This window comes from Ictalurus punctatus, chromosome 1 (assembly GCF_001660625.3).
Source record: "Ictalurus punctatus breed USDA103 chromosome 1, Coco_2.0, whole genome shotgun sequence".
NCBI lineage: Eukaryota > Metazoa > Chordata > Actinopteri > Siluriformes > Ictaluridae > Ictalurus > Ictalurus punctatus.
The window spans coordinates 23,202,702-23,346,880 of NC_030416.2; the positions used below are offsets into that span (position 1 = coordinate 23,202,702).

The window sequence follows — 144,179 nt, forward strand, 5'->3', positions numbered from 1 at the left end:
TTTTCTCCTTCAAGAACGTGACTCAGTCAGTGAGACAATCACCATCAAGCTGAATAGCTGTTTGGCAAATCAGAAGATTTTGATCTCACTGCATTACATAACTGTGTGTAGAGAAGAGGAATAAACAGACACTGGGAGGTAAAATTATCTTTGCTGTCATATGTGGGGAAATGACCCAGGTAATTTGTCTGTTTGACCACACACATGCACTCATGCATTCCCCCACCCCCTAACCTCCCACACATACACACACTTTGGCAATTTGACCAGTATCTTCAAAATAATGACAGTATTTTGGAGAGTCAGGCTTAGGACGCAAAATGTGTGGTCTGGGCATGTGTAGCAACTGAAATATACCAGAATCAAAGCAAAACAGATCTATGTTTATTAAAGATAAGAGACCAGAATGTGTTTAAATGGAACTGTAGATTCAGACATTCCACTAAATCTCTGCTCATGATAGGGTTCAGTAGAGCACAGAGCAGGACAAGTCTGTATCAGACAAGGCTTTTACAGGGTTGTGCTCTCCATTCATTCTTGGCTCAACAGGGACCCAAATAGCACCAAAAATAAACGATAAGTCACAAGGGACAAACACAAAAAGAAAACAAAAACACAAAACCTCTAAGATACTGTAGTGAAATAATGAATAAGAATTATAATAAGATGCAGCTATGAGCTGCATTACTATTACCTTGTTACTTTGGCATTTAATTGAAAGCATGTCCTCTGATTTAGTATTGATACTTTTATTTTATTTTCATGTAATTATTTTTAAATTCTTTTAATTATTATATTATTATTTTTATGTTATTTATTGTATTAAATTTTCATGTATAATTTTTAGGAATGTTCCGATTGATTGGCTGCCAATCAGTATCGGCTGATAATCACATTCTATGACTCGAATGTGGTAGTCTCTAAATTTGGCCACTCTCACGAACCGATCGCAGTTTGATGATGTAAAACTTTAGCGCTGCAGTCATGTCATCAGTGTGGAGTTATCACAAGGTCTCAAGAAACAATGAAAAATTCGCCATTTGCCAAGGCCTATCAAAATGTTCATTGTAAAATGTATATTTCTTGTGCTTTTTTATTTGATTCTCAATTAAAACAACAATCTACAACATTACTGTAAATAATACAACCAAGGCTACATCTGTGGTATTACGTTATCTGAAAAAAAAAAAAAAGTTAACAATGACGGTCAACAGAAAGGGACATATCACTTATATAAATCTTGAACAATTGGGATTGGTATCAGCCGATCATGATGTCAAGAAATCGGTACTCGGTTTTGGCACTAATCATTTTTTATTCTATATTTGTGTATTTTTTATCTCCTTACTTTATTTTTATTACTTTGAGCTGCCACGTGTATAAAACAAGACATAGAAATAAGGTTTATTATAGAGATGCACCGATACTAAATTTCTGATTTTACAGAGTGATTTCGGCCGATACTGATAGTTTTGCCTTTTATGCCTTCTTTTAAATTAATAATAATTAATTTAAAAAATTCAAATAAAAACTTTATTCTCTTCATTTAAAAAAAAGTTGTTTCACAGTAACTGGTCTCATAAACAGAAAACACATTATTCAAATTAACATCAACACATGAACTAAATTCTGAAGATTAAAGTAAAGGGGTTTGGGTAATTAGACTCGCCTTAATATTAATATTAATAAGGTGACGGATACAAAAGTGGGACAGTTTTTGGTAGATTCACCATGGCACAATGACAAAAGCTTAATTCTGCTAGCCTTTGGGGGGGTTTTGTAAAGACACAACCCTCCTAAATGTAAACGTATTGAAGTAATATTTGATATAGCTTTGATGTGATAATGATAACACCTTTAGGCACCGCTTTTCACTGAAATAGTATTTTCAGATAAAGTGGGACAGGTCATCAGCAAAAGTGGGACAGTGATTTTAAGTTAAAAAAAAGAAAAATTCTACAATTTAATTGCTACAAAAGACACACACACACACAATCATCCTTTTTAAATGATTGGTAACTCAGTTCTGACTGAAAAACTGTTAAACTCAACAGGCCATTTAAACAAAAACATACAGTGAGCCATTTTGTTGACTATGCTTTGAAAAATGAGATCTCTGTAAACAGTGCTTGCAGAAAAACACATCAGCATCTAAAATGACATCTTCTTCTGATTTTGGATCATCACTGGAAGCAGATTTTCTGTGGCAGCATTTGCATTCATCTGAGGTGCTTGTGGTCAATCTGTTGTGGTTGTTTTTTGTTTATTTGTTTTTTCATTCTTGTTTTGATTTTTTCAACATAAGTAAAGTGTTCTGGGTTTGTTACAATGTATGACGGTGGCTTGGCTCTGGACTTCTTCATGCCCCTGCCTCTTTTTGGCCTGACAACAAGGTCTTTGAATGATGCTGCTCAGATGTGGTTGGCAAAGTGGAAAAGTTATCAAAGTTTTTTTCAAATTAGGCTACATCTATCTGCCACAATATTCCACACAATACCTTAATAATGTAAATCCAGAATACATCAAACATAATATGAATTTATAACCATTTTATGGCATACTAGCTCAATAGTATGATAATCAATAATCATAATCCATAATATTGGCTTTAAAAAGTGCCCTGCATTACCTGAAAGCTACCATCCCACTTTATCTGACACGTTAGATACTTAAAACACAAATTCACAAAAAATGAAATGCGAATTTTGTAATTGACCATCCAAGAATAATTTAATAAATACAATAAAAGTTTTGTTTTCATGATTTCTATTCTATAAAGAGGCTTATGTTTAAGAAGACCATTCTCATTTGTCAGTCGACTTACCAAGTTCTTGCTGATACCAAGTCAATTTTGAAACCGGACCACGCCCCCAACCATATTGTAAGGCACGTGAAAACATTTGAGCAATGACAAAGACCCTTACACATCCCCAAGATGTCAATTTTTCTGGAACAATTATTTTGATAGTATTCACTGGAAGAAAGCATGGTTACTCCTTGAAAAAATTTTGCATTTCTAATAAAATAAGGGAAGTACATTTTAAGATTCTACATAATGTCTGTCCAACCTCAAATTGCTTTTTTTGTTGATCTCTCTAACTTCTGTGTATTTTGCAAAGTTGAGGAAGAAACTATGCTTCCTTTATTCTACCACTGCAATCGGGTTAAATCTCTTTGGGAGGATTTAAGTTGTTATTTATCTTCTTTTACAAAAACATGATTTGAAATTTTCATTGAAAGATAGATTTCTTTATTTTTCTGCCAGTGGCCATGCTATTGATCTTGTTCTTAATTTATTTATGTTGCACTGTAATAATAATAATAATAATAATAATAATAATAATAATAATAATAATTCACAAAAACAAATTTCTCAAGATTTTGCTTAGATTTGTTGTCTTTCTTGCTGAGATTTATCTTATTGTAAAATCTCTTAAACTCATTGAAAACAATAAGTTTCTGAAGAATTATGATCATATTTTCCTTACTGATTGAGGTGCTATTGTTTTTTTCTCTCTCTTCCTTTTTCTTTTATGTTATTGTATTTCAATACAGTGCTGTTTTCTTTTCTTGCAATATAATTTTTTTTGTTAAATGACAAAACCTTGTGGTAATTATTCATGGCTATAAAAATGTATTGGCTCCTGCTATTTAAAGGGCTAACTAGCATGAAATGTATTTGTCCCACTTTACCTGATCTGACATTTTTGCTGAACTCACCCTATTAATATTATTGTTAATATCATTAATCTAGTCATTCTGATGTATAACACATAATCTCTTTGTATGCTTACAGAATTGCTACATCTATAATCGATGAATTAAAAAGTAATAAAAGTTGTTATCACTCAGTACGTTTACATGGACAACAATAATACAATATTAACCCGATTAAGACAATACTCTAATTAAGAAACTACCATGTAAACAGCGATTATTTACATTTTATTACCTTAATATGACTAAAGTCATACTCGAAGTAAACACATATCGAATTAAGACATGTGGAGTATTCCTATTTTAGTCGCATTATCGAAGTGCATTACAGACATGTACACAGTTTAATCACACTATTAACGTCGTGTGGGAGATTTCACACACGGCAGTGCTCAACCGTTTGACAGCAAACAGAGAGCATGGCTGCGTCCGAAACCGCATACTTACCTACTATATAGTAGGTGAAATACATGTATCTCAGCTACTATATAGTAGGTAAGTATGTGGTTTTGGATGCAGCCCATGGCTTAAAGCTGTCGTCTATTTACACGTATAGCATGACAAATAATTAACTGCACTTGAAGCTTTCGTAAAATAAAAAATGAAACACCCAAAACTGAAACACCCAAAACTTCCCATAATGAAGACCAACTGTATGTTGACACGTGAAATTCTGGTGGGCATGTCGGACAGCGTGGCGTGGGGAGGTAATGCCGTGTGCTGTTAATAATTTATGTTCTATAACATGTAAAATGGGAACGTGAAAGGAATATTCTAAAAGCAACTCATGTAAACACCTTAATCACAATGTTGTCTTATTCAGAATAATGTCAATAATTAGATTCCTGCTGTCCATGAAAATGCAGTAATCTAATTATTGACTTATTAATGGCACACTTCATTACTCCACGCCCCATGTTGTGTATCAACATACAGTTCGTCTTCGTTATGGGACCATACGCAGTTTCAGGTGTTTCATTTTTAATTTTACGAAAGCTTCAAGTGCAGTTAAGTATTTTCTCATGATATACATGCAAATAGACGGCCGCTTGAAGCCGTGGGTTGCGTCTGAAACCGCGTACTTATATAGTAGGTTTGCTCTTTTGTTTGCCGTCAAACGGTTGAGCACTGCCGTGTGTGTACGTGTCCTGTCGCAAAATGTAGTGAAAACTCCCACACGACGTTAATAGTGTGATTAAAGGCGGGTACATGTCATTAGTGTTCCTGTTTTGGTTTCTAATGAAAACACGTGCACGTAGCTTTTGCAGGCGAGCGTACTAGATCTTCAACGCATACCCGGCAAACATTTTCCAGAAGAAATTATTTATCCATCAGACAATCCGCGTGGCGAGGACGTTCTCCCCCAAGTATCGCGAGAGCACACGGCGTGGACATGGCCGCTGTACAGAAACTGAAAAAGTGTGCAGTGTCTCAGACTGGAAAACACACCGCGTCTGTCATTTTTCTTCATGGCTCAGGTGCCTTTGCTTTTTGAATTCTCGGTATTTAAGAGCTGGGACGTGTTTGTTTCTGAAGCAGTTTCTCTTTAGCCTCATTCCTCACCGCGTCGCTAGAAAAAGCTCTCCATTACTGCTCTCTCGCCCACTAACATCAGCTCAACTCGCCTACTGTGTCACAGTGACATGATGTTAATAAGCTCGTAAATATTGTTTACCCGCCTGAAACAACAACAGTAATTAAGGACAGACTCGTGAGAGGCTTCCAGAAGCAAGCAGGGTTGATGATGTGGCACTAAGAACCAGCTTTTTATTTTCCATGGCTTTTCCCATGCTTATATATTTCTTTAGGTTGATTTTATTCGTAAAAGATTTAGATTTAAAGTCAGAACGGTTTCCACAGGATTAACAATCGAGTTACATTCTTAAGTTCAAAGCAGTCACTGCATGTAGAGTTAAGAGGAAAATAAGTATATTGTGTATATAATAAACACTAGACCTCTGTATTGGACTGTATAGTAACTGGAATAAGAGTTGTGAAAGCAGTGACATGGAAGATAACAGTAATATAAATATGTATGTGTGTGTATAGTATTACATTTGCATTTACATTTATTCATTTAGCAGACACTCTTATCCAAAGCGACTTACAAATGAGGAAATACAAGCAAAGCGATATATCAAGTGGAGAACAATACAAGTAGTGCTACCATACATGATTTATAATTGAGTTCTAGAGAAGTAAAGAGTCGAGGAGGTGTAAGAGCCAGAGTAAGATTTTTTTTAATGATAATGTGGGTTTGACATTTTAGGTTTTAGTTAGGTGTTCACGGAAGAGGTGGGTCTTTAGCTGTTTTTTGAAGATAGTGACAGGTTCTGTGGTCTGGATTGAGGTTGGAACTTCATTTCACCACTGAGGAACAGTTAGTGTGAAGGTTCTGGAAAGGGATCTTGAGACACACTGAGGAGACACTACAAAACGTCGGTCGTTCACTGATCGCAGATTGCATGAGGGACTGTTATCCTCAAGGAGAGTGTTGAGGTAGGAGGGTGCTGTTCCAGATTAGGTCTTGTACGTGAGCCTCAAGGCCTTGAATTTGATGTAGGTGACTGTAAACAGTTATGCGGGTAAATAAAGTGTTGAGTAGTTGAGAGAGCTTTATTTCTGGGTTTCTCATGCAGAGCCTTTTTTTTTTCCTTTTCTGTTTTTCTTCCAGCTGATCTATCCTGTCAATTTGCATTTCGCCTCAGCGAGGGAATCCTCATATCACAGCCAGGCTTTGTAATTAAATACAGCTGTTGAACAGGATGATTTACTGCCATCACAAGGCAACAGGCATGAATGATAACAGTTTGTTTACACTCAGGCTCACCGGTGCCTGTACTTAGTCATGAGCAAAACTCGCTCACAGTCTGCACAAAAGTGCACAGATCGATTGCTCTTTAATAGATTACCTGTTGGAAACGCTTCATGCAGAATGGATGAGGCGTAAATGAGCCTGGACAAAGGTTAGCTACGTCCCAAACTGAGCTCTGCTCTATTAAATGGTATGTCACAATATTTAGACTCTCTCCAGAATAAAAATCTGCCCTCTGCTATTAACTTTGGTCCACTGTAGAGGATTACATGTTGTTTTTCTTTGTCATAAAGGCTGACATTCCAGTTCACATAGACTACTGTTTGTTTAAAAAAAAAAAAAAAAAAATGCATGCTCAAAACTTTAACTTTTTTTGTTTGTTTAATGCACAGGTTTTTGTGTGTGTTTGTATCATTGGCTATGTTTACATGCACATCAGCATTTCTATAGTAATGGGAATTTGGTAATATGCTAATTAGTATTGAGTCGCGTAAACGCCGCAATCCGATTGGCCGATTCAGATTAAGACAATATTCTGATTCCCCAATTTATGATTCCCACCCCTGGAATTTGTTGCATCTTATTCAGAAAAGCCACTGAAAGGAGATATACAGTATGCACAGACTCAGTCCACAAGGAATTGTGGGTTCTAATTGTGGGGTATTTAGGAATTGCAACTCGGGTATATTTACAACAACCATGTATACAGGAATATTCGGATGCCTGTACACATATAAATATCATATTACATTTAATCGGAATACGGCTGCAACACAAATACAGACCGTAATAAACGTGATTTGATGTGCATGTAAATGGAGCCACTGACGAACGCTAAATCTACATAGATAGTTATGTGAGCTCTCTTTGCACCTTAATGGCATATGTGATTTTTGCTTTACATGTTTAAGTGTCCATGCAAATTCAGTTTTCCACTCGGACAGCACTTTCACTTTGTAGAAAGATACAAATTTACATTTTGTGCTTTTTAACATGTGCGCTTACACGTTAACTTTAGAATCAAACCTTTTCTTGGGGAAAATATGAGTCTAATTGGATGTCCTTTTATTGATACTCTAAACAATAGTTTAAATTAATTGCTTTTTGTCTCAATAAGTTGCATTTAGTGCTTGTACATACATATAAAATTCATCATTTTGTATGGGACAAAAAGCTTTCAACACAAAACAAAGACAGATTTTGACCTGCATAAGTGAGGTAATGCATATAAAGTAACACACAGACAGATAAAAGTACCATTAAGCACAATCTGTGCCATCAGAAAAGAGTCTGGAACGGTTGCAAAGATGGCACATGAGCATGGTTTGCCATAGACCTGACAATAACAATGTTTCATCACAATAACAACATCAAACACATTCAAATCAATATAGGAATTGTTCCAGGAACAGTAAATCAGTGTTTTACAATGGCTGTGTAAGTGTGTGGATTTGAACCCTGTATAAATAATGTGAGGTCTGAATTGAAGTAGGAAGTCCAATTACACAACACTAGCACCATATACGGTGCATTGCCAAAAGTTTGTGGACACCTGACCATCAAACCCATATGTGGTTCTTCCCAAAACTGTTGCCACAAAGCTGGAAGCATGCAATTTTATAGAATGTCTTTATATGCTGTAGCTTTACAGTTTCCCATCACTGGAATTAAGGAGCCCGAATCTGCTCCAGCATGACAGTGCCACTGTGCACAAAGTGAGCTCCATGAGGACATGGTTTGCCAAGGTTGGAGTCCAAGAACTTCAGTGGCCTGCACACAGCCCTGACCTCAACCCCTCTGAACACATTTGAGATTAATTGGGAAGCGCTAGACACAAATCCTCACACCCACATTTCAAAATCTAGTAGAAAGACTTCCCAGATGGGTAGAGGCTTTAATAGCAGCAAAGGGGAGACCAGCTCCATGTTAATGCCTATGATTTTGGGAAGGCATATTTAGTCCAGGAACTTCAACCTTGTTTGATAATACAGCAAGATGCTCTGTGGTGGTGTTCCCTCCAGGGGAGGGTTCATCAAATATTGTGTTGGAGTATCGGTGCTGGTGATTTTGCAACCAGTATTTGAAGAAAAAATAAAAGGAAATAAAAATATTCTGCATCCCTATATGTTAAAATCTAAATGTCACTAGTGTTATTTTTATATAAGATTAAATGTTTATACTTATATAAATGTTTATACTTACATTTATAACATTTATACTTACATTTATAACATGGATATCAGGTTAAGCAAACCAATGCCACACTCAAAATTCCAAGTTTAATTGTGTAAACAATAACAACAAGGCAGCATCAACTGTGAACATTATCAGTAATTGACCTGCAGTCCTTCAGCTTCTGAATAGGCCTCTGAAAATTCAAGTTGTGGAACACTTTCCTGTTTTTTTTTTTTTTTGCTTACAAGCCTGGTGAAGATGTTGGCAGACAGATGGCCACAATGATCCCGATGAAGTGACCTGTGGCATTCCACAAGTGCTTTAAATGGTTAAAGCTCAGAAGAGATATGACCTGATCTTAAGTGTTCATTTGTCCAGCCAGTTTGCTGAAACTTTATCTGCAGTCACACAGTGGAGCAAAATTACTCCTGGCACATAATCTGCAGAATGCTAGTGGTTCTCACCCTTGCTAATTGTGAAATTCAGGGCATTATGGACATTATCTTGCAGCTTTGAATGAAAGGCTTTTAAAGGTAACCTGATTAGATAAAAGCATCCCCAGCAACCTTTTGTGTGATTGGCAAGTTGCAAAGCCTCACTGAACAAGTGGTATTGCTGGTCATAGACACGAAAAAAACTTGAACACTTTTTGAAAAAGGGCACTGAAGATTTAAACATGAAACAGGCACGGGCTGTTATAGGAAAATAACAAGCGAAATGCTTGGATTGACGACCAAGACACCTTCTATAAATGATAAATAAACATCTCTTCACTGAAAGCATTACCATATCAGTGACTATATGTTCTTACTTGTTAAATTACCACCTTTATTATTAGTCTTTATTATTATGAGTCTCTAGATTATGTAGAGCATCCGCTTTACACCTTGTTACTATAGAAATGATAATATAATAGAACAAGCAATAGAACTTCCTCCAGGTACTCCAGTTTCCTCGCATAGTCCAAAGAGGTTGATTGGCATCTCCAAATTCTCTGTAGTGTGTGAATGTGTGTGCGCACCCCATCCAGGGTGTCCCCTGCCTTGTGCCCCAAGTTCCCTGGGATAGGCTCCAGGCTCCCCTGCAACCCTGCATAATATAAGCGGTATGGAAAATAGATGGATAAATAGAAACCTGTCATTTGAATTACAGCAGGCATTATTGACAGAATTATTCAACACCTTTTGATCAATCAGATCAGATAATTCAACAGAGCTGTGGTATAATGGCTTTTAATAGAACCCAAAAACTTAAAATATCTCCTACTGTATTGCTTTGTTCTTGTATTGAATCGATATTTCAGTGAACTGTACTGTACTGAAATATAGTTGTAGGATGTATTGAAATGCCATCTTGTTTGTTTTATATGTTTATTAGGAGACACAGGGCAGGGATTACGAGCATGGGTTCGTGATGTTCTGGCACAAGACATGGCTTTTGAGCATATCAGAGTGATCTACCCCACTGCTCCAGCAAGGTAATTCATAATATTTCAGCTTCATACTTCTAATGCTGATATGATTTATTGTCATTTTTTCCCTTGAGGTTTGCATGGCCACATGCTAGAAGCCATAGTTGTCAGTTCAGTATATGACAAAAATACTTATAATCTTCTTTTTCTTCTTCTTCTACTTCTATTACTATTATTATTGTTATTATTAATCCTCGGATAGTTTCATGGTGAAATTTCTAAAGCCACTGAGAAACTTTGATTGGATTAAAAGGAGTACCCTGGCTTATTGGCTGCTTATTTGCCAAACCTGTGTCTTCTCAGGCCGTACACACCTATGCATGGGGCACTGTCTCACGTATGGTTTGACCGCTACAAAATCTCTCGTGACTGCCCAGAGCATTTGGAGTCTATTGAAGAAATGTGCAGTCATTTAGGAGCTGTAGTCCAAGATGAGATCCGAGCTGGTGTACCTATGCACAGGATGATTATCGGTATGGCTCTTATGTTCTTCTCAGACCATGCATCTCCCTTCCTTCTCTTCTATTGCTTTGCTCAGTCTTACATACTCTCGCACATCACTTGTTTAAAATGAAGTCGCGTTTCAGGCCAGCGCTGTTATATCTCTCCTTCACTGTATGAAGTGAAGAATGAAACTTATCAAATTTCTCATTCCTTTCATGTGTTGCCAATCGCAGGCTTGAAAGGAATTTTTTGGAAGATTCTCAGGTTTCTGCACAGCTTAATCTCAAAATATTTGAGTTATCAGTTTCACACATAAATCATTATGAAATAAAAATGGCAGGAAGTCGTGCTCTATGAGAGAATCATATACTAGTCCAGGTAAAGTTCCCTCAGGAAGTGTGCAGGGGGTTGTATGGAGGAGAAGTCACACAGAGGTTATATACTGTATGGAAGGACTACCAGAAATTTTAAAAAAAAAAAAAAAAAACTCAACAGTTGGGGAATGGTTACCTGTCAAAGAAAGTAACCTATAAATAGGGAGAAAAACAAGACCTTGTGTGAAAGGATCTGTGTGGAAGGACAGAAAAGCCCCTGAACTTCATTCCAGAGAAAGTGATTCAAAAAACACATGTTCCTGTGAGACTGCTGAAATATTATCTTCCTAAATCATAACATTTTGTCATTAACCATAAATACTCATTGGAGTCACTCTGCACGCTGGAGAAACAAAGTGGTCTGTTCCCTGAGTCCACTCCTAAAGCTGATGGACTGACAAGCGCCAGAACTTTCCATGGAAAACATTTTCAGGAAGATGAGAAATCATAGGCTATTGTATATGTTTTTCAATCTTTTAGGTGTATTGATCCCTGGGAAAAGCCCTAGAGAAATGAGGTTTCAAACACACATGCAAGCCCTCTAGCCAAACAGCTAAGGTCTCAGGAGAGGTTTGGAGGTAGAGGTGGTAGTTTGAAGACTGGGAAATATGCTTCCACTGGAAAAGAAATAGATCTGTCTTTACTTAAGCTGTAGCTAATTAAGACACAGTTTCTTAGACACTGATAATCACAATTCTCATGTCATCACTGGCTGATGGTTAAAATACATATGAACGCCGTGTGATCTTCTTTCATCTATCACTTTGCTACAGTGAAGGGTGCTTATGCATATTCCCAGATGTGCCAAAATTTGCCCAAATGTGTGAAATCAAAGACAGGCTCATGGAATTTCAGAAAAAATGGAAGTTGGATGATATGGAATTCAGGACAAGCTTTCATTTGCTTTGTCTTTTTTTTTTCCCGCAGTCCACGTTGGCTTTCAAGCTAATCTACTGTAGTTCACAGGGACTTTCAGATGCACAATGCTGTCTGTGTATGTAGGATACAAATCTGTCACTTAGCTTTTGCTGCGAGCGCATCATCACATCAGAGCCACAGAGCAAAATTAAATACGGCTGCTTAAGAAAATTTGCTGCCTAAGCTTGGAAACCGTTCAAAAGGCAGAGTCGCAGAATTTACAAGTGAGTAGGATTGGCGTCATAATGTGAGTCATTAGCTTCATAATCTGAATGTGCTGTTTTGACCTATTGAGGTGGCTTCTCTATGGGCGGAGCCATGGCATTACACCTGTCCTGCAGGTACCACCAGGATGTGGCTGGAGTCTTTGCACTGTCCAGTTTCCTTAATAAGGACTCAGTTGTATATCCGGTAAATATATCTTTTAGTCACTTTTATCAGTCTTTTTCTAAAGCTGTGTGTAAATGTTTTCGTATGCCAAACAAAACAAAAAAAATTCCTGCCACATTTACAAAAGTTTTGGCAAAGCTGATTTTCCACAAAACTCTACAAGGAAAAGCCAGCTGCCATAAGCACAGACTAACTCTTCCTCCTTTAATACGGCAACATTTATTTTGTCCTAATTGAATGGCTAGATCGTATTCATCATAATATTTTGATTTGCTTTGGTTTGCTTTCTTTTGAGTTATGAATATGAAACTGAGTTTCACAAAATTCACAAAATGTGTGTGTGCAATCAAAATAAACATGTGACTTAACCATGGTAGCATAATTCATAAGAAATTTTTTTGCAGCAACTCAGGCCAGTTATATGATTTGGAGACTATGCATTGAGGCTTACATTAGTGTGTGTCCTTATACAAGAATTTATGTAAACATTTTTATGAACTCACTGGATTTACTTGAATACCAAATTTTAAAAAATTTAATCCACTGCTGGTGTGTCTCACTGACTATGTTTACATGGATAGCGGTAATCAAATTATTGACCTTATTCTGAATAAGACCATATTGTGATTAAGGTGTTTGCATGAGTTGCTTTTAGAATACTCCTTTCATGTTCCCTTTTTACATATTATAGAACATAGATCGATTAACGGCACGTCATTACATCCCCACGCCACGCCGTCAGACGTTCCCTCCAGAATTTCACGTATCGACATACAGTTCGTCTTCATTATGTTACCATATACAGTTTCAGGTGTTTTGTTTTTAATTTCGGGCTGTGTCCGAAACCGAATGCTTACATACTATATAGTAGCCGAAATGCATGTATTTCGCCTACTATATACATGTATTTCACCTACTATATACATGTATTTCGCCTACTATATAGTAGGTAAGTATGCGGTTTCAGACGCAGCTGTGCTCTCATGTTTCCCGTCAAATGGTTGAGCACTGCCGTGTGTTTGTGTCCTGTCGCAAAATGCGGCGAAAACTCCCACACGACGTTAATAGTGTGATTACGGTGTTTACATGTCTGTAATGCACTTCGATAATGTGACTAAAATAGGAATACTCCACATGTCTTGATTCGATTTTTGTGTTTAATGCGAGTATGACTTAGTCAAATTAAGGTCATCAATAATCGCTGTTTACATGCTAGTTTCTTAATCAGAGTATTGTCTTAATCAGGTTAATATCGGATTATTGTTGTCCATGTAAACATACTGACTTATACTGACTCAGACATACTTAAATGATATCTTATGGTCCAACTTGGCTACACGTTGCAGCGTAGCAGCCTTTCATGGCACGTTACACATTTTTCTCAAAGCTCACTTCAGTTTGCTCCTACCACAAAAAATAACCTCAGTGCACCAAGCATTACAGTAAAAGCAAAATCCCAGCCTTCTGCTTCTTGCCTCTTCCTCCATGTGCAGGCTGTTGAAGACGCAGTAGGACGTCACCTACCAGAGCTTCTCCAGTGTCATGGCACAGCCGATGAGCTGGTGTCCCATGCCTGGGGCGAAGAGACCAGCACGTTGCTGAAGAAAGCTGGCATGGCTACCTCTTTCCATTCATTCCCAGGGCTTAACCACCAGCTCTGCCGGCCTGAGCTGGAGCTCCTACGTGCCTGGATATTGAAGAAGCTTCCATCTGAAAGCATTTCCATTGCCAAATCCTGAGCTGTAAAAACTTCACTGTTTTCCTCTGCATAAACTGAGTTTTAATAAATTGTTCTATTTGTTGGGTATATTGACCTGCAGTGTGTATTTTCTATGTAATAAAAAAATGTTTAGTTTGTTCTGTTTTATAAACTGCTGAATACATTGCACCTGCTATCGATAATTTGTTTACTATGCAACATATTCAGCTTGTGAAAACATCCATGTGTATAAATGTGGGTTAATACAGCTATAAAACCTTTCTCTGGTGATTGCGCTCTATGTACATGTGTTGCCCTTGAAAAAAACTGCAGTTATTGTGCACATTTCCCAGCTGGCACCAGGAACCACATTAAAGTGTTGGCTGAAGACAGTGCCGCGGTGCTGGGATGGCTGTTTCACCGAGCCTGCTTTCACTCATTATAGTTGTGGTCAGGCTGGAGCTGCAGGTAGAACTATCACACCAGAAAGCGGGAATGCCACTCAGCTTTGTGGTCTGCAGTTGGATTCCTACCCATTTGACACCCTTTCCGTTTCCTGCAGGCTTGTAGTAGATCCCTCGTCTTCACTCTTCCGTTTTCCCCTTAAGCACCGATATCATTCTTTCTTTTGAAATCTGTTAAACACGTGTTTGGAGGTCTGGGATGTTTGCTCAGTGGCCTACAGCAGAGATCGCTTCATTAATGGTTATTAGGTGGAAATGTTTAGTGATTTCTGTGTGTTTTTATTGAGGTTGTGTTGATCCTTAACTTGGATTATGCAGAGGGGCCACAGTGTACCTATAAAGCTTTTTAAGAAGCACAAACTTAAATTGACATAGTAGTGATGGACTGTGTACAAGTATGTTTATATGAAAACGAGTAAGGGTATCGAGTAATGAGTAATGAGGTTGATGATCTTCGCAGTTTCTCCATTAAATGACTTGATAGTGGCAGAGGTAGCTCAGTAGTTAAGACATTGAACTTCATGAGTTCAAATCCCAGCACCACCAGGCTGCCACTGTTGGGCCCTCGAGCAAGGCCCTTAACCATGAACTGCTCAGTTGTATAAATGAGATATGTAAGTCAGTCTGGATAAGGGCGTCTGCCAAATGCCGTAAATGTAAATGACTTCCTATGGAAAATCAATTACATCACAAGATGACATATTTAAGGGTGGTCTTATTGATTTTAATGGCAAACATCTACAGTATCTCACAAAAGTGAGTACATCCCTTACATTTTTGTAAATATTTGATTATATCTTGTAATGTGACAACACTGAAGAAATGACACTTTGCTACAATGTAAAGTAGTGAGTGTACAGCTTGTGTAACAGTGTAAATTTGCTGTCCCCCTCAAAATAACTCAACACACAGCCATTAATGTCTAAACCGCTGGCAACAAAAGTGAGTACACCCCTAAGTGAAAATGTCCAAATTGCACCCAAAGAGTCAATATTTTGTGTGGCCACCATTATTTTCCAGTACTGCTTTAACCCTCTTGGGCATGGAGTTCACCAAAGCTTCACAGGTTGCCTTGGAGTCCTCTTCCACTCCTCCATGACGACATCACGGAGACCTTAGAGACCTTGTGCTCCTCCACCTTCCGTTTGAGGTTGCCCCACAGATGCTCAACAGGGTTTAGGTCTGGAGACATGCTTGGCCAGTCCATCACCTTCACCCTCAGCTTCTTTAGCAAGGCAGTGGTCGTCTTGGAGGTGTGTTTGGGGTCGTTATCATGCTGGAATACTGCATACTGATCATGCTCTGCTTCAGTGTGTCACAGTACATGTTGGCATTCATGGATCCCTCAATGAACTGTAGCTCCCCAGTGCCGGCAGCACTCATGCAGCCCCAGACCATGACACTCCCACCACATTGCTTGACTGTAGGCAAGACACACTTGCCTTTGTACTCCTCACCTGGTTGCCACCACACAAGCTTGACACCATCTGAACCAAATAAGTTTATCTTGGTCTCATCAGACCACAGGACATGGTTCCAGTAATCCATGTTCTTAGTCTGCTAAGAACTCATGCAGCCCCAGACCATGACACTCCCACCACCATGCTTGACTGTAGGCAAGACACACTTGCCTTTGTACTCCTCACCTGGTTGCCACCACACATGCTTGACACCGTCTGAACCAAATAAGTTTATCTTGGTCTCATCAGACCACAGGACATGGTTCCAGTAATCCATGTTCTTAGTCTGCTAAGAACTCATGCAGCCCCAGACCATGACACTCCCACCACCATGCTTGACTGTAGGCAAGACACACTTGCCTTTGTACTCCTCACCTGGTTGCCACCACACATGCTTGACACCATCTGAACCAAATAAGTTTATCTTGGTCTCATCAGACCACAGGACATGGTTCCAGTAATCCATGTTCTTAGTCTGCTTGTCTTCAGCAAACTGTTTGCGGGCTTTCTTGTGCATCATCTTTAGAAGAGGCTTCCTTCTGGGACGACAGCCATGCAGACCAATTTGATGCAGTGTGTGGCGTATGGTCTGAGCACTGACAGGCTGACCCCCCCACCCCTTCAACCTCTGCAGCAATGCTGGTAGCACTCATACGTCTATTTCCCAAAGACAACCTCTGGATATGACGCTGAGCACGTGCACTCAACTTCTTTGGTCGACCATGGCGAGGCCTGTTCTGAGTGGAACCTGTCCTGTTAAACCTCTGTATGGTCTTTGCCACCGTGCTGCAGCTCAGTGTCAGGGTCTTGGCAATCTTCTTATAGCCTAGGCCATCTTTATGTAGAGCAACAATTCTTTTTTTCAGATCCTCAGAGAGTTCTTTGCCATGAGGTGCCATGTTGAACTTCCAGTGACCAGTATGAGGGAGTGTGAGAGCAATGACAACAAATTTAACACACCTGCTCCCCATTCACACCTGAGACCTTGTAACACTAACAAGTCACATGACACCGGGGAGGGAAAATGGCTAATTGGGCCCAATTTGGGTGTACTCACTTTTGTTGCCAGCGGTTTAGACATTAATGGCTGTGTGTTGAGTTATTTAGAGGGGACAGCAAATTTACACTGTTACACAAGCTGTACACTCACTACTTTACATTGTAGCAAAGTGTCATTTCTTCAGTGTTGTCACATGAGAAGTTATAATCAAATATTTACAAAAATGTGATGGGTGTACTCACTTTTGTGAGATACTGTATATACAAACAATAGTGACAGCTTTTTTAGTAATTGTAAAGCAGTTTATGATTCCTAATTCAGGGTGAATAAAACATGAGCCGACAGCAGTGCAACTAACTAGCACAAAAGTTTTACCAAAATTGAGTCACCATTAAAATGAAACTATTTTGTGCTTCATTATATCACTTTTATGTCCAGTTTAATGCCAACTTATAAACGAAAGGGCCAAAACAGTTTGGCAGCAGCGATGCCATGTTTTATAACGTCAATAATGGCCATTTAGGTGAAATAAGCCTTGATACATTATGTAGTGCTTCCATTCTTGCTACGGCATGAGCTCTCAAATGTCCAATGTCATCTGCCATATGTTTGCATTGTTTTTAATTTCAAGATAAGAAAGTTCGGCGGGGGGGTTGGATGAGCTGATTCAGCATATCTTGAAGTGTTTTATTCCTGTTATACCACAACAATTTGCAACTGCTAATGATTTTTTCGTGTATTAAAAAGTGACACTTTTCATTTATAGTTAATTTTAACGTTGTGGAATGTCTGTGAAACAAGTTAGTTCCTGTTTTCACTGATTTTATAGCAGCTAAAAACAGTCCGTTCCCTTACCAGCCTCTCTTTTTCGCTCTCGTTTTTGAAGTTTAATGAGACATAAAAACAGCAGCTTCTGAGAAACCTCATGGGCTTCCATCCTGAAGACTTTCTCATGTCAGAATACTTAAAGTTACAGCTTGAATGTTAAAAAACGCTGACATTGGAGACTCCTTCCAAAAATGCTAAACAACATCTCCTCAAAGAAAGCTTCAACTTATCAACAATTACACAATTTTTAAATATTTATGTGCAGCATACAAGTCCCTATGTAAGTTGTTTCTGTAGAAATGACAATGTATTAAAGTGAGTGCTGTTGTAGAAAATTAATTAACACCTTCTGACCACCTTCTGATCAGAATTCAACATTCAACAGAGCTGTTGTATAATCTTAAATACACATGTTAACCATTAATACTCTCATTTATTCAACAGTAATAGCCTCTCTCTCTCTCTCTCTCTCTCTCTCTCTCTCTCTCTCGCTCACTCGCTAGCTAGCTGTGTATGAAAAAACAGCAGTAGCTCTCTCTTCTGTCCTGCAGTATCCCACACTCTTGCACACCTCCTCACTCCACCCCATCCCTCACTCTCCCTCTCCTTCAGCACACCTCCTTCACTTCCTTCGGTTCTACTGTTAGGGAGCTGGGGCCGGATTGAAGTTCAGACGTTTTTATGATTTAATGCCCGGTCTAGGTGGGGGTAATGAAGAAGGCTCCATGCTGTCTACTCCTTATGAGTTGAAATCAGGTGAGGAAATAAAGAACTGTCAGAGTCTTTAAAAGGATATTACCTTTACAATAGGGAAACAGTGAAGCCGTTGTGGTCAGACAAATGTCAGCGTGATATCAGACTCATTATTGCTGTCCATCATTCATACAGTAAGTAATATCCTCATACAACAATATCAATACAGTTTAAATGCAGTGAACTCTTCATGACTCTGCTCCAAATGACATGACTTCCTTATATTGTCTCATATTACCCCATCTGTCTCTCAGTGTACGTATCCTAAGGAACTTACATTTTCTTTGATGAGCCCACCTTTCTTTTAAATTGTGTTTCATCCACTTAGATGATAATCCGCTTCACAGCGCATGTGTCAGATGGAAAGAATGCTAATCTGGAAGAGGTGCAGAGCTTGGGCTTTTTGGCAGCCAGTTTCCACTGCACACTAGTTTCCATGTGGTGCCGCTCCAGAGGCCTGGAGAAGCCTGTTTAGGGAACAAAGGACAGGGTCCAGATTGCATTTGTAAAAGGTCAGACTCTACTGGACAACTGACCCACAACCTAAAATCATACTCCTCTGTCAAGCTGGAGCAGTGGCAGTCTACATCCAGCAAATGTTACCATATCAATTAAAATCCAAAAGTGCATGGAGTGAGGGTGGACCATATGAATCAGTAAGTCACTCATGCCATATGATCTCCATCACCAGACCTTCACCCTTGAGTTGAGGTTTATAACCCAAACAGTTGTTTATTTAAATCATATGTTAGGCTCTAAACTGTGTATTGAGGTTCTTACTGATTTGATAACCAGGGAGTCAGTGAGGTAATATGAGCTTTCTATGATAAACTAGCTATTTAGGTTAGTAATAAAAACGTGAGGGGAGCGTGCTGTTATAGGAAAATCATCAATAACGGGGTTGAGTGATGCAGCCTGAGGCAAAGTGGAGGTCTGTTACTACCCCAAAGTTGATGATTTTCCTAGTACAGCATACCCCATTGTGCTGTTAGAGAAAATTAATCGAGACATTCTGACCAATCACAATAAAGAATACAACAGAATTATGATATAACTGCTAGTAACAAAGAGAGAAACATTTTTGCACATCAATACAAACAGTAGTCTTCCTTGAAATCTGTTTTCCAACCTGATATTCCAAACCTGATCAGGAATATGCTGATGTGATGCAATGAAACCTTGAGCGGAGTCACTTGCTTACTCTCATTCAGACCAGTGTATGTTCTCAATGCTCTCCAGAGAGAAATTAGTTCTGCACACTCAAGTATAAGAAGTTAGACTGGAAAAGCAGATTGCCAAAAACAGTTAAATTTACCACAGAGTTTTGTCCTTGGGGAAGAAATAAGCATATTTATTTGCCACTTAAAATAGTATACCAGTAGATGATACTTCATATAGTGGAGTAGTATTTTGTTTTTTTGAGCAGATATGCAGTTTGGGATGCAGCATATGTTTTGCTTGGGAAGTATATTGATTGCTGCTCTGAGCCAGTTTGAATTAATTTCTCATATAGCATATACTGTATAATCTCTGTGAAGCTTTTACCATTGTTGAACTAAATTTCAGTGATGTTCCAATTCATTACAATCTAAAAAATCAAATCCAAATTTCACAATGTAGGCCCCTTGGTTTTCTAAATCTGCATTATCAAATTTGTTTTATGCCTTCTTGGTTTCATATGACACAGTCTTAAATACAGCCCAGTCTGCCTGTACATTTTAGGCCTTAGGGGAAATGGGTTAGTGTTATCATCTTGCTGTTAACACATTGTCCTGTGCATGGCGTATGTGTGTGCCTGTGTGTTATCACCTGTAATGACACACCTCACCAGTGACTTAACGCCAAACCTTAGTCTCGTTCTCGTTCTTCCTCGTTTCCCCTTCCTCCTTAATTTTGATTGCTGACAAAGTAGTCCGAGAGGCTTCTCGGTCACCCGAGTTCAAAGAGAACTATGCTTTTTATTTAACTTCTGTTTGTTAATGGCCTTGTGGGACATCTCAGAATTGTATATGGTGAGATGCTATAGTGTCTGTTATGGTTGACATAGGCATGGTGAACACTTATTACACCCGGGTGTCTCAGGCAGTTGGGAACCACCATCGTTGGACTTCCTGGCCTGCACAGTTAAACTCTGCGCTTCTGCACCAGGTCCATTTATGCTGTGAGAGTTTGTTAAGAGAAATGTTTTGCTTAGCTCATCAGAATTGTCCTAATTAAAATTTTTTTATTTTCCTGTTTCATTTGGATGGGCTTTATGACCATTAACACAACATTTACAGTGCTCTGAAATCAGTTTGCTACATAATGCATTTAGTAGTGCCCACATAAACAAAAATAGTAGCCACTGACTGGTGGTTTTTGGAAATTCAGTCCTAAATGATCATTTGAGATAACAAAAAACAGTGAACAGGGAAAAAAAATCTACAAGGTATACTTTTGGAGACCTACAGTACTGTGGAAAAATCTTAGACACCCTATTTTATATTTTTTTGTACAAACTTTGTTATAGATTTTTTATTTTATGACTTCTATATTATCGAGTCAGTAAAAAAACATTTTAGATTAGATAGTAAATGTTACAGAAAAATATTTGTAAGTCAGTATATAAAGCAACATATTACATAACAGAACACTTTTCAGACAAAAAAAAAACATAATGAAGGCTGCTGCAAAAATAAGAAGCAAGTGTGACAGTCAAAGTCTCCAGAAGAACTGTGTCTGGTTCTGCATGATGCTCATTTTTTTGAGTATGAGTATTTCCTTAAAAACTGCACAAATGGTTCTTGAGACTTTTTTTTTTAAAGGAAAGGGTCATCACGCCAAATGTTTACTTTTTTTCATTTAGTACTGTTTGCTGATCTTTATAGTATTTCTTTTATGTAAAAACATTTCATTTCATTATTTTTGAAGGCATCTTTGCTCTAAATCTGAAAACTGTATTATATTCACTCACCTTATATTCATGTATAGTTCAGTGCCATACCTGGACTAATGAAGATAATTATTAAATAGCTTAAAAAGCCTCACACTGAGATAAACGCAGACATGCTTAACATGACGATATCACTCTCAAATTTACTCATGTCTAGTTTCAGACAATTCTTTCTTACAAGTCATACTGCATATATTTCATATGTGGTAATGTCATTGCACTATGACTCATTTGTGTGTCTGACTCTCTCCTTCTCTCTTCGCACTCTCACTCTCCCTTTTTGTGTGTGTTTATGTGAATTTTATCTGGAAAGCGTTATGACTTGCCAAGAGAACACTCATCCTTCTTTGAGACAGTCAACACATGGTATAAAATTTTGGAATTAAGATGTTGAATACCTTACAACAGATCAGACTTCGGTTTCGAGATGATGATGTCACTATGGCCCCGGTGTCTAGAAAGATTAGTCATACTGTCTTTTAGACTCAGTGATATCATCACTGTTTTGTGAATCATTCGCTGTATCTGCACTTTCAGATACTTGGCAAGTGTGAGAGAAGGAATGCTTTATTTTGAGGTGATTATTGGAACTGTGTGATTGTTATCGTGGAACTGCAGGACTATACGAGTTCTGCGTGTTTATATACTTTGTATGATTTTACAAAACTGTGAGATCTTGTGCACAAGTGTATGCATGCGTAATCTGTTGGTTGACCTACACATAGTTAGGCCCAGGCACACAGTGCTCCTGATAGGTTTTCCTGTGATTAGAAAAGCAGTTGCAGGCGTCCGCCAGCGGAAAGAGGTGGTGTTGACTCAGGGCCTCATGGGGACATTCTTGTTTTTGTATGGTGTTCAGGGGCTGGGCAGCTGGAGTGACAGAAATTCACTCAGCTTTTTTTTTTCACTGTCCACTGCTTTATTTGGGCTGTGCAGGGCCATCACTGCCAGAGCAAACCTCTCACTTAAGCGTGCAAGGCCTAACTCAAGGATAAACACTCTTTTCTCCAATCACAATATGTGCTGCCTGGTGCTGCTTATTTTGAATTGAGATCACGTTCAAATTTCACACCATTTAACATTTCAAAGCATGATCAAATCATTGAGTGCATTTATTTCCTTTTATTTCTTCTTCTTTTTTTTCCTCAGCTTCAAAATGTTCTCACTCATCTCTGAACCCAATGGGATGAGAAAAAGTAATTTGTCTGAACTTTTCATTAACCACCTCCCTCTTAAGTAAATTGATTAGATTTTTTTTTCATCTTTGATATCAGTTAGACATTTACAGTCCCCAAAAGTTTACACAAGTGAATTGAGTAGGTTCCATCTTTGACTGTGGGCCCACATCCAACATACATATTATTCTAACATCCGTGCTGCCATGAGACAGTGCCTGCACTGTGTTCAGAGATGCCATCCATGGCTCTCCCCATTTAAGGTCTGTGGTAAGTCTGAGCAGTCTCACGCCATATGTGTAACTGGCAGCAATTCTGGGACAATGTCTTATTTTTTAGTGATCATTTGTTGTAGTGTGAACATCTTCATATGTAGGTTTTTCCCCCGGAAAGATAGAATAGATGGATGGATGGCTGGATGGATTTTATCTATTCACAAGTGCACAATGGAAGGCAAAACAGACACGTCCATTCACATACACATTTATTAAAATGATTACCTTTCATGGAGTAATGTTGCTTCCTGATCCAACAAAAGAGAACACATTACTAGCCTACATTAGAAGATCTGATTTCCCACAAAAAGAGGAGCCTTTACTATGTACAGTATGTTTGTCGGTCCCTACAGAATTTTTCGATTTTATGATCACGGACATTAACTTAAACCAAGCAAATTCTGCAATATTTAGAGGAGCTTACAATTTTTCAAAATTACAGCAGATTTGGGCCAAGACGCGTCATGTGACACCACAACGCACATTCAGCCAAAGCCCACTTCAATTCACATGCGTCGAGCACAAGTACAGCTAAAAGGTCTCATTTACCAACAAATATCACTGCAAAATATTGTGCAAAACAGTTTTGTGCAATTTTTCCAATTGAAGTAGTTTTCAGATTAAAAAAGCATAAAAACTCAGAAGTTGCATCATAAATTTTGAAAAAAGCAACAGCAAAATCAAGCATTTTTGGCCGCGACATTCACAAAAAAATCCACGAAATCCTGTACGCACTGGTTTGTGTAGTCAACCCAGTCCATGGAGTATTGATGTAGGGAGCTATTAGCAATTCAGTAATTGTACTACTTTACTGTACTTAAATACTATTTTGGAAGATTTGTACTCTCCTCAAGTATTATTGAACCTTGAACTCTTAAGTAAATTTACAAGAAAAAAACATTTTTACTCCTTAGATTTTCATTTTGACCTTCAAAAAACTTGTTAAAATTCATAAATGCATGAGATATTTTTCTTGTCCAGCTCGTTGGTTCTTGCCTATTTAAATTTTATTAACACATCCAATTACATTCAAATCAGAGTCACATGAAACTGTTCTAATGGGCCTTTGAGCCAGTGCTGTCTTTTGCTGGATGTATCACTGAAATATACAGGATGACATGGTTCCTTTCCTCCCATGTACAAACGAAATAAAAAAATTGCCATCAAATCTAAAGACATATGCTAAGGTACAGTGCATCCGGAAAGTATTCACAGCGCTCCACTTTTTCCATATTTTGTTATGTTACAGCCTTATTCCAAAATGGATTAAATTCATTATTTTCCTCAAAATTCTACAAACAATACCCCATAATGACAAGATGAAAGAAGTTTGTTTGAAATCTTTGCAAATTTATAAAAAAATAAAAAACAAAAAAAGCACATGTACATAAGTATTCACAGCCTTTGCTCAATACTTTGTTGAAGCCCCTTTGGCACCAATTACAGCATCAAGTCTTTTGAGTATGATGCTACAAGCTTGGCACACCTATTTTTGGGCAGTTTCTCCCATTCTTCTTTGCAGGACGTCTCAAGCTCTATCAGGTTGGATGGGGAGCGTCGGTGCACAGCCATTTTCAGATCTCTCCAGAGATGTTCAATCGGGTTCAAGTCTGGGCTCTGGCTGGGACACTCAAGGACATTCACAGAGTTGTCCTGTAGCCACTGCTTTGTTATCTTGGCTGTGTGCTTAGGGTCATTGTCCTGTTGGAAGATGAACCTTCACCCCAGTCTGAGGTCCAGAGCATTCTGGAGCAGGTTTTCATCAAGGATGTCTCTGTACATTGCTGCATTCATCTTTCCCTCGATCCTGACTAGTCTCCCAGTTCCTGCCACTGAAAAACATCCCCACAGCATGATGCTGCCACCACCATGCTTCACTGTAGGGATGGTATTGTCCAGGTGATGACTGGTGCCTGGTTTCCTCCAGACATGACGTTTGCCTTTCAGGCCAGAGTTCAATCTTTGTTTCATCAGACCAGAGAATTTTGTTTCTCATGGTCTGAGAAACAAACCAGGCGGGCTGTCATGTGCCTTTTACTGAGGAGTGGCTTCCGTCTGGCCACTCTACCATACAGGCCTGATTGGTGGAGTGCCGCAGAGATGGTTGTTCTTCTGGAAGGTTCTTCTCTCTCCACAGAGACACGCTAGAGCTCTGTCAGCGTGACCATCGGGTTCTTGGTCACCTCCCTGACCAAGGCCCTTCTCACCCGATCGCTCAGTTTGGCCGGGCAGCCAGCTCTAGGAAGAGTCCTGCTGTTTCCAAACTTCTTCCGTTTACGGATGATGGAGGCCACTGTTCTCATTGGGATCTTCAGTGCTGCAGAAATGTTTCTGTACCCTTCCCCAGATCTGTGCCTCGATACAATCCTGACTCAGAGGTCTACAGACAATTCCTTGGACTTCATGGCTTGGTTTGTGCTCTGACATGCATTGTTAACTGTGGGACTTTATATAGATAGGTGTGTGCCTTTCCAAATCATGTCCAATCAACTGAATTTACCACAGGTGGACTCCAATCAAGTTGTAGAAACATCTCAAGGATGATCAGTGGAAACAGGATGCACCTGAGCTCAATTTTGAGTGTCATGGCAAAGGCTGTGAATACTTATGTACATGTGCTTTTTTTGTTTTTTATTTTTAATAAATTTGCAAAGATTTAAAACAAACTTTTTTCACATTGTTATTATGGGGTATTGTTTGTAGAATTTTGAGGAAAATAATTAATTTAATTGATTTTGGAACAAGGCTGTAACATTACAAAATGTGGAAAAAGTGAAGCGCTGTGAATACTTTCCGGATGCATTGCATATTAGTTTTCAGTTTGGAAAATCGGATAACTAGTATCAGATTTTTGCTGCTAATGCCACCTTATTCATTTCAAAAGGTTTTTAAACATTAGTTAACCAGATGGTCAAATTTTAGTTTAGTCTGAGTTATCAGAATATTTAATAAATATTTGATAACATAAATAAAAAGGAATATGAATATTTCTTGAATACTTGCATATGTATAAATATAGATAGTCTCTGACTTTCATTAAAGTAGATTTTTAGGTCCATACATCCACCCTGGTTATTAGACAAAGCCATCACCACATCCTCTACCTGAACACTGAAGGGTCTTTTTCATAATTCTCCATAAAATCCCCTGAAATCTGCCATTAGTTATTGTTGAGTTGCAGATTAAGCTCCACAAGACAGAAGTATTTTTCTAGTCTTCTTAATTATGGACAATGCACCCTTCAAAGGGGAAATCATCAGTGGGTCACACAAACTGGAGTTGCATTCATTTTCCTGGTCTGGGTAACAGTTGCAACAGGTTCAGAAGGTCAGCCCAGACTTTTCTGTTTACAGAAATGAGTGGTACATTTCCACAGATTCATAGGTGAGGATATTAACATAGATTGAAGTTTTGTCCACAATCAAAATTCACCACCACAGACCTGTACAGTGACTGTAGCACTGCTGCCACTGACCTGATCCATTTGACAGTCTTACACTCTTTTTCTGCATTTGTGATCCAAATTTGTTATGAGTAATGTATATAATCTATGTAGTCCATAATGTACCCGTAACACTTCCCAGTTTTTCTCTTTGAAGTCTTCATGCAGGTACACCCACTTCTTTCCTCACAACCCTGTTCGTGAAGGCCAAATATTTAAGCATGGTCTCATCAGGGAAAGGTGCAACTTATGGTCAGATCTGCCCAAAGGTGGAAGACCAGCAGACACTCTTCCTATTTGTTACACATATTTCCTACATGAATGCCATGACAGTATAGCTGAACAATTTAACACACCTCATTTCTTAAATATTTATTTGAGTTTATTTGAGCCAAGTTTAGGGCAGTTGGCTGTGCTTAAAGTGGGTAAGGAAAGGATTCAGGTTTTGCTCACTTTTTATTGTTATAGATTTAAACCGGACTTAATCTACTTTTTGACCATTAATCTACACACAGTAACCCAGAGAGACAAAGCAAAAAAACAGGTTTTTAAAACAACTTTGCAAATTTATCAAATATCAAAAAATGACATCTCTCATTTAGATGTGTATTAAGAACCTTTGGCAGAAATTACGGCTTCAAGTCTTCTTGGCTAAACCTTTACAAGATTTTCACACCTGGATTTGGCCAGTTTCTCCCGTTTTTCCTGGCAGATCCTTTCAAGTTCATTTAGATTGATTGGGTAGAATCTGAACTGCCATCTTCAGGCCTCCACAGATGTTCTTTGGGGTTCAAGTCTAAGTCTGGGCCACTCCAGTATTGCCTTGATTGTACTGAAAGGTGAACCTCACATCAGTCTAAGGTTGTCTGCACCCTGGAGCAGGTTTTCTTCCAGGACCTCTCATAATTTGTCTGCACTAAAACTTCCCAGATTCTGACCGGTCTCCCAGTCTTTGCTGCTGAGAACCACTCCCATAGCATGATGCCGCCGCCACCATGCTGAGGTCTACAGAAAATTCCTTAGACTTCATGCCTTGGTTTTTGGTCTGACATGCACTGTCAGTTGTGGGACCTTATAAAAACAGGTTTGTGCCTTTCCAAATCATGTCCAATCAATTGAATTTACCACAGGTGGACTCCAGTCAAGTTCTACATACATCTAAAAGATGATTAAAGCAAATAGGATGTACCTGAGCTCAATTTGAAGTAGCTTAGCCAAGGGTTTGAATACTAAATATCTAAATGAGATATTTTGGGATAAATTTCGGGTTTGATTTTTAATACAGTTGCTAAAAATTCTAAAAATCGTGTTTTTGCTTTTTCAAAGAATATTGTATACAGATTATTAAATCTTTAATACAATAAAGTTTGCCAAAACTGAAGGAGTTTGAATCTTTCTGAACCCACTGTAGAAACAGACTGGATTTACATGATGAGTGTTATACTAAACTTGCACACTCATATTTAGTGTCGTTTTAAGTTTTCCTTAAATGCTTGCATTGATTCATGAAAAAAAAAATGTAATCAGTCTGTACAGCTAGATGCATTAAACATTAATTGTTATGTGGAATTTTATGGAATGACTTCTCTATCTGGAATGATGCTCCTACTGAGAAGCGGTCAGCAGGAAAAAAAATCAGTATGCCTCAAACTAATCACATAATGTCTAACTAATGGCATGTTGTATCTGCCCAGTAGTACTAGACATTCTGGAGAGCATTCCAGCAGTAACAATCCATCCAGTGGTTGATACACAGCATTGCATTACAGACAGACTGTTCTTGTATTTGACATGCATTTTGATAGTCAGCGGTTGCCAGGTTCCCTGAGCTGCGACATTTTGTGCCAGATTCACAAGGCGTTCAAGGGTGTGTTGTTTATGAGACCAGTGATTGTTTTAACAGAGAAGTTTCTTTTGTATTTAATTCTATTTATAGAAGTGCTGTAAAAATCCAACCTCTTATGTAACACATTCTTAAAACTGAGCAGTTGTCTAAGCCATTCTAAATCTAACAAAGTGAAAAGCCATTTAATGCATTTCATATGTTAAGAGATGATTACTGACATCTTTAATAATGTAATGTAGAATGGAAGAGACTAACCATACATGCGTGTAAACTCCATTCATAATTGCAAAACACAAGCTCAAATTGTATTTTGATCCTTGTGTGCTCTGTAACTCCAAATTATTTTTCCTTTACTAAGTGTCTTTTACATCAAATTGAAATATTTGCATTTACATAGTTTTTTTTTTGGTTGTATTTTTGTTGAGCAGATGCATTTATTCAAAGTTACTTATAATTAAGGTGTTGCATGACATTTGGGTTATTTGGGTACTTATGCTACTGCATGACAAACCTGGAGGATGGTAAAGACACAGGTAGCCAGCTCTGGTCCTGGAGAACGCTTGTCCTACACATTTTAGTGTTTTACCTGCAGCTTATTCCTATTGCTATTAACCTGGAGGTTCATATCCTTTCATGGTACATCAGAGAAATAAAGCTGAATAATGTCCTTAAGTTGATGAAAAAATTGCATACCATAAAACCAGTATATTTTGATTACTGCTTCTCGGTCAAAGCGGTGGCGTAATTGGTCTTCTAAGCTGGTTCAGTAAATGGATACATTTTTATTGCATCTTAACTCTTGCACATATTCATGTGTGAAATAGAAATACGTCCCCTGAAAGTCATAAGTCAAAACTGCAGCAATAATTTTGTATGGTATTGTCATAAAATAGTTTGTACAAATTGAAAAGTTAGGAGCTCTTTCCTTTTGTGTTTATAATACTTCTTACAGGTTTACTTATATAAACTATATGGCCAAATGTTTGTGGACACCTGACCATCACACCCATTTGTGGGCCTTCTCTAAATTGTAGGCACAGAGTCAGAATTGTATAAGATGTCTTTGTATGCTGTAGTTTTACAATTTCCCTTCACTGGAACTGAGGGGCCCAAGTCTGCAATTCCAGCAAGGCAATACCCCTGTGCACAGGGCAAGCTCCGTGAAGACAAGGTCTGCTAAGGTTGGAGTGGAAGAATTTGAGTGGCTGCACAGAGACCTGACCTCAACCCAATTGAACATCTTTGGAAGAACTGGAACAACGACATGCCCCAGGCCTTCTCAAACGACACCAGTGCCTCACCTGACTAATGCTCTTGTGGCTGAATGAGCACAAATCCCCACAGCCACCCTCCAATATCTAGTGGAAAGCCTTCCCAGAAGAGTGGAGGTTACTATAACAGCATAAAGGATTAAATCTGGAATGGTATGTTCAAAAAGCTCATACAGTGCATCCGGAAAGTATTCACAGTGCTTCCCTTTTTCCATATTTTGTTATGTTACAGCCTTATTCCAAAATGGATTAAATTCATTATTTTCCTCAAAATTCTACAAACAATACCCCATAATGACAAGATGAAAGAAGTTTGTTTGAAATCTTTGCAAATTTATTAAAAAATAAAAAACAAAAAAAAGCACATGTACATAAGTATTCACAGCCTTTGCTCAATATTTTGTTGAAGCCCCTTTGGCACCAATTACAGCCTCAAGTCTTTTGAGTATGATGCTACAAGCTTGGCACACCTATTTTTGGGCAGTTTCTCAAATTCTTCTTTGCAGGACCTCTGAAGCTCCATCAGGTTGGATGGGGAGCGTCGGTGCACAGCCATTTTCAGATCTCTCCAGAGATGTTCAATCGGGTTCAAGTCTGGCCTCTGGCTGGGACACTCAAGGACATTCACAGAGTTGTCCTGTAGCCACTGCTTTGTTATCTTGGCTGTGTGCTTAAGGTCGTTGTCCTGTTGGAAGATGAACCTTCACCCTAGTCTGAGGTCCAGAGCGCTCTGAAGCAGGTTTTCATCAAGGATGTCTCTGTACATTGCTGCATTCATCTTTCCCTCGATCCTGAATAGTTTCCCAGTTCCTGCCACTGAAAAACATCCCCACAGGATGATGCTGCCACCACCATGCTTCACTGTAGGGATTGTATTGTCCAGGTGATGACTGGTGCCTGGTTTCCAGGCGGGCTGTCATGTGCCTTTTACTGAGGAGTGGCTTCCGTCTGGCCACTCTACCATACAGGCCTGATTGGTGGAGTGCTGCAGAGATGGTTGTTCTTCTGGAAGGTTCTCCTCTCTCCACAGAGACACGCTGGAGCTCTGTCAGAGTAACCATCGGGTTCTTGGTCACCTCTCTGACCAAGGCCCTCCCCCCCGATTGCTCAGTTTGGCCGGGCAGCCAGCTCTAGGAAGAGTCCTGCTGGTTCCAAACTTCTTCCATTTACGGATGATGGAGGCCACTGTTCTCATTGGGATCTTCAGTGCTGCAGAAATGTTTCTGTACCCTTCCCCAGATCTGTGCCTCGATACAATCCTGTCTCGGAGGTCTACAGACAATTCCTTGGACTTCATGGCTTGGTTTGTGCTCTGACATGCATTGTTAACTGTGGGACCTTATATAGACAGGTGTGTGCCTTTCCAAATCATGCCCAATCAACTGAATTTACCACAGGTAGACTCCAATCAAGTTGTAGAAACATCTCAAGGATGATCAGTGGAAACAGGATGCACCTGAGCTCAATTTTGAGTGTCATGGCAAAGGCTGTGAATACTTATGTACATGTGCTTTTTTTGTTTTTTTATTTTTAATAAATTTGCAAAGATTTCAAACAAACTTCTTTCACGTTGTCATTATGGGGTATTGTTTGTAGAATTTTGAGGAAATACATGCATGGTACGCTGATTGGCATGTCTAAAGTGTCCGTAGTGTATGAATGGGTGTGTGAATGTGTATGTGATTGTGCCCTGGCACCCTGTCCAGGGTGTACCCCGCCTTGTGCCCGAGGCTCCCTGGGATTGGCTCCAGGTTCCTCCGTGACCCTGAAGAAGGAGTAAGCGGTAGAAGATAGATGGATGGATGGATGTATATACTGTGTATATATAGTGTATATACCCCATGAGCCTGCACCCACTATAGCCTGTTAATGGCTAACAGGAGTGGAACTCAGTGTGATCTTCTGTTGTTGTGGCCTATCTGTCTTAAGGTTTGGCGTATAGACATGCTCTTCTCCTTATCATGGTTGAAAAGAGTTGTTACTGTAGCCTTGCTGTTAGCTGTTAACTGAAACCAGTCTGGCCATTCTCTTCTGACCTCTCTCCTCAACAAGTCATTTCCACCTGCTCACTGGATGTTTGCTGTTTTTTCACATCATTCTCTGTAAACTCTATAGACTGTTGTGCATGAAAATCCCAAGAGATCGGAAGTAACTGTGCCATGGATTGGGAGATTACTTGCTTTCTCTGTAGTTGTAGGGTACAGATGTTTTATTGGACAGGCAGCCCCTTTGTAAGGCATACATAAAAGTTCATGTTAGAAAAGGAAGAGATGGGCCATTCACCACAACAGAGAGGCCAGAGAGAGTGCCTTAGTTGACTCTGGGCTAAGAGACTGGATCTATGGAAGGTTTCTATTGGGTCACAAGTTGATGTTAGAGTTGCCTGATGAGGGTGTCCAATGTTGAAAGCAGTTAAACACCTGAGGGCCCCAGGTTACATAACTAATGATGTGTCATAGTGTAAAATCCAGTTTTAACACAGTTTTGACATTGTGTTGCAATGGTGAATAACGGTAGTCTGTAAAAGTACACTTCGAGTGGACACAGGGACATCACAACATAGAGAAGTGGAAATTGGACAGACTTTCTTGTTGTTCGTTTTTGCATCATGCTGATAGAAATGGAAGCAAATAAAACATATCCAGAGAGCCATTCTTTTTGGAGTGAATAGTACAGGCAGTGTATGTGATGGTGTTTAGGTATATCATAACAGTGTTCTTCCCTTCATGGCTACAGTACATATCTACACGTACTTGATAATGCACCATGTAACAAGCACTACACTGAATGTTTCCAGGAATATGACAGCGAGTTTTCATTCCTTCATTGGCTTGTACTGTTCATCACATTTCATACAGTAAATCAAAATGATGCAGCTTTATTTAGAAAAGGAAATTAAAGGAGTCATTGTGACCTGAATGGCATACACATGGAATGAATGTGTAAAAAATAAATAAATAAATAATAAAAAAAAAATTCCTGATTCTGGTGTTGTGCTTGTTTTATTCCATACCTTGCTCAGCCCCATGAGACATTTAAAGCACAAGCTGAGCAAACCTTTCCTTTGAATCCAAGCGCACTTTCTGCTCAGTGGGACACACTACCTCAAGTGTGGGCCACAGCTGTGAAGCTCATCATGAACTGCAGATTGGTAATGTTTTACTGTAATTCACCTCATGATAATGAAGCTGCCCACATGTGAGGGGAGAGACCAACGGCCACCATCTGGGAGTGTGTTCCACAGGGATGAAGCAGAGAACAGCTGGACAGGGCCCCTGATTTATTTCACCTCATTCTACTTAGAATTGCCTCTGCCCGTGTTTTCTCAACCAACCATTGAGTGGTACGAGAGCTAGTGTGTTCACACACACACACACACAAGCCATTGCACCTTTGTCACACATTTAACTACTTTCACTCACAGATGTTGCACATCAAATCCTCCTGGTGGGGCAAAGCATGCCACAGTGAATCACATTGTGTTTGTTCAGAAGGGCAGATGTATAATTTTATTGAGGCATTTATTTTTGTGTGTGTGTGTGTGTGTGTGTGTGTGTGTGTGTGTGTGTGTGTGTGTGTGCTCGCATGAGTCGGCTGTGCGGAAAATGATGGCGTCAGCGAGCGGAGCCCCTCTACACACTGACTACAACGTAGTTTGTAATGCCCCCCCCAACACAGACCCCTCACTGATGGGAGCATTAGAGACCAGACTGCATGTCGCTGGGTGTTCCTGAGACTCTTATTATCAAAACCACCATCTCACCATACACACCCCTTATTTAAACTTCACACTATACTATAAGATTTCTTTTCTCAGTCACAATCAAACTTTTGGAGTTATTACAAGCTCCTAGAGGAAGTCCGTTTTGACCTTAACAATACAAATTATTTCTTTAATTACTTTATTTACTAACTTTAATTAATAGGCTATAATGTGTATGTGATTGTGCCTTGCGATAGACTCCGGGTTCCCCCTGACCTTTTAGGATAAGTGGTATAGAAGATGGATGGATGGAATAGATGGAATATAATTGTGTGCAGACAATGTGAGTTTGCAATATTTTTGCCTAAAAATCTAATAAACCCATAAGAAGAATCTATAGAGTGCTTCTTGAACCTCAGGTGTCTTTTTAATGTATATGACGTTTGATGGGGCATGTTAATCCTGTATCCTACCAAATCATTTTTCCACCAGCCTGACCTCAGTTGATATTTTCGGCTTTTTAGAATGTCTTCCCGGAAGAAAGTGAGGTGAGAAAAAAGAGTGAGCCACTCAGACAGCTAGAAGTGCGTGTTCCAGTCTTCCCTGTCATTTTCTTTGTCTCGTTCCCCTTTTTGTCAGAAACACAAACCCTCAGTCTCAATACAAGTGTGTTTTTTTTTTCTTTTCCCCCTGTTTTGTGTTGGCCTTTATTGGCACAAAAAGCCATCAGGGTGTGTGTGCAGCCTCAGACTCATCACCCATGTAATTTAGTTGCTGACACTCACATGCGGTGTGATTTTGTGATTCTGACTCATTAGCAGAAATAGAAGTGAATAGAGACAAATTGAGGGGTGGGAGGCCACAGAGTGCCCCCTCTGACTGGAGGCTGATTGCTTTTGGGGAGACGCTGGGGCGGACGAAAGCACAGTCAAACCCAGACAGCAGAACTGAGTCTCGGCAAGAACCACCGAGCACCGTGCTCACTGCTTTAATGTGGCCAGACCACTTCATGCAGTCATGGACCAGAACGGAAACAATATCATGTCAGCACAGAGAATGACATGCACAATGCTTTCAGCTACCGCCTCTGAGAATGCCACATCTGTCACTGCACACATCCCATCTCTTTACAGTAAAGCCAAGACGCTGCCCTTCAGTTTGGCCTGTTAAACGGGAAGGAGGACTGAAAGTCTTATTTAATGTTTGTCATAAAAAATTTTCAAAGTCTTACTTTCTTTGCTGTCACGCTTTAATAAAATGCCTGTATGTTTTTCAGGCGTGAAGTCATTTTTGTCATGTTATTGTGTATATTTCAGGAAAACAGCATGCATATTGATGATTATGGTTACTATAAAAGGCACAGAAGAGTTCACCGAGAAGTGAAAGGAAACCTGAGCCTCTTGCTTGTTTTCAGTGTTTTTGGCGAGCCTGTATTTTTCAGCCTGGTGTGTTTACGCACTGCTTTTAGCCGCATACAGCAGCTTTCCACTGGGGCCGTGGCGACCCACAAACTTACGTCAGAGTGGAAGGGGCCATGCAGACGCTTGTGGTGGGATTGAGGACGGGGCTTTTCTCTCTTGGAGCAGCAAGCTTACTCACTGCTCACTTTGGCGCTGAATCACAGCAGGGTTTCCTCCCTCTTACCACACCACTATAGCTCTCACAGCTACATCAGGGTGGCCAGGTACGGTTCTATTCAGAGTGGTCAGCATGGGCCGATTGAGAACAATCAGAGTCAGTCAGAGGCAAAGATGAGCCTCTGGTCCAGACTTCAGGGCTGAGTCACTGTCTGCCTTGCAGACGTGGGCTTGAATCATTTCAGATTAGGGGCCCTGCAATTAAATTCATCTGACACACATTTTAGCTATTTTCTTCCATCTCAGCTCCTCCGTCAAAAACAAAACTCTTGCCTTTTTTTTTTCCCCCTTGTCAGCCTTTTGCCCTACCGCTAAATTAAGCTGTGTGGATCGCATTTTAACTGTACATGCGACCACCAACAATCTAGTTAGCAGTATTTTTCTGTTTATTTTGAGTTTCCATGTGCACAGCAAGGCCACACTCATTCGTATGAGTGCGCACACATAAACGCACAGATTAGACAAGCTTGAGCTCGAATGAAAATAAATGTAGAGTTTTTATCTGTGGAATTTAAGCCTAACCTCTAACCCTTCCAACGCAAAGTGGTCGCAACAGGAGCTGGTGGTAGTGAAATATATTGTGGGTTAAAACATGCTGAAGCAATAATACTCTCTAATGTGTTCCATCTCCCATGAAGCACTTGTACCTGGTGCCACTCTGGCTGCCCCTCTACCTCATACAATCACAGAGTTACCCCTCCATACAGACACTTACACACAAATATATTTGCATTAAGGTATACAGTGGGGGAAATAAGTATTGGACGGGTCAACTTTTTTTCAGTTAATATATTTCCAATGAGCCTATTCACATGAAATTTTCACCAGACGTCAGTATTAACTCAAGAAATCTGGAAATATAAAGAATTCACAACATTAAAGTCCATAAATGAAGTTATGTGTAATAAAGTGGAATGACACAGGAAAAAAGTATTGAACACGCTAACTGAAATTTATTTAATACCTAGTGGAGAAGCCTTTGTTTGTAATGACAGCTTCAAGGTGCATCCTGTATGAAGAAATTAATCGGTGTGATTTTGGCACATTCTTCTAAACATATTGTCTTTAAATCTTGTTCAATTGAGGCTTTTTCCTCCATTGATGCATATACACTTGCATAAAAGGTACAAAAATACATTAACTGGAGTTGATATCACCAAATACAGTAAATATGATTAAAGACCCATAATGATCATTGAATTTCAGACTGCAAGCGGTTAAACACACTCACACACATGCAAGATCAAACTAGTAGCCAAACAAAGGCACCTTTCTGAGTGTCTATTCTTTGTCATGGATTTCAGATTTCAGACTGCAAACGGTTAAACACACTCACACACATGCAAGATCAAACTAGTAGCCAAACAAAGGCACCTTTCTGAGTGTCTATTCCCTGTCATGGATTGAAAAAGACTCTTTAAACTGTAGTATATGATTCATATAAAACTTTGCTAGAAATAAAATAATGAGAAATTCTCCCCACTCTGCACTGGAGATGAGGAACAAGTGACACGTTAGTGAGAGGGAGACAGGAGATTTGAGTCACTTGCAGCTGTTTTAAGATATATAGGAGTGCACAGTAGGGTAGTGTGGGAGAAAGGTGTGGTTAAGATGGACACAGGAGAGAGAGGACACTGCTTTGACCTGCTCTGACCTTTAGCTCTCCGGATATGTTGTCACTATGGAGAAGCATCCTGGTACTCTTAATAACCTCTGTTTCCACACGCACCACCCTAACTAACCCTAACTTGATCCTAATGTGTCTAACAGTGTTCAGGCGTTATGTTAATAGCTTTATCAAAATGCGCATTTTTATTTTTATTTTAAACTTATTTCCTTCAGCAGACCATGAGAGGGGAAAAAAAACAATATTATTTACAAGTTTTACAAATGACTAAAAGAAACATGGTGGACTCTAGATGTTTGTCATACCATACCCTTGGTGTGCATTTTACAAGTTTGAGAGAGTTGGCAAGGATATGAAATGTGGGAGAGGGGTACGGTGTGGGAAGTAAAGATGAAAGCGGCGAGCGGGAGTGCCATGCGTCTCTATCATATCCCAGTTTGATGCTGACACAAGCAAAAGCAGGGGATGCTTGGCAGGGCCGTGCCTGTTTTACATTACCTTGCATGGTTACTTAACTGCCCTACATTTAAGAGGAGATTTTATGTGAATTTGACCCCAGGAAACCTTTTTCATCTGGCAGAATGGATCTTTTTTTTTTTCTCTCCCTAATTTGAAATGCTTGATCTTGCAGTGCATGTGAGGCAGCGACATCAGAGGCTTGTATTTATAGTGGAAAGATGCATGTTTTATGAACTTTATGTCACACCTTTGAAATCACAAAGCACTGCTCACTTTATAACATATCTCTTTGCAAACGAGCAATCCATTTTAAACAACAGTGCGCAGGAACTGACCGCTTGCTGGGATCAGTAACTAGTTAGTAATTTATAAACTGTTCAATAATTCAGAAACTTGCCAGCAATTTAGAAATTGGTCAGTAATCTGGAAACTTGAGTACATCAGAAACTGGTTAGTAAATCAGCAACTGGTCACTAATTCATAAACAGGTCAGTAATCAGTAGACCTGTCAGTATATCACAAACTGGTCAGTAATTCAGAAACTGGTCAGTAATCTAGAAACTGGTCAGTAATTCAGAAATTGGTCAGTAAGATAGAAACTGGTCAGTAATCTAGAAACTGCTCAGTAATTCAGAAATTGGTCAGTAAATTAGAAGCTGGTCAGTAATCTGGACACTGGTCAGTAATTCAGAAATTGGTCAGTAAGTTAGAAACTGGTCAGTAATCTAGAAACTGGTCAGTAAATTAGAAACTGGTCAGTAAATTAGAAACTGGTCAGTAATTCAGAAATTGGTCAGTAAGTTAGAAAGTTGTCAGTAATCTAGAAACGGTCAGTAATTCAGAAATTGGTCAATATGTAAGAAACTAAACTGTAATTTTAACATTAGGTTTCTGCACATTTGATACAGGTTCAGTATACCATAATACATCAAATAAAGGAGTAAGTCTTACAAACTCTCTGGTGTTTGGAGCATTCCAGTACTAACTTCTTTAACAAATTAAAATCCCCTTTACAGACTAGCCTGATCTGGAGGCCTTAAAGGTATTTGTAAGGGGAAAAAGGGACAGTATTTGTTCCTTGTGGAGTCTGAGACACTGGGCTGTCTGGGGTGTTCATTTCCTGCTGGGCTCCAGTGTAGGTGAGAGGTGGGTGTTGTGTTTCCTGCCCACTGCTGAAGGCCCTGGGTGAAGTGGAGAAAGTGGGGGTGTGTTTAGAAAGCATCTAAATCTGCTTCGCAGTTTGCAGAGGAATGACGTTAAAAACGTCCTGTGCGACAGCCGCTGAACTTTGCAAATGTCATTTTCCACGTCTTTCAGGCACAGTAGACAGTAATGCGGTTGTGTCACAGTGTAACCCTGTATTAGAGAGGTGGTTTTAGACATCACACCACAAACCATAGACCTCTGGTCAAAAGGGAACTTTCCCATGTCTGCACCTAAATGTGTGTGTGCCTGCGTGTGTGTGGGAAGCTTGTGCGTCTATAAGTAAATATAGGTTAGGTCAATACTATAGTGATGTTCTCCACCTCACAGGCCTGGTCTATAGTGCCATCTGTTGGCTAACTGTAGATTTCTGCCTGTGTGAGTTAGATGAGTTTTCCTTTCTCAGCCTTACTCTCTGTTCTGCACTTAAAGTGTCCTCCACTAATATTGGCACCCTTGGTAAATATGACAACAAAACACAGGTTTATCCAACAAAAAAAAAATGTCTTTGTTAAATATACGTGCGTTATGTCCCTTTGCCAAGATAACAGCTCTGAGTTTTCTCCTATAATGCCTGATGAGGTTAGAGAATACACAGCAAGGGATCTGAGATCATTTCTTCATACAGAATCTCTCCAGATCCTTCAAATTCCGATGTCCATGCTGGTGGACTCTCCTCTTCAGTTCACCCCACAGGTTTTCTATGGGTTTCAAGGACTGGGATGGCCAGGACAGGACCTTGATTTTGCGGTCATCACGGCCCATTTTAAGCTTTCTGGCAGAGGGAGTCAGGTTTTCATTTAATATCTGTTGATATTTGATAGAGTCCATGATGCCCTGTTTCCTAACAAAATATCCAGGTCCTCTGGTAGAAAAACAGCCCTAAAACAATAAAGAGCCACCACCATATTTAACCATGGACATGAGGTACTTTTCCATATGGCTACCTTTCTGTGTGTGCCAAAACCACTTCTGGTGTTCATTTTGGTTACATCAGCTCTATTTTGGTTTCATCTGACCATAGAATCCGATCCCATTTGAAGTTCCAGTAGTGTCTGGCAAACTGAAGATGCTTAAGTTTTTTTCTGGATGAGAGTAGAGGCTTTTTTCTTGTAGGTGACTTTGGACTGTAGTTTTGGAGACTTTCTGAACCCAAGACGCAACTAACTTGGAGATTTTTTGGCCACTCGAACCATCCTCTTCACAGTGTGTTGAGACAATATAGACACATTCTCTTCCAGGTTGATTCATAACATTTCCAGTTGACTGGAACTTCTTAATTATGGTGGAAATGATGGAATGGAATGATGATGGAAATGGGCATTTTCAATGCTTGTGCTATTTTCTTATATAGCTACTTCACATTTTGTGAAGCTCAACAACCTTTTGCCGAACATCACAGCTATATTCCTTGGTCTTACCTATTGTTATGAATGACTAAGGGAATTTTGCCTGTATTACCTCATATTTATACCCCTGTGGAACAGGACATCATGGTTGAACAATTTCCTGTTCCTAATCACCCAGGTGTACTAACAAAATGTAAAATATCAATGGGAATATACTTCAAATATATTTTTCTCATATGAATTCATGGGGTGCCAATAAATGTTGCACACCTGTATTTAACAGGTTTTTTTTTTTTTTATAACCTGTTTTGTTTGCAGTTGTTTGATATCCATGAGAGCAGAGTATTTCTGTGATTTTTTTTTAACAAAAGATCAAAAGTTTAAACTATAAATAAAAGATTTTCACCACCTTCTTTGTTCATATTTACCAAGGGTGCCAATATTAGTTGAGGGCACTGTATATATCAAACTGTAACTTCTGTCAACACTGAAGTTATTTGTCAACCCGATTACCCTGTTCCAAGTTTAAAGAATATACTTTTAGAGAAAAGTATCCCAAAACATTTTGGTGTGACCTTCTGGGGGTAAACTTAAAGGTTCTATGTAGAAACATAAAACAGGGCGTTTCCCTATCAGCAACAGTTCCAAATATAACCACTTTAAGACACTAAGAACCTTTAACTGTCCAATGAACACTTATGGAACTTTTTTCTAAAGGTGTGTCATTCAGCATTCATACATTTAATGCATGAATAACATTATATATATATATATATATATATATATATATATATATATATATATATTAACATAATATAACTTTTGTTTGTCTGTTTTTTGCATACAATCTTTCTGACACAATCTTATTGGTTCACAGTATGGCAAGAACCATGATTGTGTTTTTTTTACCCCATCTTTCCACTGAGTTTCAACATGAATCTATGACTTCCAAGGTTTTACACACATAGAGCGCCAACACAGTTTCACACTACCTCTCAACCAAACATTGGGGGAAAAAAATCTAGGTTCTGTTGGGCCAACGCTCTGCAGATATTTGTGATTTTCTCCTAACACATCATATTCATCCCATGAAGGCTTCAGTAATTAACTGATGTGTTAAAACCTGTGTTAAATAAGACACTAAATTACAATGTCAAAACATTGTTTAGAAATACTTGGCAACTCAGATCTCAACTCCTATCCTGCACTATCTCTTCTTGCTATCCTGCACTGTTTTCCATGCTCCCAACACACCTTATCCCATTCATTATCTATTTATAAAGCCTGCCATGTGTTCGATTTGTTGTGTTGCAGCAGGAATAGTGTGGAACTCTTTAGAGTATTGAGGTTTGGATTTGGAAATTGCTGTTCTACACCAGGAAGAGGTTTCAGCCCAAACCTCTTTGAGCACAAAGCGTGCTTGTAGGGTGTGAGCCTGCTGATTTAGCATTTTGGCCTTTCACTGGTGCAACAAGTCCCCATTCTGTTAACACAGCCCACATTGTTCTGCTTGAGTTCATAATGTTTATTATGTTTTCAAGCACTATTTAGATCAGTGTTTTCCAAACCAGTCCTCAGCCCTCTCTTCCTGAGTCCGATATATCTCTACCATAAAGGCGGGTGACAAAGGATAAAATGGTTATGTTTATCCTGAAACATTTCTATCCTGATAGGAGTGCTCTCTTCCAAGATGACATGCCTTCATCCATAGGGCATGCTCACTGATTAGTGTAATGAGTATGAAAATAATATAAATCATATACTGTCTCCGAATCCCGCCTGCATGGAGTTTGCATGTTCTCCCCGTGCTTCCAGAGTTTCCTCCGCCAGTCCAAAGACATGCATGCGTTGTAGGCATGTGATTGGCATTTCCAAATTGGTCGTAGTGTGGCTTGCAATGTTAATTCCTAGGCAATGGGTTCACCCGCCATTCTGGATAAGTGGTATGAAAACTGGATGGATATACTGTGTCCTCCTCAGTCATCAGATATTAACCCAGATATTAGCCACCTATAATGGTGTCATACTATTTTGACATACAGTCCCCTCACTTGAACCCAATTGCATTTCACCTCCTGAAGTGGAGACCGAAGGGAGAAACCATCCATCTTCTATACCGCTTATCACAGGGGAACCTGGAGCTTATCCCAGGGAGTACAGACAATCCATCGCAGGGATCCATTCACACACCGGACATTTACACTACGGACACTCAGCCTACCATCCATGTCTTTGGACTGGGAGGAAACCGGAGAATACATGCAAACTCCGCACACACAGGTGGGAATCGAACCCCCGACCCTGGAGGTGTGAGGCGAACGTGCTAACCACTAAGCCACTGTTAGCCCAGGGACAAAAAAACAAACGAACAAAAAAAAAAAACAGCTGAGAGAAGCTGTGGTAAAAGCCTGGAGAAGCATCACAAAAGAAGAATACAACAGTTTGTTGATGCCAGTGGTTCTCAGGCTTGATGCAGTTATAGCAAGCAAGGGATATGCAACCAAATATGAAGTACTATTTACTGTAATTTACTTGAAGTCTGTCTGTTTCTGTACTTTTGCTCACCTGAAAATTTTTTAAATACATCTATATGTAAAAATCAGGAACTAAAAGCTGAAATTTTGATCTATCATCTTTTGATCTCAAACCCAAATGTATTCAGCGTATAGCAAAAATAAAGGAATTGGCCTTGCTGTTCCAATACTTTCAGAGGGGACTGTAGTAGACCTATTTAGTGTTGTGCTACATGGTTTTGGTCATAGCTTCTTAACTAATGCCCTGGTAAGACATAGCCACAGTTTGTTGCTTATCATGGTAGAACACAATCCGGGTTTAGACACGACTCTTACAGTGTATCTTAGCAACATGCGCAACCTTTAAAAGCCTTCCTGTGCCTGTAGAAATAAAAAGCAGTGAGAAAGCACAAAGAGGAACTGTAAGTGACCACCATAAACACCCATCCACTTGGACGAATGTCAAGTTTTGTCAAAGAGAGTGGGGTAAATAAATTGCACTTAAAGGACATTAAGCCCAGTAAAAGCTTTGGCAAAGTGTTTAACTGGACAGAACAAATTAAGATTTGTTAAGGTGAAGGTGTTGAATGCTGTAAAGTTAAAATAAATTTAAAAAACAAAAAACAAAACACTGTATACAGGATTGTGCATTTAATTGCTAGCTTTCAAATGGTGGTTTATTCATCTTAAGATTTGGAAGACTTGGCTCTATACTGTATCCAAAGATTTTACAAAGAAGGCTGTCACTAACAAATTAGTTGTTTTGTCCTTCTCACTTCACCGCTGGACAGAACATACTCGATGTTCAGTTGTCTCATGTGCTTATAGTCATGGATAACTTTAAAAGAACTTCTGATTCTGGAAAGTTTCTCACAAGAAGAAGAAGAAAAAAGTCTGCACATTGTAAATGATGAACATTATGAGGATATCTTTTGACCGAACTGGATGAATAATTTTCTCTCATCTGCCCTGTGTGAAGGCACAGCTGCTATGACTGCTTTCCACTCATAAAGACAGACGTTATCAGACCGAGTTCCTGTTGGACAGAATGTCTGTGGATTTTGGCCCAGCAGCCCTGTCCTTTACTGAGACACTTCATTAATATTCATCAGTTCTGTGGCCCTGAAGGATCAAAGAGGACTTACAGAAATGAAAAACAAGTACGAACAAACACGGCTATTGAAGCCTGTTCAATGAAGTTATGGAACAGGTTTTAATTCATCATAATTATCAAGCAGGTCATTGTTAAGTGATGTCTTTAAAGCAGGTGTTCCAAAAACAGCCCTGAAGGAGCAGATTAGTGATTTTCCTGCTCAAAAACACCTGATTCAATTCACCAGTTCAAGCTGAGAACTAGCTAAACTGTGCTGGAACTGTTCATCCCAGTATTCAACTATGCCGTGGTAGACATTCATGGGCAGCTTACATCTGTGAAGGAAAACTGTACTAAATGAAAAATAAATAAAGGTAGGAGCATTAATAAGTTTAATAAGTTAAGCAGTACACACAAAGAGGTAAAGACTACACCAGCATGTCTAAATCTCTCTTCACTGAAACTTTTATTGTTGATAAATGATGAGTTTTAAACTTATGAAAGGCTGTATGAAAGGCTGTATATTAACTGATTTGCTGAGTCATGTGTGTTGATAAAACACTAAAATGTGTGTACTGCGTAGAAAACAGAATCCGGATTGACAAATGTTATATGCATGCTACACACCCTTTCTGTGGTTCCTGTATAAATCAATTTCTGATTTATTGATTGTTGAAGTACATGAGAAATAACCTGCTTGATTACTGGATGTAAGTGGCAATGCCTTTCAATCGACATTTAGACTTTTTATGTATCTGATGTGTTTAAACAGTAAAATTAAATGTTCTACCTAATTATTCTAACTGTTCCTAATTATGGTCATGTTTCTGGAAGTGAAAATTGAGTGAAAAGAACAGATAATTTATATTCTCCCTTCTAACATATTCGCTCAGCTCAGTGTGGCTTCTACATAAAGCTGTACTGGCCTCTAGTGGAGTAATGCAAATGTTCTATTATGTATAACAGTTTGTTATATATATATATATATATATATATTATATATATATATATATATATATATATATATATATATATATATAAAATTAATATATACATACATATACACATACTTAACACACAACACAATAAACAGCAAAATCCTACATCTATTAAGTTCAATCATGAAGTATTATTTTTTTTATTCCATATTAGTTATTACCATCATTTTTTTAAATGTAATTTTCTGCCAATTATGATAAAGTATAATGGAAAATAATTCAAAAAATATAAAATATTCTAACAAACGATGTATTTAAATACATTACTGGGGCTATGAACAAGTAATCATGAAATTGTTTAAGTAGCACACTAATGAATTTCAAAATAAATATGAACTGCATGTTTATTAATGTTTTTTTGTTTGTTTGTTTTAAATCCATTGTAAACCTTATTTGTCTGACACAGATCACATTTCATTAATTGCGCACAAACTGTAGCATGATAACGACAGAAATATACTTCCACTGGGTCAAACAGCATTAGAGTGATAAAGGCACCTGACAGACTCAAAGTTGTTTTTTCCCCCCATAATTCTACATTTCCATCTAGCTTAAATAATTCAAATTATCCCATGATGTGTCTTTCTCCATGTATTACATTAAAGGCATTATACAGTATCTGCAGGATGAACAGATGTTGAGGTCCATGAGACCTTCCCAAAAGTAATTTTCCTCTTACTGTGTAGTCTGTTGTACATGCAGGTATTAGCACTGAAAAGATGATCGTAGACACATGGACAGACAAAAGATGGCTCCGGTCACAGAGTAAAAACCCCACTTCTTCATTCCTAACTATTAAGAGCATAACTGCATGTTCCTGAGATGAATCTTCAGTTAAAATGTTGATCCAATATCAGAAAGTTCACCATAAGTACAATTACTCCATGCTCGATATTAGATTGTGTTCTATTCGTTTTGCTGAAAAGCTGTGAAAGCCAAACTGCTCCTTGGTAGCAAGAGAGGTTCGCTCTGTTCGGCCATATCTTTAAATGAACCCTGGGAAGAAATGCTGCAGGAGCAGGATGACACCCACAAGCAGAGCAATACACAGGAACAACACCAGCCATATCGGAACAGATCCTGGATACAGCAGAGATAAAAACATTCAGTCCTCAGCAGGATCATAGTGGAGTGATTTTTTTTTCTAATGCAGTCACATTATCAGGTCATTATTAAGGAGATTATTAGCTCCCCAGATAGAAAATTAATCTCGTCCACCTACAGCAGTGCTATTGTTGTCACACGTGGATAAATATATTCACTAAAGTCAAATGATTATCAATACCTGCCGTTTCCCTCTACTACTTCATCAAGCATTTCAAACTGCTAAAGCATTTTTCCACATAAAACCTGACTAATGATTTTAGGTTTAAAACTTACTCCGGTTGGCCATGGTATGCAACTGACAGCGACTGTCTACAGCCACACTCAGCATGGCTACTTCATTATTTCCCTTTACAGGTTTGCTTTTGGGGGCATCAGGCAAGAACGCTAGGTCTGTCACCACAATGCCGTGGGATTCCTGTACATAGTACAGCCTCTGCAGGAGATAAAAATGAAGAAGAAAAAAAAAAGTATTATTTACTAATGAATAAAGAATACTTTGTTAACGATTACTAATGATGGATTATTCTGTATGTGTACACGCATGTGTAATTACCTGCAGTGAGAATGCGATATAGATGGATACTGATCCTGTGACTGTACCGAGGCCAAGAAAGGTTCCAGAGTCACTGAATAAAACAATCAATTGTCAAAACATCAGAACAACAACAGCAGCAGCAGCAACAACAAATAATAAAGAGAATATGAAAATCACTCAGTCCCTACCTCACACTCAAACAGGATATCACTTCATTGCCACATGGCTTAATTAGCAAGGGCAAGAAGGTCCTGCCATCCCATTTTGTGAGGTAGCATGGTGGTGGTTTACGCTCTCGTTTGTGTGGAATCTGGACCGTGTACAGTCTTAATGCATCTTTTTGGTCCTCGACCTTAGCAAACCTGAAAAAAATAACACTGTGACCACCAGGAAAACATTTTGGTGTAGCATCATTAATAAGAGTCAGTTTGTTAAAGGAAAACTCTACCCTGAAACAATGAAATAGAGTTATACTGAAACGTTGCAATGTTTTTAGTGATTCGGGTGCAAATTTGTTGGTCAATGCTGCATTTTCATTATTCCTGTGAGAAGTTAGCAATTGTGTGCCACAAGTTATAGGAGGACATTTTAAAATTCCGGTGATCTCTAATATGAGATAACAGTCAGGCTTCGCTGGTCGCTCTGAAAAACAAAAAAAAATAGCAAGAGCTTCTTTTCTAACTCGCTGTTTCCAAGCGATGTTCAAAGTCATATTAAGGAGAACTCTAACCTAGAAGTAGTGAAGGCCAAACACTGACTCAAAGTTACAGAATTCAGCTATATGATCAAGACACAGAAACTCAGCTTGGCTAGGTAGTGATCTCCAAGATCTCCCTTAACCAAAGTGAAAGTAGACCAACAAGTCAATGAAATCAGTCAACTCAGAATATTAAATCTTGGCCACTGTTAAAGATCACGTTAATTATAAAGATTATTATGCAAGTGATTCAGAGTGGAGTTTTCCTTCTATAAGGTTTATCCGCGAATAAAATCTGGAGGAACTTACCGACAGGACTGGTAGCGATACATCTTCTCTGTAATATGGGGCATGTGGTCATGCCAACGTAAACCCAGCATGAGCTGATCATCACTCCATACACTACATGCAAAATCTCGCCCTGCTGTGACGATGCGCTGAACCAAACACAGAGGCATCGTTCCTACTGTTAAATTCGTGATACACCAATTGTGAAACTTACTTCATTGTTTATGATTTACACCCCATCTGCATATATGAACTTTATTACCATATCAATACCTTGTTATCAGGGCTGATGTCTATATCTTCTACTTCATCTTGGTGAGCTTTGAAGTTCAACTTCTCTTTCAAGGAGGGATACTGAGAAGGGAATAAATGACTCATGTTAATAAGCAGCAATCAGCTGAAGTGATTTGGGGTTCAGCTGGGCAAAGCTCACCTCCCACGCTCTCACATAACCGTCGGCTCCTCCTGTAAGAAGCAGCTTCAGGTCAGAGCTGAAGCGCACACACTTCTGCAGCGGGTCCTGAGGGCTGAGGTCTGACTGCACCTTTCCAACTTTGTCTACTAATATCTGCACAGACCTGTCCTTCGTCTGGGGATCCCCACCACCAGCAGCATCACCACCACCACCACCATTCTGGCTTTTTGCCCCTCTCCTCCTGGCACTTCCCTGGTCCCCAGATCCTGCCAAAACAGCATCAAGAAATGTCTGCTGAGATAACTACTCCTTTAATTAGCTTGCAAAGAGAAAAGTAATAGCAGGTACAATGTGCAGGGATCTTCTACCAACCATCCTTTAGAGCAGCTGATCGTCCCTCTTTAGGACCTTGTTGTCTGAAGCGCATCACTCTGCAGTTGCCATCTTGTCCAGCAGCGATCACATCTCCTCCCAGTGCCATGTTCATAGTGGCACATGATCCTGTGTCATGAGAGTGCAGCAGAGTGGCACTGTGTTGGCTTCCCACTAGCTCTAAACCAAGGAATTGCTGTGGCCAAAATTTAAGGAGCATATCATGATTATTATGCAACTTCAATAAATTTTGATAAGAAACAAGCAAGATTTTCAAACAGTACATGTCCATTTGCAAACTGGATCACCACAGGCTGCCACACAGATTCTCTCTGCTCAGTATTGGTGGGTGTTTTCATGATGTTTATATGGATGTAGTTTAGAGGTCGACTGAAAGTGGATTTTAATGATAACCGAGTTGGGCAGTACCTGCCAATAACCGATTAATCAAACGATTAATCAAACGTTTTTAAAATTATACTGATTGGAAACATAACACTCGAAGTAAAATACCCCCCCCCCCAGAACTTTTTCTTAAGGATTCATTCTAAACTCCTTTCAGAGGGCACACTCTGCTCTGATTGGTCAGATGTCCCAGTCTGTTGTGATTGTACTACATCGTGTTTCAACGCCCACTACCATATCCAGTTTCAGCTCCGTCTGTGTGCAGGCATCCAATGAAGACCAGAGGAGGGGCTTTTTGTTACAAACCTACATAGGTTCAGAATTGCTTCCTTCTTTTCGGAGTCAATAACTCAGTTTGTCATGCGTGTTGATTTTTGAAGCTTTGCAGGCGTTTTTACATTCACAAACAGCTCTATAACACACTACATGAAAGGTAATATCTAAAAAACCATAATAGGTGCACCTTAAAAGAAAAAGAAAACTTCAAATAACACCACAAAATTTGTCACCTCTAGAGGGCGCTCTCGTACTATATAAGGACAGCAGAACCTTCTCAGCCACAACTGGGAAAAACTATCCTGTGGATTTTTGCTGACAACTGATTGCTGGAACTATCTGTTATCAGTGCAGATTAATCGCCAAACCTGATCAATCAGTCGACCTCTATTGTAATTAATCTTCCACTTTGTCACAAACATGTATTAACCCTCACCAGAATGCCTACATGCTGACCTGAGATTTTGCTGTACAATCTGCTAGATTGTGCCAGACCCTATGCATCTTATTTATCTCAATAACTACTGCATTGTGAAAAATAGATAAAGCAAGTGGACTTGAAAGACTTACAAAATGACAGTTTTTAGAAGTAAGTACTATAATCCTAAGTAACCTAAATAAATAACTGGTTTGTGTTAGAGCAAAGGGGTTAGTGCTGACACTCACCACTGCATTCTTAATGCCGGTCTTGGATGCTCCGCCCCCTCCAGCAGTAATGATGAGTCCAGTTTTCGGATCGACTTTAACAGTGTAGAGAGGGAAAGGGGCACGATACAAATCCGGCACTTTTCGTTTGCCCATGATTATCTGTATGTAATCACAGGAAAATCACAGTGAAAGCGAAGTCTGTTCGAAAACAACAACAAAAATCAATTTATGCAACATTCCAAAACAGATGATGGAAAGTAACATCCTAATCCTCCCCTAAGTGAAGTGTTTTAAACTTTTCTAGATATGCACCAACTCCAATTAATCAGTCATTTTTTTTGGTTGTCTATGAACCAAAACACATTTAATAGTGTCATTCTACCTGTTGTCTATTTTGTTATGTCACTTTCATTTCAGGACGGTGGTGCAGAGAGTATTGTTCTTGGATCACAGCTCAAGCATCCTCAGTCCAATCCTGAGCTCTGATTACAATACTGTGTCTATGTGGGGTTCCTCCCACCTCCCAAAACCATGCCAGTAGATGGACTGCCTATGCTAAATTGCCCCTAGAGGGAGGCGGTAGGTGTGTAGGTGTAGGTGTGCAGGTGTAGGTCTGCGTGTGTGTAGTGCCCAGTGATGAACTGGCTTTATCTGCTGTTTTGCCAAAAAACAAACAAGCCTCTATAAATTTCCTCATAATCTTTACTCTGTACAAAGATAAACCTGTGCATTGGCCTCTCCAAAATATATGGGGTCACAGGCCAGTTACTAGTTGTTTGTTTATTTATTTGTGATTTAACGTCATGCCAGCTACAATGGCTATTTTTATGGCAAGAAACAGGTTCGATATAGCAAAATATGAAGGATTCATAAAAGTTGTTTAAAGTTTATCTTCACTAAAAAGTCTAAAACTAAATCTGGTCTCACTTCATTAAAAATATTTTCATAAGAATAAACCCAATAAAAAAGGTCCTAAAGGAGTTCACAGTCCATAAAAATATGCCACAGAGATATTGCACTTTGACATAAGGGGCATAAAGGAGGATCTTTACCTGTTAACAGATACTTGTGAGTGAGTCTGGAGTGGCCTGTTCGACAATGGGTGTATATGGTATAGTCCTAGCGATTACCTGAGTAGAAACCACGTTTTCTACCAACAACAGGGTTGATTTTGTGAAGTTTATTTGTAATACATTGATCCCAATTTGTTTGCTAGTTACTAGTGAACAAGTTAGAGTATTACTAACTTGTACATGACAGAGACAGACAAAAAGTTGACATTAAATTACCAATCAGTCAACACATTTCTTTTCTACTAGTGGAACTTCATGTTAAAGGCAACTGGTTGATTTTTAAGAATGTGCTCTACCTTAGATGCTGCACCGTCGATTAGTGGAAGGACAGGTTTACTGTACGTCATTTTTCTCGTACATGTTAGATTAGTAGACAAGCTTATTTGAACGTAAAATACACTGTAATCCGGGGAAAGGGTGACACAGGTGTCGGTGTAGCCTGTTGTGGACCATGGACTGTTAGAGTAAGGCTCCAACTAGACAGCCTCATCAATCAAGACTAAATAAGAACTATAGTGGCTTTTAACTTGAAAGAAAGAAAGATTAAGACAGCAGACTGCACACTTAGATCACACATTTACTTCAAATCATGTTGATTAGCGTTACTTGATTTCAAATAGATTTTGAGGCAACAGGTGCAAACTTAGGACATCTAACATGTCTTGGATACAAATGATGTACATTTCTGACGTTAATGAGCAACTGATGGTTCAGCGAACAGGTTAATAAATGCTACATAAGACCTTATAGTCTTGTCAGTCTTGGTACTCTTGCATTGCACTGCACTAAGCCAACCTTGAACAAACTCAGAGTTGCAGAGTAAGCTTTGAGTTGACAAAACCCAAGCAAATCTAATTAATGAAGTTTTATAGGTTTCATGACGCTGGTTATCAACTTTCTCAGTCAAGCCAGGTTTTAACCCTGAATCAAGCTTTCCTCAGCATGCGTGTGCACATAAAAGCCAGATGTTTGCAGCAAACAGGTGTGCATACTTCCAGTTGAAGTTTAGTAAGAAATGATTATGCGGAAACATGAGGAATTCATACCTACTTTAACCGCATAAAGAAAGATCATTGCGGCTGCCAAAGCTCGGGAACACTGGTGATTGTGTAAATGTTTACTTTTACAGGATCACAATAAGAATAAACTGATTGAAAACTTAGAACCGACATATTTCATGTAATTTAATTTAATATGTAAATTATTTTAATTACATATTAATAAAATAAATACCAGTGTGTGAAACTCTATTAGGACAGGAATAATGCCACCGCATGCACATATGTACCACTCGCAAAGACCCGCAAAGCAGCACGTAGAGTTTGCGGTACAGGAAGAGCGCGTGGCTTCCGCGTGTCAGATTTTTAATGTGCGGCTCAAGAAGACGGTAAAGATAAGAGCTGCTGCCCCCTCGACCCGATTAACGGATAAGCGGTTGAGGATGGATGGATGGATCACATGTAAATTAGATATGAATTTCACAGAATGGGCCCATACACAAAATATACCATTATTTAAAGCTCAATAGCATTTGAAGGGAATGATGTACAGTCACATAACCAACTGTAAAGTGTTCATCTAGGTGTCAGGTATGACACCTTTTAGATTTTTGATATTTAACAAAATAAGCTTTTAAATCATATGTAAATATTGCCATGTATTTTGTATCATGTATGTCATACCTGACACCTAGATGAACACTTTACAGTTGAGATCATGACTGTACATCATTCCCTTCAAATGCTATTGAGCTTTAAATCATGGTGTATTTTGTGTATGAGCCCATTCAGTGGTGAAATTCATATCTAATTTACAAATGATTTAATAGCTTATTTGAATCAATATCAGAAATCTAAAAGGTGTAGGTCATACCTGACACCTAGATGAACACTTTCCAGTTGGATGTGTGACCGTACATCATTCCCTTCAAATGCTATTGAGCTTTAAACTATGGTATATTTTGTGTATGACCCCATTCTGTAGTGAAATACATGGCAATATTTACATCTGATTTAATGGCTCATTTTGTTAAATATCAAAAATCTAAGAGGTGTGCATTATACCTGATACCTGGATGAACACTTTACAGTTGGTTATATGACTGTAAGTCATTCCCTTCAAATGCTATTGAAGTTAGAATCGTGTTTAACAATGTCGTATGTAACTTTAGAGACGGTCCCTTAATTTCCGCATATCCGCGAATATCGAACGTGCAACCAACTTTATGCCAGTCACAGTTCTCTAACTTTGCTCGCAGCTGATTGGTCCAAATTTGGTTTGAGTTTTCTTACCCATAATAAAAGCTGCTCCTGAGCAGGTTAGCCGTGTGGTGTAAATTACCATGGCGGTGAAATCCGCTAAAACCCCAATCCAGCTTGTTGAGACCGAAAAACCAGAGTTTACTCAAACTAAACGTAAACTTACCTGGTAGTCACCGAAACCGCTGCCCTGACTTTAACTACAAACGCTATTTACACATCATGACATTAACCTTCATTTACATTTCACTCCTCTCTCAACCAGGACGCTGACATAACGATATTGCTATGCAATGCTGCAGCCATGCTGTCAGCTGGGCTGATCAAGCCGGTAACCCTACCTGTTAGTCAGAAGACTGCTTATATTATGCAGTATCCAGTAATCCGATTTGACCAATGGCTCAGTGGAGTGTGAACAGTTTAGTGTGTTAGCCAGCTAGCTAGCTAACATTACACAAGCAATTGCTAATGGCTAGTTCGAAGCAGGTGCACTGCCTTTCTACTCGTCCGACATACTACTCATAACTTCCGCAATCTTCTATAAACGAAGTGATTACAAAATACACTAGACATCATAAACCATGATTCAACAAAGACAACATCTATATCTGGCCACTTCCTTACCTACACGTCAGCAGCGCATATCTCCTGCATGCACGCCCTGTATTACGTCACTACGTCACCCGTATTGCGTAGAATAATCGCGCAACTGCATGTGAGCCATAAAACATGTAGTATATATTTATATATTTTTATTTTAGAAAATACTTTTCTTGCCGTTTATTGTAAAATGTAGACATTAAAGTTACAGTAGATCGGTTGTGGCTGTGTTTAAATATAAATACCACATATTCCAGCACAGTATACTACTTTATATATAATACAATCTGTCATATGACACCTAAGATTCTTTTATTGCCACACAACAGTGTTGGTGGTAATTAGGTTCGATACAGCTCAACAATAAACAAACAATATTACACAATAAAGAGTAGACTAAGCAAAGTTCAAGACAACAAGATCATGAATTAAATATGCAATTAATGCAGAGTCAGAGCATCATTTCTATATGACTCCATACATTCATGAGTTATAGGAGGGTTAAAACATCAAATATTAAAAATGGTGAATGAATGAATGAATGAATGAATGAATGAATGAATGAATGGGGCATTCTCATAGAATAGAGTGCTGTAGGGATGACCTATTTTTGCAGGCCAACCCAGAAGTTAGCATCACCCTGGAGCCCTCACAAAAATGGTCTTTTGGAGAATTGCAGAAAATAAGCTCCGTGACCAATAAATGTTTATGATTTTTACTCGTTTTGTTCATCAAGATAATCTTCACAAATGAACACAATCTTTATGAATTTTGAAGCCTAAATACAATCGCCAGAAGTAAAAAGCCAAAGGCCGCATGACTTCAACGTCACCACCACTACGCTTCCGATAGAAATTCAAGGGGGACAAAAACCCAAAGCACTACAATTGGAAAATACTATAAATTGACAAATCTACTAGTTGGAAAGTTTGAGTTGGAATAGTTTTCAAGAGTGTGAGTATAAACACGACAAGGCTGTAGTAGATGAGTTTTTGGCATGATGATGTTTAATGTCCCCAACAATTTCTGTAGTCCCATTTAACCACGTAAAAGCTTAACAAAATCACGAGATGGGTATTACTGGTGTATTTTATGTTGTAGAATAAAACATGAATAAAACTTGTGGAAGCTCAAGATATGGAACCCTAAGTGCTAAATCAAGAATGGAACCCTAAGTGCTAAAATGCTAACTAATTTCTGGTTTTTAGGACTCATTCCTGCACCACTCTATATGGACATGTAGCTGAGCAAAGTGTAGTCAGCACAGACAGACAGACCATAGTGATCAGCTGTGGATGTCAAATTTGTAATTGGGTGAGCATTGATACGTTCTTCAGAACTGCAGTGAAGGATGACTGGATGTCTGTGTGTTTGTTACTTTCTAAAAGTCAGCAGTCCAGTGACTGCAAGGTCACTACAGGACTTCAGTGGAATAATCAATAATACCCCAAGGTGGTGTCAGTGAAAGCTTCCGCTCTCAGATATATATTGTGTGTGTGTGTGTGTGTGTGTGTGTGTGTGTGTGTGTGTGTGTGTATGTGTGTGTGTGTGTGTGTGCGTAGGAATGTTTTAATATCTTGGTAGGGACTTTCACACAAGGATAGGACATCTAACAGTTTTGAGCTTGTGGGGATATCTGACTGGGCTTCTCTTTAAATTGCAACTTTTATTTAAATGACTAAAAGAGCTTTTCGTTATTGAGGTTAAGGCTAGGTTTAGATTTTATGTCAATATTAGGTCCACACAAGTATAGAAAGACCAAAGTGTGTGTGTTTGCATATTATCTATCTATCTATCTATCTATCTATCTATCTATATATATATATATATATATATATATATATATATATATATATATATATATATATATATATATATACGCATGCCAGCTTCATCTTCAACAAGCAGCTTACAAGCTCAATTTTCTGCATCAACTGCTGTCACAAAACAGGCTCCTTATCCACACCCACATGTCTGTAAATTTAACAAGTAGTGTCTGAAGTCTTTATTCTCTAGCCGTGGCAGTCTAATTTCACAACTTTGCTTTGTTTGAGTGGCAACCACCTTGTCTGAATATCACCATTTTCCTTTTAGCTGCTGGCTAAAATGTATGTGTAAGAGAGAGTGACAGATATATAACATATAAAAATGTATGTTATCTTAACTCATATGAAATTAATAGAGACTTTATAAAAAACAATGTAGGGAATATAAATGTTAAGCTACAAACATTTGTAATTGATGTTAAAATGCTTGCCTGCTACCTGTGATTCAAACACCTTAAGCAAAATATTACATATCACTATATAAACATGTGTTGTAAATATAAATAACAATTAATTTATAGTTAAAATTTACATAAATACTACACCACCAATGCCACGTACCATCGTGTATTTTTCTTTTATAATTTATTTGTTGTATACTTACATATCTTATAATATTTGTGCATAAATACACATGTAAAGGTAACATGTCTTTACCCCACCCACCCGGTTAGCAGCTAAAGTACAGGAAAGCCAACTGGGTTTCCATTTATTGCACTTTAGGTATGATTCACATTTACACACAAACACCTGTACAAACACACACACACACACACACACACACACACACACACACACACACACACGCTAAATAACAACTGCTAACTCCTTATAACCTTAAGTAATTTTATTTGCAGAGCCAGCACTCCACCTGGTGTGTAGATGAACCCCATAAAACATTCTCTCTTCTGCAATTTGTCTTCATTTTGTACTATATAACAAACTAACTCCCGACCTTTACCTAAAAGAGTCGACTCAGTCAAGAAATACTCTTAGAAAATGTAGAACCCTTAAAGGTACTTCAGTTGTTTTTCTGAAGGAACCTTACTGTATTACAACTGATCTCGTGTTTATCTATCAGAAAGGATTAGAAGAAGAACAACCTAAATACCCTTCAATAAACAAAACTCTTTTCGGGAAAAAAAAACCCCCAGTAGTCTAGGCCTAGTTTGCAGTCATTTAGTCAGTACTTTTGGTATATGGATTACTATGTAATATTATTATGTAGTATTATCATACAACATATAATACTCTTATGGGATATTGCTGAGCTACTACTGAAGTAGCCTACTAAGTAATATATAAAGGAAATACTAAGTGATCTAAATGAAGAGTTCCAGAAAAACAAAACAAAACCCGCATCAGCTTCATCAAAATTGAATAAAAGAGAGAATTTGAAAGCCTTGGAGTAAACTGACAGCCTTTAAGTTTCAATGAAATCGGTATTATTTATATATGCAACGTCGTTGTTATTACTTTAGTTGCTTGTGGTGTTGTTATCCGGGCAAGATCTGTCCTCTCCTCAGTGTGTGTGATGTGGAGCGGGGTGTGAACAGAGACGGGGTAGGAGGGAGAGAGAGAGAGAGAGAGAGAGAGAGAGAGAGATCCGAGGCTAGTCCACTATTTTCGCCTGTTTAATCGGTGAAACCGCAGGACGCATTCAGCGGTGACTTTTACTGGTGTAAACAGGGGCACTTCCGAATAATGAGCCTGGGCTGTGGGATTCACAAAGATCCCCAAATCGTAGCCTATCTCCAGTGGCCCTTCTGCGGATGGATTTTCCACGACATCTAGGAGTGATCTTGTCCTTACTTAGCGCCAGGGACAGATCATCACAGACACCACTGGTGATCGCAGCGGTAGCTGGACGCAGACTCTCGTGATGTTGTGGATCCTGTGCAGATTACAGCGGATCTCGTTGTGAACGAGGCTGGAGTGTATTCCCAGAAAGCAAAACTGAAAAAGCACCGGTTCATTTGGGATTTTACTGCTCTCCGTGACTGCGTTTCAGGTGCAACCTTTAGCATATGTAACACTTCGGTGCGTTTTACTCGACCCCTGTCTAAAATGGCAACATGTGCGCTCCGTACTATGTCAGATGGCAGAAAGCGTGTGTTTTTATTTGCGGCTTAGACAAATCTGCATTTGCACATGTATTTCCACACGGGATGCACACACACTCTCTCTCCCTCCGTCCTGAGAGCGCAACATGTATTTCCTGTAAGTGTTCCTGTCTTGATTTTTTCCCCTTCTCTCTCTCCCCCCTCCACTGAAGACTATGGATTCTTCGGCGTAATGGACGGATAGCGAACACACGATGAATGCAAACAAGCGAAATTCACTTTGCAGTCATGTGAAACGAGGATGAAATACGACATTAAACCACGAAGGCCATTTTGACAACGGGACAGGCTATTCCTGCAAGTATTGCGTTTTCGTTAGCGTTTCAGGCATCCATTGCGACTGCTTCTTGTTTGATGTTTTGGCAAAAAGAAGAAGGAGAAGCAGAAAAACACAACCACCTGAGCTTAATTTCACTTCTCTATGTGTGTTACATGTGAAAGAAAATAAGAATAATCTCATCGCTTCCTTCCTGAATCCTGCGTTCATTGTCTCCGCGAGGCTTCACCATGGAAACCTGGCGCGAGCGACCATGATGGCAAACCGGGCAGGAAACGCACACAGCGGCGCATATGTAAACAACCATGGTTAGAGGGACATATCTCTGTTAAACTGTTTTATTTTTATTTGTATTTTTTTTCTTTAATTTTTTGCCTATGTGGACCCTAGCCGAGCATTCTGTGGCCTGCTTTTTGACAACAAATGTATCGAGCTTTTTTTTTTTTTTTTTAAACGAAAGGAGTGTTTTTGTATTAGGCTACCATTTCAAGTGCCAAAGTGTTACACCTTAAAGGTCCAGTTTGATAACCAGAATCTGTGTGAAATGAATTAAAGGTAAATGCAAAATCCAGTTTCAGTGCAGAGAGTGACAATCAGGAGACCACACTGAATCCAGTCATCAGATGCAACTCTCAGGTCGAAAGCTTGTTTGACATGGGAGTTAAGAGGGTGCCAGACAAGCCAGCTCAATGTACTTGTAATGTACTTTTTACGAACTGCTTGTTTCAAGAGTAACAAGGACAATAAGGACCTATTTTTCATTCCTCAAGTAACATATTGGCTTTTCGAAATGCCTCGGAACCGGGCCTTTTCCGAGCCAGAGTACTCTGCGGAGTATTCGGCAGAATGCTCAGTCACGTTGCCCTCTGATCCAGGCCAAGCAGTGGGAAGAACCCATGAGGTCACGGTGCGTAACTCAGGCTGCTGTTTGTGTCTCCCTCGCTTCATGCGTCTCACGTTCACCCCAGACTCACTAGAGAACCTTTACCAGACCTATTTTCGCAGGCAGCGGCATGAAACCCTACTGGTGTTGGTGGTGTTTGCAGCCCTTTTTGACTGCTATGTGATTGTGATGTGTGCTGTAGTGTATACCAGTGATAAGCTGGCGTCCGTGGCTGTGGCGTGTGTAGCATTGGCTGTGGACATCGTGCTCTACCTACTGTGCCGCTACGGCGTTCTGCCTGAGCGCATCTCCCGCCGGCTGGTGCCCTATGCCCTATGGGTGCTCATAGATGCCCAGATCTTCTGTTATCTAGGATTGAACTTTGCCCGCTTCCACCAGGCCAGTGACACAGTAGGCTGGCAGGCCTTCTTCAGCTTCTCCTTCTTCTTGACACTGCCGTTACGACTGACACCTATTGTGCTCATCACAGCTGTGTCATGTGGTGTACACACGTTGGCGCTGGGCGTCACCATCGCACAGCAGCAGCAAGAGGACATCCAAGGAGCTGCTCTTGGGAGACAGGTTAGGGCACTGGGGAACGGGGACAAAAATGAAAGTTTAGGGTGCTTGGGGAAAGTCCTGCTAACAGTCTTAAAAACTGGGTAGTAAGATCTACAAGATTGGGAGCTTGGGGTGGATTAACAAGGATGAGTAATCATATTATTTCTAACTAATCTGACTGATTCTTAATACAGTTTTATATTAGATCACAAGGATATCAGTGTGTATTTCAGAAATTATTAACACCTAGTTTCATGTCGGATATTAGTCAATTCTAATATCCAGTTGAGGCTCCAGCTTGAGATTGAAATGTATATTGTAATCATGTAATCACCACAAATAATCTATTGACTATTCAGAATATAGAACACCTCAAATCTCACAGTTTATTATTCCTAACAAAGTTTTCACATTAACTACATTCATCTTAGCTATCACACACCAACACTAAATGTTAATAAACAATATGTGAAAATAATGGGCATTATTTTGCCTACGTTCCACGTTGCAGGCACATTACATTACATAATGTTTTGTAATGCAAGAAATGTAAGTACTGCCTTGTCTGTGAATACACCCATTTGTCGCCATACAGGTGACGTCAGATGTTCATCCAATTTCATACACTAGAGTAGATGGCTCAAGGAAAAAGTTTTATTTGTTATATGGTTTGATGATCTATCATGAGTACTAGGAGTGAAAAACAAGGAACAAGATATGTGTGTCTGTGATCTTTTTTGTATTAGCAAAGGTTAAATCTCATGTGAGACAAAACTGTCACATTGTACAGCCTGGTTATGAAACTACATACATGGATAGCTACAATTCCAGGCTAATGATATCTGCTGCAGAACACATGTTGGGTGAACGCCATGGGTAAATAAATGCATAGGACTAATGGTCAGAAAATTCCTAATGACTAATTCCAGTTAGTAATATCAGATTTATGCTGCCTTCTAAAACCCAACCACCAGTGAAAAATGTGTTAAAAGTAAGAAGCAAAGAAAGAATCACTGACAATAGAAATCAATTCCTATTGTTTATATTTACATCTGTTTTAATATGTTGGTACTACTTGTCAGTTTGTTTACTACTTTTGATGCAAAATCACCTCCATGCACACGCTGCTGAATACTTATTGAGACACAAAATATGCACTGTCAGTTAAATGAACTGCAAATTAGTCTCTACTGGAAGTAGTTAATTTAGAATATGCTCTCATTGAGAGAAAGTAGAGATGTTAAGTCTGAACCACCCCGCATTACTAAATAATAATCTATCTATAATATCTGTCTTTTAACAAATAATAAATAGCTTAATTGCACTAACTGTTTGCTAGCTTGGCAAACCCTTATTCTTAAAGATGGCTCGACATGTAGGACTGCCAACTAAACTAAACGAAAGTCCAAAGCTGAACAATAATGTTCATGAATATTTTCCTTGAATTACATTGGAAACTCAAAATTCCATTGGAACTAGGAAACTCACTGTCTTTAATCAAGCATTCGAGTGCTATTCTTTAAGGTTAAGGGAATGCAGTGCAGTTGCATGCAGTGAAATACATAACAACAGAGCATAATATGGTAATATTTAATATTAATAATGGTAATATCATGATAATCACGCCTAGAAATGCAGAATTACTTGTGTGTAGTTAGATTATGTTGTTTCTACAAAACCAGTGGACTATAGTCCTAAAAGTAGTGAAAATAGGCCATGCATAAACTCATAATCAGACTTATATTTTATGAAATGACTAAATAAGATACATGTTGACAGCGATATTGTTAGATTGGCAAGTGCATTGGCAAGAACTTAATTTGGATTAATATTTTTTGTGTAGCAGAGATGCAAGGCAGTTGTATTTTTGTTTTGTCATTACACTGTATTTAGCTGTGTGTGCTGGATACTCAGGTTCTGAACTCTTCTTGGTGCAAACTGCAGCCTCAAGAGACATGGCACAAAAACCCCCAGAAGATTATAATGCACTGCAGCAGGAGAAGCTGGATTTAAGGGAGAAATCTAGGGATTAAATACACTGCATTTATTATACAGCTGTTTGCAAATACACAAACTGTTGAGAGTTTAAATCCAGACATCATGTTTATGGAAAATAAACATTTACCATTGAAGACAATTTCCTGTAGATTGCTCAAGAGATCAGAGCTCTTACCCTTACATGGGTCAGTTATATCAATGCTTTGGATTTTAATGTCTGCAAACAATAATAGTGTAAAGAAATGATGGCTACACGATCAGGTTATAGCTGGTTCATCATAGAACTGTAAATATATTCCCAGCATACTCTCAGGTTTATGCAAACAAGACCAGTACTATAAGGCCAACACACTAAGGAGCAGGTCTCTTAATAAGCTGAAGAGTAGTGCACTGATTATACAAGCATGAGTTCAAGAATTAAAAGCAGTTAGACATTAATTATTGTGCATGCCTCTGCATGAGAATGTGTTTCTACTAAAAATGTGCTTGCACTGTGATTTGGTTAAAAGTTTTTTTGTTCAACTCTTTTCTTCAGCTGTTGGCCAACATCCTGATCTACATATGTGCAATTACTGTGGGGCTTATGTCATATTACATGGCTGATCGCAAACACCGCAAGGCCTTTTTGGAGGCCAGGCAGTCTCTGGAGGTGAAGCTGAATTTAGAGGAACAGAGTCAGCAGCAGGTAAGCTCGACAAAGATTGCAAAATTTGATGGCAGTGCTTTTCGACAAGTAGAATTTCGACTATGACCTTTTGGGAGGCCATTAATATTTATTTTGACTGTAAACTAATTTCTAACAATTAGATTAGACAAATATTTTGATTTTAATTTCTTATTGATATAAGGTTATTATTATTTGAGAATAATTTAAGATTTTCAGGTTTAGGCAACTTGCTGTATTGAGTGCTGTATGATGTTTACATACTGTATACATGGAAAACATCTGAGTATCATTGTGGTACTTTTTTCGTCCTGGGAAGACCTGATTGGTCAGCTACTATCCTAAACATAGTGAGGTTGCTTTGTAGCTTGTGTAGGACTATTTTTATGAATTATTGCGTTAATGTAATTGCATTTATTTTGAGCAGGGCAGTTCTGACTTTTTATGGGCATTTTTTCAATCAGTGGTACCATTTTTTCATTCAACCATGTAATAACTGTGAATTCAGAGTTAAGGGTTATCATAGATGTTGGAAGAGCTTGATGTGAGCTTTCTGAGACATTATCACTTGATTGGGGAAACCAGTTGCTTTAGTTTGTAATATTGTGCTGAAGGTACTGTATGTGCTAGCTGTAGTGTAAGTCACATTTTCCTCTATCTCATCTGGTATTTTGACTGTGTGCTCAGTATGTTTGTGTAATGGGTGGGAATCTCTAGGCACCTCACAGTTTGCTTTCATTTCGATCCAAGGTGTCAAGATGCGATTCTAAAATAAATCTTTATTTGTCTTGGTGATTTATGACTTTTGACTTTCTTATATGAACATTTCCTGCTTTTAAAACATATAAAAAACAACACAGCTTTCACCTTCCGTGATGCGAACACATACTGTAGTTGAGTGAAGCAGTATGAAATTAGTTCAGTTACTATTGAAATATAGTTAAATCCTAAAACCTTTAATATCTCAAATTTAAATGCATATTTAACCAAGCATAAATTTTGCATCAGAATTGTTTGGTACTGGTAACTTTTTGTCAATAAATAAACTACGTTGTATGTATTTTAAAGCGGGGCAATGGTAAAGCATCATTCATAACTCCTCCATGGGCTGTGCTCTCTGGGTGAGAAATTTAGCATTCCTCTCTCTACCCTAACTCAGAATGACAGTAAACAATCTGTGAACTCGTGTACAGTACTTAGCTAAAAAAAATTTTAAGTACAAACTTTGTTATAGATTTTTTCTTTTATGACTTCTATATTATTGAGTCAGTACAAAAACATTTTAGATTCGCAAACATTAGTTTTCTAGTACAAAATTAAATGTTACAGAAAAATGTTTGTATGTCAGTAAATAAAGCAGCAGATTACGTAAGAGACACTTTTCAGACAAAACAACACAATGAAGGCTGCTGGGTTTTGCTGCAAAAATAAGAAACAAGTGCGACAGTGAAAGTCTCCAGAAGAGCTGTGTCTGGTTCTGCAACATGCTCAACAAAACATACAGCTCATTTCCTTATAAAACTGCACTAATTGTACCAGAGACTACAATTTTTATTATTTTTTTCCCACCAAATATTGACTTTGATCATTTACTACTGTTTACTGCTCTTTACAGCATTTCTTTGCATGCGCCTAAAACATTTGCACAGTACTGTGTATGAAAGAGGACAGTTCAGATGCAATGGTAGTTTGAAAATGTATGGGGACTGGCTTCCTATTTCTCTGAGGAAGTACATGATAGATTGGTAGGTGGTCACTATGTAGGGGGTGGGGGTTACTAATCTCAGAGTTTGGGAAATACTTTGCATCTTAGATTATTTTTTCCCATCCCGAGGGTATGCTCTGTTATGGCTATGTGTGTGTGTGTGTGTGTGTGTGTGTGTGTGCGTGTGCGTGTGTGCGTGTGTGTGTATGTGCGTATGTGCGTATGTGCGTATTTACAGAGTCAGCAGTCAATTCTTCACACTCTTTGGTCAGCCAACTGTAGTCACTGGGCTTTTTTGATTGCTTCTATATATGGAGCAAACAGTTGCTGCTAACAAGGGGTGGGAGTTGGTGGGGGACTGGGGGTGGTGGTGCTATAGAGAGAATGGTATGTGGGAAGGAAGTGCATGTGTGTATACATACATGTGTGTGCGTGTGTATACATGTGCATGTGTGTGTATGAATGAGTGTGCATGAGAGAGAGAGAGAGAGAGAGAGAGAGAGAGAGAGAGAGAGAGAACAAAAGCACTGATAGCAGCTGAAACTCCCTGAATACTAATAGAGAAACAAGGGCTGCTGGGAGACAGGGCCTGCCAGCCAATCAAGGAGCATCCGGCGGCTGAAGGTTACCATGGCGACAAGCCTCCTGAGAGTGTCAACTGTAATCACACTTCTGACTATCTCCTCTTGATTTGTTATGCCTTTTATTTCCTTTTTACAGCTACACTCAAATATATACAGATCTGTTATGCAGTCCACCGTTCTCCTGTGCTGAAGTATGAGTGTGTATGTGTGGTGAAACAGGGTCATCTCGATTGCAATTGTGTGTCCTGATGTTATGATATTTCTAGTAAGCGCATTGCAGAGTATCCAGTTCAGTATTTTGGACAATTTCTTGAATGTAATGGACATGCTATTATTTAGCTACTAAATATTAGGCTCTGTTACTTGTCGATGTTGTCATAGTATATAAGGAGGTGCATTATCAAATTGGGTTGGTGTGGTCGCATTTCAGGTTATCACCTATTTATAATATTGCTGTACTGCAGACTTAATTTGTGTCAAGGAAAATTGATCCATAGATGGTCCATTAACCTTAAACCGTACAAGCTGAAAGGCCATGCTTTAGGGTAAGTGGAAAGCTTCAGGTTAGTATTACATCTGACCCTACACATTATGCAGTGTATATATCTGACCCATGCACTGCGATGCTGTTATTCTGCACACAGGAACGTCTACTGCTGTCCATTCTTCCCAAACACATAGCAGACGAGATGCTACAAGACATGAAAAAAGAGGCCAGTCAGAAAGAGATGCAGCAGTTCAACACTATGTACATGTATCGGCATGAAAATGTTAGGTGAGTCCCGTACACATCACAGTACATTGCTGTCAGCTAGGAGAAAAGCAAAAAGGCTTAACCAGTTAATGCTTGAGTTTAATGTAGTTGCATATGGTGTGTTTCTTTTGCAGTATTCTGTTTGCAGACATTGTGGGATTCACCCAGCTCTCTTCTTCCTGTAGTGCACAGGAGCTAGTCAAGCTGCTCAATGAGCTGTTTGCCCGCTTTGACAAACTGGCTGCTGTAAGTGACTGCCTCCCTCCACATGTATCACACTGGGAGTACATGTGTACTTTGTTACGCTCACATGAATTCAGGACGGAATGCTCTGCAGTATCTGGTGCCATTGGGAGATATGTCAACTTTAAAGATAACTCTTAAACCTACTGCGTTTGAAGCGCATTGGTGATTACCACAGACATTAATTCCAACGCTTTTCAGTATTAAGGAAACTACAGTAGACATGTTTACTCAAGACTCAGTCTATATCTAGGGCAGATGTTGGGCCAGTCAGTAAATGTTCATCCGTTCATTCTAATTAACTGCCAATCTGTAGTCTATAACTCGGAACATTGGGCACATGGTGGAAATATATTCTGGATGGATGCACACAAACATTCACACCACTCATTCACACTTTTATAGTCACCAATCCACTTACCAGGGAGAACATGCAAAATACCGGTTCTTTATTATTATTTTTTCCTCCACATTTTAGTATAATAATAAAGTTATCAAAACTCTGCAATAACACAAATGGAACTAAGGGAATTATATTGTGATTAAAAATCCCAAATAAATCAAAATAATTTAGTATTTTAACATCTTCAGTGTAGACACCCTTGTTGCTTAGAATTTCCTGAAATGTGTTCTTGGCAACCAATTTCTTGAGGAATTCAAGAAATGCCTGAGATGCTTTTTAAACAGTATTAAGAGTTCCCACCTACGCTGGACACATATTGGCTGCTTTTCAGAATATTTTTCTCCAAAAAGTTTTGTAATGAAAGACATGAATGTCGGCACAATTATATTTTTTGTCTACAACACTGATTTGAAACATTTAATCATACACCTTCAGATCAAAAGATTTTTCAACTTCAATCAAGTGTCTCCAAACTTTTGACCAGTAGTGTATATTTAGAAATTTATACTCTGTCATGACTTTGCACATTTTTACTCTGTAGAAATATCACCAACTGAGGATTAAGATCCTTGGGGACTGCTACTACTGTATCTGTGGCCTTCCAGATTACCGAGAAGACCATGCAGCCTGCTCCATAATGATGGGATTGGCCATGGTGGAAGCTATTTCGTATGTGACAAACATCTTCCAGCATCGTGTCTTTTTAAAGATACTCATAAAGTAACAAATTACTCTTGTTAGAAAGTTGTGCTGGTTTTAATATTCGTGGTATATAAGTAATGTATGAACTGCGCAACTATAAGCTGTGTGAGCTGAAAGCACCAGTCTCCAGCCTGTCTAATGTTGATTGGCTCACATGCTGTTCATTCGCATGACGATTTCAGCTATGTTCGAGAGAAGACGCAGACAGCTGTCGACATGCGTGTTGGGGTGCATTCTGGAACAGTTCTTGGTGGGGTGCTGGGACAGAAGCGCTGGCAGTATGACGTCTGGTCCACAGATGTCACAGTGGCCAACAAAATGGAGGCTGGAGGTATACCTGGGTGAGTCCTGAGCAGCAATTCCAGGCCCAATAGGCATCTGGAAGAATGTTCATTACTTGCTATGTACTTTAGAAATGTGACTGTGTCCTATAGACCTGTACTCCTATTCTACTAGGCGAGTGCACATCTCCCAGAGCACACTGGAATGTCTTCATGGTGAATTTGATGTCGAGCCAGGGAATGGAGGTGACCGCTGTGAATACCTGAGGGAGAGAGGCATTGAGACTTACCTGGTTCTTGTTCCCAAAGGACCAGTGAGCAAGAATGGCATCAATGGAGTGGTGAGTGTTATTTCATATTTACAAACCAAACATTGTTGTGCTGGTGAAATAGCAGTCAGTCCATGTCTTTCTGTGCTGTCTTTCATTCCATGTTTTTCTTCCAGAAGCTGTCGGTCACTTCATCTAACGGGAACTCTCCTCTGTTGATCAACACTACAGAATGTAATGGCAGTGTACACACAGCCTGCACCACACCTGAAGAACCAGAGGAGCTGGATACACGGGTAATCGTACACTTTATAACTAGGACATGCCTAGCTCTATCAGCCCTCCTCACAGCAATACAGCCTTGGTGGCTTCTTGCTTTTAAAGTTCCTAACATGTTACATTATTATTATTATTATTATTATTATTATTTTTAATTGTAAGCCTGATGTTGCACAGCATATATTGCACAAAGTTCACATATCTGAACCTTATTCAAATACAGTCGTATTGTTTCTGTCACCAATCTTTGTTATATCATATTTTTATTATTTATATATTTTTCCTCTCCTGTATAGCAGTAATTTCAGGTTTATGTAAATTAAATTTTTGTCACTGATATTAAAAAAAAGCATTTTACTGCACATGATAATGTGTATGGTTGTGTATGTGACCAATAAAATTTGAATATAAAGTTTAGTTTAAATTAAAAAGTGCTGTTTAAAACTGGTGATGTGATATGACATAAACTGAAGAATGTATGATTGTGCTAAAAGCCCAGATGCTATATGAATGACCTCTCTTATATACTCTGTCTGTGTATATGTGTGTTCAGGTGGTGAATCCATCGTTCCCAAACCCTCGGCGGCGTCTTCGTTTGCGAGACCTTGCTGAGAGAGTCATTGATGCTCAGGAAAATGAGCAGGAGCTGAATAAACTCCTGAACGAGGCACTGCTGGAGAGAGAGACAGTGCAGGCGTAAGTACCATTTTAAATATCTGTTTCAGTCACGCGAGTGTACCACGTGTTGTACCAGTCTGATAATGACTGTTGGTATCGGGGACGATATTGACCAGAAATGTTGGATCAGTATCGGTTCAGATTTGATACGATTGTGTGACACACATTTCATGCCATGACTGTGTATGTATGCCATGACAGACATTTGGAAAACATGAACACTTGCCTCAAACAAGGCCTAGTTACTGAGAGCATGCAGTATTAAAAAACTTCACTTGTGTATCATACAATCAAGTGGGGGAAAAAACCCCTTCTATTTCAATGTATTCAAACTTCTGTTACTCAATACCAGTAGCACTTACAGTGATTCTCAAGAACAGTTTTAATTTTACTTTGGGTATGTCTTATACATGTTTTAGGCTAATTTTACAGGAGCTCGAAGAGGTTAAACCTTTCTGTTTTTAAGCACTGTAACAGCTGTAATGGAGTGATTATTTACTGTTACACTGTCACTGTATGTTTGTCTTAGATTAAAGGGAAAGTACACTAACCGCCTGTCGCTGCGCTTTGTGAACCCTGAGCTGGAGACACGTTTCTCGGTCGAAAAGGAGAAGCAGAGTGGAGCCGCCTTCAGCTGTTCCTGTGTAGTGCTGCTTTTTACAGCAGCAATTGAGGCACTTATAGACCCTCTGTGAGTCACACCGCACTGCACATTTTCTTTTCTTCATGGACCGATTACATATATGCCAGACTGCATTAAATAGCTTGCTGTTAACAAAAGGAAAGTCCAGATAGTAATGGCAGTGAGGAACTGAGGTGCTCTTTAGATCAGTAGTACAGAAAGCTTCAAACTATACAGGACAGTGGCATGACTAGAGATGACATCCTCTGCTTTAGATCCTGTTCTGAAATAAACTCTTTATCTATAATTGAAGGATGAGGATCTATAAAGAGCCACATCCTGCTTCCAGCATGGTGATGATTTTATAAGGTTTATGAAAATAAGGGAGAGTTTTGTATTTACCAATATAGACCTTTTGCACATGTTGTTATATGTTGAAAGGGTAAACACTGTTTAATTCAAGAGTCAAAATGACTACTTGCGCAGTGCTTCTGGTTTCCATTCTGTGTGAATCAAACGAAACACAACTCGTGTTTTTCATGAATTTTTCTGCACTTAAAATGTTTAGTTTCAAAGAATGCAATTAATAGTGAGCTCTAATGGCCTTTACTATTCTAGCTGTCCCTTTATCACCTCTTAATGTCTGCTGTACATCTTGACAGGTTGATAGCCAACTATGTGACTCTAGCTGTGGGGGAAGTGCTACTGCTCATTCTCACCATCTGCTCCCTGGCAGCCATTTTCCCACGGGTGAGTGACCCAGCACTTTAGCCAGACACACACAACATGTACATGGTTTCTTGGGATCTGGAGATTATTAATATATATATATATATATATATATATATATATATATATATATATATGGAGAGAGAGTTGACCTAATCTAATGTCTACTATTTTAGTTTTTCTGGCAAGTACTGCACTTACATAGTATTACTGCAGTAGACAGTATATTTTATGTCCTGAGTATATTTGTTGTTCCCTCGTGCATTTGATCCAACCTTATTAGTCAGCTCATTGAACTTACACAGTTCTATTGCAATATTGACTGGTGGTGTGCTAAACATGCCTAAAGCGATCACAGTTAACAATGGAAATACCAATGGAGATGGTTAAGGAGAGGATCAATGACCCAGACACAACATGACATGTTCAATACAGGGGAAGTTGTCCTTAAATGTCGAATAAGAGAAATATAACAAGAACAAGAAAGCAATGAGTTGACACTGCGTTTACTGTAGAATAAAAAAAAAAGTTTGGTGATGTGTTTTATAGGTGTACTGATTCATTGTCCAGCCCCGTCAGCAAACTGAAGACATTCTTTTAAGCTATAATTGCTTTGTACTAGAGATCCACCAATGTATCTGCTGATAATCAGTAGCTTTCGATAAAGGCTATTTTTCACTCTATCGGCTATCTGCCGATAGTTTAAAAACATCCGGTGATCAGGGCCGATTATATCCTCTCAATCAAAAGAGGGCGGGAAAACACATCGATTTCATGCTGCGTGTAAGATGTCTCTTGTGTGGAATGATGACAAAACTGCAGTTTGTAAGCTCTGTAATCTCTGCACCGCTAAAATTTTACACCAGACACTGCGGCAGTGAAGAGGGAGTTTCGGCATCGTATCTAATTTTATTGTTCATTTTTTTGCCACACTGCTGAATTAAAGTGCCCATACACCGTTGAAAGATTTAAATGAAGCTGAGTTGACAAAAAAAAGTATATATTGCACAGAAAAATAGATTTGTAGAGTAGTATATTTCATATCCAGTTAATGTTAATATACAAAAAAAAGTTTATATTATATATTACAGGTTTGATATTCAATGATGAAGTAGAAATGGTTTTGTTTGTGGTGAGTGAGTATGGGCCAAATAGGAGGTTTTTTAAAAATTCAGTCAATGTTAATATGAATTAATAACATTCAATAAGTTAAGAAATCTTAATTTAACCTTCAGAATTTAGTTAATGTTAATTTGAGCAATATGTAGGGCTGCACAATTAATCGAATATTGATCTCGATTACAATTTTGACTGCCCACGATCACATCTACATGATCGACTGCGATATTGACATTTAAAGTTCATCCTCCGCTTATCCGCTTATCCGCTTACCGCTGCATATCAAATCAAGCGCTTCCTAAACTTACAGCCAGTCACCATAGAGTGGCGCAGGGATGACATCATTTTATATGCCAAAACCCGGAAACAAGTTAGCATTTTAGCTCTTCCGGTGCCATCCCAAAGTCAATGGGAGTTTGGTTAAAAGCCTGAAATAAGGTCTGTGGTGAACACGAGCTCAAAATATTTTCACATTTTATTTTGACATAAAATACACCAGTGAAACCCCACTCATGATTTTTTAAAAAGCTTTTACGTGTATTGAAAAAGGCGGTTGGTAACTGTCATGTAATGAGGGTTAGGGTTAACGCTTTCTTCAAAGAGCTTTATTGAAGAGAAGCAGACAAATCCTAAACGTGAGACAATAGCGTGGTCAAAAACAAGCAAAAGGTCAGGTGATCGTCAAACAGGCATAAACAAGACTAAACAAGAATCAAACAACGAGGTTGAGAATAAGATCAAAACTGTGAGACGGGAAACTATGAACAACTGCTTTGTACATGGACAACTCACGCAATACTTTGCGTCGAACAAAGAGAAACGAGGGGTTTAAATGACAAACTTAATTAAGGGTGAACACAAAACAGCTGAGACTAATGATGACACATGAGGGAGCAACCAATGACAATACAGGGGCAAAGACAGGACAGAAATTATAACAAATGCATATGTAGAATGTAAACAAAGTCAGTATCACTAAAAGAGTGCGCAGTGAGCTCCAGCGCTTTGTGCGAGGGGAAATCATGACATTAAGTTGCTAAATGGGACTACAGACGTTGTCGGGGATATTAAACGTCATCACCCCGAACAGGAAAAGTCTTTGCAGATAAACTGGTTCAGGTATGCTGTGCACAATTCCCCCCCAAAAACATGTATGATCCACAGAGGAAATCCGTATTATGGAAAATGTTTTTAAATCAAGTTTGGAGAAGTTGTCGGAAGCTTGGTGATGTTGGTGATGGTGAAGTCGCACGACCGTGGTGTAGTTCGTTTATAGCATACGGTTAGCTTTTTATTTATGGCCATTGTATTTAGGCTTCACACTTTATAAAAGTTGTGTTCATTTGTGAAAATTATTTTGATGGACAAAACGTGTTAGTATTGTAAACTTTTGTTCATCACAGAGCTTATTTTTTGTGATAGTGTGAAAGCCTATGGGAAAATCCTATTGGGTTTTTGTCGAGGGAACCAGTGTGATGCTAACTTCCAGGTTCCGGCACAAATTGACAGCATCCCTGTGCCACACTATTGGGTGATTTGTCTGCGTCTCTCCTCCTGTAAACACTGGTATTGCCTTTTCTGCGTAGGCCTGAATTGTTTTCATTTGGTTGCATATTGTTATATTTGATTGCATATTTTCATTTGGTTGATGGCATTTTGATTTTTACTGATCCTATATTTTGGGTACAATTTTATTTATAATTTGCTTCTACGAAGTGATGCGCTTTAAGAACCAGTCTAATTTGATGCAAGGTTTTGTACATTAGCAGGAATGTAGCACAACATGGAAGTGAAGCAGCGGTTTGTTTATTTAAATGTGAAATTGAATTAAAAATATGTTGTCCCTAAAATCAATGAATAATCGTGATAAATAATTGTGAGCTCAATATTGATCAAAATAATCGTGATGATAATTTTGGCCATAATCGTGCAGCCCTAGTAATGTGTTTTCTGTTTATGAGACCAGTTACTGTGAAACAACTTGTTGAAATGGAGAGAATACAGTTTTTTTTTACATTTCCTTCAGAATTGTGAAAATAATTATTATTAATTTAAAAGAAGGCATAAAAGGCAGAACTATCGGTATCGGTTATTGGTATCGGCCGTTATCACTCTGGATAATCGGTTATTGGTATTGGCTGAGAAATTTTGTATCAGTGTATCTCTACTTTGTATTCATTGTTTGTGAGCAATGTATAAAATACCTTAATACACAGATTCATAAGGAGGTTTAAAGGGATTTTGAGGAAGAAATGTGGTCATAAAATGCATATAAGCCACAAGGCAAATGCAACAAGATTATTCGATATGTTTTTGAAACAATTGTTTCTCCTTTTCTGTGGGTAGTCATCAAGTGAATGCACATAAGCGACAACAGTTAATTAATACAGTGTTATCTGATCAGCGGTACCTATCGGTGATAAATATGAAAAACAGAAAATGTCTGTTACCAGTCCATGGTGATATGGACTTCTTATTTTCATAGTAGCTGCTTGAAGACATAGGGAACATAAAGTTTAAATGTAGTTTCTAAAATATGAATTAAGCTTTGAAAATTGTTACATTTCATTGCACTATGAAGCCAGGGGTCATGTTATGGTATTATAAATCAGCTTTTACCATGTAGATGGCCCCACAGGAGACATGGAAGGGTTGTCCATCCACCTTCTATACTGCTTATCCTTCTTCAGGTTCACGGGGAACCTGGAGCCTATCCCAGGAAGCATCAGGCACACCCTGGACAGTGCCAATCCATCGCAGGGCACAATCACATACACATTCACACACCCATTCATACACTACGGACACTTTGGACATGCCAATCAGCCTACCATGCATGTCTTTGGACTGGAAACTGGAGTACCCAGAGGAAACCCCCACAGCACGGGGAGAACATGCAAACTCCACACACACAGGGCCACGGTGGGAATCGAACCCCCATCCCTGGAGGTGTGAGGCGAACGTGATAACCACTAAGCTGCTGTGCACCCACATGCAAGTGTTATGTTAAACGTAATTAGAGCACGGTAATCACCAGTGAGCTAGTCACCGAAAGAAGTTGTGCATTCCGATATTGTTGAGCCAGCCCTGAAATCACTACACACATTTTGTCTGTGAACGGATTTGATGTGTGGGATAAATTACTTTTTTCGATGTTGTAGGTATTTCCTAAGAGACTGGTATCCTTCTCTACATGGATTGATCACACACGTTGGGCTCGCAACACTTGGGCCATGGCAGCCATATTCATCCTCACACTGGCCGACATAATAGACATGGTGAGACACTACTGGGTGACTTGCATTCATTACCTGTTAATTACATTAGAAGCAGATGTATCTTAGCTGACCTGTTACATTTGGGGTAAGGAATAAAGTTTGGAAATATCAGTTGAGCAAACTATTATTTTAATGTACGACTCATTGGTGTGAATAAATACTATGGTGCATGAATGCCTTACTAATACTACTAATACTAATAGTAAGTTGAGTTGACTGGGCTTGTGGTGTCATATTATTATTGTATTATAATAAGGTGTATATAGGTGTATTGCTAATGACTCAATTCTTCTAAAACCTGATAAATTCTCTTGGATGAGTAACGAAACATTTTCAGGATTATAACACTGGTTCAGTCATACTGACTTGCTCATACTAGACATCTCAATCTCAGACTGTATTTAAAACTTATTTACTTGTGTATCCACACTTGTAGCTAAGCTGCCAGCCTCCACAGCCTGTTGGGGACGTTTCTCCAGCCCCTGGTGGACTAGGCGGTTGTCTGGAGAACCCCAAATATTACAGCTACATTGCTGTATTAGCGCTGATTGCTACTACCATGCTGGTGCAGGTCAGCCACATGGTGAAGCTTACTCTGATGCTGCTGATCACAGTAGCTTCGGGAATCGTCAACATTTACAGTTGGAGGGACATCTTTGACCAGTATGATCTAACCCACTATAAGAAGTTCAGGTGTGTAAAGAATAGTTTTGGATGACCACCATGAATGTTTTGCATTATACAAATGTTATGTAAAGTATTAAGTAGGGGTGGGTGGTATGGCAAAATTATGACATCACAACAACTACAGATGTTTTAATGATACGCAAAACCACAGTATTTTCAGTAAATATATTCAGTAACCGCTTCATCCTGGTCAGTATTGTGGTGGATTATTTATTTTTTAGCATAACCAATCCACCTACTGACCACCCCTAAACAGTACAATTAAAAAAAAACAACAACAAAAAAAAAACCGTACAAAAATAAATGTACCTGTTACTCTACATAACAACATTGTTCAGTGATGTAGAAATAATGTGATATGTACAATAGACTCATAAAAGCATATCATTACATAAGTTATTAGAATATCATGTTGTTGTATTGCCCACCCCTATTATTATTATTTACTGACTGGATTCAGAATCTGGTGCTTTTTATGTTCCTGAGCAGAATATACCTCGTGCCATCCAAATATACAATGACTGTGATGATCTTCATCATGATGGTCAGCTTCTACTACTTTGCACGGCATGTATGTGTTTCTTCTCAATTCTTCTCTCTCACCTTTTCACCTCAGTAATGACTTAAGTTCTGTTTGTGACTTACTGTCCACTGTTACTTTATTTTTTCCTGTACATGTTTCTCTCATTCATTTCTTCCCAGGTGGAGAAACTGGCCCGCACGCTGTTCCTGTGGAAAATTGAGGTACATGAGCAGAAGGAGAAGGTGTACGAGATGAGACGCTGGAATGAGGCTCTGGTCACGAACATGCTCCCAGAGCATGTTGCCCGCCACTTTCTGGGCTCAAAAAAGAGGGATGAGGTGAGGAAATCTGTCCTTGCTACTTTAGGATTCAAGCAGCTCAAATGAAAAACAAAAAATACTACAATCTCTATGTAAATATCTAACTTATTTCACCCCTTACAGGAACTGTACAGCCAGTCCTATGATGAGATTGGGGTCATGTTCGCATCTATCCCAAATTTCTCCGACTTCTACACAGAGGAGAGCATCAACAATGGGGGTATTGAGTGTCTGAGGTTCCTCAATGAAATTATCTCAGACTTTGATAGTGTAAGTATCAAATCATCTTTTACACATTTTTCCCTAAATCGAGTGATTATATCTATACATCAGTCAAAAGTCAGATCCTCTCAGCATGGCATGATATGGCATGAGTGCATTGCATTTTTCATGTCTTCTGGTCTTCATAGCTTTTGGATGAGCCTCAGTTTCGCTCTATAACCAAGATTAAGACTATCGGCAGCACTTACATGGCAGCATCAGGAGTCACTCCTGACACCAACGCTAATGGCTATGCTGGCATGAAGGTGAGGGAATCGGAATGGTGTTATTAAATTAGAAAGAAGCTTTGCGATAATGAACATGACACCATTGTAGATGCTAAGTACAAGAGGATTTTATTTTCTTCTCAGCAAAAGGAGGACTTGTCTGATAGAGAGCGCTGGCAGCACTTGGCGGATCTGGCGGATTTTGCTTTGGCCATGAAAGTTACTCTGATGAACATTAATTACCAGTCCTTTAACAACTTCATGCTTCGCATTGGTAAGTGGAAAACATTGTAGCACATGGGAGAACTGATGTACAAAATATGTGAAGTATATTGACTACTATTTTTTCTCCACAGGGTTGAATAAGGGTGCTGTTCTTGCCGGGGTCATTGGGGCTCGGAAGCCTCATTTTGACATCTGGGGCAACACTGTTAACGTGGCTAGTCGCATGGAGTCTACAGGAGTGATGGGAAACATTCAGGTGAAGAACATTTGCGTTTAGATAAAACAAAATTAAAAATTGATCTCACTGTTCTGTTTATGGGGAAGTGGCTCATTTGACATTTTCACTAATAGCAATATCATGATTGCTTCCATATTTATATTGAACATAATTTTGTTCAAGTTATTTTGACATTAGTATTACAAGGTGATATACACCTTGTATATGATAGGTCTTTGAAAATATGAAACACAAATTATTATTATTATTGTTATTATACTTCATTATAATATGTGTTTTAGTGTTTTATGTATAATATTGTATAATGTGTGTGTCTCTATGTGTGTGTATGTGTATATATATATATATATATATATATATATATATATATAAAATATATATATATATATATTATATATATATATATATATATATATATATATATATATATATATATATATATATATATATATATTGTGTTTTAGTGTTTTTTGAATTGTACTTGCATGTTGTATTTGTGAAGTGACCTAGGGTGTCGTGAACCACTTTTAAAGAAAATAATATGTATTGTTATTAATATTATTATTATATTCTGTCAGTTAATTACATTATATTCGTCCTCACACAACTGCACAAAAGCATGTGAATGGAACAACATTTTGTGTGTGTGTGTGTGTACATAAATATGAATATAGATGATAGAGAATGTCATAATAATAATGGTAATAATTATAATTTCTCAGTAATTATGATAATTGTTGTGTAACTCAGAGGTTGTGAGTAACTCAGTGTGTGTTGCCCCCAGGTGGTGGAAGACTGCTATAACATCCTGAAGGACTATGGCTTCCGTTTTGTGAGAAGAGGACCCATCTTTGTTAAAGGGAAGGGGGAGTTGCTCACTTATTTTCTAAAAGGACGAGAAAAACAGGGTTCTTTCATCAATGGCTCCTCTGTCACACTGCCTCATCAGGTGGTGGACAGCTCTTGACCTACATGCACATAAAATCAACAAACACAAAACTTCAAGTTAACAATCGCCCACCCGACATATGTAACATACATATAACAAGTCAGACCTTTTGAAGGGGAATTTCACAGATTTTCAAAAAACTATCATAATTCACTTGGTGAAAATGAAGTCATGCAGACAGAAGAGAAGAGGAGAGACACGAAGAGAAGAAAAGAAAAGAGAAGAGAAAAAAAATCCTAACATTTTTGATAGGAACCTGGGGTCATTATATCAACTTCATACACAATGAGTCCTATTAAAAGTAGTATTATGAAATACAAATTGGACAGCAAAGACATTCAGTTTCTTTAAGCACAAAAGGACATTTATTGTACCTGCACATCAAATTACATCTGCTCTGGGCTGTTCACTTTCTTTATCGGCGTTCTTTAGTCTTCCTCATCCTTCTGGCACTCTCTCTGTTAGTCTGCTGCAATTCTTCATCTGCATTCGTGGGTTAAAACTGATGCAGCTTTTGGATATTTTAAAATATATGGTATCCCCCTATGCTGCCATCCAAGAGTGGAATAATTTGTTGACTGGCTATAGCTACTGGCTATATTAACAGCAGAAATGCCTGTAGTGGTTTGGGAGTTTGGGTTGCATGTACCGTGCAAGAGTGGGAATGAGAACAAGACACAGAAGTAAACAGAGAAGACAAAGAAGTAAAAGGATACTAAAAGATGTCCCAAATGCATAGGGGACTGTTTCCCAGCACTATGTCTGTTGTGCCTCCGTCACTGGATGTTGGTCCATAACACTTCCAGTCTTTTGAATTTGTTAATAAGTTTGGTAACAGCTTCCAATCCAGCCATGAGAATGATTTCAATACATTCTTTTTTTTGTCAAAGGCATTCTTAAAGGCTATCTGGAAAAATAGTGTGTTTGCCCTATGTATGGAGACTAGTGGGACACCCTATAATTTATAAAATAAATAAATAAATAAAAAAATTAAGGCCAAAGCCTTATCACAAAGCTTCTAGTGCATCAGCCATATATTTGAATCATTTTCTGTAAACTTTCTGTGAAGTAGAAACTTCTAGAGGCTTTACGCACTTCAAACTGCTGGTTCCTGTCACTGCCATTGTAAATACTTCTGAATAACTGATGCATATTTCATCAAACAACCCAAATAACTTTCATTACTCCTTAAAGATTGAATTAGGTAGAAATTTGAAGTATCTGTGGAATTCCCCTTAAAAAAAATTATTGTGTTGCATATTAAAAGGGAGGCAGATTACAGAAATGGTGTGTAAAATGAGATTCTCTCTGGTCACTCAGGAGAAATACAGGGTCATACTGTACTTGGATTATTTAAATAATGACTAGCTGGAAGGAAAGGATGGAAGGAAACACGAATGATTTTCCAAAAATAATTGATCTGCTGAATCAGTAACACAACTGTTTGAGTACAACACAGAGTACAAACAGTAGATTTAGTGACCCAGTGGATAAAATCAAGATTGTACATGACACATAGTGCTTTTACAGTTGACTTTTAAACTGATTCTGTATAGGTTATTGTTAAAATTTTTGTTGTATGTCTAAGATTTTTGTTTTGGTTTTGTTAATTGAATAGCAAATTTTAAAGCATATAAAGGGAAGCACACTGGCTCTCTCTGCCATTTTGTGTGTGCAGATGCATGCACACAGAGTTGTGTGTTCTTGCCTGCTTTTCTGAACATCTTTTTATCTACCCCATTTTATTTCTGTGGTTTTGGACTTTACAGCCCTTTTCGGTCAACCCGTTTTTTCTACCCAGTTTAAAGTGTTTTAGTGTGCCATACAAAAAGTGCCATAACATAATTATGTGTCCTGTATATATACTCCTCTGGGGTGATCGACGTGTCACTGTGAGCAGGTGAAATGCAAGTGTGTATGTACAGTAAGCATGCACTGGATGAAAGTGCAGCTAGAGTCAAGAGATTTTTTGGCAGTATTGGAGATATGGCTGCTTCTCAGATCTCAGATTATATTCCCCTCAAAAACTTTCCTAAAATACTAGATGAATGTGCAATAGTTTATTCTTTTACAATGTTTTGTTCTCCAACACCCTTTGCAAAAACATTCTCAACCCTATAAGTCATATTTTTATATTGTATATGTTTCATTCAAATGAGTATTGTGCAGTTTTATCAGGTACAAGACTGGAGTTTTGTGCCTGGCAACAGTTTCCTGTTAATTTATTGCAGATATCAGGGATATTGAATGAGAAACCACAGACAGAATTGCATTTGTTGTTTTTTGAATTGTTGTATGGATTCTGAAGATATGTCATGGAGATTGTTTTTTTTTTTTCTGGCCTGATGCAGGATTTTACTGAAATATGATTTGAATTTTTTTAAATATCCTAGGACATGGGAATAAAATGGCACTTTGAATTATTTGGTTCTCTTATTTCTACATAATTAATTCACTACTGAATTCAGTTTTACTGATATAAGACCTTTTTCTACACCTAGACCTTTTTTCTCTCCTTAGGTTACCATTCTCGGTCACTGAACAAGGATGGAAAGAGAAAATACAGCATGATTAATTTTTTGTAAGATTTTTTTGTAAGATTTTTTTGTAAGACCTGTAATGTTTTAACTAAATGCTTTAATTTTTATAGGTGAATTTGTACACTATTACATTGACAATACAAGGTAATGCCGCGTTCAAGTTAACGCGTCTCCAATGCTGATTAATTATAGCAGGACAACGTTAATCCAGTTTTTTGTGGCGCGAACTCATCGAGATACCATATTCGACGAAAGATAGTTAGAAAACATAAAACCCACGCAATTTTAAAAGCTGAGGAAATGTAGCGCGCTATGAGGTTTTCATAAATTAAGATACACACGGGCTCTTGAAGGAAGCATAACGCTCAAGGTTGTTTAGGGCTTCCCAGTGACGTCATCACGTAGAGCCGTCCATAACGGACTTGCAGCTGTTCTGACAAACAATAACAACAGCGGCGAGCGCAATCTTAAGCGAAATAAAGTGCGAATACTGTATTGATTTTCTGCAGTAAATTATCATTTGGACGTTGTCTTGACAACAAGAGACAAGTCTGCGGGCGTCTTGTCACCGACGTTCCCAGTGAAGTAACTCTGGCCTCCGCTTGCTCCTCCAGCGACTCGGAACCGGGCGGAGCTTCGCCACCGCGGAAGAAAGTCCGAGTGTCGTCGGCGGAGGGCGTAGGAGAGTCCGAGGCTTCTGCCGGGAGCGCGGGCCTCTCTGCGGCTGTTTTGGGCTTCGCTTCTCTCCCGAGCCCCCGCGCTATTTCTGCTCTTTGCCTCAACCTGCACAGGGGCACTGACACCAGCGTTTATAACATGCAGGCCAACGGGGCAGGACAGGGACAAAATTCCGAGCTGTCCTGCCTAAATAGCGCCCAAAACGGCGAATCGTCAACGGTCGGAGGAGCGCATTCAAACGGGCTGCTGTCCTCCACAAACAACGGCACTGTTGTCACTACAAACAACGGAGTCCCGGCACCGGGCAACCCTGCCACCTCCACCGCCACGACCTTGGGCTCAGACACAGGCTCAGGCTCAATGAAAAAGAAGAAACGGCTGTCTCAGTCTGATGAGGATGTGATTCGTTTAATAGGACAACATCTACACGGGTTAGGGCTTAAGTAAGTAGTTGGAAGTCGTTTTAGGTTTAATGCGAAACCGTAGATTTAACAGTGAATCTGTTGTGTCAAGAAAGCGAAAAATACATGTTTTGTATCTCTTGATGTTTATCAAGTCTTCTAGTGGGAAATGAAAATATGAGCAAGATAAACAAACCTGCGAAAGAGGACACAGGGGGCTCCATTTTGCAGAATGCAGAAAGACTACAAATCGGCACACTTCGTCCATACCTGTTTTTCAAGCACAATCAATTTTAGACAGTGTTTTCATTTACACCATCTAGATCAGAAAATAGATACTGGTAGTGTGTTTGATTTGCAGCTTCACAATCTAGAGTGTCTTAAGTGACTGCATTTGATATGCTTTTGATGTAGTAGTTGCTGAATTGATTCAGTTGTATGGTGTATGCCCACCTCAGTGATATTCTCTGTTGCCATGGGGTATTAACAGCAAACTGCATGTGACTTCATTCTACTGTTATTGAACAACCAATTTCAGTAAATTATACAAGTCCTGTTTGTGTTTTTACATCATTCATAAGGGAGATGTGTTTTTATCATCAATGTGTGTCAGTTAAAATGGGTAAGTAAATAAATACATGTCAATATCCCTGTTTTTCTTCTTCTTTTCCCAGTCAGACAGTGGACCTGCTCATGCAGGAATCAGGATGTAGACTTGAGCATCCAGCTGCTACTAAGTTTCGCAACCATGTAATGGAGGGAGAATGGGACAAGGTAATAAAAACATAATCATGTTGATGCCTTGTTCTGGCAGCAGATCTCTGATGTGCTTTTAGATATTGTTTTTTGTTGTTGTTGTTGTTGTTGTTGTTTAGTAATTTTAGTATTGTGGTGTGGAGACACAGATCATCACATTATGTACATTAAATGATGGACATAATTCATGCTTATTCTCCTTTTTAGTTTACCCTGTGATTGGGTTTAATAAGTCGTATCTATTTGTAAACTTAATGAATTGTCCTATTTTAAAAAAAAAAAAAATTTTTCACCCCCCATGGTAGGCTGAAAGTGATCTCAACGAGCTGAAAGCATTGATGCATTCACCGAATGCTATTGTGGTGAGAAAGCAATTTTTCCACACATGCTTTTACTGACAGGTATTAATCTTTTATATTAAGCTCTGCCGCTTGTTTGAAGCATCTCTTTTTCTACCTCTGTTTAGCGGATGAAGTTCCTGCTCTTGCAGCAGAAGTATTTGGAGTATTTAGAGGATGGGAAAGTTTTGGAGGCACTACATGTTCTCAGAGCCGAATTGACTCCTCTGAAATACAACACAGAGCGCATCCATATTCTTAGCGGGTATAGTACTACTGCCTTTGTGTTGCACACTTGTGTTGCACACTCCGTTTCTGGATAGTAGATGTTGCTTGTCATAACGTCGTAAAATAACAAGCGCAACCTTCAATTGAGCTGAGTTTCTGTTATACATAAGTCATTTTAAAACCATCTAACTAACGGAAACTTAATGATGAAAACTGTGATTCTGGCTTTAGCAGTGATATCTGGAAATTATTATTTGCAAGGTTGTCATGCTCTTGTTATATGTCTTACCAAAATGTGTGATGAAGAATATGAGAATAGAGGGAACATGTTGTAAAAACATTTGTTGGATGCTTAGCTACCTGATGTGCAGCCATTCTGATGATCTCCGAGCCAAGGCAGAGTGGGAGGGAAAAGGGACATCTTCTCGCTCCAAGCTGCTTGACAAACTCCAGAGTGAGTGCAGCGTGCACACACACACACACACACACCCGTAGCGTGCGTACACACACACACACACGCACACACACACATATATACATATATATACACACACACACACACACACACACACACACATACATACATACATACATACACACATACATATACATATATATATATATATATATATATATACACACACATACATACATACATACATACATACATACATACAGTGCCCTTCACTAATATTGGCGCCCTTGGTAAATATGAGAAGAGTAGGCTGTGAAAAATTCTTTGTTTAACCTTTTGATCTTTTGTTCAAAACATTCACAAAAGTACTCTGCTCTCATGGAAATAAAACAATTGCAAACACAACACAGGTTTATCAAAAAATAATCTTTGTTGCACACCTATATTTAACAATTATTGGCAATACTTTGTGCTACCTCCCTTTACCAAGATAACAACTCTGAGTCTTCTCCTATAATGCCTGATGAGGTTGGAGAATACGTGGCAAGGGATCTGAGATCATTTCTCCATACAGAATCTCTCCAGATCCTTCAAATTTTGAGGTCCACACTGGTGGACTCTCCTCTTCAGTTCACCCCACAGGTTTTCTATGGGAACTGGTATAGCCATGGCAGGACCTTAATTTTGTGGTCAGTAAACCTTTTTTGTGTTGATTTTGATGTATGTTTTGGATCATTGTCCTGCTGGAGAGGCTTTTTTCTTGAAACCCTTCCGAACTACTTGTGGTGATGTTGGTGACTTCGGATTGTAGTTTTGGAGACTTCCTGACCTCAAGATGCAGCTAACTTCTGCAATTCTCCAGCTGTGATCCTTGTAGATTTTTTGGCCACTCATCCAGTTCCAGGTTGAGTCACAACATTTCCAGTTGACTGGAACTTCTTAATTATTGCCCTGATGGTGGAAATGGGCATTTTCAGTGCTTTTGCTATATTCTTATAGCCACTTCCCATTTTGTGAAGCTCAACAACCTTTTCTGTACATCACAGCTATATTCCTTGCTCTTACCAATTGTGATGAATGACTAAGGGAATTTGGCCTATGTTTTACCTCATATTTATACCTATATTGTGTGATACTCATGAGAGCAGAGTATTTTTGTGTATTTTTTTAACAAAAGATCAAAAGTTTAAACAATAAAGACAATTCTTCACAGCCTTCTTTACTCATATTTACCAAGGGTGCCAATATTAGTGGAGGGCATTGTATGTACACATAAACATCATCTTGTGTAATTAATTGCCATTTCCAGTTCACATAGTATTGTGTATTATGTATGTATTATGTATCATGGTTAAACAGTTATATTCCTTCCTCCTCCCTTTCTTTATTTTATCTTCTTATCTCTCTGTCAGTGCCATGTAATTTCTTTTAGCCTTTCACATTCAGGGTTTGGGTCAGTATCATTTTAATTCAGCCATCTCAAGAGACAAAATGAATTCAGAAGACATGTTAAATAAATAATGATTTAAAGAAGTACTGTATTGTAGATAAGTTTAGTTGATTAACTGAATTCAGTGAAATCTCATGAAGTGGCTGAGTTGAAAAGGAATTGACCATAACCTTGCCTACGGTCTGTAATCAGCTACATCTCCATACTTTCTCTTATTTGGCGACCTGCCATTCCTGTTCGATCTCTCTCTCTCTCTGTATCCCTCTCTTATTTCTACAGCATATCTGCCCCCTTCAGTGATGCTGCCTCCTCGCAGGCTACAGACTCTGTTACGTCAGGCTGTGGAGTTGCAGAGAGATCGCTGCCTCTACCACAACACCAAACTGGACAGCAACTTGGACTCTGTGTCTCTTCTGGTGGACCATGTATGCAGCAGGTAAATGTTCTATCTCTCTTTCTTTTTTTTCTTTAGAGCTTCATATCAGTCTCCCTCCAGTTTTAAATAGAGTTTTAGAAATCTGTATCTTGTTTCTGCCTCATTAACATTTGTCTTGATTTTGTGATCTTTGTGGAACATCCTATTGGTGATTCTATTTTAGTTTTCTTGCCCATGCCAACTCTCATTTATTTCAGCTATGGATGCTCTACAGATGGCCCCTCTGAAATATGTTCTCTTTATCTCCAGGAAACAATTTCCCTGCTACACTCAACAGATCCTGACAGAGCACTGCAATGAAGTCTGGTTCTGTAAATTCTCCAATGATGGCACCAAACTGGCCTCAGGTTCCAAAGACACTACAGTTATTATTTGGCAGGTCGACCCGGTGAGTGTGCCTCTTCAAAAATACATAAGAATATCATGTATAATAGCATCTGTAAATAAATATATACAACCCCAATTCCAACTTTTTTGAGACGTGTCATAAGGTAAAATTACCTTATTTTTTTTTCTTAAAGTGGTACATTTCCTCAGTTTAAACATTTTATGTTTTCTATGTTCTTTTGTGAATAACATATGGGTTTATGAGATTTGCAAATCATTGCATTCTGTTTTTATAAACATTTTACACAGCATCCCAACTTTTTTGGAATTGGGGTTGTAGATACATGGATAGAAACTGTAAAATTCTGAAGACTATTTATAGAGCAAAGAAAGGGAAGGTAAACTGTTTGGTTGTCTGTCATGAATATTCAGGAGACGCACCTACTGAAGCAGCTGAGGACTCTGGAAGGCCATGCCTATGGGGTGTCTTACCTGGCCTGGAGCCCAGATGATGCATACCTGATAGCTTGTGGCCCAGATGACTGCTCAGAGCTGTGGCTCTGGAATGTTCAGGTGCAGCCTTACCCAGTACAGCTACAAATGCCGGGTGTATTTCCCCACCTCTCTCCTGATATTCCTGGGTTAGGCTTCGGAACCACCGCAACCCTAACCAGGATAAAGCAGTTACTACACATGAAAAACTGCTCATCCTAAATCTCTATTATTGTCTTTCAGACTGGGGAATTGAGGACAAAAATGAGTCAGTCCCATGAAGACAGCCTGACAAGTGTAGCCTGGAACCCAGATGGAAAGCGCTTTGTAACTGGGGGTCAGAGAGGGCAGTTTTATCAGTGTGTAGGTAGTCCATGAGTTGTATGTAATAATGTAACTGGAAACAAAATTTGGTCAGTTACTGACTACTGTGTATCTACATCCTTTTTTTAAATCATTTTTGACTGGGTAGGATCTAGACGGGAATCTGCTGGATTCGTGGGAAGGAGTTCGTGTTCAGTGCCTGTGGTGCTTGAATGATGGCAAAACCGTATTGGCTTCAGACACGCATCAGCGTATCCGGGGATACAACTTTGAAGATCTGACTGACAGAAACATGTAAGGGCATGACATTACCCTTAGAACCAGTCTGACTAGAAAGGCTGTCCTCGATTTCTATTCATAAGTAACTGTTCATTGTGTTTCACAGTGTGCAGGAGGATCACCCTATAATGTCTTTCACCGTGTCAAAGAACGGCAGATTAGCCCTTTTAAATGTTGCGACTCAGGTACTCCTTTTTATTCAATGTCGTCTATTTCACAGCTGCATGCCTGTATTTTAGATTGGGCAGAAATAGCAGTGTTGCTCACTCTGCACTGTTGCTCTGTGTAGGGAGTTCATCTGTGGGACCTACATGATCGGGTACTGGTGAGGAAGTACCAAGGTGTGACACAAGGCTTCTACACCATCCACTCCTGCTTCGGTGGCCATAATGAAGACTTTATTGCCAGTGGGAGTGAAGGTAAAAATGTCTGAATGAATGTGCAGTAAATCACTTCTGTCTACGCATAATGCCTTGAAGAATGTTAATGAAGTAAATCATGAAGAACCTGCCTTTATCCGGGTCATGGAAACTACTCATTTCTGATTGGCAGACAGAGTTTTTTTCTCCCCTCTAAAGTAGACCTGGCCAAAAATTTAATCCGTGCATATTATGTAATCTGATTAATCATTGTTTTGGCTAGATTTATAGATTGTGCTAATATTTTCCTTAATACCAGTTTTAAACACTCCCTGCGCACTACATAATCCCCGAATGAGCAGCAAAGATGCTTTTCTCTTTTCTGTTCTGATGCTGACAGGAACAATTAACTTTTAATATTTACCATTAGCACAAATGTTGAACTCATCTAATAAAATTTGATTAGAGGTCTGCCTTAGCATGAGCTTCCAACACAAGCAGCAATAACAATAAATAAATAAAATAAACAAGTATATTGCTTTTTAAACTCTGTGATGTTCATAGATTATACTGAGTGACTTTTATTGTTGGATATTTTTTGTTATTTTTCCTCACGTTTTATGACTTCGCCTAATATTGATGTTGCATGTGATCTACACTACCGGTCAAAAGTTTAGACACTCATATTTTTTACCCACATATTAGAATAATAATAATAAAGTCATCAAAACTCTGCAATAACACAAATGGAACTATGGGAATTATGTTGTGGTAAAAAAAAAAAAAAATCCCAAATAAATCAAAATAATTTAGTATTTTAACGGTTGGCATTTTCTCAACCAATTTCTTGAGGAATCTCCCTGAGATGCTTTTTAAACAGTATTAAGAGTTCCCACCTCATACGCTGGACACTTATTGTCTGCTTTTTGGAATATAAGTCATCCATTTAAAAATATATATATATTTTTGTAAATAAAATGTTAGTTTTATAATGAAAGAAATGAATGTTGGCACAATTATATTTTTGTTTACAACACAGATTTCTGACATTTAATTATACATCTTCAGATCAAAAGATTTTTAATATCATGAGAAACATTTCAGTCAAGTGTCTCCAAACTTTTGACCGGTAGTGTATAAGTCTAGTTTTAATTATGCAGAAAGCAATTGATGAAATGTACTAAACAGCTATCGTTCCTTTTCATGTCAAGTCTAATAGTAAGGTCTTATATAATAGGCCTCCCCATTTAAAACAAACAAACAAACAAACAAACAAAAAAAAATATATATATATATTTATTTTAGACCACAAATTGTACATCTGGCACAAGCGCAGTGAGCTGCCAATCGCCGAGCTGACAGGCCACACACGCACTGTGAACTGTGTGAGCTGGAACCCAGTTCTGCCAGGACTCATGGCCAGCGCGTCTGATGATGGCACTGTCCGCATCTGGGGTCCTGCTCCCTTCACTGAATCCCAGGAGGCAGAGAGGCTAGGTGGTAAGAGCTCTGTTAACCAGTTGCACCACCAATCTATGTAACTATGTGGACATTATATGAGCATTCTGTCATCGTTCTGTAGCTCATGAATGGTGAACACTTTTAAACAAAATAAAATAGCCCTACATTTCTCCCTCCTCCATAGAATGCTGTAGCATGGACAGTTGATATTGGCCATGGATCAGGAGGAAAATCTGAGTAAACACTGCAAGAAATTGTGGATGAATGAAGTAAAAAAAAAAAAATGCACACTGATCTTGTTTTTTTGGAGGTTTACCCCCCATAGCAACGGAGAGGCTGAGCTTACGCAGTAAAATCGGACCACTTGAATGAAACTCGCCTGGCTGCTGGCCTTTAGCCCTCTGACCTGCGTGGCTTCGCTCAGGAGGCTAACTGACCTCAGTCTGATGTCTGAGGAGCTGCAGCCTCACAAAACACACCAAAATTATTATTTATTACTCTTATTATTTATTGCTGTGTATCAGTTGAGGCATCAGGATTAAGTTGTAGTCACAATATGTTCTGTGCTTTACAATATTCACTCAGTGAAAAAATAATAATAATTTTATGATGAATATTTTAATCAGTTTAGCTGATATGATTTTGCTAGAGACCCCTGAGGACAGCAAGGGTTTGGAGATTTTGGAGGGGTCCACTAAAGATTGTCCATCATATCTTTACCCTTATAAATATTGTGTTTTTCAGGCACCCGTGCAATGGTGTGCCTGAGAGACGTTTTCACCAGCAGAATGTAATAATCTTCCATGTTCCATGACAATAATTTTAATTGACTGAATTTCAGCCATTTTAACAGTTAGATCAGACCCATTTCAATTTCTGAGTTTCTGACACTTTTTTTTCCCCACAAAGTTGATGGTACTTTGTTTTTTAAAGTCTCTAATTATCATTTATGTGTGAGGGGTAAGTGTGTGAGAGGTGATGCAGCTAGACCGTGAGGGGATAAGGTGAATAAGATTTATCCTTACAGCATTGCTTGCTATGGGCCCGGGTAAGACAGGAAGTGTAATATCCCATAAACTGACCTTACTTGAATCTATTAATCTGTAAGAAAGGGACATCAGTGAGGCTCATCAATGACAATTGGGATTAGACGCCCATGGCCGTTCTCTCTTATCCGCATGCTCCTTGTTCCCTGCTGTCCTCTTTGGGGGACACCATATAAGACTTGGACCTTATTTACAAGGTTATGAGCACATGTAAATATCGACCATCATAAGTGCAAGAAACAATGCTTTCCCTTTGTAAATGGCTAATAGGTGTTGGTCATATTTGGATTGTTATTGTTATTGTAGCAAGTTCACCGTTCAGCTTTTCAGTGAATTAATTGGGTGTTGATTTAAAAAAAAAAAAAAAATCAGTTGTCATGTATGATGGGGCTGAATTACAGTAGGTGTGATTTTGTATGATGCTCAGTGGTGTTGAAGCTGGTTGAGAGGAATACAGTTCAAGGGTAATGTAAGCAAGCTAGGGCCTAAACAAGCCTTCAGATCATTTTTCCTTAATGTTTTGGCTTACTGCAGTATCCATCCTAATGTACTAATCCCCTTATGTCAGTCAGATGTCCTATTTAGATAATTTTATCTTGATTTAATTTTTTTTAAAACATTGTTTAGATATACAATTGAATAATCTTCACAGTTGTTGGATTTTTCTCATTTTATTTAACTTAATTCATTGTTTATGTCTAAGGTTATATTGCTTCTTTTTGTTTTACTTATTATTCCTTCAACTATAATAGAAAATATATCTTCAGAAGTGGCCTCTTTCTTAACTACCTTTCTTTTTCTTGATGTGATGTTCTTATACTATACAGAGTGTTACAGTCTGGTCATCAAGCATAGGGAACTTTGCCTATTATGATTTGCTTGTAGTATGTGCTTTCTATGTGTGTGTATTTTATGGCATGTATTATGACTGGTCAAGAATATCATTTAGACTGAACATATCTTTCCCTCCAAACGACATACGTTTCCACCTGCATCAGGTAAGCTCCTCTGTACAGGTTATCCCTCCCCTCACCAGCCAAACCTGTCCTGTCACTGAGGAGTGACACATGCACACACGCACGCGCGCACACACACCTTGCACATGCACACCTTAGGTCTAATGTTAAAACACTGTATCACCAACATTATTTTCAATATTCTGCATATGCAAATGACCTTTTTTGGTGACTTTGTATTTCATTTTCAGAGGATTTGTTTTTGCTTTCCTGTGCTGTGAAAGCATGGCTGTGAGCCAGCACGTTAACCACATGGCCCGGGGTGCAATTACTGGGCAAACAGTTTGCTTTGCATCAGGTTCTGAAGGATCTGTTTTGCATTTAACTGTGTTAATATTCTAAGTGATTGTACCGTTATGTAATGTGTAGGAGAAGTCTTACATATGCATATTTTCAATAAAGCATTCAGGGTTTTAAAAAACAGAAAGGAAAAAAAAAAAGACGAGTCACTATCAGTTTATTGGCTTTCTGCAATGCACACCCTTGATGAGATTTACAATGAAATTGGATTGCTTTTGGATTTAAAAAAACAAAACAAACAAAAACAATTCTTACAGTCATGTTTTCCTTTTTTAATTTCCATGCAGTTTTCATTTATTGTGGTGCATTTTGGGGGAAGACAGTATCACAATATAAAGGAATACTGCCATGCCATTGTAGGCTAACGTCTATATAAAAGACAAATCGACCAAATCTCTCCAGTGACACAAATTAAACGCACCAGTTACCACTGTTCTTGCTCACAATATTCCACTTACAGTGCTGTGACATAATGAATTATCCCAGGTTTCTAAATCACTTTCTCATTGGACATTGCAGCTAGGAAGAAATAGGCTTGTGTAGAGATTTTAATTAATGACCCTGTCATGGGTTATTTTAAAGCTGCCAAATGAAGAGCACAGACTTGAGCTGGCAGCTGAGTTGGTGTTTCAAAGATAACTAAACACCATGTTGGTGGTGGTTCAAGTGAAAGTAAATGTGAGATAAAGAAGGGAAAAACCTGCAAAATCCCTATCCATCCCAAAATACCTTGCAGAATTCTGGGCCATAAGGGGTAGACCGAGTCAGTCCGTGAACTAACAGGCAGCACACTTCAGTCTTTCTGGCTATGTGGATATTTGTCCTTTTATAATAAGAATGTGAGGGAAAGCTGTTGGATTCTTTATGGCTCTCTATCTCTGTATTTCTAACAAGAAAATGTCTCCTTGTGTTGTAGATAATCACTGCTCTTGAAGGAACAGTTTGTGATTTTTAGAATTCTCTGCTGCCTTTAAGGCAAACTGTAATTGCAATGAAATGATTTACCTTTCTCCCAAAGAGACCCCACAGGCTCTGCTGAAACTATGTATGCCTCATATGTTGCATGTTATGAGAAGGTTGTACAGCTAGAAGATTTAAACTATTTTTAAAAAATACACATAAATACAATCATGAAGCAAAGAAACTACCCTGGTGATATTGGTGTCTTTTTAAAAAAATATCTTTGAAATTACGAGTATGACTACTGAGAAAAATAAATAAAAACTCCAAACTGCACCTTCAAATAAACACAGGGATTACTCTTGAATAGAAATACAGCATCATGATCAGTCATTAGCATCATTCCTGATTTGTGGGGTGTTACTTTGATTTAACACTAAGACTGTGCCTTGAGTCCCCCCCAAAAAAAAATAAAAATAAATAAAAATCATAGATTAGGGCAATGTCCAAGAGATATGTCCAGCAAGTAGAAATGTAACTGTTTTGCAATGTTATACATGACATACATTAATAAAACCAGGGCTTTTCTGCTGTTGAGCTAGTCCCAACAAGATGGAAAGGTAATCAATGTGAAACAGACATACAGCATGCATGAAACAAGAGACCAGAAATGCTAGAGCTAAAGTTATACCATATGTGTTTTAGACAGAGCACTACCATAAAAAATATACTGCAACCAGTTATAACGGCATAGCAGCAACTCCCGGCTTATTACCCCTGAGCATAGTGTTTTTCATTCTAACTGGACTCATCCTTATATAATAATAATAAATGTGAGAATGGCTCACACTGACAAATTGGGTCTTGATAAAGGAACTGATAACATTTGTTAAAATGAAAACCAGGAGGAACAGAGGTAACCAAGGTACACCCAAAACATAGGAATAATACTGCAGAAAACAGGGACACACAATCTTGGCATAAATCGTAAGGGAAAAACACATGTTCTGACTTGATCCAAATGAATCCATTAATTTAAAATGTGCTTATTACAGTTTGGAATCATTCGTAGTAATAACATTAACCGAATGACATTACAACATTATACACAGAGCGTATCCCAGCAAATTACAATAAAACATCCGCCGGGTAAACAGCTGGACACGTGTACAATGATGGCATGATTAAGACAAGCGTGTGGAGACATGATATGCTCACCAGCAGGAAGCTTATCGGTTGCTCTGATGAGTCAGTGAGATTGTCATATTGATTCAGCCCTGAGAAGCAGCGCATGATGTGAGCAGTGCTACAGCTTTAGAGCCTTTTGCAAAAACAGTGAAATTAAGTAACTACACAAAGCCTAACTTCGAAGCAAGTACACAAGCAAAGAACACATAAGAACACCAGTCATTCAAGTGGATTATTTCAGTACGATGATTATAGTCAGGAGGATGACGTGTCTGATGGAGTGTGGGGTTGTTTTTTTTTAGCTGTGAAAGATAACCGTATTCACAGCACAAAGTGGACAGTTTATGGTTTGGCAGTTGATATTCTTGCATCTCTGCAGCATCAATCATTGATCAGTGCCAGGATCATGCTGGAAGTGAAACCAGAGACATAGTGAGTGTGTTAGTGAGTGTGACTCTATCCAGGCAAGGGGCTAAATGGACAGAGGTTAAACCAGGAGGTAACTGGTACAGAAACCCTAAACAGACAGCAGGGTCCAGTTACTGGATAGCTACTGTTTAACTTTTCATTTGAAAAATAAACCCTGCCTACTAGCTGTCGTTTAAAAGGAGTCATATCCTGATTTTTAACAGTTTCCTTTTGTCTCAGTGTGTAATGTATGTTTGTACATGTAGAAGCTCTGCAAAGTCACAAAGCTCATAATCTCCCCCAAAGGGATTTATTTGATCTAACAGAGAACACTGCTCCAGGCCAGCGCAAAGCGCCTTGTTCGAAGTCCAGATTTACTTCCGTAACATGCCTACGTCACGGCTGCACTATCAGCGTAATCCCACCCAAAGGCAGGCATCAAGAAAGAAGACGAGGCTCCAGTGAATTCAGGTGCTACGCCAAAGAAATGCTGTGGGTTTCAGTGTGAAAGCAAAAACCCTGTTTTGCCTTCCTAAAACGGACGAAATTAGGAATCTGTGGTTACTTTATTTATAACGCTGTTCCTGAGCGTTACATCCTGAATGTTCGCTTGTGCTCAGCGCATTTTACGGAGGACAGCTTCCTGAACCTGGGCGAATACATGGCAGGCTACTGCTGAAAAGTGGAGCGATGCCCACTTTGCTCGGACAATCTTGTGCTTCTGAATCAGAACCTGTAAGTATTCAGTATCTGCTACTGACTTTTCAAATGCGGAGTTGGGTGTTGTGGCCATGAGCTCAGTTGTAGGCCTCGGCTAACATGCTGGCTAAAGTTTGCTAAGTTGCCTCCGTTTTTTAAGTGTTTGTTTGTATGTTGATGGTCTGACAGAGATGTTGATTGTAACTGCTGTTATTGTATCTTGAAACTATATCAATCGAATCACAAGAATCTTAGATTTTCACAGATGTATCGCATGAGTACCGATGTACACACAGCGGCTGTGTACAGCATAGTTAGTCGCGCTGGCGGGGTCGGAGTTTACATCATATCCGAAAGGTGAGAGAGTTACAAATTAAAACTTTACCAATGTGAGACATTCTGCTCAAGTCGTCTTCGCAAAGTTGGTTCTGGTTTATCATCTACATTTTCTGAATCTGACTCGGGCTTAAACTGATACGATAAAACCGATGCTTCGGAGCTTAGAATTGCTTTGGAAGCCTTGGAGGCTAAAGCTAACCCAAGGGGCATTACATTTCCTGCATACTTGAGGTGTTTGGCCAATCAGAGCACTCTGGGCTTTTTGAAAGGAGGAGCTTTGGAAAAATCTAAGAGTTTCAGGCAGCCAGGGAATAGAGGTACTGCAATAATGTACAATATGTGACAAATAATGTGTTTGTTTTTTTTTAACAATAAAGCATGTTAACCTATTCTATTACACCCAATTAACAACATAATGAACTGTGTAAAAATCATGATATGACTCCTTCATCTCATTTCATAGACGTTATGCATTATTCTTCATTTAAAACAAAGGAAATCTGTATGTTTACACTTTATACAATATTTGTTTATCCCTTCAAAACAACAAAAGACATACAGTGCCCACCACTAATATTGGCACCCTTGGTAAATACGAGGAAAGAAGGCTGTGAACAATTATCTTTAAAAAAATATATTAAAAAGTATTAAAAGTGTTAACTATAGGTGGATTCTCCTCTTCGGTATTTGTGAATTTTTTTAACAAAAGGTCAAAAACTTAAACAATAAAGAGCAGTCTCTGCTCATATTTACCAAGGGTGCCAATTTGACCACTCCTAGTTTAACCTTAAACATTCAACAAGTACTGATACACTACATGGCATAAAGTTTGTGGACACCTGACCATCAGACCCATATGTGGATTTTCCCTGAACTGTTGCCACAAAGTTTGAAGTGCACAATTGTCTAGAATGACTTTATATGCTGTAGCATTACAGTTTCCCTTCAATGGAACCAAGGAGCTCAAACCTGCTCCAGTACGACAATGCCCCTGTGCACAAAGCGAGCTCCATGAAGACATGCTTTGCTAAGGTTGGTGTGGAAGAACTCGAGTGGCTACTCAGAGCCCTGATCTCAACCCCACCGAACACGTTCGGGATGAACTGGAACGCTGACTGCGCCCCAGGCTTCCTCACTCGATATCAGTGTCTGACCTCACTAAAGCTCTTGTGGCTGGAGCACAAAACCCCACAGCCACGCGCCAACATCCAGTGGAAAGCCTTCCCAGAAGAGTGGAGGATATTAACAGCAAAGGGGGACTAAATCTAGAATGGGGATGTTAAAAAAGCCCACATACACACCAAAGCTGACAATTTAAAGGTTATTTAGTTCTTGTGCTCGGAAATGCATTTTCCTGTGGTACGTTTTTCTCATCTTGCTGAATTTGTATATACATTCCTATCCAACATGCAAGAGATTAGAAATGACTACTATTATCATTTACCTGTACAAGTAGATGAAAAAGCAGAGCAGGTGGAAACCTAATTTGATCATGGCCTCCTTCATATGGGACTTTAACTGTCCTCTGTTGTGGATCTCTGTTGGGTCAAACACTCCCATGTTACCCATAGGAACCTTCACATATCTTGTAAAAAGAAAACACGTACAGTTTAGCAACAGTTATTTTTATTTAGGAGTATTACGTTAGTCAGTTTCCCAAAAAGCACTCTTCTGACAGCTCGTACAGCTCACCTGTAAACATTCCACGATGCCACAGGTACATTCAGGAGGAAAATAAACCAGTGCATGGAGACTAGCATTAGCAACGTGGCCAGAGCCTGGCCAATTAGTTCGGGTATGACCCACTACACACAAAGAACAAATAATGATTAGTCTTTTTATTAGGCATCATCACAGCACACCACACAAACAACATACACGTTAAGGAAGGCAGTTTGGTTGTGTTTCATTTCTGCTGTTAAATGAAAGTAACCTGGGGATCTACAGGACAAGTAAAAAGGCCACTTTTAAAATTTGAATATTTAAATACAAGGAGTTAGGTCACTTTCCTTTTCCCAGTGCCTTTACATTTCACAGATAGTAAACACAAGATTAAACCTGGGACTAATTTAAGATTAATGAAACAGGGAGGATCCGGTGCAGGAAAAACATCAATAAACATGTGTAGTGTATGAACCAGCATATGTTTTACAAAGGAAAATGAACTGGAAGGCAAATGAGAAGTGCTGGAGATGTGGAGCTCAAGAAGGGAAAAGGGTTGAACCCTGACTGGTTAGACATGCATTCCTCCTCCTCCTCTATGTAATGGAAATTCTCAAGAACACGTACTTTGTTTAGCTTCGAACAGCAAGCTCGGGCATTAATGTAGTCACATTCAAGATCAGATAGAGTGATTATCTGCACATAGAGTTAAGGTCAGTTATCGCTCACCGTTACGTGGAAGAAAAAAAAAGAAAGCAAGCTGTAATAGGACATAGGAAGTTAGCTAAAACCCCGTCAAGTCAATCAGTTCATTCATATAGCAAGGTACAGTTCAATAAAATCTATCAACTACCTTAAACATCACGGTCCTTTTACGCTCGGATAAAAAGTATCATGTTGAATATTTAACTTCAGTCGTATTAATAAGGACTTGTTCAGACTAAAAGACCTTGAGCAATGTGGCTTTTCGCAACGCCTCTGCTTGTGAGCCGCCTCAATGCTAACGCAGTAACTAAAACTGCAGGCTAGAATGTTCTCAGTGTGTCGACATGGGAATTTAAACACAGCCATTCTACACTCAAGTAAAGTGCGGTGAAAAGGATACAAAGTACACAGACAAGAAAATCAAAGCGCAACAGTCGACCAACGACAGGATAAACACAGCAGCTTCCATTTTCAACTTCCCAGCCCGCGCCTACTTCCGGTTAAGAGTTCTATTTCCGGTTGGGTTTTTTCTTCGCGCCGCTGCACTTTCTAGGAGTTACACAGCACTACTGCCACACAGTGGCCACAACTCGTTACTGCTATGTTAAGGTGAGAGGCAGACGTTATTTAGACGTACTATATCTCATATATCAAACTGAAACCACGACAGTTCCTGTTTCAGGGGGACATTTTATTTCTTAACACTGTCTGGTAAAATAAAATAACTCCAAAAAGATAATTCCTTTTCGTTTTGTAGCCAACCTCGTGGAGGGGCTGAAAAGTGTAAGAAAAATAACCGGCTCTTGTTTGGCATTATGGTATGTTTAAGATAAAACAAAAGTAATATTTTCCATATAGGCTATAATATTTGCCTAGCCCTTATAATTGTATGAGGTTTGGTATTATGTGATGACTGGTGTTTAGTTTTTTCAGCGCCAATCACTACAAAAATTATTTGATTTGAGCCATCCACTAATTGATTTATTTGCGAGGGAGAGGAAACCGAAGTACCCAGAGGAGACCCCCGAAGCATGGGGAGAACATGCAAACTCCGCACACACAGGGCAGATGCGAGAATGCTAATCACTAAGTGTCTTTGGACTGGGGGAGGAAACCCCTGAAGCATGGGGAGAACATGAAAACTCTGTGCACACAAAATACAGAAGGACGGAATCGAACCCCCAACCCATGTAATATCCATCCATAAAATTTCTATACCGCTTATCCTTCAGGTCCATGGGGAGCTTGGAGCCTATTCCAGGAGGCATCAGCTACAAGATGGGGTACACCCTGGACAGGGTGCCAATCCATCGCAGGGCACATTCACACACATTCACACACCCATTCATACACTACAGACACTCTGGACATGCCAATTAGCCTACCCTGCATGTCTTTGGACTGGGGGAGGAAACCGGAGTACTCCGCACACACAGGGCAGCGGCGGGAATCAAACCCCAAACCCATGTAATATATTCATTTCAAATATCAGACAAGTTCAACCACACTTTTGTGTTTGTATTAAGGACCAAATACCACATAAATGCTCCACCTAGCGGCGACAAATAGCTACTGCAGGAACATTTTATGGTTGACCGAAATACATTAAAAATAAGAAAGTAGTGAATAAAATGGCACACGCAGTCTCGTTAATGTTTTTTATTTATTTATTTATTTATTTTAATAAAACTATTGTTAAAAATAAAATTGTTAAGTAATTGTTAAGTATAAAACTATTGTTTTCAAAATGAATTAATTATACACTTTTGGCATATAAAATTAATACATAGCTTCATAGTAATGGATATGTGTGTGCGCGTGCGTGCGTGCGTGTGTGTGCGCCTGTGCGTGTGTTGTGACTGAGAATTCCTGCGCTGGATGAATAGGACACTCGGAGCGTGTGTCTCGGTGCGGCTCTGCAGGGATGATGGCGGCGCCTGGAGCGCAGGACCAGAGCGCATTAAAGTCTGAACTGCTGGCGGACAAGCAGCCGGAGCAGAGGAAGCTGAACGCGGACGCCGTGACGGAGCTCCTGCGCTTTCCGGATCTGGATGAAAATAGCGGACACAGACTGGGTTTCAGATCTTTGGAGGACTTCGTCGCCGACTTCGACGAGAAGTTAAACGCGTGCTTTGGAAATTTCGACGCTAAACCCGAACTAATAGACGGCGTGAATCCTCTGACTGAGAGCACTGTGTTAAAAAACGACGAGTAAGTGAAAGAGTGATGTATGCACAGAGCTGGGCTTTTATCTTGCCTGAGATCAGAAACCCTGTAAGATCAGGAGATACCTTGCTAATAAGGCTAAAGTGCTGAACAGCCAGCCTTATTTATTACCTTTATTTATTTATTTACACCTCACGTGACGCACTGCAAGCGACATCCGTTTCCTAAAACAAAGGTCTCTGAATAGAACTGATGTTCTTTTATTTGTCTATCCGTGGTTCGTGTTTATTATTTCGATCAGGAATACATACAAAACATGTAACTGTTACAGTGCACCAGTGCATGCTGACCATTTCCTCCGTCTCCACTACACTAGTAGTGTCCTTTTCGAATGAGTCGACTCCTTGATTCGGATCTTTTACAGTGAACAGTGGGAGCCGACATGCAGCTCCCACAAACAGCGGTTTGTTTGGAAATACCATGACTGTCTGGTTGATAATCGATCAGCCTTGTGTATTCACGATTCAACGTACACAAAGGGAATCACAACCGCGATTGAAAAGCATTCATTGAAACTCAAAAAGTCCGCTTTTATTGGTGAGGTGAGCCGACTCATTGAAAAGATTCGGATTCCCATCTATGTAGTACACTAGTTCAGTTTGAATGGGGGTCACGTGACGTCTCTTTATACGTACTGTGTTAGAGTTTGCTTAAAAATCTGTTAGATGAAACATTGTCATGATTTTGATCTGCTTCTAAATAGGATAAAGTAAATAAAATTGACAAAATGGTTTCTTATAGCGTTTGAATATCTTAATAATTTTTTTTGGCCTCAAGTTCTTCTTGTTTGGAAATTAAACTCTGATAGTAATAGTGTTCATCCTCCCTCTATTCTAGGATCTGGAATGCTCTGACCGATAACTATGGAAATGTCATGCCAGTGGACTGGAATCAGTCTCGCACCCGCTCACTTCACCTCCCCGTGCTGAACATTGAGGACAGGCCAGTGAGTTGAACACCCATCTCTCCCTCAGCTCCCCTATTTTAAACCCAAAGTGATTTGCTCAGGTTTCTGATTGGACTCAAACTTTTCTTCTTTTGTTGTTTCAGAGGGTGGATAATGTGAATCTGGATGTGTCTGATGAAGAAGAGATAAGGGAACAGATGGACATGCACTCCATCATTGTATCCTGCATTAATGATGAGCCTTTCCTCACTGCAGAACAGGTGCTGTCTGAGATGTATGATTTCTGATCTGAGTTATAGAGGCTTTTTACTTTCCTATGTAGTCAAAGCAAAAAATGTGGGTGCCAGATTTTTGGACAGTGCTTCCTGTGCTTATTATAGGACTCCAGTTCACAGTCTGCTCATACTGATAATGCTTTAAGGTGCTTTAGTTCTGTTTTGTTTTGTTTTATATTATACATAGTCATGATGTAGAATATCATGTAAAGATTTATAATCACACTATCTGGTGTCTGGTTCATTTCAAGCTTTCCTTGCCACTGTTGCCTCTGGCTTGCTCCTTAGGGATCTAAATAGAAATCTACATCCAGATATCTGTAAAGCTGCATTGTGACAATGTCTATTGTTAAAAGTGTTATATGTTAAAAGCATTATATAAAGGAAAATGAATTGAATTACATTTTGAAGGCCTTGCTGAAAATCTATTTTTCTGACATCATTACCTATAAAGGTATTACACAGTGATAATACAGGGTCTCCCAAAAGTCTCCATACATAAGGAACTATGTTTTCCACCACCACTTTGGTTGTGCCTTCATCAGTGGATGTTCGTGGATGTCCACGTCTCGGTTGATCTGAAACACTTCCAGTCTTTTTAAATTTATTAGTAAGTTTCATAACAGTGTCATGTGTTTGATGTACTCACCATGTTTCCTGTTAAAGTCCATCACAACCTTGTGACAGCTTCCCGATCAAGCCACGAGAATGATTTCAATACGTTCTTCTTTTGTCAAAAGCAATAATAATATAAAAAAAATATAATATAAACTTTGTACTGTAGTATGAATTTTTTTTGTAAGACATTTTGCCAAAAAGTGTTAATTTCCTCTATGTATGGAGACTTTTCGGACACCTTGTAGTGTCATTATTTATCATGGTATGCTGTTATACTGTTAAACCATCACACCCTATCGATGTAGTTATATCACATAATCTTGGGATCCCACTATGATTTGCAGGTGATTGAGGAGATAGAGGAGATAATGCAGGACTCTCCAGAAATGCAAGCAGAGCAGAATCCTATTCAGTCAAACCTGATACACAGATCCACTAGTCACAGCTATAAGGAGAGTAAGTGCCAGAACACAGGTCTAATAGTGTTACATTTACATTACAGGGTGTCATTATTGGTAATGCTTAGGTTTGTTTAGTTTTTTATTTTATTTTACTGTTGCTACCTGACTGTGCTAATGTTTTCAGTCAACCACGTGAAAAGATGTCGACTTCAAGCTCTCATCTTCCTTGGCTTTTGTTTACACTCATTACACACTAATTTCCTGGGATTCATATTGTGCTCCATCCCAGTCGACTACCACATTAGTTTCAGAATTTTAACTTACACTTAACCCCTTTCCACTTAATTGCCACTGAATTTCTGCATAAATGTGCATGTGAAAAAGGGGCTTAGGCATGTATGAGTGTTTACCAGAGTGTATATTTGCAGGAGTGAGGAATCTCAGTGTCACAGAGCTGAATGAGTTATTGGAGGAGGTGGAGACGGCGATCCGCCACTATTCTGAAGAGCTTGTGCGGCACCTGGCTCTTAGAGACGAGCTTGACTTTGAGAAGGAAGTGATGAACAGTTTCATCTCTGTGCTGATAGATGTACAGAACCTTCAGAAGGAGCACAAAGAACTCCTGAAGAAGAAGAGGAAAATAAAGAGTGGAGTCAGACAGCAGAACGGCAGACTACAGAGATTACCTGCAAGTGTGAGTGAACTCTAAGACTTTCTATGCATGATGGAACGCAACAGTTCAGTTACAACTATGTATGTGCAGATAGAGGCGTAAGTTGCGTACTGTAAAATCCAGTTTCCGTTTCTGTCTTTGATGCATTTATATGATGAAACTTGCATCAGTTCGGAGTGAGTCTAATATTTAATATTTGAGCTTTATATTTAAACAACTTAGAATCGTTTTTGAAGTAAAATAACCAAAATCTGAATGACTATGAATAATTATAACAAATATATTGAGTAGAATAGTGTAGGGAAATACAAGAATATTGAGCAGGCATAGTAATGCTAGTTGTTGAGGTGATATTGTTTCCTATCAACACGCCATTTCCTGTAAAACACACCAGACACAGTTTCATTCATTTTATTAGTCTGTGTTCAGGGTTTTATTGGTATTAAATGAGGATTTGTTTATTTGTTCGGAATAGAAGTTTGGCTCAACCATATTTATAAAATAAGTCTTTAATTAAATCTGACCTCAGTTAAATTTGACCTATTCGAGTTCTAAAATAAATAAAAACGAGTTACTATAACTACCTGCAGGTGAGGTTGGAAAATGGTTCAGTTTTCTACTTGACTATGGCCTCAAACAGTTTTAAAATGCCATAGCAACCATAAATTGAAACTGATTCATGAGCTGTCAGTTTCATGATTTGGTCACAGATCCGTTTATATGTCATCCTCAAATCTGTGCTCTTTTCTGTGAAAGTTTGATAGACAGTAGCCATTTTTCTTTAATATCACCATACCCTCTGAACCCAAACCTTTATAGTTTGCGATATTATTTAACGATTTTTTTCTGAATAAGGTGTTGTATGTAATAACACTTGGGAGTTGAATGGCTGCTATCTGTGCTGCTTTTCCTATTACAGAGCTGTCTTTAATTCTTACCATGGCTATGTTTACATGCAGGGATTTATGTCCATGCAAAGGAATTTATTACTTAAGATACCAACCAACTGTTTACCTAGCTTGTTCAACTCCATTTAAAAGCACATGACATGTCATCTTAACCAAACTGATTTGGCGTTTAGCTTATCATATGAGGATGCTTTTTAATCACCTCTTTTTTTTTTTTTTTTTTGACTAGCTTTCAGTTTAAAAAAATAATAATTCAAATAGCCTTACTAAGCAAACAGTGAGAAGAGGATAATCCAAACTTGCAGTTGCTTTTAAATTTTTTATAAATGTATAACCTGAACTTTGTTTTCTCACAGCAAGTTTTTTTCCCCTTGCCATGTTGGCCAGCATGTGTTGTGATGCAAATATATATGCACATACTGTATACAATAACTTGTATTGTGAATAGAAATCAGTTTCTGAAATTTACAAATGGATTCAGCAGATTTCGTTAAATAAATAAATACATACATACATACATACATACATACATACATACATACATAGCCAATTAGAAATTCAATTCAGATTTGCCTCAGTTTGTTTACTCAGTTTCAACTGAGCTGTAGTTTACATGAATGTTTTTATTCTGATTGAGTCTATGATTATTAACTGATTATTAGGCTGCATTTAAACATGGCTACTGTTATTATTGTGTATAACAGGATAATTTTCTATTATTTCCCCTCCTCTTACTTCCTCTGCTTTTCTATACCTGTTCTGGTGTTTCAGCGCTTCAGCATGGAGAGCATCTCTACTGCTATTCAAAATGGCTTCCGCCAAACTTTCGGGAATATGGGAGGGGAGAAACAGGTGCCTGTGGCTTTTGACGTCTTTTCCACTCTCAACTCTCTCCTTTGCAGTGTTGAATATCAGCTCACATAGTTGAGATATTATTATTTAATCTCTAGGAACACCAAAACAGCTACTATCATTTATCTACTCACCAGTATCTTTTAAACCTTTTCACAGTACCTCACTACAGTCATTCCATATGAGAAGAAAGATGTGCCTCCATCAGTCGAAGATCTTCAGGTTCTCACAAAAAGTGAGTATTACCTACACCAGGAATATTCAGTCTGGATCAGCAACTAACATGACTGTATGGTGACAACAGTTACCTTTTTAATGCGTAACCATGGTTTAGTGATTTGTTTATGCCCCTAAATAAGACAGTTTGAAGTGGTTATGTTTTGTTTTGCAGTGGTGCTTCATGTTAAAACTTTCGACTAGTGACAGGCAGACACATCTGTTTCTTTTTATTTGCTGTGGAGAGAATTAAGTCGTACTACTCTGCCCATTTGTCTTTAAACATTCTGTTTTCATCATCACCTTTTTTTTGTTTAAACAAGCCAAGTCATTGGGTTGCTAATAAAGCAGAAATCACTAAAATGTAGGAAAGTCTGTGATAACGCTTCCCTTTCTGAGCTAATGTCTTTAGCACTGTAGCTAGTCTCTGGCCCAGTGAGTGGATGAATAGTTAAATGCAGTTAATATTAATTATGCAGTTACATAATTTATATTACATTACATACACGGGGGCCATGGTGGCTTAGTGCTTAACACGTTTACCTCGCACCTCTTGGGTTGGGGGGTTCAAATCCTACCTCCACCCTGTGTGCATGGAGCTTGCATGTTCTCCATGTGCTTCAGGGGTTTCCTTCCCCAATCCAAAGACATGCTTTGTAGGCCGATTTTCATTTCCAAATTGTCCATAGTGTGTGAATATGTGTGTGATTAAAGCCTTTGATGGGTTGGAAGCATGTCCAGGGTGTCCCCACCTTATGCCCCAGGTTCCCTGGGACAGGCTCCATGCTCCCCCGTGACCCTGTGCAGGATAAGCGGTATTGTACAGTATGTACACTATGAATGTGATTGTACAGAGGATATGTTTATCGGCTCTGTTGCAGTATTTTTTCAGATGCTCAGCTTCACATCTGGAGACCACAGCCCCAATACAGTAATATAAAAAAGTTAGTAAAGCTTTTCTGCCTCATTGTTTCTTCTTTCAACAGTTCTTCAAGCCATGAGGGATGACAGTGACAAAGTGCCCAGTCTTTTGACAGACTACATCCTTAAAGGTAAGTCTCAATCATCTTATAATTGTAACAGCACTGATTGCATAACATATATAGTAGTCCCTGAATAACTGAACAAAGCTGTGTTTTCTTTTTGTATTCCCTCCGTGCTCTTTGATCTCTTTCTGGTCTGTCATTACTAGCTCTTGTGTGAACAGTGTTAACACAAGTGTTGTAAGTGCTTATGAAGAATTCACTAAACACAGTGCCATCTGCTGGCAAACTACAGTATTGCACCCATGGTTGCGTTTCTATTGTGTTCACCTAGTGCTAATGTTTCTAAAAACACAGGACCTCAGCTTCTCTCTCACCTCTCCCCCTTATCCTGGAACAGTCATGCCCAGCCATTCAGAATTTCCCTAACTGTCCCTGTAGCATCTTTTCCTTTGTAATGACTTCACCTGGCTGTTACACATATGTGATGAGTTTAAAAAATATATATTACTGCATGTTTTCACCAGGGGCGTAACGTGGTCTGGGCATTTGGGGCTGTAGCGCCGAAAATTTTTTCTTTAGCACTGAATAATTCTCCACTTGGAGCGGTTTGTCACTAGGTAACTGAATGTCAGTAAAAGAAGACCACCTGTAATATTATATCTTCGGTGAATGGAGGCGAGACCAAGCAAAGTTCACAGGAAAGTACGTGGAAATGCTCTTGTCTTATTGAACGACAGCTCTCAATTCTGCCAAACCCTAGCTCACACAGTCAGTGTGAGGAAAAGTGTATATACGGCAATTTTTTTTAAACCAGTGAAGGGGTTGAAACTAAAACAGTAACATCCTCTCATGCTCAGCAGGAAAATAAGGTGTGTAAATGTCTGTATGAGTTTGTGAATATGTATAAGTTACGTGTACATTATATGAGCAGAGCATAATGACAGATAATGTAATTTGCATGGCACTGTAGTAACTAAACTCATACAGTGATAGCTTAGTTGTGCCTCCCCTTGGCTAGCGATACCAAACTAGCATAGTCTCATGTTACATAGCCAAAAGGTTTAATATTTTATCGGTCTGGTAGTTCTGGCAGTGATAACAACCAAGGCGATTTTTATGATAAATCCAACTTTTTGTCCAATTTTCAGATTTTTTAAGCAATTAACCATCACATGCAACGGTCCATTTAGAAGCATATTCTAAAAGTTTTTTGATGGAGAAGAATCTGGTCTCAGCCCCGGATGATTAACAGTCCAGCTAACGCTCCTGGTTCTCACCACAATGGCCTCACGTAGTCCTTTTCTAAAGCAGTAAATATTACCACTTGTGCACCTCTCTGTCCTGTCCCTGTCACTTGTCTGTACTCAGGTTTAGTTATCATACTAAATTATTTGACATTACTGTGAAAAGTGCCATTTTATGTCTACGCTCTCCAGAAAAAAGGCAAAATTAAACTGGGGTTTTATGGTACAGATGTTACTGGGGTGGAACGATCAAAGAAACACATCTGAAGTCCACTCTGAAACATGCTAAATATGTTTGTATGGAAATGTTTGTGACGTACTTCATGATTCTGGTGCTGATTTCCTGGTTGGTGCTTTCTTCCCAGGAGAAGTTGTCTGTCACACTGATATTACAGGGCCACCTTGCTAGCTCAGTTACAGTGGCTTTAACAGGAGAAGATATTCAGCGATCTCAGGCAAAAGTCATAACGGTCAGGATTCATTGTAAGCTCTCCCACTGTTTTATAGCAATGTTCATCATCATCTTAGTGAGAAATCCAATGTAGGAATAGTGCAGAAAACAAACACTGGACTCAAAGTTCCAGAATGCAATGCAGCCATATGGCATAGTTGTGTTATGGCAAAAAGTTGCCTCACGTGTTTCTAAGCTACAAGATGACACACACGATGGCGTTGATGGCAGTCTTAGCATGAAAGCACTGGAAGCTGATCTGTTTGAGCAGTGTGTACAGATGAGGAACGTGAGAGGACTGGACAGATTAAAAGCACAGACACGCTTTATATAGATATAAAGAGGGGCTAATTCCCCATTATCAGCAGATAGTTGAACAGCATTGTGGGTAATGTAGGAAACTGTTAGGCAAAGTGGAAAATAAACCAACATGTTTAAAGTCAACTCATTATAAGAAATTCATTTTAAAATAAGTTTTGGATACCACTGGAGATCATATGTTCATTACAAAAGATTAACCACTATTTTGGTCCTAATAAACAATCAGCTCAATGATGTAATTGATAAATAACTTTGTCATCTCTTTCACAGTGCTTTGCCCTTCCTAATACGGAGGTAAAGAATTTGTTGATGAAAGACTGAATTTCCACAACGTGAAAGATTTCCAGATGGATGTTGTTACTGTGAATTCATTTCTACTTTACTTGACCCTGTTTATACCTCTGTATAATGCAGTTTCCTCTCTGTCCCATTGCTTGGTTGTCTGCAAGTATCAAGTGATTGTTTCCATTTGCTACATGTTCACTGTTTATAAGGTAATGCGTTATTATTTAACTAAGTTCCATGTTACTCTCCATGCTGTATTATGGCGTGTTCAGCTAAAAAGAAAACTCTAAGTGTATTTTTTTTTCCAATGAAAGTGCTCTTATAACCACCCCTTGCAACAAAAATATGTTTAACCTTAGTCCTGATTTATGGACAGTGCATGCAGAATGATTTCTTCAGCCTTATGTGTGTGTGTGTGTGTGTGTGTGTGTGTGTGTGTGTGTGTTGTCGAAAGGGGTGTTTTAGTTCCAATCCTAAGGGTTGAATAGTTCTTATGTATCTTGCAAATATGTTAAACAGGTGTTGCTGTTCTCAAATGCTATTCATTCAGAGAAAAATAATGAAAGTAATACATTAACAAAAGTTTGGTTCAAACTTTGTAGGCAGTTGTTAATATTTTTGCTGAGACCTATTTGGAGCTTATCGTCTTAATGTCAACTTGATACAAACAAATGATTGTGGAGTGACATGGTGGCATAGTGAGCAGCATTGCCACATGACGGCTCCAGGGTCCCCGGTTCAGGTTACTGTCTGTGCAGTGTTTCGAATGTTTACTCTGTGCTCTCTAGTTTCCTCTTACCTCCCAAAAACATGATAGTAGGTTAATTGGCTACTCTAAATTGCCTCTATGTCTGAATATGTTTGTGCATGGTGCCCTGTGATGGGCCAATGTCCATCCAGGGTGTATTCAGACACTTAGTGTTCCCTGGATTGGCTCCATAGTGATCAGGATAAAATGCCTACTGAAGATGAATGAATGAATGAATAATAAATGGCAGAATTATTCCTCCTATCATTTTCACTATGTTTGTATCAATGTTGGTTTGATTACAGTTAGTGATATAACAAGCTTATATAATATAATTGTTTTGACTACTTTTATGTTTTTACTTATTTCTGTGATACTTATTGCTGTGCAAGATGTACCTACTAATTTATGCTTTCTGACACAATATTTTCCACCTAAAACAAAACAAAGCAAAAATTCTAAAATCAAAACATATTCTGCCTCTTTCGTTAAGCAGTATTCTATTTTACAGTTATTTCTTCTTAACCATCACAGTTTTGCTTTGATTTGTGTTTTGAGTCTGTAAGAAACATAATATAACTGTATGAGGAACACTGGCCATGGAAGGAATTCTCTCCAGCACAACTGGCTTTGTGTATGTGGTTATTTTTTGACTCACTGTATATGGAGCTTTTTGTATTTAGAGGTTTTACCTCCAAGTGTTTTCTATGGCTTCTCTATTTATTTCACCATGACCAATGCTTGTTTTCAGTGTTTTCCAAATGTTTGCATTTACTCTCTCTTTTTGCTTATTGCTGATTTTTTTTTTATCCATGTCCTATTTTCAGCATTTCAGTTTTTCTTCGTTGAGCTCTAAATGTGGGTTGTTTTGTAAACGACCCTTGTCTCAACATCACTTTGGAATGTAGCTACAATCTAGACCACTTTGCTGATTTATGATACTCCCAAGTAATGTTAAGGTCTGGCATTCCCTCCAAGTACGATTATATTAAACAGAGGTTAAGCTCTCATTTTTGCCACTCCCCAAAACATCTACTGGTGGGTATACTGTATGGTACATTTGTAATATGGCCCAGCAAACCATTATATGCTTTATATACAAACCATATGCTTTGGGTTTGTACCCTCCAGTTATAGCAGTTCTACTGATAGTAATGTAGATATTTACCTGTGAAACTGTATATCATAAATGTATACAGTTCTGACCATGCTACATGTTTAGGTAATTTCTATAAATGTTTGTGTTTACACTTCCTTACTTCCCATGAATAGACCAAAAAAAACTGAAAGATAAACAAAGTACAAACATCATTATTTATTGAACATACAGGTGCTTTTGGTTTCTGGTCAGATGGCTTAATTGAAAGCTTGGATTCTGCTACTACAGACAGGCAAACGTCCCCCATATTTGGAGGACACTGAACAAAGATTAATAAAAACAAATTGCAGGGAGAACCATTACCTTTTAATCCAGGAATACCACAGCCTGTCCTCTTGTCTGGTCGGTTTATACCAGTCCATCATGCAGTCATAGCTTTATCAATAGGCAATGTCCATGACACCAGCAAGCACGCTCGCTTTTAATTTACTCAGCCGAAAAAAAAAGATAGACGTTTATACAATAGCAACTCTACATAATGTCAAACAAATCTACATTCAAACCACAAAGCGATGCTGTACCAGGACAGTGTCTGAGTCAACATATCATCAGCCTGCTGTTTCATAAAGGTCCCAATCCACTACAGCCAGTTCAATATCATTCCAACTCAATGCCAGACTCCTCTGCATGAGAAAGAAGTCATATGAGCAATAGATGCCCTTTTGAATGCATTGAGCCAGAAGGGAGAAGGGTTTAGCTTCACTGTTCATGTCACTTGTCTGATCAGTGCCTCGTTTCTCTTGTGCATATACAGTATACATTTAAATTATACAGGTAGCAGCAGCACCCCTGAAAGTGGGGGGTTAAGGGGCAGAGGGGTGGGAGAACCAGCGGAGGGTTATTTGAGAGAATCACCGTACAGATCCTCACTATTCCACTATAGTGTCTCTGCTCTGGGTCCTTCTGCGACGCTGTTCTGTTTTGTTCCTGCTGTTGTCCTCCCGGGTACCCAGCTCTCTCTCCCGCTCTCGCTCTCTCTTGCGCTCTCGACGGCCCTCACTGTTTGTCTTCTCCTTTCGATTGTTGCGATTCTTCTGCTCTCCTTTATGTGGGCCTTTGTCTCTCTTCCCTAATAAAACAAGCATTAATAATATTAGTGTTCGCAGAGTCTTTTTTCAACTCCAAGTAAAGTTTTTGGGTTTTTTTCTACGTTCTATGGAAGCACATAAACCGCTCAACTATGTCATCTCTTCTTTACTATAGCAGTCTAAAATAGTTAACCACTTAAAGCTCAGTATCTCTCTTGTAACTTGAAATCTTATTAGTCATTCTACTATTCATTTTACTGTAGCTACTGAATAATTCACAGCACTTACTGAATAATAACTGAATAATAAGCTGCGGGTTATATAGGTGCTGGAGTATACCTACAGTATTGGCTAATAATTAAACATACAGTACATTTTCTTGAGTTGTCGCTCTGGTAAATATCAAGAAATTTAAATGGACTTATTATTCTCACAGTGCTATATATATATATATATATATATATATATATATATATATATATATATAAAATATGTAAGATGAATAATGAATAACATTACGTCTCTGTAGTCGATGCAGACGCTGTGTTTCAACAAACCACAAAATGATAGTCATTTTAATAACCTTTCTCATTTTTTAAGCAGTACACTTGGCAAATCTTCCCTATTCTGATTTGTAATTGTCAAAAAATAGAGGATCTTAAAATAAAATTCTGTTGATGTTACTTTATCTGGTGTTGCTCAACACTCCCATCGAGCCAATTTCAATTCCTGCCGGAGGCTTATCAGTGGATGAGTGGAGCAAGGCTGAGCTCTGTTGTGTGGAGGATTGGAAAAGTGCTGAGGTGGACACCCAGCTGCCTCCCCCTGCTTGCATCCCTCCACTCGGACTCGATTAATCAGTGCTGCTCTCTTTGCTGCTAGGGGGATCAGGGCAGACTGCCCACTGCAGCCCACACTGACCTGCACATTCCTGGGGTTCGGCCAGACCGATACGGGTCCCTACCAGCTATGGCTGTTTAAAAAATGTGCACAAATAATGAAGGGTGAAAGTGTCGGCCGTGAGGAGACACAACTGCTCCTCTATCTCTCACGCTCTCCTTGAGTAGGCGGACCCCACCATGCCTCCCACAGACTTGAGTCAGTTGGGATTGTTATGAGAGAGCTGTCTCATTTCAGTTGCGACTGATCAGCCGTCTCTCTCTCTCTCTCTCACACACACACACACACACACACACACACACACACACACATGCGCACACACACACACACACAATAATTCCATGCCCATCACTCACTCACACTGACACCCCCTCCCTCTCTCCCGGCTCTTTATACACAGGAAGTCCACTCTGCACACATTGTTTTCTTTGTCATAACGATTTAGAGATCAGTGGATTAGTCATAATCTCTGCATTTCCTACAAACCAAGCCATAACACCATCAGGGTGCTGCTTGGATCATTATGGATATGTTTATTGGGTCTATTTCAAAGCTAGAAGGTTGTCTACCATTTTTATAAACTGTCAAGCGATGCATTGATTCCAAATGGGATATCATTATACAGGCAGTTTCTTCAAGAATATAACACATTCTTCGGCATCTGGTCACCATTGCCGGAGCAGATGGAAGGCCTTGTTAGATGATCTGGATGAAGGATTGGTGGGGGAGTCCATTTAAAGCTGGATATGTACAAAAAAGCCATGTGAAAATGGATCTATTCATCACGCATGTATTATCAACAAACTAGCCGGTGCCTGAACCTCACAGTCCTCAAAAACATGTTGCAACCCTTAAAAGCAAGTTGGCTGCCAAAGCTTGGCTTGGAGTTGCTTATGTTTCTCAGCTCACTGTCAAAATTTCAACATAGGCATCATCTGGCACTGATTATTCATAATTTTCAAAAGAGTGATTGAAAAAGGGTAAGGAAGGAAGGAGGATGTTGAAGACTACATGAGAACCCAGATGTAATTGTCACAGGTCTTAACTGCACAGTGGACTAAAATCACAGAAGGTTCTCTATAAAATTCTGGCCTCAAGTGCTGTTTATGATTGGTAAGGTCCTGACTGGTGCTCAGGACTGCATTTCAGAGAATAGCTCAAACCAGATATGACGTGGAGGACAGAGTGCCAGAATTACATTAATGAGGATGTGGACAGGCATGCTGTCATCCGGGGGCTTTTGGCAGGAGCCAGGCAGGGATTAAGGGCTCTGTTTCGTCCCAAGGGAGGAATGCCTCAGGCTTCGACACCTTGTTGTGACTGTCCTAGCAGGGACAAATAAAGGGACAGTGGTTTCAAGTTTAAATTAACCCTCAACCAAAGTGCTGTTGGTAGGCCTGGACATTTATATCCAGAGCATGCATAGTTTGAATTGGGAACAGATCATATTAATGTACATGATGGCTTAATATAAATCAAGTTAAAGCTACCTTACTTGAGTTGAGTTGTATGGACAGTTAAATAAATTAAACAGATGAGGTGAAATAGAATGACCAGGGCACAGGATTCTGGATCGGAACAGGCTGCATATGATAAAAGTCAAGAAGCATGGAGGGGAAAAAGAAATGGCAAGTTAGGGGAAAGCAGAGAGGAAGGACTTGGCAGGAGGGAAAATAAAGCCGTGTGTGTATGGGGGTGAGGGGGAGGATGTATCAGTGTCAGAGGGTTGCTTGGGATTACTCAGGGCTGGCGGGGGTCGGACCACTGACCCTGCTGGGGTACGCAAAACATAAACATGGATGGGACAGAGCCCTGGCAGATAATTAGTGCTCAGTAGATGTTCCAGGAGCAGGGGCAGCTGGGTAATCACAGTCGGAGACGAGGTCAACAACCGAGCCTGTAGTGTGTAACATGCACCCTTGTTGGCGGCCCCAGTGGATCAACATCATGCCGACTCATTGCTACGAGCTAATGTGCCACGGAAGCCCCTCTAGGCAAGATGTGTGTGTGTTTCTCTTTAGTGAGAGAAAAGCAGAGAGGGGATACAGAGTTGTTATTCATCTCCCCACTCTTTTTGTGTCAGATTCTAAGCCTAGGCTCTTGGCTAAGCTCTGTTTTTAAATATGCCGTATAATTCATTAGTATATAAAAGGCAAAAGAGGATCGTAAACCAGCACACACGGTCTGGGAAACTTGATGCACATTCACACAAGGCACCAGGAGTTAATGAGGGATGTGGTCACAAAGCCAATCTGTTATCTATCACAAAGCTCAATTCTACACCTTAAACATGGCAGTCCAACCAAACGATCATTCAGAGCATAATCACATAAATATGCTTTAACAACATAGCCAGTTCATCCATGTTTGTTTTCTTTTTGCTTTGGTTAGAAAGTATTTATGCTCCTTAATTTAAAAGAGCTTTATTTTTCATGAGGTATGAAGCTGATACTGATCAAATCTAAATGCTTTTAATCTTTGGCATAACACGCAGCACTGTGGGCAATAAATGTTCTTTACATAAATCAGGTTAAGGATTGCAAAAATGTTAAAATTATGATAGTGCCTGCTAATTCCAGATGTCTAGGCTCCATTAAAAAACTGTCAGAGCTGATGAGAGAAAAGAATGATTCTGAAAATCAAAAAGAATAAATAATCTGCTTATTATGTAATAATTACTATAAATAGAAATAAATATGCTTTTCACACAGAGTGACATTAAGTTCTTTTTTTTAGCTTTTCCAGATTATCTCTTATTTACATTGCTACATGATTTTGTATCACACCTTAAGCAAGCAAAAGGAGCACCTAGGAAGTACGTGTATTTAAAAAAAAAAAAAACTACATGCCTGAAATCTCTGAAGCCAAACAAGAATCAGGAGGTTTTAAGCCTCACTATGTCACATCCATACTTAAGCTGAAACTTACCACATCTTTTTTTCTTAACAACGCATTCTCTCTTCTCTAGAGTGGAAGGGCAGGGGTTGCCCTGAGGACTGGGGGTCTGCAGAACTTTCCGTGTGCGGCTTTCTTCTCCAATGCAGTTTTTCCCTATCCGTGAGCACGGCCCCCACTCACTCCACTCTCCCACCTCACAGTGCACTGAAACAAAAGACAAGATAGTGAAGACAAGGCAATAGAATTCTCCCCTTTTCTCATTGAGAAACACATACTTCCACACTTTATTCAGGAATGTATTGGATTATGTGTCTGGTGGCACTTACCTTTAGGAATACAGTCCATTGACTGCTCGCTGGGCTCAAATTCTTCAGGGCAGATGCTGTGACACTGACCATGCAGTAGATAATGACCTGACATACACCTTGTACAAGTGTCACTGTTCAGGCAGGACTCACAGTTCACTGGGCATGCTGTAAGACCATCACACACACACACACACACACACACACACACACACACACACACACACACACACACACACACACGCACACACGCATACATGCAGATTTGTATTATTTTCCAGTGACAATTATTAATGCCGCTCATTAATGCTATGGCTACAAATAGATCTAACCCAAGCCTTAACCTCAGTTAAAAGGAGACTTTTCTCTTTTTTTAATGTGCAGTTTTTGTAAGAAAGGAGTTTTCCTAATGTGGACCAGCCAAGTGTCCCCACAACGTTAAAAAAAAAAGTGGTCCCCACCAAGATATAAAAACATAAACACACACAATCATATTACAGTATAATAATAATGCAGATACAGGGCAAGAGCTTCAGTTATGTACACATCAAACTTCAGATCAAGTGTGATCTCTGTGACTTTAACCATGGCACAGTTGTTGGTGCCAGATGGGCTGGGGTGAGTATTTCATAAACTCCTGATTTCCTGGGATTTTCACACACAAAAGTCTCTAGAGTTTAGAATAGTGTGAAAAACAGAGAACACTGAGTGAGTTACAGTTCTGTGAGTGGAAATGCCTTGTTGATAACTAGATCAGAGGAAAATGGCCAGATTGCTTCTAGCTGCCAGGAGGGGTACAGTAACTCATATAAGCACTCTTTACAACCATGGTGAGTAGAAAAGCACCTCAGCATGCACAAAACATCGAACCTTGAGGTGGGTGGGCTACAACAGCAGAAGACCAGATATCTGAGGCCCTCATAGGCACAGGATCACACAAACTGGACAGTTGAAGATTAGGAAAAAATTCACCTGTGTTCAACTGTTCAGTTTGGGTGAGTCTGAGAGAACACATTTTTCCCCATTCTGATGTTTGATGTGAACTTTAACTCAAGCTCTTCACCTGTATCTGCATGATTTTATGAATTGTGCTTCTGCCACATGATCGGCTAATTAGATAACAGCATAAATGGTTAGGTGTACAGGTGTTCCTATTAAAGTGGACTGTGTTTATACTTCCCTATAAGTAAGACAATACTATTTAAATTATCGTAATCACATTACATTTATAGACTTAAGTTAAATTTTGTTACGTGTGTTCCATCTATGCTTATAAGCACATCACTTACTCAGAATGCATATAAATTTGCCAGCCCTTACAGGATTTGTGTGCACCTACGGGAGGTGGTACAAGCAATGTCAATGTGACCAGTGTTTATAGAGTGTAGCTTACATTTGAAAATGACTGAGGATCAATTTAAGAATACATTATTACATCAATATATTCAATTTCACTTCAGGAAATGTAATAATAACAACAACAACAAAAAAGCACTACTGTGATGTGTGAACTATGCCTAAACCTGAAAGAACTTTCCATTGACGAGTAATGTGTCTAAGCATCTAATGATGTAGCATGTTGAACCACTTAACCTGCTCTGTTACATTTCCATTTGATTAAGATTACATTTGAACCTGATTGCTTGTCAGATTATATAACTGTTTTCAAGTAGCATAAGCTGAATTCATCATTTAAACCCTGCGTTGTTATGCAGTGTTAATTTTGTTCAGGGTAAAGACAGTGATCAATCATGCCTTTTAAACGACATTTACTGTGGTAGGTTATTTCTTGCTTAATAAAATACTTTAACATGTCTGTCAACCTTTTACTTTTTAGTTGGAACAGATTTGTATGGGTTTTAGAGAGTAATCTGAATGTAAGATAATGAGTAGTGTGGTTTTATTTTCTAGATGTAATGAGTAAAGTAATCCTACTACAATTTCTTAGATGTAACTGAATCGTTTGTAATGGCTTCCTATTGTTAGTCAACCATGAAAGCCAGCCAAATTGCCTTGAACATTTGATTTTTCACAAGCTGTGCATGAGAACAGATTCTGAGCTTCAGAACTGTTACTGCATCTAATATAATATGTAGCTATTTCATTTCCTCATACCATTGAATTGCGAAAAATCTTTACAATGAGAGAAGGGTACTCACGCGCAACACACTCCCTCTTGATGTCACTGGGCACGAGATCATCTGGGCAGCTCTCTTGGCATTTCCCCTTGTGAAGATACGATCCTGCTCTGCAACGTGTGCAGAAATTCTTGTCAAAGCAGGTTTCACACTCAGAGCCACATTCTGAAAGACACATCACAGAGTTGTTACTCATCACGGTGCTTATTAGACCACTAGAATTACATCTTTAAGACTGTTTAGAGGCAAGGATTAGGAAGTGTTCTTACTGGAGCAGTCATTTTTTTCAGGTGACCGAGTGCCAAAGAAACCCTTGGGACAGGAAGCCAGACACACGCCGATCTGCCTCATACCATCCCTCTCCAGATGAATGAAGAGCCTGGGCATGCATGTCAGGCAGCCGTTCGAAGCCGAGCAGGTCAGACAGCCTCCCAGGCATCCCAGGCCTCCTAAATTCACAAGGCAAAATAAAGAGCTTTCATTACACTTCAAGGCAGATTTTAGTGCGAGGATGTTCTTCCGTTTACTTCCGAGCCGGTCACTAACGCTATGCTTTATTTTTGCTTTTTAAACAGTTGTTGAAAAGTGAAGCTACTCTGTGTTATGTATTCAGATCAGATGTTTTACAGTCTTGCACCTTCTGAGATACATGTGATGTGTATATATTTCATGGTCTTGCACATTCCTAGATGTATATCTTTCTATCCACAAAAAAAGGAATGATTCCGTGCTGAACAGCTGAATTTCTTTTATTATTCATTTACAATGTCCTCACATTTTCCTAAGCATTATACCTACTTTAGCTATAAAGTAATTAGAATACAGAGCTCACCATTCGGTGCTTATAGTCTTGTGGTACCTAATCATATTTCAGTTTCTGATTTGGTTTAAAATTTCAGGTAACCTTTAAACAAATCAACTCCAGGATATGAGCAAAGATTAAAGTGTTCATAATACTCATACACCTCAATGTTTTTGTAGAACATTTTGAAAAACACCACAGGCGGAACTTTGGCTACCCTCCACATTTTGAAGCACAAAGAATGTTTGTAAAAGTTAAATAGTTCCAGGTTGAGTTAAAGAAAGAGCAGAGCTATTAATTAAGGCTGCGACAATGACCATAATGCAGCATAATAATAAACATGACAGGAAGCACCCTCATCTGTGTGTTCTCTTGCCATGGAAACTAATCAGCAGAGACACGCTGCATACCGGGGTTTGCACGCAAATGTCAGCACAGTAGCAGTTGCATTCATAACCTTAATAACAGGACAACTGTGTTGTGGAAAAATAAAATTGAGAAATAAACTCATGCCAGCACGAGACCAAGGGAACAGGCTGGAGGAATGCCCTACAAACATGTCCACTAACATGAAAACATCCTCCCTCCACCTATTCTTGTGTTATCTCAACGCTCAAGTCACTGTGTTATTCCACTACTGATGTGAATTGGAACATAGAGGGCGCAGGTTTGTTAAGGAGTGAGTTTCAATATCAGGAAAACTGTGTAGACACTGTAAAGCAGTTTTGGCAGTGAGGGCACACTGTCTTCCAAGTCCTCAGTTTCCAAAGCCAGTGCAAATAGCAGTGCAATGTGAGGCCTCACTGTTTCAGTTTAAAGATTAATGTCAAACAGTCAAGCATTCAGCACAACAGTCAGTTAAGGCATAAAGCATATAGCATATGGTCACTGATTACATCAGCTTAACAGTGCTACAGATTTGTGCCAAAGTGACTGATTTACATTAAATACTTCATCAAATTCCTGAGTCTAAAAATGCATGATGCTCCTTGGCTGCATGTTAAAGGACTCCTGATTGAAGTCAATCGGTTCCATGTGTTTCTTTCAGGTGAGAAGCTCAGATGGTAGAAAAGATTGACCTGAATACATAGGTTCTATGAGGAGAGGTTGTGGGCCAGGCAAGAGTAACTGTGCTTGATCTCTGTCTCAGTCTTTAAGGGGAGCAATATATGTCATATTCTAGAGGTTTTCACAGAAATGAACTCAAAGTGACATGACATGAATAAACGCATTCTAAAAACAAACAGTGGTTATGAGGGAAACTCTGTCTACTGTGAATATCAATTGCAGTACATAACCTTTCCCTCGTAACTGCACTCAGACATCTACATGAAAATACACAGAGATAAACAGAAGGTTTATCCCCACCATACCACACAAGTGAAGAGGTGTTTTCAACCTGTTCTTTCCCTTCTCTTGCATTCCATGCCACTGAACTGTGCTAGAGCATCTTTTTTTCTCTCCTGATTCCCTGAGTTCAGCCTTGGCTGACAGATTGCAATAGATCATGGATATTCTGTTTGACATATCTTTGCGATCTTTACAACTGCTGTCCATTGCCCACATGCATTCCTGCCAAGACCTTCTGATTCACAGAACTATTAACTCAGAGGAATTTTGCCTGCCCTCATGCTGCCACAAGTTCTGGGCTTACTTGCACAAGTGAAGCTCAAACAGCTCTAATATTTAAACTCTCACAAATTGTTTCGTCACGGTTAAAACCCAGAGACCACAAAACAAGCTTTCCCAGAATCAAACTTATTAGCAGGACTGTTAAAACTTAATTAAATCATAGTATTTCAGACTCAAGAATTAAGGCACAGAACTGAACCATGGCCAGAGACTTCTACTCTGAGTCATCATCGAACACAGTTCATTTCCTGAGACATTAATTATATGAGGTGGCCACACACAGACACAGCTGATTAGTTAAAATGAAGCAAACAAAATAAATGTGTTACACTGATGAATATTGGCTGCATTTGGCATATTTAATGCACATAAACTCATTAATGTGCAGGAGATGGGGACTGCGTGCTGGTATAACAGTCGTATGAAAATGGAACAGCACGATGCATGAAGATGGTAATACATCTGGAGGCTCAGTAACATCCATATGACTCATTGACCAATATATTTAAGTGGCACTAACTCATGCATAGTCATATTAAATCTTATACCACAAATGATAGGAACCTAAAACATTACCTCAAGCTGCAAACACTGAAATGAAATCAAAGTAATAATGTACCATAGTACTAGCATGTGTCACTTTAGCGTGCAAAAAACAATTCTATGGCACGGTGAAATAGGACTGCTCATGCAGGAGGCAGGAAACGTTTGAGGTCAAGCGTCCGCTGGGTCACTCACTGTAAATTCATATTGTGATCTCTCATATTGTGGTCTCAAAAAACTGATCGCAACTCTATCAGATGACAGCCCTGAGTTTGTAAATGAATTTTTATTTGAAGATTGTAATGATGAGTTCTAGTGGAACTAACCATTCATTCCACTTTGGAGCCATTAGCAGAACAATATAGATTATTCTATCTATTCTACATTTACACACATTTCCTTTCTAGCCCTTCATGCAGCAGAGATCCAAAGAAATGTAATGCAATATGCTGAAACCTAAAATTTCCTCTGTTATTAACATAAAAAATAAAGAATTAAAACTAAATGCATGCAGTTTATTGAACTAAACTAGCTTCCTGACAGATGATTAAAGATATTTCTTGTGAGCATAAAACCACGAATTACAAATGATAAAAATGAATCTCCCTACACAGTTCCCACTGACACGTAAGTATATTTTCATACAGCCCCCCCCCCCCCCCCCCCTTTCAAATAAATAAGTGTTATTTTATATAGTTAAAATTTCAAGCTTCATAATTATTCCACTTATGCAACGGGTCTGTCAAATGTATTTGACACTTTCAACAAGAACATACAAACCAGTTTGCCATCTAGAGACATTGGCGCACTTTTGGGATATACAAAGGTCGCAAAGGCAATGCTAAATACCTATATATTGGCAGTTATTTTTGTTTTTATAAAATCTATTTTAGTCTCTTAATTTGAGCGTACTAATCCCAGTGTTTGCTTTATTTCCGAATAGGTTATGCATTATGCATGTGTAGAAAATGATTTTGTCTCCAGTTAGCACTTTTCCTCTTACAGCAGTCTCTCACTTCAGACTCTCGGCAGCTCAGAGGTTTGTTAAAGCGCACATTGAGACACTTTTCTATTTCGCACTGACCGCCAGAGAGCGAATCGAGCAGTGCGCCCTAATCGCTCACTAAACCCGATAAGCACAAATTGTAGCCACGTGTAGTTTACATGCATACATATTTAATCCGACTGCTGCCTTTGTAAGGGAAAGATATTTCATACTGGTTGTTTATGAAACCCTAAGTGATTTGACGGGATGAGTGACTTCATCCTGTGCGCACGGCAACCTGCACAGCTGCGGCTTTAAGTTTTGGGCGAATTCTTTATATTTTGCTTAAACAATGTAAACATTAAATGTGATAAAAACACAAATGACTTGTAGCGTCATAATAAAACAGTAGGTTCATTTTTTAAATGCCATCTCGGCCTGTGCGCGAGTGTCATCATTTTAAAATACTATATTTTCATTTCTTTGGAAATTTATTACAGACTTAGCTAGTCTACTATTTGTGTCTCTTCTTTTAGAAACGCACAACCACCTTCACCCGAGTCTTACAGCGTAAGCCATTCAGGTCTACACTCTTTCGTACAATGATGGATATGATGCGTCTATTTGGCTATTATCCACGCAGTTTTTGTAAAAACTTTGTAAAAACGGCTCTTGATAAATGCATCCCAGAAAAACTGTGCACCCTCGGCGCGCGACAGCAAAAGTGTGTGCAGGTGCGCGCGAAGCCTCGCCCAAAGAGCCAAAGAGCGCGCGCTACTTACGCTCGTGCTGCCGGTGCCTGGAGGTATGATGCTGACAGTTTGCGTACTCCATCCAGTGCAAGATCAATACAATGGAGATTAGTAGCAATTGCATAGTAAACGGAGGAACGATGCTTGCCTTGCCTATGTTAATGTCCAGGACAGACGCGTTGCGCCGAAAATGTAATGCAACGCACGCTTTCTACAGCGGGAAGAAGCCGCAACTCTGCTCAGGCGAATTTACAATGGCCCAAAAACACCTGGGCCAATTCGGCACCACCATCCTGTAAGAAATCCTCATAGAAGCCGCTAAAAGAGCGCGAGACACCTCGGTATCCACACGGTGTAGCACATTTCATCGGAGCGTACAAATCGTCAGTCTTCCGTCCGTCCCACAGATTTCATAGCAAAGGCCAATTGTTTAGTTCTTCGTCGCACCACGAACCACAAGCCTAAAGATGGGAATTGGGCCGAAATGTTGGCATGAAGAAACGATGGAAATGTGGCTTATCCACTGCCGTTATCTTCTGTATTCCCCGGTGGAAAGAGCGCGGTGTGTCCAGGTGCGTGAGCGCAACTTTATCGGATTCGGTATGCAGGAGGAGGTCCGCGTCTCAACGGTATCTCACACTATTTTAACCAGAACTTTCACATAAATTCGGCTTGAAATCTCAACCTAAACTCGCCTTTTTATATGTATATATTACTGACGCAGTCTAGACAGCGCAAATTTTCACGGTTGAGCAACTCTCTCTCTCTCCCACTCTCTCGCTCTGTGTCCACGGCGCAACACACTCTCCATGCGATAACTGATGACTTCAGCTCTCCGCCGTCTCTTTCCCCCAGTACTGAACTCCAAAGTTTATTTAGAGGGTGAGCCCCCAACGTCACCCCCACCCTTTGTAACACTGACAGGAAGAAGCCAACCTGAGTATTATAATCATATCATCCGACTATCTGTCAAAGTCTATTAAAAGTACTCTTACAATGAATGGATGTTATTAGCAAGTCAGAAATTAACATTAAGCAATTTGCGCAATTTATTCTGACAAAAGAGTTAGAATTTTCATCTGGATCATATTCTAAACTTTCTATACGCGTTGTTTCCAAATGTTTGCTTGATAATCGGCGACGCTATGAGGCTTGTAGGTAAAACAAACATAAAATGAATTTGCACTAGTATAAAATAAATTTGCACTTCCACAAAAGTTGATGTGGTATGCAGTGTGACTATATGTAGCTATCTACTGACTGCTGGAAGGTTTAATGCAGGTTAAAGAAGATTACAATTGTAATCAGAATTGTAAGGAAAATAATTTTTAATTTTTATTTTTTTTTTATCATGGCTTATTAGAACCCATACCCTTACAATCACTTAGTGATCAGGTCAGCTTTAATTTTAGAGATTTATTTTTCATTTAAGACTATGCAAACATAAATAAATAAATAAATAAATAAAGTCTACGTAGAATGAACACAGTAGCACATGGCATTGATCAAAAAAAAAAATCTTTCTACATCCATTGTGTTAAAAACATTTTCCATTTTCCATCATCCCACATGTCAAAGTTGTCCGTTAGCAGTCCCAAAAGCAAATGCCAAGGGATAAATATGTAAGGACTTTGTGAAATTACAATATAATAAACTAAAGATGTAAAACAGTATAGAAAATAAAACATACATACACTAATAGGAGGGGGCAGGGGGGGGGGAATCTAGTTTTGTGGAATACAGCAGGTTATTCATCATATGCTAAGAGTTTGCATGTTGTACAATGTTTAGATAACATTTGGAGTTGATCAGTGTCAACTCCTCTGGGAAAAATAAGCAAGAGAGAATTGTATCTAGTTGTATACCTTTGGTGTAGAAGTACTACAGAAACATAATCCCTTTCTCTTCAGCTGCCAGGCAGACAGTGTCCAACTGTGAATGTTGTGTAAGGGTCTACCATTAATGTTGCACGACCGATTTGAGAACCAAATAACAATGTCAAATGATAGGTCATATTCAGATGGAATATTTTGCATTCCTTGATTATGTAGATAGATGTCTATCTGTAATGTAATTGGTAAAAATGGTTCATATAAAATATGTAAATTTTACAAACCATTTCTGACAAAAAAAATCTCTATGATAATAGGTTCTATGAACATTTTCAGAAATTTTACTTTTAAATCACAATATTTCACATCGAAAGGGAGAACAGAGGGGTGATGGGTGCCACTTTGGGGACATGTGTCATAGTTCTACAATATGTTAGTGCAAGAACACAAGTGTTTGCTCTTAGCCTCTAGAGGGCGTCAGCGCAATGATTGGTTACATGGCCCTTGGTTTTGTGCTGCATCCTCAACGAATTTGTTGGCCCTTTGCGTTCCGCAAGGTCTGAGACACATTTTCATTTGATATGCAGCAATAGCCACATAAAGAAAAACGCCTGCATTTTTGTGTGCATGCACTGGAGTATAAACAATGGTAATGATTACTGGAGTACGTGAGAGCACTGTACAGCGCAGTAGTTCCTCCTCTTCCCACAGGGAAGCTTATTTACACGTCTGGCACTGAAAGCAGAGGCCTGCTTTTCCTAAGCAGTGTGTTGATGTTTATAAGAACATGACCAGACCAGTGTTTCCCCTTTTGCGGCTACTCTATCAATCATAGTAAGGGTGCTGGGAGAAATGCCAGACTGTCCCTTCTTCCTATAGGCAAAGTAGTTAGTGCCCCATGAAAGTTGGAGAGAGAAGATCATTTAAAAAAAATATTCATCCTTGTATTCAAACATTAATCAGAAGTTCACTAGAGAAAAGAAAAAAAAAACTTTAAAAGCCTATCGTCATCAATGTGGGGGGTAGGAATTCCAGAGGAATTCATCTTTACATGGGTGGGGGGCAGAATAAAGCCTGTCTTTGTGCCCCCACCCCTCTGATAAATAAGTCCCAGGGAAGAACACTAGCAGGTAACGTAGGAGAGGAGGTTAGGTCATTTGGTCATTCTATGTGATAGCCGACGAGAGAAGCCGTCAGCAGCCTGAAATGAAGTTGGGCAGGTGCACCTCTCCTAAAAATGTGAGTGCAGCACAAGTAGTAGTATGTGGGAACTGGAAAAAAAAAAAAAAACAGGTAAAAAAAAAAGAAGCTGTTCTGCATCTAATTATTGTAGTGGAGTGTAGACATGGGGATTTCAGTGCAGTTGTGAAAGGAAGGTCACTGACATCAATTCCAGCCCACTTTCCTTCTTACAGACCTAAGTTTAATTACCCTGATTGTGCATGTTGAGCATGCAAAGTATTAGCCACCAGCCTGAGAACAGGAATGCCTCTAAATTAACTTTAGGACTACACCATGGTTTTTGCACATTCTTCTCTCATTAAGCAAGCAGAGGTTTTAGATGAAGACAAAGGAGGGAGTGGTATGATATTTTAAAGTGTTGCCTAGTTGATGAATACTCACTCACTCGCTCAATCACTTTTAGTAACTACTTAATCCTGTTCAGGGTTGCAGTGAATCCAGAGCCTATTACGGGAACAGTGAGCCTGAGGAGGAAATACACTCTGGATGGGATGCCAGTGCATCGCAGCACACCCAACACACACACGCGCACACACACACACGCGCACACACACACACGCGCACACACACACGCGCGCACACACACGCACACACACACATTTATATCTAGGGGCAATTTATTTTAGCCAATCTACCTACTGGCATGTTTTTAGGAGGTGGGAGGAAACTGGAGAACCTGGAGGCAACCCACCCAGAAACGGGGAGAACATGCACAGAAGAGCTCAGGATTGAGCCAGGAACCCTGGAGATTTGATGGGCCACAGAGCCGCAAACTGCTGAATACTATAACGTACAGGATTATCCAAGATTTACTTAAAAAATATATATACATTTTTTTGTACTGACTCTCCTAGGCAAGTGTAGTTAACCAAGAAATGGAAGCCTGTCTCACTTATAGTTTCTTGCATATTTTTGAGTGGAGACATGACTGATTGCTCCTCTGAAAATTAAATAATTTAATATAAAAAATTTTTTTGCAAGCAATTAGGGTGCACATTAATATGAGTGGAACTGCATCTCCCCATATCCTCATTAAAATAATTTCTTTGCCACCCTGACTAATTTGAGCATGGTAATGGCCTTAACTACACATTCCTCCTGAGGCGTGCCACTGGTATGTGGACCGAAGGCTTGAGTAAATGCAACGTGAGTTGGAAATAGAGCGATCTGTCTCATTAGAAACACATCAGTTATACATTTCCTTTGTTAGCATTTTGGCATGTGGGTCTGTCAGTTAAACTCTTGTCCAGAATTGAAGAATCAAAGCTAAAAAGCTCCATGACATCTCTAATCTGAGAACACGCTGAACAAAGCCTCCTTACCTAAACATACTTGAGACCCACTGAATGACTGTGGATTGCCAAGAGCCGTGTACAGTGTAGTCAAACCCCCCTGGAGATTTAATCAAGGCAGTTCTAGCAGCTCATTCAACTTCTTGCTGAACAACTTGTGTTCTGACCCTAGGTGTTCCAAGTGAGGGGATGGGAGATTATAAAGAGCCTGGAGGTTTATATTAATCTGTGCTATGGTGGGAGATTCTTTAACTTTGATTAACGCTTTTTCTTTCTCCTGGCAGGTGGTCTGTCTGGACCAGCTTGGGCTATTGTCCCAGTGTAATCACTCTTTGCCCTGGACAAGACTGGATGGGATAGGGAGTAACCACCCCAGTGTATGTTATTTTGCAGCTTTCCTGCCAGTCCAGTAAAGTAGTAGATGATGAGTATTATATTACTGGTGCCCTTAACATCTCTGCATCTGTTTATTTACACTTAGTCACTTATTACAGCTGGGCTTTAATGAAACCGCCCATGATTTTATATATGGCTCTTAATGAGCTGGAGTGAAAGAGAAAAGGGACATCTGGAGGCTCAGTGGATGCCATCCAGTAAGTTTAAAAACACAATCTGGCAAATCAAATAAAAACATCAAGACTTGGACTTGAATTAGTTAATCTTGTCAGTTCAGTCAATTGGAATTTGAGCAGACATACAATGACCAGACACAAGTTAGACATGCAGCAACATTCCAAATGCTTATTTTGCCCGCAGTCTGCACAATAACTGCAAAATTCCTTTTAAACATTTAATTACATATTTTTTGTTACCAACTACAAGCTAGTAATAACCATCACCAGTTTCTACCTGCTATCTACTCCATCACAGTCTCTTTCTTACCAGTTAGTCTTTACACTAAGGTCTTCAAAATTCTACAATGAAACAGCTGCACTGAATCTAAATTCATAAGGACTGCATGAACCTTAGACGATGATGAAACCGCTACAATCTGACTCAAGTATTCCATGGCATTTGGCAGAGACATAAATGTGCCATAGGAAAGTCATCAAACTGTCAGGAACCCTAGTCAAAAAGTTGACATTACTGCAAATGTGTACAGGATGTATAAATTGGATCAAACACACATTCATTCGAGCACCCACCCACACACCTGAATGTAATCTAATCTACTGCCATATACTCTACATCTTCAGAATGAACACCAAATGGCAATAATGATTGCTCACTATTTGTATTACATAAGGGGAAAAAATGGTACCACATGATTTTCTGAAGCTGTAAAAAAGAGCTCAACATGCAGTAGAAAACAATCAGTTTTGATTGTTCAAACAATCAGTTTTGATTCTGATCAATAAGTTTATGTTCAAGAAAACAAAACATTCAGTTCAGTTTGGAAATAAAAACTGTGTAATAAAAAAAAAACAGTTTCAAAAAAGAAAAACACACAATGAAACATAACATATGCAAAATCAAAATCAGTGAAACCAACCATGACCAGCACAGAGGAAGAGCTGCCATTGCCGACAAACGTTATTAACTCTTGATATAGTTTATCAGCATTTTTTAAAATTCAGCCAAGTGTAAATGAAGTCTGGAATGTTCAATTAAACGTTATAAATGGGGAATATACATGATGCTCTCAATGCATAATAGAATTTTCTATATTTAGCATTTTCTATATTTCTGCATAAATATGACCTAAAACATCATCAGATTTTCACAGTCCTAAAAGTAGACAAAAAGAACCCAGTTACACAAATGAGACAAAAATATTATACTCAGTCATTTGTTTATCATGGAAAATTATCCAATATTATATATCTGTGAGTGGCAAAAGGATGTGAACCGCTAGGATTATCAGTTTAATTTGAAGGTGAAATTAGAGTCAGGTGATTTCAATCAGTGTGATGACAATCAGGTGTGAGTGAGCATCCTGTTTCATTTAAAGAACAGGGATCAGAGTCTGATCTTCACAACATATGTTTGTGGAAGTGTATCATGGCATGAACAAATGAGATATTTGAGGGCCTCAGAAAAAGAGTTGTTGATGCTCATCAGGCTGGAAAAGGTTACAAAATCATCTCTAAAGAGTTTAGACTCCACCAGTCCACAGTCAGACAGATATCAGGAAATTTAAGACCATTGTTACCCTCGTAAGGAGTGGTCAACCAACAAAGATCACTCCAAAAGCATGACATGTAATAGTCTGTGAAGTCACAGAGTCCAGGGTAACTTCTAACAACTAAGTGCCTCTCTCACATTGGAGAACAACAGTGAGAACAACAGTGGTGTGCATGGCAGAGTTGCAAGGAGAAAGCCACTGCTCACCAAAAAGTACATTGTTGCCTGTCTGCAGTTTGCTAAATATCATGTGGACGAGCCATAAGCTGTTAGAACAATATTTTGTGTACAGATGAGACCAAGAAAGAATTTTTGGTTTAAATGAGAAGTGATATGTTTGGAGAAAGGAAAACACTGAATTCCAGCATAATAACCTTAAGGACCAGTGGGGCTTTGAGGGGTCACTATAAATAAATAATAACTAATAAAAATCTTCACCAAATTTCAGATTTTTATTAGTAATTATTATTAGTATTACTAATTTATTAGTAAACAGAAATTCAAATAGTCAACTCAATCATTAGCAAACATTTGTCCATAAATCACTAAATTGTAGCAACATCCTATAGTTCTGTCTGTGGGCCATTTGTGTGGGCATCTTTATTTCATCTGAGTTTAAAATATATATGAGTTATGAACAGGGATATTTATTGTACTTTTTGCTTAAAGTGTACATGTCAAACAAACACTGTTCATTAGGGATGGGTCTGACTTCAAGTCATGCACTGAATGTGAAACTATATTTAGAGTTATATATTTAAGGTTTATTTTGATGACTGATTCATGACCTAAACCATATTTTCAAACATTGTGTATGCAAAACATTTTAATTGTAGAGCTTGTATAAATGAGTGAAGTATTTATAGAGTTTGTGATAAATAGGAGTTAAGAAGAAAAATCAAATTCCAGACCATTTCTACAAGCTGGCATCGGCTATATCACCTAAATAACTTCTGACTGGTGACCAAGTCAAGCATGGCCTTTAAAGCAATATAGTGACCCCAGGAATGCCTCCTTTCAAGTGTGTAGATAAAAAAAAGTACTTTGGTAGAAATATTTAAATAAAGTTAAAAAGGAGGGAAAAAAAGAGCTAAAAGTTGTTAAATATAAATGGTGCTAATTAGACATTACATGCATCCACTGAACATGAACACTGAACATCAAAACCCATTACATAAAAAGGATGGAGTCATATAAAACAGTATGATTCAAAGCATGCTTTTTATGACCAAACCTACTGAATAATTAAAACCAATGTGTGTTCAAGCTAATGGCCACAAGAGTGGCTCCACTAGTGCCAGTAAGCTGTCTGCTGGCTATGACTGGGTGCTGGTGGACGCTGACGCTGGATGGAAACAGGTGTGTGCCGCGTGTCAGGCACATGGGGCCTGTAAAAAGCATATCTAAGTGCTGGAGTGGACGGTGAGACGTTGGACTGTTTATGGCTAGTGATAATGGTCCCTCCATAAAACAAACCCTGGCCTAATTACGCTAGTAGTCATCGGACACAGTTACGGAAATGCCAATACACAAACCCTATTACCGTAAAAACCCAAATGGCTCATGATAATTGCTTACCTGAGCTCATTTAAACCCAGTTGCAATATGTTTATTATTATTATATTACATGGGATTTGTGGTCATGGTGGACATAATAGTCACAACCCTCATCCTAGACAATATGAAGACAATTCTCTTTATTAATAATTCATTTATGGGTTCATCACTGTGCTTAACTCAGGATTTGCCAGTTACAGTCATGGAAGGTCCTAGTGTTTAAAGGCATTTTTTCCCCCCTATAAAGTCAGTTACTTGCACTATTTTTCCAGACTTGCATCTGTTCAGTAAATTTAGTGATGTACAGTATCTGGTCCACCTGAACATTGTAGTCTGAGGTTTCTTAAAGCGAACTCAGCACTGGACCACACCATGTGTGAAAGTGATACACTCCAGGGACAGCACAAAGAGTAACATGATTGGTTGAACTTGTCACTTTCAGTTTCACAATGGCATGGTAAGTCATTCTAAACAAGCAGCTTCGACTGAAAGGTTAAATCGCACTGACACTGGCATGAAGCAAAAATACCGAAGCACTAAAATCCATCCATCACCACTTACTCCTTTTCAGCTTTTACCATGTAGATGGCCCCACAGGAGACATGGAAGGGTTGTCCATCCATCTTCTATACTGCTTATCCTTCTTCAGGGTCACGGGGAACCTGGAGCCAATCCCAGGAAGCATCAGGCATAAGGCAGGGTACACCCTGGAGAGGGTGCCAATCCATCGCAGGGCACAATTACATACACTCTCACACACCCATTCATACACTATGGACACTTTAACACGCCAATAAGCCTACTATGCATGTCTTTGGACTGGGGGAGGAAACCGGAGTACCCAGAGGAAACCCCCACAGCACGGGGAGAATATGCAACCTCCGCACACACAGGGCCCCAGCAGGACTCGACCCCTGGACCCTGGAGGTATGAGGCGAATGTGCTAACCACTAAGCCACCGTGCGCCCAGTGCTAAAATCATTCATTGATTAAGTAAACATTCATTAGAACAACCAAGAACAACAATTTGTACAGATTTTGTGCACAGCAGAAGTAACATCACACAGTCGATCGACAATGATTTCGCCCTTCCTTACATCAGCCTAGAGATTCAGTTGGTCTGTCCATCCATCCGTCCGTCCGTCCGTCCGTCCGTCCGTCCGTCCGTCCGTCCATCCATCCATCCATCCATCCATCCATCCATCCATCTATCTAACTATCTATCTATCAACACAGACACACACAGACACACACACAGACACACACACAGACAGATATATAGACAGACACAGGACCACCCCCCCTCGAACCCCACCAACCTCAATACAAAAAATGAGAGTGGTCTAACCACCTGGAGTCATATGTCTGGACGGAGAGCTAAATCCCTGTAGAGCTGAAGGTCTGCAGACCGGAAAAGCCTTCATAGAGAAAACAGCTCAGATGATCTAACACCATAATCGGGGGTTTGGAAGCATCCTTTGGGGCAACCCGCAGATCAATAGTCTCCATAACAGGCAACTCATTTTTCTCTTTTTCAAAAAATGTATTAAAATTGTTTAATGTCAAACATATGGCAAAAACAGGGAAAGATGGACAAAAAGGGGAATCAAGGACAAATGCAACAAAAAATCTAGAGACACTCGCTCCTTAGAGTACAAGACTGTATATAATTTTGTGCGTGTGTGTGTGTGTGTGTGTGTGTGTGTGTGTGTGCAACATGATTCCATCAATGGAGTATTTCCTCAGCAGTGTGGGTAGCCCTCTGAACTGTGGCATGATGGGAAACACACTCTGGCCTCCTGACCTCCCAGCACAAATCACATTTGCCACACACGCAACCTCTGCAGGAAAGCACACGGACAGCATTCGCACCACTGTAACATTTTGCATAATCCCCTTGGAATCCATGGCTATTAAAACAAGCCTTTGGTGAAAAAAGTCAGCATGATATTGTAAATATTAGTCAGCCTGAGGATTTCCCACACAACAGGCTAATTTACACCTCATCACACTTGTGTTTTCATGGCATTTTAAAGGTTTATTTTTATTGGCTCGCATTGTTAGCTGCAACCTAGCCAACAACTTCCACACTGCTGGGGTCCAAGGGCACAGGAACTTAATGAGCAGGCATTTGTCAACATGTGATTCACAAAGCTAACTTCTCCTCTTTCCACCAAACAAATAAGTGAAAAGCCCTGCTTCCAAGATTGACAGTGTGTTTCTTTCACATATTGACCACATAACAAATGAAACAGAAGCTGTGGAAAATGTATTAGCTGATGCATGTGTTTATTATTAAAGTTACTGAACTGTAATAATAGAACTGCCCAGTTATTTTTATAGTCTCCTGGATGTCTTCATGACTGATTGAGTGAAGACAAATTTCTACACTTCTGATTTTACCTGCTTTGCTCATCCTAACAAGAAACAAAATCTTCACTGCTAAGAGTGAAAATGTGTTTTTTATTTGCTCTGAGTACTGTGTCTTAATAACTTGGCTTGTAACTTAATAAAGCACTATTTATATCCAGAAAACCTGAATATACAACTATAAAAATGTACACGCGGAATGATCTCACTGACCGTTTCTTTCTGCAGCAACCACTTGGATTGTTGAACATTGGCTAATGTTGCTGCAAGCACCAATCTAACAGCATACTGACCTTGAGCTGGGCCTTGGTTCTATAGCCTGTTGCATAATAACTGGATACTTTGCTGTGTGAGCTAAACACCGATCTCTCTGGAGAGTTGACCATAGAAGAGCGTATATATTAGCTTTTAGGAAATTGTTACAATGAATGTGTCAAACAGCAACAGAAAACAAAACTCTAGAAACAAAACACATACCCATAACTCATGTTTTAATAATTAAACTTAAAAAAATTTAGAATGGAGAATACTAACAGCTAACTTTTAAGACATTCCTTATTTAGCAAGTTTATCCTACTCTCTATCGCATATCACAACAAGTTCTCTCAGAACTCACAAACACTCCCGATAAAAGCCTGACCAGCCATAAAGACTGATTTCCACTCATCAGAATCAACAATGGAGTCATCCTCCAGCTATTTAATCTGTGACATTTTAATGCTGGCTGTTAAGATGAGGAGATTTACAGGGGCTGAGAGGTGTTGCATGAAGATGGAAAAACATGGCCTGAAGTGCACCACAGCACACTGTTCCTCCTGACTCCTCTGAGTCCTCTTCCTCTTTTACTGCAAAACACACACAAAATACCCCATCAGGAATATTAGCCTGGCAATCCTGGTGATTTGAGGATTATACCAAATAAAAAATATTAGATATATTAGGAAAAGGACAGGCTTGTCAAAGATTGTTAGATTAAAACCAATATTTGCTCATGTTTTCAGATAAGGCAGATTTCTATTATTCTAATTACAAGGTTCTAAGGTTTCTGGTTTTCTAAGGTTTCTGTTTTTTATTCAAGTTATTTTCCTTGAAAATGTTTTTGACATCAATTCTCTCCAGACCTGCAGCAGCAGGACATATGGACATCACAGTCAAGCCTATCCTGCTTTCATGTGGGAATCGTGTGAATACCTTGTGTGAAGAAGGTCCACAAGGACATTCAAACATGTGAGGCTTGTCAAAGCACAGAAGATCTTCCTACAGCAGCTGACATTTTGCACACTGTTTAAAGAGCTACAGAACAAAAACAAATAAACATCCCAGCCCTGCTGAGCAACCTCTCTCTCTCTGTCTGTCTGTCTGTCTCTCTCTCTCTCTCTCTCTCTCTCTCTCTCTCTCTCTCTCTCTCTCTCTCTCTCTCTCTCTCTCTCTCTCTCTCTCTCCCTCCCTCCCTCCCTCCCTCCCAGACATCTTCAGGATGTAAAGATGCTCACCCAACACGGTGCACACTAGCAGATAAAACAGTCTCAGAGTACCCATCAAGAACTGTCATCAGTCAAAAGCTTTGGTGTTGACAATGCTGGGCTGCAGAGAGAAAAACACACTGTTCCCCAGAGTAAGCTGATAGATGGGAAACAAGTGAAAGTGAGAAAGATGTGGAGTGAAGAGAGAGAGGCCAAGATGGAAACAGGTGAGGGTCGAATGAAAAGAAAATACGTTAAAAGATGTATAGCAAACTTGAAAAGTTGTTCATAGATAAAGAGAAAAAGAAGAATCAAATACAACAGGGAGCTGGAGAGGGTTTTGTACTGTGCTTATCTGTGTTTAAAGGCCATGTTGTTGGGATGCTGAGACCTGGCCCAGTCTCCCAGGGTCATGCCTCATTGGAATACAAACATCCTGCCCTTGCTGTGTAGCTTTTAATCTGCCCCAGACTCTTCCCAGCCCTCTGCCAACTAGCCCTGTAACTAAATCCTACCTGCAGCGTATCCTTTACAGGCATTCATCATCTTTGGCCATTAAGCCACATTTTCAGCAGAGGGAAAAAAACATGACAAAACATAAAATCAAATTAGACAGCTACATGTTACACAAGATTCAGGCATATGTGTTCAACGTGTATTTGTGTCCAGCACATTTTAAGTACAATTCCTTAGCAGCAAAAGATAGGAAGAGACCTCTGAAGATTAAGCAAGTGATTATTATTAAGAGGTTTCTTTAGACTGATTCTTGCAATGTTAATAGTCAAACACCAGTAGGCATAATCGCTATTTTGCATCGGTGCCGAGACACCACCAGCATCCTGCATGCTGCTATTTCCGGAATGGGCTACGTTATTCCCTGAATGAATAGCAATTACATGCCGGATGGCACACCTGATAGTAAGTGTCTTTGGGCAATGTAGAAGTGTCAGTCAGCTTGTTCAGGTGAGAGCAAGATAATGGTCAGAGGGGATGCATCATTTATTCCTTTTGCTGAACAGAATATGCATAGCATGTAGATAGAGAGCTTTGAGGAAATGCATCCTTCTGTCTTCATCAACAATGATCTCAGAATTATTCCAATTATAAAAAACAATGAGTTAATTGTCAATGAACTCAAAACTAGGATAGAGCTACATCATGTTCATCTCTGATGTCTGTCCTTTATTTTAATGGAAAGAAGGAAAAAATACACTATACGGCCAAAATTACATGGACACTTTATCTCAGTCATATATAGTTCTTCCCCAAACTGTTGCCACAAAGTTGGAAGCACACTCTTGTCCAGAATGGCTTTGTATGCTGTAGAATTACAATTTCCCTTCACTGGAACTAAAGGGCCCAAACCTGTTCCAGCATGACAATGACCCTGTGGACAAAGTGAGTTCAATAAAGTTGGTGTGGAAGAACTCAAGTGTTCTGCACAGACTTCAGTCCCACTGAATACCTTTAGGATGAATTGAAATGGCGACTGCACACCAGGCCTCCTTGTTGGTCTACACACCTCAGTGTCTCTGTGGCACAGCACTGCTCCTCAGCCAAAAGCATTCTTCTTGACTATCTCTCCCTAGGGGGGAGTCCTTCTATGCACACCCCTTTCATACATCTCAAAAACACATGTGGCACTATAGAGAGGCCAAAAGGTACCATTTTGAATTGGGATACTTGGAAGGCAAACTTTAAAAAGCATCTGTGTTCTCGTCTGAAGGAGACATAAAATAGGTGTTGTGTAGGTAGAAGCTGTTGTGATGGTCCAAGGTCCTGTGATTGTGTGGGATGAATGATAAAGAAAGGATCCAAATTCAAATTTAGGAGCAAAAGTCAGAGGTGGACAGAAAATACCATCATTCTTCAGAACAATTATATATGCCAAGTAGAACCCTTTGTTTTGAAACATAAATCATATATTACTCTAAGAGAGAATAAAATTATCGGGTTATCAAATTTTGGGATTTGATATCAATGAGGACCTCATTAGTTATAGATTGTATCCCTGCAACCCACCGTTCTGATCTAGGCGTTGCTCAATGAGCAATGGTTTTGGCTACAAGATGTCCCATTTCCAGCCCCTGTCCTTAATGGGATGCTGTAACATGTTAAATGATGGGGGAAATTACTCTGATTTGATATCTACATGCCGATGGAGGGCCAATATAGAGAACGAGGGATGGAGGAAGCCCAAGTACTCCAGTGTTGAGTGATCCATAATCTAGCCGGCTCAGTGTGTGGTATAATGAGGGAAAACCCTAAAACATACTAGCAGTACTTACACCGGCCCCCTAGTTGGTTAAACAGTATGGGATGGGATGTATAATTCTCTGTTCAGATAATGCAGAGGGAGAACCTGACCTGAGGAGAGAATGAGGAGAATGAGGGGTGGGAAACTCAACAGAAACAATATTGAACGCTAGCAGAATCTAGCTAAGTTAGCAGGCTCAGTCGTGAAATTCAATGGTATGGTGAGGGAAAATCACTCAAGCACACAAGTGTCATATATTCACAGGCTCACTGGATTGCTAGAAAGTGGGGACATGAATACCAAAGTAGATAGCACTGAGGGAGAGTGAGAGGTGAGATAACTAGCTAAAAACCTGGTGACTAACAGATAATAAGGCTAACAAAACTAACAAGGGAAAGCCAACTCAATGTTTGCAGGTGCTAGAGAGTTCCATATTGTTTCAATAGAAAAGCAACTGCAATTAAAAAACACTCACTTTGGCAGAAGAGATCAGAAGAACAAGCAAAAAATGGCTATATGACAAAGGAATGTATTGTAAATACTGTCATACAACATTTTGTCTCGTGGTTGGAAGGTTTTGGCAAAAGTGTGTATGTGCATTGTAGGGAGGTTCTATTAGAACGACATTTTTAGCGGTCTAATTGCCTAAAACACCGCAAAAATAATTAAGAGCTAGCACAGATGGAGGACGACTGCACCCGTATGAGTATGAGGTGGATTTTGAGGCCCTCATTAATCTTCTCAACATCTTCATCTCGCTATGCTCTTTTGCCAATGCTTCTATAAACATCTTGGGCAAAGTTGCAACAGATCCAAAATTCTTTTGTGCCTGTTGCAAACTGTACCATCGGGTTTGGCCTCTGTGTGGACTGGTCTCTCTCAGAGGTTACCTACATTTATCTCCACAGCTGCTTCTGCTGCTGCTTTGAACCTAAGCAGTTATACTTGAGAACATGAGGGTGAACATTCACTAATCACCACTATCATTGGAACTGACTGTGAAGTAGCATGTCAGGGCCTCCAGCTGTTCTAGGCAGACTTGCTATCAGCTACCACCAGGACACAGGAATTTGACATAATATTCAACATGCAATGAGCTGTTTTTATCCTAATAGATTCTCGTGACTAAAATTAAAGTATTTTTGTAACAGAATTTTTATTACTACTAAAGCTGTAAACCTAGGCTGAACCTGTGACTAAGTATTAATATTTTATTAATTTTCCTTTACAATAAGTCAAAGAAATGCAGCAGCAACTAAACCACACACACACACCTATCTATCTATCTATCTATCTATCTATCCACCTATCTCTCTCTCTCTCTCTCTCTCTCTCTCTCTCTCTCTCTCTCTCTCTCTCTCTCTCTATATATATATATATATATATATATATATATATATATATATATATATATATATATATATATATATATATATATACACACACACAACCCCAATTCCAAAATAGTTGGGACACTGTCTGAAATGTAAATAAAAACAGAATTTGATAATTTACAAATCTCATAAACCCATATGTTACTCACAATAGAACACAGAAAACAGAGGAAATGTACCATTTTAAGGAATAAAATAGGGTAATTTTGAATTTGATGGCCGCAACATATCTCAAAAACGTTGGGATGCTGTGCAAAATGTAAATAAAAACAGAATGCAATGATTTGCAAATCTCATAAACCCATGTGTTATTCACAATAGAACATAGAAAACATATCAAATGTTTAAACTGAGTAAATGAAGTAATTTTGAATTTGATGGCTGTAGCACATCTCAAAAAAGTTAGGATGGGGCAACAAAAGGCCATAAAAGTAAGTGTTACTAAAAAGAAGCAGCTGGAGGAACATTTTGTAACTAATTAGGTTAATTGGCAACAGGTCAGTAACATGATTGGGTATAAAAAGAGTATCTTAGAGAGGCAGAGTCTCTAAGAAGTAAAGATAGGATGGAATCTGGATGGAAGCACATGTTGCACTAAAACCTGTATATAACTTTCAGCATTGATGGTGGCTTTCCAGATGTGCAAGCTGCCCATTCCATATGCACTAATGCACCCCATACCATCAGAGATGCAGGCTTTTGAACTGAGTGCTGATAAAAAGCTGGATGGTCCCTCTCCTCTTTAGTCCTCTTTAGTTTAGAGGACGTGGCGTCCATGGTTTCCAAAAAGAATTTCTAATCTCAATTCGTCTGACCACAGAACAGTTTTCCACTTTGCCGCAGTCCAATTTAAATGAGCTTTGGTCTAGAGAAGATGGCAGTGTTTCTGGATCATGTTCACATATGGCTTTGTCTTTGCACAATAGAGTTTAACCAGCATTTGTGGATGACACGGCAAACTCTGTTCACAGACAATGAGTTCTCGAGGTGTATCTGAGCCATGCAGTGATTTCCATTACAGAATCATGCCTGTGGAATATTATTCTGAAATTGTTCCACAAATTATAGATGCAATTTTTTGCAGATTGGTGAACCTCTGCCCATCTTTACTTCTGAAAGACTCTGCCTAGCTAAGATGCTCTTTTTATACCCAATCATGTTACTGACCTGTTGCCAGTTAACCTCCAGCTGTTTCTTTTTACTAACACTTACTTTTCCAGCCTTTTCTTGCCCCATCCTAACTTTTTTGAGATGTGCTACAGCCATCAAATTCAAAATTACTTCATTTACTCAGTTTAAACATTTGATATGTTTTCTATGTTCTATTGTGAATAACACATGGGTTTATGAGATTTGCAAATCATTGCATTCTGTTTTTATTTACATTTTGCACAGCATCCCAACTTATATATCATGCAGGTTTTTAAAATCATTGTGCAGTGTGAATCAGTGCATTGCTATGACTGATACTCTGCTTTACTATGCCCATATTCCCCCATTTCCCACACTTCCTTGGGCTAAACACTAGTCTGATTGGTTGATTTGATATGCTTAAGTTCAGTTTCCACTCTTCTGTCATTTTACAGCATCATCTTTCACCTCATTTTTAAAAATGACATTTAAATAAATTTAATTTATTGCAAATTACACAACCATTTATGATCATGTAGAATGATAATGCGACTGACTGTAGATTATATTTAGTAGTCTTACAAAAAGCATCCAGGGCATTTTACAGTATCATACACATGGGAAAAAGTTGTTGGATGGCAGAGATAATATGGTCTCTTTATCAAATGTTTATAGTTGACTGTTGTGAAATTGTTCTCTGGAATCTCAGTGTAAGAAACATATACAGTTTTATCTCCATGCTCTTATCTTTGTTTCTTTTTTACACTTAGGGATAATCCTTTATGTTTCCTAGGAACTAAAGTTTGCTTTCACGGGGAAAATTGAATGTATGTGAAGACTGAATTGTACCCTTGTCAAATATACACAAAGAAACGTACAAAGATGTGCACAGGCCTCTGTGCTAAGTATTTGGGTAGATAAGGTTTGATTTCTGTCTCTCTGGGTGTGAAGCTTTCCTAGATCACATCTTCATAATTTCGTGTTTCTCCCATTTTGTCACGTTCTCTTTCTTTTTTTCCCAAACACAGCAAAAGGGTCATTAAGTACAAATAACCTTACAGTGATCTTTATAGCATGTTTATTTTAATATGTTCTATGTAAACATGTAGTGTTGATAATAGTAATTAGCAATAATAATGTAGAGAAGGAGAGAATTGGAGATCTGTCTGTAGTGGCACCCAATTTATCAAGGAGATACTTGGGGTAAAATGAGATACTCAAGGCAAAAACTGTTGTTTTCATTACTGAGACGGCTGTGTGCATTCCTGCACGGCTCCTCACTCAGCCCTACAGCTTTAGGTGCACAATCAGAGGCACTGTTCCATTCCTCTTATCACGCAGAGAGTGCAATGTCCTGCCTCAGTTCCTCTCCAGCAGCAGAAATGTACACTATGTGCACCCAGCGTGTCTGCCATGTCAGCCATGCCAGTGCTGCCCTGTAGGCATGCCACCTCCAATCACCCACCTCACCTTCCATACTATCATAACTATCTCTAATACCAAAAAGTCAGCAAACTCAGATAGAAACTAGTAATTGTGTGCATACAGAACTTTCTGTATCTTTGGGCACAAATGAGCATCTATACATTAATATGGTTAAAAGAAATGAGTTGATAACTCATTAATTTGCAATTTATTTATTTTATGACTCATAGAGGCAGATTTGTAGAAATCATAAGTATTTGTACATCTTACTTTTAGCAATAAGAGGAGCAGGCATGCTACTCACACTGACCAGCACAGTGCCAACATTAAACGCCTCACATGCAAACCTTAAGAGCGCAGGAACAATTCCATGGTAAGTGGACCACAAAAACAGTCCCAACTTTGGAAAAAAGGGTGAAGGGGAAAAACTGTGAGGAACACAAGCGCATGTTCTTTGATATTTCTCTAGGTCAGGAATGGAATAAGCTCCCAGCCATATATCAGGACAACAGAGGCCTGTGTGGTTTAGTAAGAGGATATCTGCATCAAATTCAAAGCAGGTACAGCACAGGGAAAAAGACTCACACATACCAAACTAATAACCAGCCAAAAATGTGTGTCTCACTGGAGGTATTCAGGAAATCAGAACTGAATACCTGAATGCAAGGGGGGATAAAGATTGGAGGTTAAATATATGTAAAGTTTCAAACCTTTCTCACTAAGAAGCTGGATGCTGAAATTTCTGCTAACTCCTTACTCATTAAAAGACCACGTTTTTCTGTCACACAAGTGAGATGAATTCTAGAATTGCATCTTGATTAAATATAAAAATGGAGAACTCAGCAATTATGTGGAATTTTCCTGCATAAAGCTTAACATTGGATACTTGGTGAATATCCCTGCCCAACTTCTTCCATTTCCAGCTTTAATTGTAAACAGGAATCCACTCTAGGAAAAAATGAATGAACAGAATGACTGAATGGGATGAGGTTTCCCCACAACAAGGTCTTCCCAATCATTTATCTCATTGTAAAGTGAAGATAATACACGTGAAGATAATAAAGGAATCTTATGCTGAAAATCTCAGCTCTAATACATGACACATATAGGTGGATGGATCTTGTGAAAATAGAAACCGAAAAAAATCGATTACATTTTATTTTTATGTGGATGCTCTCATGTTCTGCTGGCCCAGTGTCAAGAATGTCCCTATGCTGGCTTGCCGGTCTCACTGCTCCTGCATTTATACTCTGGATTTATGTGGATTTATCTGAAAACTACCCAAGTCTGAGCCAGCCGGGACATGGAGTTTCTGTTTCCAAAATTGCAAACAGGTGTTCCATCTTTTCTGTTCTTATTTCTCAACCACTGTTCTTTTATGTTGTTGCTGTGCTTAAATTCAACCTGAAACAAATGCCACAACATTTTGCTTCACTTTGCTGATCATAAACAAAAATATGCCATTACACTGTTCCTTGGAATCAGAGCACAAAGGTAGTAAATGAACACCAGTTTCCTCCATATTTCCTGCTGTGCACAAATGTCAGAGGGCAATACAGCATTTAACTACAAACTTTACGGAAACTTTGGTGATTTACATTTTGACAAATAAAGTATAAGCATAGCATTCCACAAATGTTACAATAAAAGGGATATTTAGCATACACACACACACACACACACACACACACACACACACACACACACACGCATAGTTGTTATTCATGAAAGCAGTGGAGGAAAAGCGGTTTATGAGTTTGAAGCATGTGTCTGAGAGGGTTAATCCTGCCCTCATTCTAAATGCTGAGGGCAGGGGGATGCAGGCTCTCAGAGTGGGACCTGACACAGGGGGAGGCCATTCATTATGAACTCAGGTAAAAAGGTAGGCTTACTCTGAACCTCTGAATTCTTCTGAATTTCCAAGCACATGGTTGGATTTTGTTTGATTTTGTGAACAATGACTTGAGAACTAGTATGGAACACTGTAAACCGGATAAGTTCATTTAACTCAAAAAATCTGAGGAAACTAATTACCTCAAAATTTTTAAGTTGATAAATCAATTTATTTAAGCCAAATACACTTAAATTACAAAGTTTGAATTTAAATTTTTGAATTGAGTAAAAATGTGTGTTATATTTAAGTGTATTTGGCTTAAAGAAATTGATATATCAACTTAAAAATTTTGAGGTAACTAGTTTCCTCAGATTTTTTGAGTTAAATTAACTATCCGGTTTTACAGTGAAGGCAATCTTGGCCCTAACTCTAATCTTGATATTTGCACCTGTTTTTAAATTTGAATATAGACATACAAATAGTTACAAATGATTGAGTGTAGAACAATGGTGCTCTGAACAAGTTTCACATATCAGTGTACATAAAATATAAGTCAGACCATTATAACTGCTACAGGATAGAAACAGACACCAAAAATACAGTTAGTACAAAATGTCAGAAGATAATGGTGTGAATAGACAAATGTAGTGCAAATGTAATTAAACACAAGGCTTATGGACACATGTATTGCACTATATCAGTGCTTCACTTTACACCCATCACTTACATACATCCATTGTAGCTTTAGTTATTTATAATTTATAGAGTCAACGAGGTATTGTGAAGTGCTCTTCCTCTTCCTTTCTGTATATTTGGCAATCATAGAACAGACACAGGGCAGAGGACAGCTATGTGTGTTATCCTCCTGTGCCCCCTGAAGAACTCAAATGACCCCTTTGCTCTCAGATAAGTGAATCTCTTTCTATACTGAATATATTCCCCTCCTTGCTAACCTCCTTCCCCATCCCAATTTGTCTCCATGTATCTCGGAAAAGCTCTTGAGAAAACTGCAGCCAAATCCCCTGGATTTGGAAACCTTGCCTCTTTTTTTCACCTTCAACCAGATTGATGAGCTGTGTAAGTGCTCTCTTTTCCTGATGTTATTAAACACATTCATCAAGTGGCTCTCAATTACTAAGAAGAGCTACAGGGGAAAAAAGAAAGCCTAAGTGCTGGCCCACTGCTTAGTGTAATTAAATAGCATTTAAAATGCTCAGAGCCCTTATTGTGCCTGAGAAGGCCACCAGTCTACTTGTGAATTCTAAAATCCTGATTACATCATTCTGTCAAGTGAATCATTATTCATGCTGTGGAAAAGTTAGAATAAGGACTTGGCTAATGCAGATTATAGTACTACTGCTAAAATGATCCGATTATGTACAGATATACATGGAACACCACAATTCAATTCACAATAATCCATTACGCACAAGTTTCTGTGGTAAACCATCTGCTATTACAATTGAACAGGACAACTTTGCAAACATATACTATGATGTTATTTGTATAAAATATTTATCAAAGGCATTTAAGGATTAGCTCAGTGTAACTGCAGGGTTAAGAATATGCCTTCAACTGAAAATAACCTGTGGTACTCTACTTTTAAAATAATCAGTGATTAAGAGCTCCTTAAGTATCAAATGAACCTGGGTATCAAAAATACAAAAAGAATAATTTGGTAGGATGTTGTTGTATATGTTTAGAAAGCTTTCATCAATACAAATTGTCCAGTTCGCCACTTATTTTGCTATGGTAATAAAACTATTCACAATATTTGAATGTACTTTTGTACACAATAAATGTGAAAGCAAAATTCATTGTGTCAGGATGCATGTTGGTAAGAACTTTTCATACAATTAATTTTGGTACAGCAAAAAAAATAATGATTTAATCATGCTTCCAAACATGTTTTCAACAATGCATGCTTTAATATAATTTGTTAACTACAACATTACAAAGTCTAGCCAACTATGTAAAAAAAAAAAAAAAAAAAGCTAAAGTACGGTTACATTCACTTACAGTCAAATAGTTTTCTCATCTAGATGTATGTAATTCACATTACAGGATAGATTGAAGTACAGAGAAAAGATGGCTGCAGTTGTAAAGTAATGTGTTTATTAAAAGATGGCAGACAGCAATCAAATAATAATAATAAAAAACACTTAGCTAATTGTCATCAAAGACAGGCAGAAGGTCAGGCAGTTCACAACCAGTATACCAAAGACAAAAGCGAAATCTCAAAAACTAAAGATTTGGTCCATCCGATGTATAATAGAGTTGAGCAGATACTTCACAATGAATGAGAGTTTTGTGCGCTTATCTAGTGGAGCGTGGTGATTGAGTATGGGTGTGTGTAATCAGTAATCTGGTGAATGTGAACGTGACAATGAGAGAGATAGTGGGGTGTTGTACTTCTTAGTGGCCATACTTGTAAGCCATAGTGTGTTCTGGGAAATGGAGCTGGATGCAGATTCCAGCATTTAAATGATAGAACAACCCAGCCCCTACTCCACCTTCCCTTTTCCATGAAAAGCTCACTCTGGGAGCTGGGTTCGTCTTAGGCCAACCTCGTGGACGGGACCCAGGTCTCACTAGGTGTTGAGCATGGAAATTACTGCAAAGAAGGGAAGCAAGGACATTGCTGGGATCCAGCATCTCTCCTCAGGGCTGTAGCATTCCCACACGATGAGATACTGGAGCTTGACCTCTCTGCATTTGGAGTCTAGGATTTCTTTTATTCTCTATGCGGGGTTCCAATTGCGATGCTGGGGGAACCAGCAGACTATGATATGTGGAAGGAGGAGGAAAGGTAACAAATATGTGGTAGATCTAGCTTATATGTGACTTTGTTGGTTTGCTGGAGGATTTTATATGGCCCAATGTAGCAGTGAATTAGCTTTCTGCATCGGTGTGTGATTTTGATATCCTGAGTGGAGGGCCAAACTATCTCCAGGCTGATACTGGGTATTGCCCATCATTGTCGGTCAGCAAACTCTCTGCTACTCTGGGCCACTTGTTGTAGATGTTGAGTTCTCTCCCATACTCATTCACTCTGCCTGAACCACTGCAGGAGAATCTGTGGGATTAGCATTCCAGGGAAACAATGGAGGTTGGTAACTGAGTACAAACTCGAAGGGATCTTAGTGGCCCAATGTCTCAGTGAATTTTGTGCATGCTTCGCCCATGGAAGGAAATGAGACCAATTTTCTTGATTGTCTGAGCAGACTGACCTCAAAAACTTGCCAACTTCCTGATTAGTCAATTCAATTTTACCACTGGCTTGGGGTTGATATCCAAAGGGGAGAGTGGCCACTCCTAACTTTTCCATAAATCCCTTACAGACCTTGGATATGAATTGGGTTCCTCAATCACTTACAATGTCCTCAGGTATGCCAAAATATCTAAACGTGACTTTAAAGGAGTTCTGCATTTTCAAAGACTGTGGGCAGACTTGGTAGGAGGATCAGGTGAAAATCAGTCAGTGATGACCAAGATGATGGTGTTTCTTTGGGATTCTAGGAGGTGTGTTATGAAGTCTGTTATGAAGGTGTGACCGCGGAGATTGTGGGGTTAGCAGTGGTACCAATTTTCCAGCATAAAGAGTTTATAGGACCTTGAGCACATGTGGAAAAGGAGGAGATGGTTTTATGAATGTATGTAAGTTGAACAGTTGATAAGTTTTATGACTGCCCAGGTGACCTATGGCTGGGGATGTCTGGGCCCAAGTGACAAGTCTCACCCTTAATCCTGGGCTACATAATTTTTAAAAAAAATTTTAAGGATATGTGTCAGGAGTGTGAAGACAATTGCAATTTTCAGGTCCATGTCCCAGATAAGAGCATCGATGAAACATGCCTCTGTAAGGATACTTTCTTCACACTCTTCTCTGGGAGGGGCAAGAAGCATATGTGAGTGTGAGTCAGCTTTGACGTTCTTGGAGCCAGTTTGAAGTGAAATGTTGAAATTAAACCTTGCAAAGAAGAGTGTCCCTCTTGCTTGGCAGGAGTTAAGTCTTTTAGCGGTCTTCAAATACTCAAGATTTTTGTGGTTTGTGAAAATTAGGAATGGGTGTAGAGCACCTTCTAAGCAGTGTCTCCACTCTTCCAGAATCAGCTTTAGGGCCAGCAGTTCTCTATTGCTGATGTTTTGTTTAGCAGGCATGATCTTCTTGGAGAAGTAGGTCATGGGTGCAGCATGTGTTTTTCTCAGAGTCTCTGAGAAAGGATGGCACCCACCCCTGTTTCAGAGAAATCTACCTCCACTGTGAAGGGTTTTGATGGGCCAGTTGGTTTCAGGATGGGTGCTTTGGTCAAGGCTTCTTTGAGGCATTGCAAGGCTTGGTCAGCTGCTGAGTTCCACTTCTGTTTGTTAGCGCCTTTTTCAAAAGCGTTGTTAGTGGTCTGGCAATGGAGCCGAACCCTCTCATAAACCTTCTATAGATACCGGCAAAGTTGAGTAATCTTTGTAGCTCTTTGACTGCGGTGGAAACTGGCCATTCTTTGATGGCTGTGACCTTGTCATGATCCATGTATACATGACAATTTTGTGGAATTCACATTATTCACCCTTGACGTACAGTTGAGTTCTGTGGAGACAAGATAACGCTTTGAATGGCTTACATGGGCCATTTAATCGGTTGGCGATTAAATTAGGATGTCATCTATGTATGCTACTGTATGATGAACTTTCCCAAAAGCAAAGTCTCTGAACATGTAATTTATTAGGCACTGAAAGACAGTGGGCCCACAAGTGAGTTGGTATGGCATTGCACAGTACTCCTACTGACCAGAGGTGGTGCTAAACACCATTTTTCCACTCATTCCCTTCCTTGACACAGATGAGGTTGTAAGCATTGCCAGTCTAATTTGCTGAATATTTGGGCTTCTCTGAGTTGTTCAAGGGCTGATAGTCAATACAAGGCCTGACACTCCTCTTTCCTGCACAAAAAAATAATCTAGCTGATGCTGGTTAAGTGGAGGGTCAAATGCAGCCCTGCATGAGGGCTTCTTTGATGTACTGCTGCATAGCTTGGTTTTCTGTGACTGAAAGAGGGTAGATGTGGTTTTTGGGTGGCATGGTTCCAGACATGAGGTCAGTGGCACAGTCATAGGGATGATGAGGAGGTAGACCATTGGCTATGCTTAA

General features: G+C 39.1%; 7 protein-coding genes across 12 annotated transcripts; 4 read left to right on the plus strand and 3 right to left on the minus strand.

Moving 5' to 3' along the window:
• Positions 1 to 5,039: 5,039 nt before the first annotated feature.
• Positions 5,040 to 14,111, plus strand: lyplal1 (lysophospholipase like 1). Its single transcript, XM_017481429.3, has 5 exons — positions 5,040 to 5,195; positions 10,085 to 10,184; positions 10,482 to 10,651; positions 12,210 to 12,325; positions 13,798 to 14,111. The coding sequence occupies exons 1-5, from the start codon at positions 5,111 to 5,113 to the stop codon at positions 14,041 to 14,043; spliced, it is 717 nt and encodes a 238-aa protein (XP_017336918.2). The 5' UTR covers positions 5,040 to 5,110; the 3' UTR covers positions 14,044 to 14,111.
• A 30,031-nt stretch (positions 14,112 to 44,142) lies between these two features.
• preb (prolactin regulatory element binding) lies at positions 44,143 to 52,814 on the minus strand. Of its 3 annotated transcripts, none has more exons than XM_017476426.2 (10): positions 52,730 to 52,814; positions 48,793 to 48,933; positions 47,446 to 47,641; positions 47,092 to 47,339; positions 46,932 to 47,012; positions 46,680 to 46,807; positions 45,862 to 46,035; positions 45,692 to 45,764; positions 45,412 to 45,571; positions 44,143 to 45,111 (listed from the first exon to the last, which is right to left on the minus strand). In XM_017476426.2, exons 2-10 carry the CDS (start codon positions 48,925 to 48,927, stop codon positions 45,017 to 45,019), a joined length of 1,290 nt encoding a protein of 429 aa, XP_017331915.1. In that variant the 5' UTR covers positions 48,928 to 48,933; positions 52,730 to 52,814; the 3' UTR covers positions 44,143 to 45,016. The 3 variants fall into 3 exon arrangements, with proteins under 3 accessions (XP_017331915.1, XP_017331896.1, XP_017331906.1); XM_017476407.2 differs by lacking the exon at positions 52,730 to 52,814 and adding an exon at positions 52,447 to 52,723; XM_017476417.2 differs by lacking the exon at positions 52,730 to 52,814 and adding an exon at positions 52,447 to 52,723 and having other exon boundaries at positions 48,793 to 48,972.
• Positions 52,815 to 55,311: 2,497 nt separating this feature from the next.
• Positions 55,312 to 78,536, plus strand: adcy3a (adenylate cyclase 3a). Of its 2 annotated transcripts, none has more exons than XM_017479743.3 (20): positions 55,312 to 58,396; positions 60,909 to 61,058; positions 63,971 to 64,101; positions 64,215 to 64,326; positions 65,268 to 65,395; positions 65,611 to 65,769; positions 65,885 to 66,050; positions 66,155 to 66,274; positions 66,811 to 66,953; positions 67,465 to 67,626; positions 68,220 to 68,307; positions 72,567 to 72,683; positions 73,120 to 73,376; positions 73,860 to 73,941; positions 74,073 to 74,231; positions 74,337 to 74,483; positions 74,624 to 74,740; positions 74,846 to 74,975; positions 75,058 to 75,182; positions 75,949 to 78,536. In XM_017479743.3, exons 1-20 carry the CDS (start codon positions 57,632 to 57,634, stop codon positions 76,129 to 76,131), a joined length of 3,441 nt encoding a protein of 1,146 aa, XP_017335232.1. In that variant the 5' UTR covers positions 55,312 to 57,631; the 3' UTR covers positions 76,132 to 78,536. The 2 variants fall into 2 exon arrangements, with proteins under 2 accessions (XP_017335232.1, XP_017335241.1); XM_017479752.3 differs by having other exon boundaries at positions 66,158 to 66,274.
• Positions 78,537 to 79,041: 505 nt separating this feature from the next.
• On the plus strand, positions 79,042 to 89,703 carry wdr26a (WD repeat domain 26a). 2 transcript variants are annotated; one of them, XM_053682969.1, is made up of 14 exons: positions 79,042 to 79,774; positions 80,407 to 80,506; positions 80,794 to 80,850; positions 80,955 to 81,091; positions 81,411 to 81,508; positions 83,199 to 83,355; positions 83,605 to 83,743; positions 84,115 to 84,255; positions 84,418 to 84,537; positions 84,647 to 84,792; positions 84,884 to 84,962; positions 85,067 to 85,196; positions 86,442 to 86,636; positions 86,782 to 89,703. In XM_053682969.1, the coding sequence occupies exons 1-14, from the start codon at positions 79,470 to 79,472 to the stop codon at positions 86,802 to 86,804; spliced, it is 1,827 nt and encodes a 608-aa protein (XP_053538944.1). In that variant the 5' UTR covers positions 79,042 to 79,469; the 3' UTR covers positions 86,805 to 89,703. The 2 variants fall into 2 exon arrangements, with proteins under 2 accessions (XP_053538944.1, XP_017331936.1); XM_017476447.3 differs by having other exon boundaries at positions 86,442 to 89,703.
• Positions 89,100 to 95,389, minus strand: cnih4 (cornichon family AMPA receptor auxiliary protein 4). The gene is made up of 5 exons (XM_017476465.3): positions 95,261 to 95,389; positions 94,783 to 94,851; positions 94,186 to 94,298; positions 93,938 to 94,078; positions 89,100 to 91,456 (listed from the first exon to the last, which is right to left on the minus strand). The coding sequence occupies exons 1-5, from the start codon at positions 95,327 to 95,329 to the stop codon at positions 91,429 to 91,431; spliced, it is 420 nt and encodes a 139-aa protein (XP_017331954.1). The 5' UTR covers positions 95,330 to 95,389; the 3' UTR covers positions 89,100 to 91,428.
• Positions 95,390 to 95,777: 388 nt separating this feature from the next.
• Positions 95,778 to 108,220, plus strand: fez2a (fasciculation and elongation protein zeta 2a). 2 transcript variants are annotated; one of them, XM_017476471.3, is made up of 9 exons: positions 95,778 to 97,071; positions 97,924 to 98,032; positions 98,137 to 98,253; positions 99,231 to 99,342; positions 99,716 to 99,981; positions 101,640 to 101,720; positions 101,880 to 101,955; positions 102,923 to 102,988; positions 105,209 to 108,220. In XM_017476471.3, the coding sequence occupies exons 1-9, from the start codon at positions 96,785 to 96,787 to the stop codon at positions 105,223 to 105,225; spliced, it is 1,131 nt and encodes a 376-aa protein (XP_017331960.1). In that variant the 5' UTR covers positions 95,778 to 96,784; the 3' UTR covers positions 105,226 to 108,220. The 2 variants fall into 2 exon arrangements, with proteins under 2 accessions (XP_017331960.1, XP_017331971.1); XM_017476482.3 differs by lacking the exon at positions 101,640 to 101,720 and having other exon boundaries at positions 95,779 to 97,071.
• Positions 107,272 to 119,966, minus strand: rspo3 (R-spondin 3). The gene is made up of 6 exons (XM_017476493.3): positions 119,144 to 119,966; positions 114,669 to 114,848; positions 114,421 to 114,564; positions 112,283 to 112,429; positions 111,987 to 112,160; positions 107,272 to 108,199 (listed from the first exon to the last, which is right to left on the minus strand). Exons 1-6 carry the CDS (start codon positions 119,235 to 119,237, stop codon positions 108,000 to 108,002), a joined length of 939 nt encoding a protein of 312 aa, XP_017331982.1. The 5' UTR covers positions 119,238 to 119,966; the 3' UTR covers positions 107,272 to 107,999.
• Between the last annotated feature and the right edge of the window lie 24,213 nt (positions 119,967 to 144,179).

Excerpts from the sequence above, each read along its gene's own strand:
- rspo3 (XM_017476493.3), bottom strand. The coding sequence starts at position 119,237 with ATGCAATTGCTACTAATCTCCATTGTATTGATCTTGCACTGGATGGAG. Across the intron at positions 112,430-114,420 it reads CAAGAGGGAGTGTGTTGCGC|CATGCCCAGTGAACTGTGAG; the intron begins GTGAGTACCCTT and ends ATGGTCTTACAG. Across the intron at positions 112,161-112,282 it reads AATGGACTGTATTCCTAAAG|TGCACTGTGAGGTGGGAGAG; the intron begins GTAAGTGCCACC and ends CTTTTGTTTCAG.
- lyplal1 (XM_017481429.3), top strand. The coding sequence starts at position 5,111 with ATGGCCGCTGTACAGAAACTGAAAAAGTGTGCAGTGTCTCAGACTGGA. Across the intron at positions 5,196-10,084 it reads CATTTTTCTTCATGGCTCAG|GAGACACAGGGCAGGGATTA; the intron begins GTGCCTTTGCTT and ends TATGTTTATTAG. Across the intron at positions 12,326-13,797 it reads AGGACTCAGTTGTATATCCG|GCTGTTGAAGACGCAGTAGG; the intron begins GTAAATATATCT and ends CTCCATGTGCAG.
- preb (XM_017476426.2), bottom strand. The coding sequence starts at position 48,927 with ATGGGCAAACGAAAAGTGCCGGATTTGTATCGTGCCCCTTTCCCTCTC. Across the intron at positions 47,013-47,091 it reads GTTATGTGAGAGCGTGGGAG|TATCCCTCCTTGAAAGAGAA; the intron begins GTGAGCTTTGCC and ends TTCCCTTCTCAG. Across the intron at positions 45,765-45,861 it reads ATATCCTGTTTGAGTGTGAG|TGACTCTGGAACCTTTCTTG; the intron begins GTAGGGACTGAG and ends TGTTTTATTCAG.
- fez2a (XM_017476471.3), top strand. The coding sequence starts at position 96,785 with ATGATGGCGGCGCCTGGAGCGCAGGACCAGAGCGCATTAAAGTCTGAA. Across the intron at positions 99,343-99,715 it reads TAGTCACAGCTATAAGGAGA|GAGTGAGGAATCTCAGTGTC; the intron begins GTAAGTGCCAGA and ends GTATATTTGCAG. Across the intron at positions 101,721-101,879 it reads ATATGGGAGGGGAGAAACAG|TACCTCACTACAGTCATTCC; the intron begins GTGCCTGTGGCT and ends ACCTTTTCACAG.
- cnih4 (XM_017476465.3), bottom strand. The coding sequence starts at position 95,329 with ATGGAAGCTGCTGTGTTTATCCTGTCGTTGGTCGACTGTTGCGCTTTG. Across the intron at positions 94,852-95,260 it reads TTTTCTTGTCTGTGTACTTT|ATAATCACTCTATCTGATCT; the intron begins GTATCCTTTTCA and ends CTCTATGTGCAG. Across the intron at positions 94,299-94,782 it reads GCTGTTCGAAGCTAAACAAA|TGGGTCATACCCGAACTAAT; the intron begins GTACGTGTTCTT and ends CTTTGTGTGTAG.
- wdr26a (XM_017476447.3), top strand. The coding sequence starts at position 79,470 with ATGCAGGCCAACGGGGCAGGACAGGGACAAAATTCCGAGCTGTCCTGC. Across the intron at positions 81,092-81,410 it reads CGCATCCATATTCTTAGCGG|CTACCTGATGTGCAGCCATT; the intron begins GTATAGTACTAC and ends TTGGATGCTTAG. Across the intron at positions 83,744-84,114 it reads TTATTTGGCAGGTCGACCCG|GAGACGCACCTACTGAAGCA; the intron begins GTGAGTGTGCCT and ends ATGAATATTCAG.
- adcy3a (XM_017479743.3), top strand. The coding sequence starts at position 57,632 with ATGTACTTTTTACGAACTGCTTGTTTCAAGAGTAACAAGGACAATAAG. Across the intron at positions 64,327-65,267 it reads GCTTTGACAAACTGGCTGCT|AAATATCACCAACTGAGGAT; the intron begins GTAAGTGACTGC and ends TTTACTCTGTAG. Across the intron at positions 74,976-75,057 it reads CAACTTCATGCTTCGCATTG|GGTTGAATAAGGGTGCTGTT; the intron begins GTAAGTGGAAAA and ends TTTTCTCCACAG.